Genomic DNA, 144179 nt, shown 5'->3' with positions numbered 1-144179 from the left:
GAAACATGGGCATTTTTCTAAATACATAAGAAGTTGTAAGGCGTTTTCAGATATGCTAAATTATTTTATGTAATTTATGGAGAGTATTTGGCAAAGGCTTATGGAAGAGATAAGAGATAAGAAGAGACACTCTCTTACAGAAGAGATTAAATGTGCTTACCCTCTGATAATAAGCAGCTTCACATTCTGCAGTATATTTATACAAAGGAGTCTCACACTTTAATGACCACTTCGCAGGACAGACACATCTACCTGGCCAAGTATTTTCTCCTTCGTACTCTATTCATGAAAGGCATAAATCAGAGCTAGTAACTAGATATGATTTCTCCATTCCACCCCTACACTCAACGTTATGAGAGTCTCCTATGTTCCAGGGATAGTAATTGGAATATGGAGGTAATTGGCGAGACCCACTGAAAAGTCATTTCTGATCTGTCAGGTAATGTGTGTGCTCACGTGACTTGTCAGATTGTTGTTTTTTTAAAAAAATTTTAAATGTTTATTTATTTTTGAGATGGAGACAGACAGACAGAGTGTGAGTGAGGGAAGGGACAGAAAGAGAGGGAGACACAGAATCCAAAGGAGGCTCCAGGCTCTGATCTATCAGCAGAGAGCCCATTGTGGGGCTCAAACCCACGAACTGTGAGATCATGACTCGAGCCAAAGTCAGACCCTTAACCCAAGCCAAAGTCAGACCCTTAACCCACTGAGCCACTCATGTGCCCCATCAGGTTTTTCTTCTTAATCAACATCTCCATTTGTGGCAAAAGCAAATCAGTATCAGCACCTTGCCAATGGAGACATGATTTTGAATCGTTTACTCGGAGTTGCTTGATTACAGCAGAATCAATGAGTTCTTTGAAATATCTGCTCTAGAAACTAATTTCCTCGTAGAGAGTTTTCCAGTTGAGTTGCTGCTGTCTGTGTGGTTGATAGTTTTTCTACTGAACACAGCTACAATATTTTTCATACCATGTGAATTCTAAGACAAGAGGTTATCAGTCTCAGTATATAAAGATTTAGTGTTGAGTGTAACTAAATTATTGTGGTAATTATTGTATAATATCTACACATATCAAATCATTGCCTTACAGATCTAATATTTACACAATGTTTTATGTCAGTCGTATCTTAATAAAACTTGAAAAAAGAAATTAACAAGATTCCATTAAATAATGTACTCTTACAGTTATACAAACATACCCACTGTCATTTTTTGTTTCATATTTTTTCTTGAAACTCTGATAATGTAAAAACGCCAATAAATTAATTCTAAGTATATGTGCATTGAAATCATTGTCATGTATTTAAGCTTTATTTAAAAAAAAATATGCTTTCAACAGTGACCAAACGAACTTCATTTACAAACTTGTCTGATAATTTGTGACCTAAACCACTATTTCCACGTGTCAAAACAAGCTATACCCTGAGAAATGCTGGTGTATTCTATTATGTTTTATAAGTATTAAAACAAAGGTTTTTATGGATGTGAAATATTTTGAGATCGTTTATTCAAATAACACTTATAAGATGAGATGGGTTCAGCCATTAGTAGTGATAATAATAGCTAATAAATATAGCCCTTACTCTGGGTCAGGTGTTGTAACACACCCTTTACATATACTAACTTATTTACCTATCATCGTAACCTTCTGAAGTCAGAAAACTGGGATGCAGAAAGGTTAAGGGGCTTTCCCAAATCACACAACAGGTAAATCAGCACTTGGATTTGAAACCAGGTAGTTCAGCTCCAAAGTCGAGGTGGTCAAAAACTACATCATGTAGTTGAACACATTTGAAATCATATTGCAGGTAAATGAGAAATCATAGAAATATGTTGATGATCCCTTGTTAAAGGAGTAAAGCAGTTTACAAACCAGTATTATATCAATTATATTAAATTCAAACACATATATTGTTAAATGTCATATATATGCTTCTATATATTTCTATATATATTTATGTAAATACATATATTCACTTGTATACATACATCCTCATGCATACTCCTACATAGATATAAAAAGGAAAAAAACAGTTGGGGGATTATGTTATATACCAAAATTTACCAGAAGTTAACTTCTGCTTATGTGATTACCTGTGATCTTTTTCTGCCTTATAATAGTCTGTATTTTCCAAATCTTTTATCAGAAACATGTTGTTAATTTTGTAATTTTTTAGTATATGTGCTGCCGAAGCGAGCACGATTTTGTAATTTTTTTAAATGCTATTAAAAAAAAACCTTTCACAAAGGAACCACAAACTCTGTTGTTTTATAGTTTAGTTGTTTGATTATGTGTTATTAAAATAATATACACATAATAGCCACCAAACTTATTAATTTCTTCTCCAAACCTATTATAACTTGCTAATTTAAACACGGTGTTTAAACACGGTGTAGAAAGTCAAGTGTAGAGTTCTTTCCTCACTGCTACTCCCTTCTAACGCCCATCAAATGGCTTGGCCTTCTCATTTCTTCTATTCATCTGAGACTTCTGTTATTCCTGTTTCATGGCCCTTTCTCCAATAGTGAGCAAGCCTTCACACCCCTATCGTGTCAAAGAAAATTCTCAGTTTCTAGAGTTTTCTATCTAACATGCTGACCCTTAACCATTCATGGATATTTAAATTTAAATTAATTCACACTAAATAAAATTAAAAATTCAGTTTTTTGGTCACATTAGCCACATTGCAAGCACTCCATAGTCTCATGTCACTGGTAGCTGCCATATTTGACAGTGCTGCTCCAGTGATATGGTGTATTGAGACTATTTTTCTTCCTCTCATTTATGCTGGTGAGTTGCAGAATGCGAATTTCAAATCCTGGAATATGCTTGCCTTTGCTTGGAGCTAAAGATTTCTATTTCTTTTGATTTCTACTTTTCTTTAGTCTTGCATGAGCGTCAGGAGATAAAGCTCTTCCACCGCAAACAACATCTTCTCGCCAATGGTCCATACAGGAAGATGACAGTTTCATTCCCCTGCAAGCAAAACTTTCTGGCATTTATTATGCTGAAACACTGTAAATCCTTCTCAGCTTCGAATTACAGTACAGAGCACTAGTCACTTAAACCTTGGAGGAAGTATGCCCAATTAAATTGAAGAGGCATCCCCAAGTTTCTGACTTGGACAGCTGGAAAGAAGGTACCCTTGAATTTGAAGTGCCTTAGCATATTACAGTTAAGAAATCCAAAGATCCACGGTGAAGATAGTGGAGGCACCATTTTGGGACTAATCAGCTTGTGGTTAGTATGGCGGTGGTTCCAATGGATGTGATCATCTGCAATAAGGGGGAGAATTCATGTTTTCGTAGAAAAGAAATGAGATGGTGTATGTAGTTCGTAATTATATGCCTAATACATGGTTGAAAAGTAGTTTAAAAAAGTTAATTCCTGAATCAGTAAAGAAATGTGTTCAACCACCAAAGACAGATAGAAATACAAAAGTCTGTACAAATTAGAGACTAATTTTCTCATGTAATAAGAAGACCAGAGGTAGGCATTCTAAAGTTGGTTCAGCAGCTCTATGACGTCCTCAGGGACTAAAGTTTGTCATCCTTGTCACTCAACTCTCATCTTCAAGATCACAAGACAGTTGTGAAATTTGTGACCATTACACACATTGTAGGAGACAGAGCTTAATGTGACCCACGTGATCTCTGTGTTCTGGGATCCACACCCTTGTACAATCCTGTCCCTTCGAGAGTGGACATGACCTGTGACTAGCTTCTAACCAATAGAATATGCAAAGGTGAGGGGTTGTCACTCCCACGATACATTACATTATATGATACTTCATCTGGCTGGCAGACTAACTCTAAGGTTTTCTCCCTCACCTGCACTGAAGAAGCAAATTGTCATAAAGTAAGCAGCCATGTTGGAGAAACCCATGTGGAAAGAAACTGTGGGCAGCTCCTAGGAGCTTAAGGTATCTCCAGAAAGAAACTGAAGCCCTCAGTCCTGCAGTTCAAAGAAATGAATTCTGCAAACAATCTGAGGGAGCATGAAAGAAAATCATCCCCTTGTGAGCCTCTAGTAAGACAGTGTCCCTAGCCAATACCTGGATTGAAACCTGATGGGACCCTGAAGTTGAGAGTTTAGCCTTCATTTCTGGTCCACAAAAACTGTGAAATAATAAATGTGTATTGTTTTAAGACACTAAGCTTTCTTCCTTCCTTCCTTCCTTCCTTCCTTCCTTCCTTCCTTCCTTCCTCTCTTTCTTTCTTTCTTTCTCTTTCTCTCTTTCTTTCTTTCTTTCTTTCCTCCCTCCCTCTCTTCCTTCCTTCCTTCCTTCTTTCTCTCTTTCAACTATCTCTGTCTCTATCTATCTATAGCTGCAAGAAAAGCTGATAAATGAAATCTTATTGAGACACAATGCTTCAATAAATAAATCCTGGATTCTGTTCTCAGAGAAAAAGAGGGGAAATATATATTGGGGGGAGCTAAGAAAGCGATAGCTTCACAGAGTGTTCCTGTATTAGATCTCAATTTATCTTCTTCCTTTTAAACTAGATCCCCTTCTCCAAAATCTCCACATAGCCAGAGATGGGAAATGGTAGTATCCCATCTCTATGGAAATATTTTCCTCATGACTTGGCCCCAGGTATCAGGAAAAGTAAGACTGCTTTATTTTCTAATAGGGCCCATCCTCTCATTCTGACAATGACATTTTAACTAGACTGCGCAGCAGCACAGGGTCTCTCTTATTCATAACCACCTATTAATATGTACCCAGAACACCAATTCGTAACCACCTATTAATATGTACTGGGAACACCAGTGAGTAAGTGATTAATTAAAATTTTCTGATTAGTGCTTCTGGCAGGAAAGAATATAAATCTGGTATCTTACTGAGGATATAAGGATCCTTAAGTCAAGTTCTGTTCCCCACCCCTCCCATTTTCTATCTCTGTGTCCATCAGCAGCCATTTTGAAACAATGAAGTTAATACAGTGGAATTCATTCTCAGAGGTGACCCTTCTGGTAAGAGATGGTTTAGAACATAGCTTCTGCCTCCTCATTAATAAAAAAATAAATAAACAATTTGTAATATTATAATATTGAATTCTAAGCTTTAATTTTAATATGAATTTCAGATGTGGAATCTTATTAATCCTACTAATAACCGAAAGAATGTACGGACATATATCTTTGGTCATCAAAAGACTAAAGGTGGAAAGCATTAACATTATCAGTTGGAAAGGAATGGTACATTTCATCTTACTTTTCTGTGCCTGTATGGGGACAAAAGAATACTCAGAGTAGATTGTATGTCGATGGGGGTGATTGGAAGGCAAATCAAAACTTGTCAGGAAAATTATGTGAAAGGAAATGGTAACTGGAAGATTTATAAGGGTGGATACATATATAGTTTGAAAGACGCAAACAAGATCCATTCCAATCTGACTTGCTCCTGACCCCTAGATAGCTATACTTAAGTCAGCTAATCTTCACCATCTCCCTGAAACTTAAACATTGGCACAGACCAATTTTAACAGCTACTATAATATTGCCAGCTATTATTTTTCTTTCTTTTTAAATGTATATATTGTTTAATTTTTCAACTAATTATTTACTTAAGATGGATTACTTTTAAAAAGGGCTATATGATAACTGTAATTTATTGTTACTGTTTTCTGTTTTTCCTGATAAGACCTAATTAGTGTGAGAAAGATTTTGTTTCTGCTTATCAGTAAATCAGATTGGAAGAAAATGCCTTTTTTTTTTTTTTTTTTTTTTTGCCAGTGCCAAAGTTCGTGATCATAGATACAGGAAAACTGTTATATTCTGATGCCAGAGTTTGAAAATATTATGTCTATATTTTGGCTAAGACTCATGAAGACCAAGACAGGAATGAAGGCAACTTGCTGATGATGGTTTTGGATCTAATTCAAATGTTTTCCTAGATTTGGAAAGACCTTTTAAGAACATTACAAAGTCTATACCATAGAAATACAAAAACTATGGATATTAATAATTGCGTCTTTAATTGCTTGCTTTTAAATCCAGTTAAGATGATTATGTGTATTATCCCAAGCCATGGTAAAAATGAGCTTCCTTTGGGGCGCCTGGGTGGCGCAGTCGGTTAAGCGTCCGACTTCAGCCAGGTCACGATCTCACGGTCCGTGAGTTCGAGCCCCGCGTCAGGCTCTGGGCTGATGGCTCAGAGCCTGGAGCCTGTTTCCGATTCTGTGTCTCCCTCTCTCTCTGTCCCTCCCCCGTTCATGCTCTGTCTCTCTCTGTCCCAAAAATAAATAAACGTTGAAAAAAAAAAAAAAAATGAGCTTCCTTTGTTGCTATTTGGTTACAGTTGCCTACTTTTCTACCTTTTTTTTTCTTTGCATAGGACAACCTTATGCGTGTGAAGGGCAAATAAGAGGGGTCATATTTCAGTTCATGCTTCTCCTTTGCAATAGGGAATTTTCTTTCCCCACTGAGCAGGGTTTCTGGAAGTTGAGCTAGTCTGTTTGTAGTGCTGTTTCATTTGGAAATATAGCCATGAGGTAGATAACCAGACCCAAATACCCAGGACAGAGAACACCAAGAGAAGCCTGTCCAATCACAGACACCCAGAGGATTAATAAGAATCCAACTTTTCCTCTCCCTATCTTGGGTCAAAGTCACCAAGAGTGGCACCATCCTCAATGGAAAAGGAGTACAATTTCAATTTCTGTGGTCACTTCAGCAGCAAATGTCTTCAGACATATAACTACTATCTCTTCGACTTCTCTCTCCCATTTAGTTTCTTCTTTTGTTTTCCCTCTTCTGACTAAACATTCCCTTTCTTCTGTTCTCTCTTCTCTTCTTCTCACCATACATCTTAACTTTAACTTTCTTTTTCTACTCCTTCTATTCTCCATCTTATCTTTTTCACTTCCAGCTTCCTTTTTCCTTTCCTTCTCTTCTTACTTCAACCACTGCTGTAAAACATATGCCATTCAAAAGACTTGCCTGAAACTCCAAACCCACTGTACTTAGAGAGGATGATACCTTCTCTAATTCCATGCATTCAGTGGTGGTTACTAAACATTAAAGGCGTATCAGAAAAGGTAAAGGGCTCGTGGTAAATTGGATTAGTTCTTAATCCAATAAGGTAATTAGATTTTTCTCCATGAAATGCTATGGGAGCTTACAAGCAAACCTGGAAAACATTGGCCATATATTTTTTTCTGACTGACTTGCATCTTTCCAACAATAGAGAAGTCCTAGAGACTTGCCTAGTCAAAGGACGAAGTGACAATATTTGTTAACTTTAAATTATGCACTGTCATTGATATGTTGGCTTAACAATGTGGGCATATTTCCCATAACAATGCACCAGATAAACTATGGTGGTTCTATCTTCATTTGTCATTGGCCATATGACCACTCATAAATGGGCTCTAAAATAAAATGAATAAACAAACAAAAAGCTGAGTTAGTTCTATAAATACAGAGAACAAACTGATGGTTGCTGGAGAGGAGGCAGTGGGGATTGGGTAAAAATGGGTGAAGGAGAGTGGGAGATAGAGGCTTCCAATTATGGAATGAATAAGTCACAGGAATAAAAGGCCCAGCCTAAGGAATACAGTCGATGATATTGTAATATCTACATAATGGGACAGATGATAACTTTACTAGTAGTAAACATAGCATAATATTGACAAACTTGTCAAATCACTGAGTTTTACACCTGAAACTAATGTAACATTGCATGTCAACTATACTCAAGTAACAAAATAAGTACATATATACACATATATTTTTTTTCCAAAAAAAAAAAAAAAAGGAAGATTGGTGTGTAAGGTCACAAATGAGACTCAGAACCGACAAGCTCAAAATTACTAACTGAATATTTTCCTTTATCTGCTTCTGTGTATTCAAGAAGGGCAAGAAAATAGCTTCACTCTAGTCTAAAATTTTCCATCTAAGAATTTTCTATTTCAGCATTGCCTCCTTGAACCTATACTGGTTGATCTAAAAATTTCTTTATTAAGCTTAATGTTTATTAACTTTATCTAATGACAAGAATTTTAATGAAGGATAGACATTACTCACATAGCAAAGAGTAGTTGACCTTTCTTCCTAAAGAAACTATATTTTTCATAAAAAGGAAGTAAAAATTAAACCATGTAAGCTATTTTTTTTTATCAAAGTTCATTTTGTCTTCTGAAGTTTAAATTCCTATACTGATTGAAGATTATTTTCTATCATTGCATTATTTCAATGAAGCTAACATCTATTTTAAAAGACCAGATCTTTTGCACATTTTCCAGAATAGCAACATGGGAAGCCTAAATAAAATTTGTTGAAAGAAGATTTTTTTAGTAAGACAATGTGTATGGTCTGTTCATTCTCATTAAATTGTTGTCTGATCATAACTCTACATTCACTGACATTTCTGTTTACCATCAGAGGATAAATAACAGCAATCCTTGCTTAGCAAGGAAAGAAAAAGTACTCAATCCTTTCCAGAAACATCTTGAACTTCCTAAAGTAGGGTGAATGGACTATGGGGAAAAATTATTAGCTCTTGGTCAAAGGAACAATTAATTCAAAACAGATTTAAATCAGGGCAGCCATAAGACATTGGGTCGGAAAGAGGAAAAGGAAAAGAAAAAATTGCTTTGAGTTTCAAGATAGTTTAAGGGATTTCTTTCAAGTCTAAAAACCACAACCAAAGGAACATAAAGCTTAACCAAAAATAACAGCACTATGATTCTTGGAAAAGAATCAAGTTGTTTTTTTCAATATAATAATCAGTACATATGAGGGATCTAATATACTGACAATCCCATAATATTTATATTGATGTTGCAATTGAGCAGTGTATATATTGGACCAAAGTCATGCTACAATAAAGCAACACAGCATATGGTTGACCACAGAAGACCAATTTTGCAATGTAACCTTCCATTAATAACAACATAGATACATATCATCAAACTGATACCAGATTTAAGATGGAGAAATTCTTCCCAAAGTTTGGTTTCAATAATTTACATGATTAAATGATTTCATTTTAAGTCAATTTCCTAATACACAAGAATGTCAAATTGTTGTAGCTTCATGTTTAAGGGAAATACTAGAAAATTCTATAGGAATTGCTGGTATATTCCATTAAGAATCTTCTGTAAAGATTGAATTAAACCATGATATTATGGATGCATAAAAAAGGTATTAAAAGTTAATTACATAATAAGCATATTATATTTCATATAAAATGTATATCTATAAAATCATACAAATGTGTAGGCAGAAATGTATTATATTAACTTTGTATCTAATTGCAAATATCTACATCATTTGTAAGAAGAATCAACTAATTTCTTGGGTCTTGATTATAATCTATATCAGAATTTCCAAATTAATGGAACAAGATAGAAAAAAGTACTTAAAGCCATAAGTTATATTTAGGTGTTTGTCAAGAAGCCAGATTCCATGGGTTTTGAATATCTGACCCTTTGGCATGTTCCCACATAATCAACCCTTTAACCCAGACTTGGAGTAAAGGGAATAACAGTTATGTTTTTCCTTCTCTGTTTAACTTGGCTTAACTTACTGTAGAAAATCCTCTTTCCCACAGCCTAATTTCAAACAAATTGCAATTTTAACAATACCCTTACCGCGGCTAATTCAGTCATTCTGCCAGTTAAACTGATGAAAGGCCAACTTTAAATATCATTTCCTTTTTAGGTGAGAAAGTAATTAGGAATTCCAAACAACGATTGACTTTTATTTTTATTAGTCATTTTTTTTCCCCTCCCACCGCTGTTGAGCAAAAACTTCCTAGTCATGGGAAGATCCTAACAACAACAACAACAACAACAAAAACATGTAGGAGATAATATCAAGAGATCTTGGAAAATACACCTTTTTTCCTTCATAAGTAACCAAAAAGTAATAAAATACTTGACAATGGACCACAGGCAAACCTTTGAAATTGTAATTTTTCCAGGGTAAATTTGAAAGGGCCAAATGTCTTGTTGGATTTTTGTAGGTCTTAAAGAGAAAACATAGGAATTTAAGGAATCATTATATTTCCTAAATCAGAAGAGAATGGAGTGAAAAACTTATCTGCAAAGCTTTTGTTAGAAATTAGAGAATAGCTAGGGTTTGAAGAAGCAAGACAGTCTTATCCTGCATAAGAGACTTGAACTCGACACTACCCATGGATCAATTATTTCAGCCTTGCTCCAGGTTTGCTTTCTTCATTTGATAGAATAGCAGCAACCAGAAAATATGTCAAAAGTCTCCCTTGATGGGGCAAGGGGACTTCTGGTATTGCAGGCCTTCTAGACAAAATATGGGGTGAGCAGCTGGTTGGTCTCTGTGTCAGCATTTTCCAAATAGGAGGTCAGTGAAACACTGAAGTTCCCAGAAATATACAGTTGGTTCTACAGTGGTGGCGTTGTTGGGTCGTTGCAGGTAACAGTGTTACATGATGACATATGATTTAGAAATGCTATTAATTTATTAATGGTTGGAAAATTTCCTGTGCTAAACAAATGCTTTAACTTTATTTTTTTTTTAGTTTTTTTTTAATGTTTATTTATTTTTGAGACAGAGAGAGACAGAGCATGAACGGGGGAGGGTCAGAGAGAGGGAGACACAGAATCCGAAACAGGCTCCAGGCTCTGAGCTGTCAGCACAGAGCCAGACAGGGGGCTTGAACTCACTGACCGTGAGATCATGACCTGAGCCGAAGTCGGCCGCTTAACGGACTGAGCCACCCAGGTGCCCTGCTTTAACTTTATTTAATCCACTGTTTACCAAATTTGCTTTGGCAAATAACTTTCCTTTCTGTCCCTCACCATACATGCACATCAACACAGACCAGATCTTTAACAACCAACAGAACATAAGCATCCTGCAAAAAATATATTTTCACAGGGGCACCTGGTTGGCTCAGTCAATTGAGCATCTGACTGATTTTAGCTTAGGTCATGATCCCAGGATCATGGGATCAAGCCCCGCATCATGCTCCTCCCTGAACGTGGAGTCTGCCTAAGATTTTCCCTCACTCTCTCTCTCTCTCTCTCTCTCCTTCTGCCCCTCTCCCCTGCTCACTCTCTTTCTCTCTAAAATAAAATTTTTAAAAATATATTAAAAATATTTTCATAAATGATCTTTAATGGTTTTCATCATCGTCAATTGTCTGAACTATGGATTCAGTGTATTGGTGAAAAAGGAGGAAAATACTAAGGATTTTGGAACTCCCAAGATACATTCAGTGATCTAATACTATTAATGAAGGAGGGAAAAGCTCTAAATCTTAATTGCCATTTTTAGGGTCCTAAAATTAATCATGGAGAAACTTAACATTCAGTTATTTAGAGTAGGCCAACTGACAGAAAAGTGGAATCTTTCCCATTTTTCTCTGTATCCAAAGCAGCTATCTGACATTCCTTCATTATTTTTTAATTGTTTTTTAAACTTAAATTCCAGTATAGTTAAAATACAGTGTTATATTAGTTTCAGGTGAACAATATAGTGATTCAACTCTTCCATATGTTACTTGATGTTCATGGTGATAAGTGCATTCTTAATTCCCTTCACCTATTTCATGAATCTCCTACCCACCTCCCCTCTGGTAACCATTTGTTTGTTGTCTAGAGTCTGTTTCTTGGTTTGTCTCCCCCCCTTTTTTTTTTTCTTGGCTTGTTTGTTTTGTTTCTTAAATTCCACACATGAGTGAAATCATATGGTATTTGTCTTTCTCTAACATTTCTTTTAGCATTATACCCTGTAGCTCCATCCATGTTGCTGCAAATGGCAAGATTTCATTCCTTTTGATGGCTGAGTAATATTCCATTGTATATATACCACATCTTCTTTATCCATTCATCTACGGATGGACACTGGAGCTGCTTCCATAATTTGGCTATTGTAGATAATGCTGCTATAAACATAAGGTTGTGTGCATTCTTTCAAATTAGTGTTCTCTTGTTCTTTAGGTAAATACTCAGTAGTGAGATTACTGAGCACTTCTATTTTTAATATTTTGAGGAACCTCAAAAATTTTTGAGTAACCTCCCTACTTCCACAGTGGCTGCACCAGTTTACAGCCCCACCAACAATGCATGAGGGTTCTTTTTTTCTCCACATCCTCGCCAGCACTTGTTGTTTCTTGTGTTTTTGTTTTTGTTTTTGTTTTTGTTTTGGCCATTCTGACAGATGTGCTATCTCACTGTGTTTTTGATTCGAATTTCTATGATGATGAGTGATGTTGAGCAACATTTCATGTGTCTGTTGACCATCTGTATGTCTTCTTTGGGGAACTGTTTGTTCGTGTTTTCTACCCATTTTTTAAATGAATTATTTGGTTTTGGGGTGTTGAGTTGTATAAGTTCTTTATATATTTGGGATATTAACCCTTTATCAGATATGTCACTTGAAAATATTTTCTCTCATTCAGTAGGTTGTCTTTTAGTTTTGTTCCTTTGCTGTGCACAGTATCTGAAATTCTTATTCAGTGTTGGGTTGTTGTAGGGACTAATATTTAAATATTTTTTTTCTTTATTTGTTTATTTAGCTAATTGACTTTAAGATCTCCTCTAGGGCATGAGATATTTTTTGTAACTATAGTCCCTCTTCTTTCTCATAGAAAACTAATTTTCCTAATTTAGATAAGATCATAAAAGCAAAGCCTGACCCTTATTTCAGTCATGAGTGTTCTTAAATACAATTGATGTGTCAATTCTATATATAAATATGAAAACCGGTCCTTAGAAAAAATGTATTTAATAAGCCTTGACTCTTCCTATAGGATGGGATAAATGTTTGGTGAATGCAGAATTGGAAGGATATTGAGGATATTGAAGGTATTATGATGTCAGAAAGAATGTAATACGTGAAATCTTTTAAATCCTGGTTTGCTAATTTATTGCTCAATCCTATAGGTTCCAAAACAATTATAAAATGACATAATTAAAAGCCATAGTTTGTGGTTACTTAATTTTCCGTATTATCCCTATACTCTAAAGATCCCTATTGTGGCTGGTAAATGAGCAATCTCAATACTAGTAACTAAAAAAATCCATTTTTTGTTGCTGTTGAGGAAGAGCAGGAGAACCATGTTTAAATTTCTTTCTACACTTAACATTATGACTTGGATACATAATCATTTATTGATGTTGTTAACATTGTATTCACGCCAAAGTCAGGAGAGTCCTCACTGTCATTACTGAAAGATAGTCGGAAGGTACACAGCATAAAATTAAGATGTTTATAAGAAACATGCAGGGGCGCCTGGGTGGCTCAGTCGGTTAAGCATCCGACTTTGGCTCAGGTCATGATCTCGTGGTCCGTGAGTTCGAGCCCCGCATCAGGCTCTGTGCTGACAACTGAGAGCCTGGAGCCTGTTTCTGATTCTGTGTCTCCCTCTCTCTGACCCTCCCCCATTCATGCTGTCTCTCCCTGTCTCAAAAATAAATAAACGTTAAAAAAATTAAAAAAAAAAAAAAGAAACATGCATATAACATGTATTCATTTAGCAGACAGGAGTCATGTGTATTAGTTACTAATTTGTTTCTTAATTAATGGTATGACTGTGGTACCAAGTTAATTAATATTTCAGAAAACTGTAACATTTTATTTCTAGACCAGAGATGGTATCTTTCTCATCTTATGACATATGACTTTGTCAAAATTTCATCATGACGAACCACATTTTGAAAAAATGCAAGTTGCTATATTTCTTTGAGATAGTATCATATCATAGCTCTTCAACAAGCTCTTCAACAGCACTTTTTTCTTTTCCTCCTCTTGACTCAGTTTGATCAAATAATAGCACAATTTCAAGATTATTCAATTCTCAGAAAAGTAAATGCTTTAAAAAAAAAAAAGAATTTGTTCAGTCTTAAAAGTCTTCCAACTTGTTCCTATATGTGTAGTGTCTTGGGTCATGAAATAATAATTGCCATATACAAAAAAAATTTACTATTATAAAAATTAGACTATTCCTAAGTGATCAAAATAAAATGTTTAGTTTTATTAACTTATTATATCCAGAGCACTATAAGACTTTTCAACAAGGTTTTTTAGCTTCATATATTTTTTTAAATTTTGCATGACTATATATATTATCGATATATTAAATATAATATATACTTTATCACTACAGATATGGATATGGATAAACTATAGATAGAGATGTAAATATATATAGATATAGATTTATCAGTTAAAGCTAATTTCATGCCAGAAGCCTCCCACTGAAAGGTAAGCTTTCCATGCCATATGCATGGATTTTTAAATGCTTGCTTATTTATTTATTTATTTTTAATTTATTATTATTTTTTATTTTTTTAGAGAACACATGCGAGCAGGGGGAAAGGCAGAGAGAGAGGAGAGAGAGAATCCCAAGTAGGCTCCCTGCTCTCAGTGCAGAGCCCCATGCAGATCTCTATCCCACGAACTCAGGAGATCATGACCTGAGCAGAAACCAACAGTTGGTTGCTTAACGGACTGAGCTATCCAGGTGCCCCCAGATGCAGGAAATTTTAACATTAGCCTGTTTGGTATGCTTCAACTTTCACAGTTTTGTAGAGATACAGAGATTACTACTTGTTCCCTCCTTGGCTTTTTGGGTACTGAGTGGCTATTATAGAAACCAGTTACGTATAAGTCATTTAATCAAGGTATTTCCCATAAGTATCATTCATCCACCCGTTCATTCACTAATTCACCAGTGTTTATTGTATACTTACCATGTGCTGAGCTCAGTGCCAGGTGCTAAGAGCAGAATGGTGAATAGACATACTAGTGGCTCCATGGAGTCTACTCTATGTATATATCCAACATGTTGATGTTTTCTGTCAAGAAATTAACCAAAAGAATCAATGGTTCTTTTTAGTGTTTGCTTTTTTCTTTTATGTTTATTTTTACTATTTTTGAGAGAGAAAGAGAGACAGAGCATGAGCCGGGGAGAGGCAGAGAGCAAGAGGGAGACACAAAATCTTAAACAGGCTCCAGGCTCTGAGCTGTCAGCACACAGCCTGATGTGGGGCTTGAACTCACCAACCATGAGCCAAAGTCAGACACTTAACCGACTGAGCCACCCAGGTGCCCCTAGTGTTTGCTTTTTTTTAAGATTCTACAATTTAATAACATTAAAAAATTCTTCTTTGGACTTTAAAATTTCTTTACTTCAAATTAACTCAAAATATATTTGAAACATAAAGAAACAAAATTTTTTATGAAATTACTAAATGCAATGTTTTATAAATTTGTTGACAACTGTGAAATTTGCTAATCATCCCACACACACAATATGGCTCCTCTATCTGCAGTAACAGTGGAGGGAAAAAAAATAAAGCTATTCTATATTTAATCATACTTCCTCTAAAGCTCTGTATGACCAAAACATGATTTCTCATGGAAAAATAAATGTGACTGACTAATGTATGTTAAGAGAACTAATTCGTACATCAACAGTGAATTTTCATACACTAGATGGGTATATTTCCCCAATCCCATGTAAAAGGTTTCAGGTGTCAAAAATGTTTCATAATTTAGGATATATGAAACAATTGGGGGAAAATGCCTTCTTAGCCAATAATCATGAACCTACTTTCATTGGTGCTTGAGTTTATGTCAATAATAGTGATGATCAAGTAGGTTAATGGTAGCAATTTATTGACGGTTTTTTCTTAGTGTAATATAATTTATCTCAATTGTGATATTGGTATAAATAAAGATTATAATAGTGAAATCCCATCACATTAGCATTAAATATGCAGAAATAATTCTATTCACTTCCGTGGCTATAATGCCATGTCACCTCACCCTCACCAACACATCTAGTTACTTGTTTGGTTGATCTACCCTAACTGTGCTATGTTTGATTTTGTCACATTTATCCTCATGACATTTGTACCGCCCCTGCCATACATCCATATCCTATCCACAAATAAATTTGAAGATTCATAATAATTCCAAATTGCCTGAACTTTTCTGTACTTATGGCCTCTTTTAAATCACCAGTTCCTCATTCCCTGCATAATGATTCCCTACATGGCAACATCTAACCTTCCACAGGCTATTAAACTTGACCCCTTTAAGATCACCGATGACTTCTTCAACATTAAATATAGCTCCTTCTTAGTCCTTGCCATTCCCAGTCCTACTTGCAGAAATCAATACTTCTCTAGGCTCCCAGAAATAATATGATGACACCCAGTGTGTCAGAAATGGTGCTTTGCAACAAGAAACAGAAACTGGTGCTGGCCATCTGAAATAAGAAAGAATTTTGAGCAGAATCAGGGACTTCATGATCAATGGGAAGCTGAGGACCTGCTCAGGAAATCTGGCAAGAACAAAGAGGCCACAGGATTTGCTGGCTGCCCAGTTCCCGTGGCTAAAGCAGTCTGTTTTTCTCACACACCAAGAACCTTGCTTATTTCAGTCTCCAAGCTTCTTTGTGTAGGAGTCCAAGTTCACTTCTTCAAGGAAGAGTCAATAGTCCTAGAGAAAGCATCTGAGGGACAAGCCAAACACATCATCATGCTTCCTCCTACCTGTAGTCTTTTTTTTTTTTTAATTTTTTTTAATGTTTATTTATTTTTGAGACAGAGAGAGACAGAGCATGAACGGGGGAGGGTCAGAGAGAGGAGACACAGAATCTGAAACAGGCTCCAAGCTCTGAGCTGTCAGCACAGAGCCTGACGCGGGGCTCGAACTCACGGACCGCGATATCGTGACCTGAGCCGAAGTCTGCCGCTTAACCGACTGAGCCACCCAGGCGCCCCTCCTCCTACCTGTAGTCTTAACTGTTTCCACAGAATCTTTCCACTCTTGGTTTCTAGGAAACTATATCACTATTATTTAGAGAAGGAGAACACCTCTGGCTGCATTTTCTCTGCTTCCTTTGCCAGAAGTACTCATTGTAGGCATAGCCTCCCCTCTCTTGCCTGTCTCTAAACTTCCTCTTCAGAGGCACACTCAACATTTAAAGAACACCTCTCCTGGTCAACATCTTTCATCAGCCCTGACTTCTCTTGACTTCTCTTGACTTCTCTTCTACTCCCCACTTCTCCTCCCTCTCCTTCTCCTCCTCCTCCCCCTCTGCCTTCTTCGTCTTCTCCTTCTCCTTCTTCTTTATTCTTCTTCTCCTTCTTCTTCATCCCTACTGCCTGCTGGATATTTCCAGCAGGGTAAATCATTGTCACTTCAAATTCAATATATTTAAACCTAAACTTGTAATCTTCCTTCTCTTTTCTCCTAAAAAAAACTTTAATAGCACATTATCCCAACCATATACATCGTGTCAGCCTTCTACCTTAAGTTATTCCTAATACTTAGAAAACCACTGCTCTAATTTCCTATGTTCTCTTCCAACTCGTTCATCTGAGATATCAGTTTATTTAGTTTACTATTGATTGGTCACCCCATGTGCAGAATGCCTGGGTTTTGCAACAGGTCCTCTGAAGGGCTTCTTTTGAAATGTCAACAGTAAGTCAAATGAGGTTCAGAAACTACTTGAGAAATAGGCACTGTTTTTAAGATTTGTTTAAATTCTAGTTAGTTAACATACAGTGTAATATTAATTTCAGGTGTACAATGTAGTTATTCAACACTTCCATAACACCTGGTGGTCATCACAAGTGCCCTCTTTAATCCTCCTCATCTATTTCACCCATCCCCCCATCCACCTCCCCTCTGGTAACCATCAGTTTGTTCACTATACTTAAGAGTCTATTTCTTGGTTTGTCTCTCTTTCTCTCTTTTTTCCCTTTGCTCATTTGTTTTGTTTCTTAAATTCTACATAGGAGTGAAATCTTATGATATTTGTCTTTCTCTGACTGACTTATTTTGCTTAACATTATACACTCTAGCTCCATTCATGTTGCAAATAGCAAGACTTCATTCTTTTTATGGCTGAGTAATATTCCATTGTATATATATTTTCCTTACCCAGTCACCAGTTTACGAGCATTTGGACTCTTTCCATAATTTGGCTATTGTAAATAATGCTGCTATAAATGTAGGGGGCTATATGTATCATATGTATCCCTTTGAATTAGTATTTTGTATTTTTGGGGTAAATACTGGGGAGTAAATTTGCTGGATCATAAGGTAGTTCTATCTTTAGAACTCCTCCATACTGTTTTCCACAGTAGCTGCACCAATTTGCAGTCCCATAAACAATGCAAGAAAGTTCTTTATTCTCTACATCCTCACCAATGCTTGTTGTTTCTTGTGTTGTTGATTTTAGCTATTTGGACAGTTGTGAGGTGGTATCTCTTCTTCCTTTTTTTTTTTTTTTTTCCTGATGATCAGTGATATTGGGCATCTTTTCATGTGTCTGTTGGCCATCTGTATGTCTTCTTTGTAGAAATGTCTGTTCATGTCTCCTGCTCATTTTTAACTGGATTATTCTTTTTTTGTGTGTTGAGTTGTCTAAGTTCTTTGTAGATTTTGGATACTAATCCTTTATTAGATATGTCATTTGCAATATCTTCTCCCATTCCATAGGCTGCCTTTTAGCTTTGTTGATGGTTTCCTTTGCTGTGCAGAAGCTTTTTATTTTGATACAGTTCCAATAGTTCATTTTTCCTTTTGTTTCTTTTGCCTCAGGAGACATATCTAGAGGGAAGTTGCTATGACTTATGTTAAAAAGGTTACTGCCTATGTTCTTCTCTAGGATTTTTATGGTTTCAGTTCTCACATTTAGGTCTGTAATCCATTTTGAATTTATTTTTGTGGTTGGAGTAAGAAAATTGTTAAAAAAGGAAAGAAGGAGAAGGGAAGAAGAAAAAAGAAAGAAAGAAAGAAAGAAAGAAAGAAAGAAAGAAAGAAAGAAAAAAGAGAGGGGGAAAGGAAAAGGAAAGGAAAAAGAAAAAAGATGCTGTAAATAGGGGCGCCTGGGTGGCTCAGTTGGTTAAGCTTCTGACCTCGGCTCAGGTCATGATCTTGTGGTTTGTGAGTTCGAGCCCCGTGTCAGGCTCTGTGCTGACAGCTCAGAGCCTGGAGTCTGCTTCAGATTCTGTGTCTCCATCTCTCTCTGCCCCTAACCCACTCGCATTCTGTCTCTGTCTCTCTCAAAAATAAAATAAACATTAAAAAAATTAAAAAAGAAAAGACGCTGTAAATAAAAAAAGTACTCAATAAAGCTTTAGGAGATCCAGGTTCTACTTCTGTACTTCCCACTGATTAGTGCTAGTAAACTATTACACATCCCCTGCTTTCAATGTCTTCATCTATGAGATGAGGCAGAGGGTGTGTGGCATAAGGTCTCTTCTAGTTCTAACACTTTATGACTTTTCTTCAGATGTTCCTGTTTTCCAGATGGTGTCATTAAAGCTAAATTATCAGAGGCCCCTAGATTTAAGGAGAGTTCTCAACAAGCACCCCTCTTCCCAGGTGGTGCTCAACATTACTGAAGGGGAGTAAAAGATTCTCCTTTTACTGTGATTCTCTAATAAAAAATATTTATTAAAAACCTATTTCATGTGGGCATATGGGTTGCTCAGTTATTTAAGCATCTGACTGACTCTTGGTTTCAGCTCAGGTCATGATCTCACTGTTTGTGGGATCAAGCCCTGCATCAGGCTCTGCACTGTTAGCGCTGGGGATTCTCTCTCTCCCTCTCTCTTTCTCTCTCTCTCCCTCTCTGCCCCTCTCCTGTTCATTCTTTCTCTCTCTCTCAAAGTAAATAAATAAATAAACTAAAAGAAAAAAAAAAAGAAAAGAAAAACCTATTGCATGTATGACACTAGAGAGTCAGCAACATATATCATAAACACGGAACTAAAACTATACTGTGATGTTAATGTAAAACTAAAATTATCATATTTCTAGATCAAAATTAGACTGCCAAACATTGTTGATAAAAATATACATCATAAAGAAGAAAGCAGATTAAGGAAGATGGTGATTTACCAAATCTTCATGTAAAACTTCTATAGGTCTGCCTGAAATAGGCTGGCCTTGCTGTCTCACATTTGTGACCCAAGGATAAATTGTCCTTTGTGGCTGCTGAAATCATTAGGGGGCATGACTACCACGATGAAATTGAACACATTCAGGGGACTCATCTGACAAAAATGTAATCTAGGCTGCAGTTTATGACTAAAACTTTTCACAGAGTTCTGTAGTTTGAAAATGTGTGATTAACACAAAGTGGGACTGGTGCGCGTTATAGGTCAGTGGTAACACTTTTCCTTTTAGAATCCCATCTGTCACCACAGCAGAGAAAATCTCGATGTAGCGTTGTCGCTCACACAATCTCCCCCAACATTTACGGATGTGAGAACTGCTTTGACTACTTTTCCTTCATTTATTTGTTTGTCATTCATTCATACAACATGGCCATGGTACTCAAGGTACTAAGAGATGAAAAAGAAAGACTGCCATGTCCTCCCAGAGTTGACCATCTGGTAGGGGATACAAACAACCAAATAATCACAATGCAATGCAATGAGCACTATTATTACAGAGTGCTATAGAAACACGAGAGTTGGTACCAGTCAAGAATTGAGAAACGGATTATGAACAGAATAAAATTTCAGCTGAAACAAGAGTTAGGAGTAAGATGGGCAAAGAAGGAGAAGACTCTTCCAGGCAGATGTATTAGTAAAAGTAGGTAGGCAAAGTTATGCTGAGATAACAAGATCTCCAAGTATCATGGTTTACAACTACGGAGGCTGATTTTGCTTCCATTCTGTGTGTCCATCAGAGATAGGTTGCAGCTTTTCTCCACATCTTCTTTTTTCCAGGATGCAAGTTGATGAATCATCCTTCAGTTGAGACATTGGCTGTGTGTGGCAGAAGATATATATCCTGTTTAAGCACACAATGGCTCTTAAAGCTGTCATCCAGAAGTGACAAGTGCCACTTCTGTTTATATTTCATTGGACAAAGCAAATCATGTGGCCAAATCCACAGGACAAGGATGTATAATCACCCAATGGGCAGGGAGGGGAGCCACATTGAGAACTGGATGTAATAGCAGAACAATTAAATCATCTATCAGCGGTATAAACAAAGGAACAGACCCAACACAGAATTTGGTATAGCCTAAGACTTAAAATGATTTCAATTTGCTAGAGCTTAGATGATGAAGCAGAAAAGTGACCAGGCATAAAGCTGGATTAGTGAGCATGAGCTGGATTAAGTAAGCTCTACAGGGCAATTAAGAAGTGAGAACCTTTTCATAAATGCTTTGGGTAGCCTTTGATGACTTACTGGAACATGGAAACTAGATTGGAGACAGGACAGATCGAAGTAAGAGGGACCAGTTTGAAAGTGTGGGTCTTAAGCCGGTTGAAAAATCATGAGACCCAAATAAAACCAGAAGGAATAGAAAAAGCCACTAAGATTTATGGAATGTTTGGAAAACTGACTCAGCAGTGGTTGGAGAATGCTTGGATATGAGAGGTTAACAGGAAAGGAAGTAAAGAAGCAGCTCAAGGTTTTTGTTTGTTTGTTTGTTTTTTGATTTGGTAGAGTGATATTAATCCCAATGCAGAAAACACAGAGAGGGATCAGGTTTTGGAACAAGATGGGAAATCTGTTTGGGACATTTTGAGTGCGGCTCCCTGGAAGGCATTCCGCTGAAAGTATCCAGCAGGCAGGCACTCATTTAGATCTAAAGTTATGGAAGAAGGAAAATCCAAGCCAGAGAGATATAAATACGGGAGTCATCAGGATACAGTTTGTGTAAACTAAGCTATAGAGTGACTGATGTCATCCAGGGTGATGGTATGAAAGGAGAGAGTATTAAAATTTAATGCAGCACAACATATTTTTCTTGTGCAGAGATTTTCTCCGGCCTTTATTGAAAGTGTACTCCCCATACTTTTATTAGTCCGCTGGTAGAGGAAGGGCCATCGTTCTCTGAGAAGGGCCCTAGGTGCTTCCTCAGGATCGCCCCCAGCACTCATCTTAGTGTGGTCAGACCAATTCACTAGTGAGTCGTGAGGTTTGCGTCTCAGTTCCCAGTTTTGCTCATAGCAACCATGTGTTCTTGGAAAAACCTTTAATCAGCCCTGTCTTAATTCTCTCGTTGGTGACACGTGGGTGCTAACACCCCTATTCCACACTGAGTGAGGTTGTCAGAATGGGCAAAGCTGAATAATATAGACGAAAGCTCTTTGGAAGCTGAAAAGTACCTTTTCAATACAAACTGGTATTATAATGTTCACTCTAGGAGGGGAAATTCCTAACTCTATTTCGAGGTCTCATAAAATACGCAGAAAATAGAAAGTTCTTTGCCAAACCTCATAAAAGAAAAATTGACAACATTTCTGACATGACTCATTCTTCCTTTGAAAACCAAGTATCAGATAAGGGTCAGCTCCTTTTAAATAGAAACTGAAGGAAAACAAAAGTTTTAGGAAGTCTTTTCCATGTGAGACTGCTGTTTTTCACGTTGCTCGTTTTGGACGTGTCTATTACTTCTATATGTGTTGCCCTCTGGCCCTAACCCTAACCTTAATCTTTGTCTTTTCCCCCCTCAGGCAGATACGCTTGAATGGTGGATAAAATAGTTCCATTTTCCAATTACGTTACCAAATCTTCAGCAATCTTTCCTGTGGAGCTCTGTATGAACCAAAAACTTTGAACACCATCGTACTTATAAAAAAAATTAATTCCAGAAGACTTGTTTAGAGGCCAGAAACCAGGAGTTGAGTGTTTGCACCCCCAATGGCCCAGTGAATGTGTTTCCTATGACTTATATTTTCCAACAGTAATTACAACCTCCTTTTCAACAATTTTTATTTATTTAGATTAGAGCCAACCTTCACTATCGTTGTTTATATGTTTTGTTATTGTCAACTCGGATGTAAAAACTCTTTAGTACCCACTATCCAAGCAGTTTATAAGACAGTTTGGACTCTTGGTTGTATGTCAAGTGTTATTTTTTGAAGTGTTACTTTAAGTATTCTGTCAAGAGTAGGATTTATGCTTTCAGTGTACTGTAATCTCTTTGTTTTATTTTCACAAACCCAAATTGCCCCAAACCTGAAAGCAATCTGAAAGTTTTTGTATACCACAGAAAGTATTAAGTGTGATTTAGAGAGAAAAAGAAATAAAACCTTCACTATACATACAATTAAAGTTGAGTTTTGAGGAATAAAATGCTAACTATATATTAAGGGATATATAATTAGAAATTTTGGTCTTTACGGTTCATTTCTAATGTAATTTAGCTCTAGAAATAATATATATTAAGTATATGGGCCATCACCCACCACCCCCACCCCCAAAGTCACTAACTTGTCATTATATATCTTCTCAAAGTGTCCTCAGAATCTCTCTCAACACAACACAACAGGCAGCCACTACCAATCACTTAGAATTGGCAAAGAAGAGAAACTGATTTGCCACTCTGAGACCAACAGTCTAGATAGTGGTAAACACCGAAACATAAATGTATTTCATCCTACTGTATAGTAGATACATCTTGTATGTAGATACAATCTTTGAGTGTAAAAACAAATCTTTCTTGTAACTTAAATTATGCTATAAGCGTGAAACTCCTATACAACTACTTTTTACAGGTATTAACACGACTTATGGAATATTGAATTATTACTTTTGGCCAGTATCCTCTCTGTCACCCTTCACTACCATCCAAAAAGAATGAAGTGCTTGCTAATTGTTAATCATTAAATGCTCATCTAACAATTATCACTGCGCTCATTTCAAGTAAACTGTTATTTTAGAAATGGAAGAACATGTTGACTTAAAATCTTATGCAATTTATCACTGCCATGACTACAGCTTATTTTTTCATATTTCAGCTTATCTTTTCATTACTGTTTGTAAAGCAATAACAAAATGGACATTTATTATGCACTAATGTGGAAAGTTATCATTATTCTTCTGGAATACATCCTTTTGCTTCTTATTGAGAGGCGTTTGCCTCTTTTGTACATTATTTTAGGCTCTTTCAAGCGAAACTCCAGTAATTGCATTGAAAATCACATCAGGTAGCTTTTAAGATCATGCGGACGTGTGTTGACAAAATAGTTATTCCAAACTATGTACATTGCCTTGAAAAAAGTGTTTTAATGACTGGGAAATGAGATTTGTTAAAGAAAATGAGTTGACTGAAGATAAGCAGCTGTTTCTGTTTTAAATATTCCACCTGTTGAACCACATTTTATATCTGTCCCTTTTTCAAGTCAAATTTTCAACAGATTCATCTTTTAGTATTTATTTAACAATACATGTCTGATATTTATAGTTTATGATATATATATCATAAAATATACGTATAGTTTATATATTATATGTATATGTATATATATGTATATGTATATATAAACTATATATATAGTTTATAATATATATATATCAAGCTGTGTGATGAGAGTTATACTGGACCTCTTGGCTGGGGGTGCTTGGAAACTTTATTACAGTGCACAGTTCTTGGTTGACAGCATGAAACAGATTTCCAACTGCCATGGAAAAATGCAATAATATCTCATTGTCCATAGCATCATAATGTGAGATCTTACCTAAATGTGAGGCAGGAAATCATCAAAATCCTAGAGCAAAACACAGGCAGCAACTTCTTTGATCTTGGCCAGAGCAACGTCTTACTAGACACGTATCGGAAGGCAAGGGAAACAAAAGCAAACCTGAACTATGAAGACTTCATCAAGATAAAATCTTCTGCATAACAAAGGAAACAATCAACAAAACTAAAGGGCAGCCTACAGAATGGGAGAAGATATTTGCAAATGACATATCTGATAAAAGGTTAGTATCCAAAATCTGTTAAGAACTTGTCAAACTCAACACCCAGAAAACAAATAACACAGTTAACAAACGGGCAGAAGAGGGGTGCCTGGGTGGGTCAGTCGGTTGAGCATCTGACTTTGGCTCAGGTCATGATCTTGCAGTCCTGGAGCTCGAGGCCTGTGTCAGGCTCTGGGCTGACAGCTTGGAGCCCGGAGCCTGCTTCAGATTCTGTGTCTCCCTCTCTCTCTGCCCCTCCCCTGCTCATGCTCTGTCTCTCTCTGTCTCAAAAATAAAAATAAACATTAAAAAAAATTTTAGAAAAAAGAAATGGGCAGAAGACATGAATAGACATTTTTCTAAAGAAGACAGCCAGATGGCAAACAGACACATGAAGAGATGCTCAACATCGCTCATCATCAGGGAAATACAAATCAAAACCACGATGAGATACCACCTCACACCTGTCAAAATGGCTGAAATTAACAACATAAAAAATAACAGGTGTTGGTGAGGATGTGGAGAAAAAAAGAACACTCTCACACTGTTGATGGGAATGCAAACCGGTGCAGCCACTCTGGGAAACAGTATGGAGGATCCTTAAGAAACTAAAAACAGAACTACCCTATGATCCAGCAATTGTACTTTTAGGCATTTACCCAAAAGATGCAAAAACATAGATTTGAAGGGGTACATGCACCACAATGTTTATAGCAGCATTATCAGCAATAGCAATGTTTATAGCAACATTGTCAAACTATGGAGAGAGCCTAAATGTCCATCAACTGACAAATGGATAAAGAAGATGTGGTATATATATGCAATGGAGTATACTCAGCCATCAAAAAGAATGAAATCCTGTGATTTGCAATGATGTGAATGGAGCTAGAATATATTATGCTAAGTGAAACAACTCAATCAGAGAAAGACCAATACCATATGATTTCACTCATATTTGGAATTTAAGAAACAAAACAGATAAACATATGGGAAGGGGGCAGAAATAGAAAAGAGAGGGAAACAAATGACAAAAGACTCTTAGTGATGGAGAACAAACTATGGGCTGATGGAGGGAGGTGGGTGGGAGATTGGTTAGATGGGTGATGGGCGCTAAGGAGGGCACTTATTGTGATGAGCACTGGGTGTGATATATAAGCAATGAATCACTAAATTCTACTCCTAAAGCCAAAATTGCACTGTGTGTTAACTAACTAAAATTTAAATTAAAAAAAATTTTAACTAGCATGAGATCTTAGAAATGTAGTTCCTTAAAAACAAATCTTAATATATTGGCTTTGTAACAATACTTAATATATTTCTTTTTAGACAGTCCACATTTGAAACTCACTTTGAATCAACTTAATAAGTCCTTGCTATGAAAACCTTTTATGGCTACTTATCAAAGGATCTTTAGGTAAAAAATAATTATAATTATCATAAATTGTTATTTGTTTATTTTTTTTATTATGAATATTGTATGATTGTGGGAGTATAATCATTAAAACACATTCAGATCATGGGGCACCTGGGTGGCTCAGTCGGTTGAGTGATTCTTCGTTTCAGCTCAGGTCATGATCCAAGTGCAAGGCCCATGCTGTGCTCTCTGCTGACATCATGGAGACCGCGTGGGATTCTTTCCCCCTCTCGTTGCCCCTCCCCTCCTCTCTTCTCAAAAATAAAATAAAATAAATATATGTAAGTTATTTATACAAATCACTACTTAAACATCTTAAATAAATGGACTGATTCACTCAAGTGATTTTTTATTAGCAGTATTTCTTAAAAATACACATGCCTAGTCTCACATATAGCCAACACTTCAACCACCTAACATACACCTTTTCTTCCGCCAGATTTAGAGACACACAGATAATAAGACGCAGTCCCTGTTTTTAAGGAGTTTATAATTTGGTGGAGCTTGAAGTCAAATAATCAGTCTGTTAAAAAAAAACAAAAACAAAACAAACAAAAACAAAAAAACAGAAAAACAAAAAAAAACAAAAAAAACCTTGAGCAAGATTTATTCACCTACTTACCTTGTCTGTTGACAAAACTAATTGAACAAATCACCGAAAAGAAAATTTTTTTAACAAATCATCGGCTGTAGTTTGTTTGTTTGTCTTTAATAAATTATAGGAAACTAATCTGGTGAATGCACTTGGAACTGTCTGGAATGCATTACTGGTACATCAGGGATCTTTAACTTGGTAATGACATATCACATAATACCCTGGGAAGGCCCACAGAGACTCCATGTGCAGCTACGATTTACATGAGTACAGGTGACGGGTACGCCCAGAGCTGTGCAGTATGCAATGTGTACAATCTTCACCTGTCCTGAGAGCCTGCAAGTGGCTTGGTATTAATGTTTTGATTAACAGGTTGATGATTAATATGATTCTCACTTTTATGTCACGATTGGCCCTATGTTTGCTAAGAGAAAATTTACTCTGTTCCATTCGGAGTGACTGTGTTAAACGAGACAGAAGTTCTAAATTACGGTTTGTTAAGATTGAATTGTGAACTGCGTTCAAAACCTGACCGATTTTTAGCAAAATCCTCAAGTACGTGCAAGCTTTGCTTGAAAAATAAAAGTAGATTCAAGGTTATCCCTACAATAGTGTCACTCTCATTTGCATCTCAAAGTGCTTTCTGGAGTAGCTGGTGAGGAATGACACCATAAGTGAGCACCTCTAAGACTATCTAATCAGTGCCCCCTTCTGCCTGTACCACAGTCCCTACTAGAGGTGGACCCATGGGAATGTGGGGCACAATGTGTTGGGAAGACAAAAAAAGAGGAGGCCTGCTCTGAAAATGAGTTAGATTCACAAATACAGTCTAGTCAAGATGAAGTTCCGACCTTTAAGAATAGGAAAGTGAAAACAAACAAACAAACAAACAAACAAACAAACAACCTTGAGACCCAGAGTCACGGGCAGCAGATTTGCATTGGCAGCTGTTTCTGGCCCGACTCAATGCCCCCTTTGGCCACCTTTCCATGGTTATTGCAAATGAAGACTTTCTGCTGACCAGGCCACTCGTCTTAGGTAAAGCCTAAAGGGAATGAATTCAATGTCAAAGTTCTAATTCTCTAGTAACTACATAAGCTTTATTTTACTCATCCATTCAACAAATACATATATATTAATTTCTAATGTATAGAAATTCTTTCTCAAACAGCTCATAGTCAAGTAACGCAGACTGTTGTAAACAAAATAGTGCAATATAACATCCTAAATCCTAAATCCATGTACGTGCAAAACAAAAAAGAAGTAGGCTCGATCTTTCTTTAGGGTTTGGGCATAGAGTGGGAGACTTCGCAAACGACGGGAAGTTACAGCAGCAAGGGGAGGAGGACCCATAAGAATGTCAGTGCCATGCTCGGCTTCTCTAATCTCTGGAATAGAAGAAGAAATCTCCATGGAAGAGTGTACAAGGGGCTGAGGTTGGGGCTTCTTCACAACAGAGCCAAATTCCCCTGCATCCTGCAGGTGGTAATGTTTTCTGGGAAGAAATACAAATTTATAAGAGAATAGAGTACAACATGGGTCCAAAGTGGACATGGAGATCAGAGAATGTGATCTCTGACTCCCCCCTGGACCACTGCGCTTTGAAACACAGATCAAAGTCAGAAGGTGTTCTTATACATTGCAAGGCCATCATGTCTTTCTCTCTGCCATTTCCATACCAGCTACCTACACTCATCTCCCTTTCAGTTCTTCCACCATGCTTTGTTTCCTATCCTCAGGGCTCTTGCATATACTGTTCCTTCTGTCAAAAAAAACACCCTTCCTTCCCCAGCACTTCATGAAATTCCCAAGCACAGATCACATCTCAGCTTCAACTTCACTTCCTCTGGGAGGTCCCTGACCACCTACCCACCTCCCATCTGAGAAAATCAGATTGCCCCTTTGTAAGTTCTCATTCTTCCCTGTTCTTTGTTTTTTTCATAGCACTTAGGCTGTTTTTATTATATATTTGGCTATTGTTTCCCACCTCACTGAATATGGACAAAATATTAAACTGTTTGGCTCCCCACTGTATTTTGTTAACGTGTATTTAGTCTAGGCTTTAGTTAATAAATAAAATATATGCTTAAATATATTTGAAAAAGTTATCTTTGATATACTCCTTTGTTATGACTCCTTCAGTGGTACCCTTCGTTTCTGAATCTCAACATAGACTATTCAGATCAGATGTTTTATTTATTTTCCATTGCAACTTCTAGTATATAATCTCTAATTTTCGAAAAGGAAAATTATCTTTGCTTTTTCAAAAGTAAGGCTTAAGGGAAAAATCTTTACTGTCCACTTTTTCATTTTTGCTGTTCTTTTGATACATCTAACTTGGCAGTTATAAAAATTTTCTTCTGAGAAAGAAAAGACCTCTGAGCCACAGGCCCTTCTAAAGTGAAGCATAGGAAATTTCTGTTATAAACAGAGGAAGTTGGATGTTTCCTTTTCCATAACTTCTAAGAAAGTTATTATTGCTAACATCTATTCCCACCTAGGAATAAAAATAACTTAATAACAAATCCAAGAAATCCCTAGCACAGAAATTTACTTGCTCCTTCTAAAGAAATAGATACTAAACAATATTCTTATCAACTTGATGGGAATATTTGCTGTTTGTACCTAATATAGGTAAGTATATTTAGTTATTGGCAAGTCTACACTATTTTCTGTGAATGCAGGATGATTTTATATTTATCAAATATTTGAATATGGTAATGACAACTAGATAATGAGTCATTGTAGATGAAACAGAATACATTATAGTCAAACACTTGCACAGGGCTCTGTAACTGTAGGTTCTCAAGTTTCCCCATACCATGTATAGTCCAATTCAAACACTTTTGAGATGGCAAGAGAATGCTAACAGTAAAATTAAAATTATATAAATATAACTTTCAAAATGTTTAATTTTTTCTGATAAGACACTTTTTTAGTATATTGTGGATTTTTTTAAAAATATGTCTGTTTTCAAAAGTATTTTCTTCTTAAAAGTAACATATCTGGGGGCACCTGGGTGGCTCAGTTGGTTAAGCGTCTGACTCTTGATTTCAGCTCAGGTCACGATTTCATGGTCGTGAGATCGATTGAGCCCCACGTTGAGCTCTGCACTGAGCTTGGAGCCTGCTTGAGATTCTCTCTCCCTCTCTTTGTCTCTCTCCTTTTGCCTCTCTCTCCCACTGGTGCTCTCTCTCTCTCTCTCTCTCTCTAAAATAAAAAAGTAACATATCTATATAAATTAAATCAAAGTGATATTTTTAATCTTTTTTTTTTAAACGTTTATTTATTTTTGAGACAGAGACAGAGCATGAACAGGGGAGGGGCAGAGAGAGAAGGAGACACAGAATCTGAAACAGGCTCTAGGCTCTGAGCTGTCAGCACAGAGCCTGACGGGGGCTCGAACTCACGGACCGTGAGATCATGACCTGAGCCGAAGTGGGATGCTTAACTGACCAAGCCACCCAGGCACCCCTTTTTAATCTTTTTTATACTGACTACTTTGAATGTAAGCTGAACTTTTAGCTTCAGCTCTGACATGTAAAGAGCTAAGAAGCTGTCACTCCCTGTTTTCACAAAAAGAAAAATTCCAATAAACAGAATATCAGCTATTGTTTTAAACTCACCAGAGAACTGAGGTGGCACAGCAAATCACAATCCCCAAATCTAAAGAGATAGGAGAATTGGGGGATGACATAAACTGGTAGAAACATTCACATGATCATTTTGATTAATCACCAGATGTTGAGAATGGTCTGGGATGAGAGTGAGAAACTCCTGAAGGCCACAGTCTAATAAGGGTCCCCATACATGTGGATTTTACCTCCAGGCATCTCTTCATGTTCTCATAGTGAGGATCTGGGAAAAATAGTAGAGGGAAAGACAGAAATAATTGTGAAATATGCCCACTGCCTCCTCCATGACAAAAACCTGTTCTCTGGGGAAAAAGTTTTGCCAGAACCTTATCTTTTCTGGAGGAAGGCATTCCTCCCACTCCAACCTCCCAGTATTATCTAAGGGAGGGACAAATGCAACCACTGGAAAAACACTATCAATGTCACATCCTAGAGTCACAGGCCCACTGACAGACTGAGATTCAATCATAAGATTATAGAACACTTTCTCATCTTCCACATCTCACCACCACACCGACAGAGCTCTCGCATAGCAGTAGTGGATCACAGCTGACATTGCCACAATATACAAACTCAGGGAAGCCCAGAGTCAAGAGGAGACATGAAAACAAAAAAAAAAAAACTAAAGGAATTTGAAGCCTCGGGCACCTAGAGCTAAAGCAAACATCAAGCACCCCAATGTCTTTCCTAACATAAATTTTCACACGAAAGTCCTATTTTCTTCAATTTCTATTACACAGTGTAATATGTACAGCTCTCTCCAAAAATTACAAGTCATGCCAAAAAATGAAAGGAAACAACAATGATAAAAACAAGCAAACAAAAACCCCCACAGTCTAAAGAAACAAAGCAAGTTGGGGCACCTGGGTGGCTCAGTCAGTTAAGCATCTGACTTCGGCTCATGTCATGGCCTTGTTGTTTGTGGGTTCAAGCCCCCTGTCAGACTCTGTGCTGACAGCTCAGAGCCTGGAGCCTGCTTCGGATTCTGTGTCTCCCTCTCTCCCTCCCGCTCATGCTCTCTCTCTCTCTCTCTCTCTCAAAAATATATAAACATTAAAAAAAATACAAAGCAAGCATCAGAAGCAGACTCAGGTGTGACACCAATGTTGGAATCATTAGACCAACTAATTTTAAAACAAAATTAGTATATTGAGGGTGCTAATGAAAAAAGTGGACAACTTGCAAGAACAGATGGGTAATATAAGCAGAGAGATGAGCACTCTTAAGAATGAAAAGAAAATGGTAGAAATAAAAAATAGGATAATAGAAATGAAGAATGACTTGGACTGATTTATTAGTAAATAGGACTCAACCAAGGAAAAAATCAAGAAACTTGAAGACAGTTTAATGGAATCTTTACAAACTGAAATTCAAAAACCAAAAAAAAAAAAAAAAGAACAAACAGAATAGAACGTTCAAGGACAATGGGAAAATTTCAAAAGGTATAACATAATTGGATTACTAGAAGAAGAGAGAACAAAAGAAACATTTGAAATAATAATGGCTGAGAACTTTCCAAAATGAAGGACAGCAAACCACAGATGCAGAAATTTTAGGGAACACCAAGCAGGATAAACACCAAAACAAGCAAACAAACAAACAAAAAAAATTAAAAAAAAAAACCACCTAGACATACAATATTCAAGCTGCAAAACTACAAAGGCAAAAAGAAAATCTTCAAAAAAAATTGGAGAGTGGTTGGGAGGGAGGAAATACTAACTGTAGAAGAATGAAGAGAAGAATCATACTGGACTTCTCATCAGGAACACGCAAGAAGAAAGTAGAGTCAGATATTTAAAGTATTAAGTGAGGGGCACCTGACTGACTCTCAGAGGAGCATGTGACTCTTGATTGCCACTGAGATTGTGAGTTTGAGTCTCACGTTGGGGGTAAAGATTACTTAAATAAACTTAAAAAAAAATAAAGTATTAAGTGAAAAAAAATCCACCCACCAACTATTACATATCCAGCAAAATTAACCTTTATAAATGAAAGAGAAATAAAGACTTTCTCAGACAAACAAAAAACTGAGGAGATTCATTGCCAACAACCAAGTAAGAAATGTATAAAGTTCTTCAAAGAGAAAGACCATGATATAGGTCAGAAGCTTGGATCCACAAAAATAACATGGAGAAACAATAAAAGTATTTTTTCTTTTTCCTATTTAAGTTTATGTAAAAAAATGATTGTTCCTTTAAAGTAACAATAGTAAAAGTGTGTTGAGTGATTATAGCATATGCATAAGTGACATGAATGACATCAATGTCATAGGGATGGGAATAGGAATAGAGAATATTCTAAGTTACCTACACTACATAAGAACCAGTCTAGCATTAGTTGAAGGATAACTTGTATTAGTTAAATATATATATATATATATGTATTTATATATATATATGTGTGTGTATATATGTATATTTATATGTGTATATACATATATGTATATACGTATATGTATACATATGTATACATATGCATATATACATATATGTACATACATATATGTATGTATACATATGTATACATATATACACATATGTATACACATACGTATATATGTATATATACACATATATACATACGTATATATATATTTAACTAATACAAGTTATCCTTCAACTAATCTTAGACTGCTTCATATGTAGTGTAGGTAACTTAGAATATTCTCTATTCCTGTTCCCATCCCTATGACACTATGTCATTCATGTCACTTATCCATATGCTATAATATATATATATATATATATATAGTTGTTCATATAATATTATGAACAACTTTATATATACAGGGGGGTGCCTGGGTGGCTCAGTTTGTTGAGCATCCAACTTTGGCTCATGTCATGATTTCATAGAGTGTGAGTTCAAGCCCCACATTGTGCTCTGTGCTGCTAGCTCAGAGCCTGGTGCCTGCTTCAGATTCTGTGTCTCCCTCTCTCTCTGCTCTTCTCCCACTCATGCTCTGTCAATCTCTCTTTCAAAATAAGTGATATTCTATTATATATATATTAGAGAGTTTAGGGAAAACCCTAATTTTTTTAAAAACAAATATAACTGATATGCTAAGAAACAAGATAAAACAGAATCATGAAAATGCTCTTTAAAACCAGGAACGGAAAAGCAGGAAGGAAAAAGAAACAATGAACAAATGTAATGAATAGAAAAAAGTTGCAGGTGTGGTGGATATTAGCTATACCAATAAATACCTTAAACTTTATACATACACTAATTAAAAAAAGATAATTGTATGAGCGGATTGTCTACAAGGAACCCACTTTAAATATAAATGGAGAGGCTAAAAGGAAAGCAGTAGAGAAAAACGTACAATACCAACACTAATCTAAAACAAACTATAGTAGCTGTGTGACTCTCAGACCAAGTGGACTTCAGCATAAAGAAAATTATCAGTATACAGAGTGGCTTTTGACAATAATAAGGTCAATTCTCCAATAAAGCATTACAGTCTTAACGTGAATGTGCAAAACAACAGAGCATGAAAATAGGCAAAGCTGAACTGAAAGGATAGGTAAACAAATAAATCCACTACTATTGTTGAAGACGGCAACATCTCTCATTTAATAATTAATAGATTAAGCACGCAGAAAATTAATAAGGATAAAAATGACCTGAATAGCTCCACTAATTAATTTGATCTCATTGATATGTGTAGAATAATCCACCCAACAATAACAGATTACACATTCTTTTTAAGCCCATATGGACCATTTGCCAAGATAAACCACATTCTTGGCCACAGAACTCACATTAAAAATTTTAAAAGAATACAAATAACATTAACAGATTTAAAAGAATACAAATCATAGGACATATTTTCTCAGATCACAATAAAATTAAACTAGAAATTATTAGCAGACAGAGAGCTGGAAATTCCCCAAATATTTGGAAATTAAACAATGTATTTCCGAATACGATGGGTCAAAGAAGTCTCAAGTGAAATTTAAAAATATTTGAGCTAAATAAAAGTGAAAAGCAATGAAAGATACTGAGAGGGAAATTTATAGTACTCAATTCATGTATTAAAATAGAAGAGATGTAAAAATAAAATCTAAGCTTCTACCTTAGAAAACTAGTGAAAGAAGGTCAATTTAAGCCTAGATAAGCTGAAGAAAAGAAACAGCGAAAATTAGTGCAGATGGCAATGCACTTGAAAGTAGGAAACAAAAACTTGAAAGTGAACCCAAATGTTGATCATGTAAAAAGATAAATAAAATTGATAAATCTCTTAGGTGAATGACGAAAAAAATAGAGAATACACAAATTACTAATACCAGAAATGAGAGAAGGGTTATCATTACTGATCGTATGGACATTAAAGAATGAGAAAGGAATATTATTAACAGCTTTATGCCCATAAATCTGATAACTTGGATGAAATGGACCAATTTCTTGAAAGACAGAAGTTACCAAAACTCACACAAGGAAAGATGAATAGTCCTACACCTACTAAAAAAATTGAGTAAAAAATTAATAACCTTCCAGAAAAGAAATCGCCAGACACAGATGGTTTCACTGGTGAATTTTACCAAAACTTGAAGGAATAAATGATAACAATTTCCAACAATCTTTTTCAGAAATAGAAGCAGAAGAAATATCTCCTAACTCATTCTATGAAGTGAGTATTACCCTAATATTAAAGCCAGAGAGACATTACAAGAAAGAAAACTACAGACCAGTGTATAGTATAGAAAGAGAGCATGCTTGATGGGATTCTGAAAAAAAAAAAAAGTACACTATCTCATAAAAACTAAGGGAATATTATTAGTCAATAATAATTTATCATTATTGGTTTATTAATTATACCAAATGTGCCATATTAATGTAAGATGTTAATAATAAGGGGAACTGAATGTAAGGTATATGGGAACTCTGTAATTACTTCTGAAGTTTTCTATAAATATAAAACTGTATCTTTTAAATAAAGTCCCTTTAAGAAATTGTGCTCTACAAAAGACACTATGAAAAGAATGAAAAGTTGCATCATAGACTAGAAGAAAATCTTTGCAAACCATATATCTGATAAAAAATTATGCCCAACTATACAAGAACTCTTAAGACTCAACAGTACAAAAGCAAATAAGCTAATTTTAATTTTTTTTTTAACGTTTATTTATTTTTGAGACAGAGAGACAGAGCATGAACGGGGGAGGGTCAGAGAGAGGGAGACACAGAATCTGAAACAGGCTCCAGGCTCCGAGCTGTCAGCACAGAGCCCGACGCGGGGCTTGAACTCACAGACCGTGAGGTCATGACCTGAGCTGAAGTCGGCCGCTTAACCGACTGAGCCACCCAGGTGCCCCACAAATAAGCCAATTTTAAAACGAGTAAAATATCTGAATAGGCAAAGAAGATATGCAGATACCAAATAATCACACGAGCAAAAATGCTCCCATTATTTGTCATGAGGGAACTGCAAGTTAACACAAAATGATACTCTAACACACATTATAATGCCTAAAACCCCAAAATCTGACAATACCAGTTGCTGGTGAGAATGAAGAGCAACATGACCTTTTATTAGCTGCTGGTTGGAATTCACAATGGTACGGCCACTTTTTTTTTTTTTAAGTTTATTTATTTTGAGAGAGAGAGAGAGAGAGAAGGAGAGTGCAAGCAGGGATGGGGCAGAGAGAGGGAGAGAGAATCCCCAGCAGGCTCTGTACTGTCCGTGCAGAGCCTGAGGTGAGATCAGGACCTGAGCCAGAATCAAGAATCAGACGCTTAACCAACTGAACCAACCTGACGCCCCCGGAATTTTAGTTCTTCCTGCTTTAAAATTTTTATTCCATTCTCAAAATAGCTGTTGGAAATTGACATGACACATTTTCAGATGTCAAACAAAAGAGTGGTAGTGATGGACCTCTTTAAATGGCTGTCTAATGATTTAAATGGTCTATCAAAGGCACAGCAAAGAGGCGGTGAAAATACCTGGCATGATACTATAATATATGTCATAATACATGTGTCCAAAGCCAAGAGTGAACCCTAGCAAAACTGTGAACTTTGCAGATGATGGGTAATGTTGGTTGATCAATGATAACAAATGTATCACTGGGGGGGGGGGATGTTGATAATGGGGAGGCTATGCATGTATAGGCGTAAAGGGTATGTGGAAAATCTCGGTAGCTTCCTTTCAACTTTGCTGTGAGCCTAAAATTGTCCTAAAAAAGATAAACCTTTAAAAAATTAATTAAAAAAATATCACATTCAAACTCTAAAATAATAAAATTTATAAAAGATCACAATGGTTAGCTAAACAAGTATAGATTATATAATGTTACTAAACATAAATGGCCTCTTAAAATTTTCAGTCAGAATTAAATATATGAGATAAAGGCATTTATTACTCTGAAAACAAAATTACTTATTTTTATTTTTATCAAAAAAATTTTTTTAATGTTTGTTTATTTTTGAGAGAGAGAGAGACACAGCATGAGCAGGGGAGGGGCAGAGAGAGGGAGACACAGGATCCGAAGCAGGCTCCAGGCTCTGAGCTGTCAGCACAGAGCCTGAGTGGGGCTCGAACCCATGAACCATGAGATCATGACCTAAGCTGAAGTTTGACACAATTGACTGAGCTACCCAGGTGTCCCAAAATTACTTATTTTTGAAGACTTAATTTTAATGGAAGATATTTTTTGGATCTAGTTACATATATAGTCACTGAAGATATGTCTTTGCAATAGTACTGTCCCCTTTACATCAAAAATGCCAGTTTTTATATGTAACTATGACTACCAATTTTTAGGGGATTTGTCCTAAGTCCATCTAAAATTCTTCCAATAGCATAAAACTAGTCAACTTTAGATTGTTTAAACCAACTAAACAATCTACTTGGAACAAAGTTTATTCCTGGAAAGTAAGTTTTTTATGGGATTCATTTTTTTTTTCCATTTAAAATAAAATAATATTTTTTAATCTCATGGGGAAAATTATATTTTAGTAGTACAGATTTCTTGTACTCGATTACACAATAGCATGTCGGTGAGGAAATGTATACTGCAATTTAGCCAGACAACAAAATGTTATCATTCTCTTTTTGAGAACTGGTCCCCATGGAAGCTGCTTTCTAAAAAATCCCTTACTTGGAGTTCTAAAATTCACAAAATCATCTTTACCAGCATTATTTGATTTTATTCTTGAAGCAATCCCTTTGAAGTACAGGTATCATGTTCTTCACTTTATATATGGAGAAACAGAGGCTCAAATGGTGACTAGTTCAAGTGCGGAATTAAGATGTCTGCAGTTTATTGTCCTCTACACCGCATTTACTGAGCTCCAATGGTGTACCCATGTTATGCCCCAGCTCTCGGAATAAACAAGGCATGCTATTGGACCCTTTCACGATCTATGGTCTCTCCATCCTGTAATTAAGGATGTTCTTTACATTGGGCTGAGGCAAAGCCCAGAGACAGCCCATTGAGCAGGTAGAAATAATACCAGCTTCTTTGGTGATAATCAGGTCAGGCTGCCAGAGCATGCTTGCTCCTTCACTCACCGCCCAGTGAGCTGGTGTTTGCAGTGCTGACATCGTGACCTTCTCGCGTCCACGTGGTCATTCTATTCTTGTGCCTTAGTCCTATGCCTGGGTCACATAAGCACATGAATATCACAGGACAGCCTTTCTCCACCAGTATTCCATGAAAGACTTAAGCCCTATTCTCCAATGAATGTTATATAACTAGTATCGGTCTAGATGTATATGAGAAAAGATAATTCACCAAATAATATTTATTTATTTTTGAGAGAGAGAGAGAGAGAGAATGAGTGGGGAGGGGCAGAGATAGAGGGAGACAAAGAATCCTAAGCAGGCTCCAGACTCTGAGCTGTCAGCACAGAGCCCAATGCAGGGCTCGAACTTACGAACTGTTAGATCATGACCTGAGCCGGGTCGGTCACTTAACCAACTGAGCCACTCAGGCGCCCCAGAAGATTACAAATGTTTAAAAAACTGGACACAATTTCGAAATGACAAGGTTCATATGAATGAAATAAATACATCCAGAGAGTTTTACAAATCTGTTTTATTTCCTTTTTAGTTATCATATGTCATTCATCTTATTTTATAAGAGTTCCAAAAACATAGTGCAGACTATGTTTTATTCCAAGAATATTGAAACTCCCATAGGCTTTGAACTTGTTCCATTTTTTATATCCTCTGATGGCATATGTAGAAATACACTGCAGCATTTCACACAGCATGGATTCTGAACAGCTATTTCTTGCCTTGGTTTTATTTCAAAAATTTTTCTAATTAATTATATGTTTATAATGGCAACACTATTACACCTAATAATTGTGCTTCAGTTTCCCTATGAGGATCGTTGCTAATGCTAGAAGAAATAGTTCGTTCATAAATGTGTAAGTTGTTTAAAAAACATCTATGGCTTGGGGCACCTGGGTCTGTTAAGCGTCCAACTCTTGGTTTCAGCTCAGGTCATGAGCTCACGGTTTGAGAGTTCAAGCCCTGCATTGGGCTCCATGCTGGCCGTACAGAGCCTGCTTGGGATTCTCTCTCATTCCCTCTCTGCCCCTCCTCAGCTCTCTCTCTCTCTCTCTCTCTCAAAATGAATAAACTTAAAAAAAAACAAACAAACATGGCTTAAAGACAATAGTAATCTTTGATTCAGCAGTTAAATTTTGGGGAATTTATCCTTAGTAATTACCTATTAATGTTTAGAAATATTTAGAGTATTTAATAGCAAGGAGAATGTAATGTCATTTTAAGAAAGAAAATATGACTTGATTTCTGACTTGAAGTTTAATGGCAGGCATATGAATGAATAAAATAATAAGAATATATCTGCCAAAATATTACAAAATGGTGAATGCTACATGAAATTTTAATTTTAATTGTTAAGTTTCTCTATAGTGATCATTTCTTTCTTCTGCTAAATTTGTGTTGCATTATTATTAAATAATAAATAAATGAATGCTATATGAAATTCAAGGTTATATTGAAATGATGACGTAGCTAATCTCCATTATCACAGTTACAGAATCTCAGAGATGGAATGGGGTAAAGTAAGATGTCACCTTCCCTAAGTATCTTCCCAGCACAACCCAGCAGCCCTGACAGAGGGTGAATCAGCATCTCTCGGTAATACTTCCAGGGAAAAACTGTATGGCTCTGTGCTCTTGGGCTATGATTTTGGATTATAATTCACTATATGAGAGATTTTTCACTTCACTAAGAACCACTTTGTCTAGAGAGGTTCTTGAAAACGAATTATCCCAATATAAATAATTAGTATTTAAGTTAGAACGTTTTTGTATGTAACAAAAGATATTAAAACAAGCAAAAGCAATTCAAGTCACCTGCTTTTTGGCTTTCCTAACAAATTTAATCTTTTATTGGCATATAAAAATTGCTGTGTATTTAAAAGAGGTAATGTAACTACTTAAAAGTTGAACAAGAGAAGTTTCAAAAATTCACTTTAACAGAGGTGATCAATTTACCACAACTCTGATTATAAAATCAACTGTTTGATTATGACTGCTATTTAAAGTGCAGAGAAAAATGCTAGCAGCCTAAAGGAAGGCAATATGAAAGAAATAAATCATTAGTCTGGCTCTCTGGTAATACACTGAGAGAATATGCTTTTAAACAAGAACTATTAAGAAAACTATTAGAAACTATTGTAACCAGGAAAAAAGTTAAAAGGATACTTCAAAGATAATTGCAGAAATATACTTTAAGAAATAAGTGACTAAGCTTTCGCTTTTTGCAGATGACATGATATTATACATGGAAAATCCGATAGACTCCACCAAAAGTCTGCTAGAACTGATACATGAATTCAGCAAAGTTGCAGGATACAAAATCAATGTGCAGAAATCAGTTGCATTCTTATACACTAACAATGAAGCAACAGAAAGACAAATGAAGAAACTGATCCCATTCACAATTGCACCAAGAAGCACAAAATACCTAGGAATAAATCTAACCAAAGATGTAAAAGATCTGTATGCTGAAAACTATAGAAAGCTTATGCAGGTAATTGAAGAAGATATAAAGAAATGGAAAGACATTCCCTGCTCATGGATTGGAAGAATAAATATTGTCAAAATGTCAATACTACCCAAAGCTATCTACACATTCAATGCAATCCCAATCAAAATTGCACCAGCATTCTTCTCGAAACTAGAACAAGCAATCCTAAAATTCATATGGAACCACAAAAGGCCCCGAATAGCCAAAGTAATTTTGAAGAAGAAGACCAAAGCAGGAGGCATCACAATCCCAGACTTTAGCCTCTACTACAAAGCTGTCATCATCAAGACAGCATGGTATTGGCATAAAAACAGACACATAGACCAATGGAATAGAATAGAAACCCCAGAACTAGACCCACAAACGTATGGCCAACTCATCTTTGACAAAGCAGGAAAGAACATCCAATGGAAAAAAGACAGTCTCTTTAACAAATGGTGCTGGGAGAACTGGACAGCAACATGCAGAAGGTTGAAACTAGACCACTTTCTCACACCATTCACAAAAATAAACTCAAAATGGATAAAGGACCTGAATGTGAGACAGGAAACCATCAAAACCTTAGAGGAGAAAGCAGGAAAAGACCTCTCTGACCTCAGCCGTAGCAATCTCTTACTCGGCACATCCCCAAAGGCAAGGGAATTAAAAGCAAAAGTGAATTACTGGGACCTTATGAAGATAAAAAGCTTCTGCACAGCAAAGGAAACAACCAACAAAACTAAAAGGCAACCAACGGAATGGGAAAAGATATTTGCAAATGACACATCGGACAAAGGGCTAGTATCCAAAATCTATAAAGAGCTCATCAAACTCCACACCCGAAAAACAAATAACCCAGTGAAGAAATGGGCAGAAAACATGAATAGACACTTCTCTAAAGAAGACATCCGGATGGCCAACAGGCACATGAAAAGATGTTCAACGTCGCTCCTTATCAGGGAAATACAAATCAAAACCACACTCAGATACCACCTCACGCCAGTCAGAGTGGCCAAAATGAAGAAATCAGGAGACTATAGATGCTGGAGAGGATGTGGAGAAACAGGAACCCTCTTGCACTGTTGGTGGGAATGCAAATTGGTGCAGCCGCTCTGGAAAGCAGTGTGGAGGTTCCTCAGAAAATTAAAAATAGACCTACCCTATGACCCAGCAATAGCACTGCTAGGAATTTATCCAAGGGATACAGGAGTACTGATGCATAGGGGCACCTGTACCCCAATGTTTATAGCGGCACTCTCAACAATAGCCAAATTATGGAAAGAGCCTAAATGTCCATCAACTGATGAATGGATAAAGAAATTGTGGTTTATATACACAATGGAATACTACGTGGCAATGAGAAAAAATGAAATATGGCCTTTTGTAGCAACATGGATGGAACTGGAGAGTGTGATGCTAAGTGAAATAAGCCATACAGAGAAAGACAGATACCATATGGTTTCACTCTTATGTGGATCCTGAGAAACATAACAGAAACCCATGGGGGAGGGGAAGGGAAAAAAAAAAAAAAAAAAGAGGTTAGAGTGGGAGAGAGCCAAAGCATTAGAGACTGTTAAAAACTGAGAACAAACTGAGGGTTGATGGGGGGGGGGGAGGGAGGGCAGGGTGGGAGGGAGGGCAGGGTGGGTGATGGGTATTGAGGAGGGCACCTTTTGGGATGAGCACTGGGTGTTGTATGGAAACCAATTTGACAGTAAATTTCATATATTAAAAAAAAAATAATAATAAAAAAAAAAAGTAATTAAAGTATTGGTGAAAAAAAAAAAAAACAAACAAAAAAAAAAAAAAAAAAAAAGAAATAAGTGACTAAAAACCATTCTGGCAAAGCTATAGTAAAGTTTAACATTTTATTGGAGAAAATGTTAGACACACAAACATATATATATATATATATTACATATATATGTACAAATATGATATAGATATGGAGTTATATATGAATATACAAAGTTATATATATTACATATATTGAATTATATAATGTACATTTAATATGTTTTATATAGAGTGTGTGTAGAGAGAGAGAGAGAGATAAACAGAGGTGGAAAGAAAGACAGAGAAAGATAGAGACACACACACAGAGAATGAGCTGTGAGTCCAAAAAGGGATTTATAACAAGTGGTTTGGAAATGAAATATCAATCAGTCTATGGTGAATACAGTATCACTAGTTGATTTCTTTATACTATTTAAAAACTAGCAAATGTGGCAAAATATTTATTATATATAAATATATAATAACAAATAATAAATATATAGATCTATCTTGATGCATGAAGAAACATATCAATATAAGTAGAAGCCTAAGAATAAACCAAACTTTGTTGTAGACAAATTCTTGAATATGTATTTTTAGTAAGAAATATATTTTAGGGGCACCTAGATGGCTTAGTTGGTTAAGCGTCTGACTTCAGCTCAGATCATGATCTCACAGCTCATGGGTTTGAGCCCTGTTGGGCTCTGTGCTGACAGCTCAGAGCCTGGAGCCTGCTTCGGATTCTGTGTCTCTGTCTCTCTCTGGCCCTCCCCCACTTTCTCTCTCTCTCTCTCTCTCTCTCTCTTTCTCTTTCTCTCAAAAATAAACATGTAAAAATTTTTTAAAGAAATATATTTTAATAATTAATATGTTCATTTTAAGCAAAAATTGGTCTTTCACTCATTTTTAATTTTGTAACCCTTGTTGGAGGCTGGTTGATTTCTTTAAAATTATGATACTCTGTGAGACTATTTTTTAAAATGACATTGATCTTTCCAGTGGAAAAATAAACTAGATTCATTGAAAAGGAAAAGATAAAGAATAGATTTTATTTCCATTGTTTGGATACAGCACAAAATGAAGTGATAATTTTATAAGACTATCAATATTGCAAATGGCATAATGTAATCATTATCACAGTATCACAGTTACATACTCTTAGAGATGGATGAGGTACAGTTGGAGATCACCTTTCTTAAGTTCCTAATTTCTTGTGTTTATGACAAGATAGTCCTGAAATCCTTCACCGAAACTTCATGCAAACTAGAGTTTACATGAAAACTGTCCAGTTGTTAATAACTCGGTTGTAGTGGGTTGAATTGTGGCCCCTGAAAGATAGGTCCATCTGCAACCTCAGAATGTGACCTTAATCGGAATAAGGGTCTTTGCAGATGTGATTAAGATACGGATCTCAAGATGAGATCTTCCTGGAGTAGGATGGGACCTTAATCCAATGACAAGTGTCTTTATCAGAGACAGAAAAGGAGAAGACATGGAGACACAGAGGGGGAAGTCCTGAAGATAGAGACAGAGATGGAAGTGATGTAGCAACAAGCCAAGGAAGGCCAAGCATTGCTCCTTCTCAGCAAGGAGAAGCTCTGAGAGAGGCATGGAAGGGGTGCTCCCTCAGAGGCTCCCACCTTGGAGCCAACACCTTGACTTCTGACTCTTGGCCTCCCGACCTGTGGGAGAAGATATGTCTGTTGTTATAAGCTACCAAGTTGTGATAACGTGTTATGGAGGCCCTAAGAAATGAATTCATGTGGTGATTCTCAGAAGATGAATGAAGGGAAAGATGGTCTACAGATTCAGAGTTCTATAGCCCCGTCTTAGGTTACAGGAGTATGAGTATAGCTGAACAATAATAAAAGCATAGCATCAAGAACGTTTAGTTTGTTCTCTTTTTTCAATATCTCAAACAAGAGTATGTTCTTAAGGAGATTTGGAATTATCTTAAGGCTAATGCTCTTTAAATTTATTTATTTTGAAATTAAAAAAATAATTAATTCCAGAGGCACTTGGGTGGCTCAGTTAGTTAAGCATCCGACTTCGGCTTGGGTCATGATTTTGTTGTTTATGAGTTCGAGCCCGGCATCGGGCTCTGTGCTGACAGCTCAGAGCCTGGAGCCTGCTTCAGATTCTGTGTCTCCCTCTCTCTCTGTTCCTCCCTGCTCATGCTCTGTCTCTCTCTGAAAAATAAACAAACATAATAATAATAATAAAATAAATAATAAAAATTAAATAATTCCAGTATAGTTAATATACAGTGTTATATTTGTTTCAGGTGTACAGTATAATGATTTGACACTGATTAAATTTAGTTGAGTAAGATGAATGTTGGGAATCTGAGTGAATCGGTTTTGTTTTCTAGACAGGCTAAGCTTGTGGATAATTCTGATATCTTCCTTCTTGTGTTGTGATGAATAAACTTTGCCTCTCAATATGGTGAAATTCATATCATATCACCTAAAAAAAGAGCTAAGACATTCTGATTATTGTTTTATCACCACAAAAATATGCTCTTGTGCCAAGCACTCACCCAAACGTCCACAATAAAAATAGCCATTTATACAAATACATTTATGTTTTCACTATGAATTTCTGACAATAAGAGCAGACAGTGGAGGTGCTGAAATGAAGAAGAAAACACTGGAAAAGCTGAGCTATTGTCTTTCCCAAAAATAACAAAAACCACTTTTTCTTACAGAAGTTAAGACGTAAGTAGAAGACGAACTTTAGTGCTTTGTATAACTATTCAATTTACCAGGAAATTTAAATAATTCTTGAGAGAATCCAGCTTACAAGACGTTACATTCACTGAGAAAGTTTCATTCCACGTAGTTATGGAATAAAATCAAGGCTAAATTAAGCAAGTCCTAAAAATAAAGTTTATGCTGAAAGAAAATAAAATTCAGACTAAATTAAGAGTCCAATGTTAATGTTTTACTAATTCCAGGTAATAGTTCCTGCAGTTTTGCAATGTTACAGAAAGTTTAAAACACACTTCTTGAATTATTTAATGTCCACAGTAATCACTGTTACCTGAAGTGAGCTTTTCTCTCTGCAATAGAAGCATTAGAGAAGGTGTACAAAGTGTTATCCTATACTGTTCAAAGAAAATCTGGTGGAAGAAGCATTACCTACACCTAAAAAAAATCGAATTGTACAGCAAATTTTACTCCATCAACCTTAAGTGTGCCCCCAAACCATGCTTCCAAACTGTCATGGGAACTTGAAATCCCGTACTCTATTATAATATTCATCTAAGAGAGTCGCATTTATTTTTTTATGAAACTCCCTATTAGCAAGGAGAATTATGAAGTATTTCCCATTTTTAAAGGACACCGCAATGTCTTTCTAGGTTGGTTGAGTTAATTAAAAGGAGATCGAAGGGTTAATAATCAGTATATTAAGTGTCATAGAGATGGTGAGCAAAATTTCCTCCTGAGGACAAACATGGTTTTATAACTAAGCGAGCAAGTAAAGTTTTCTACAAAAAATTTAATGTTCTCAAAATTGTATCTCAGTTGTGTATATTGAAACATATCCTTCATATAATAAGACCATTCTTCGCTTCTTTTAGGGAATACAATGAAAATGAAACAGCTTTTGGACATAAGATACACAAGAGGTATAAATTATACTTGTTATATGAACACAGGTGCACACATATTTTCTAGCTTAAAAAAGAAAAAAAAAAAGCATTGTTTACCCAACCCTTTGCTTCACGTGTTAAAGGACTAGCATCGCTAACTGTTTAACTTCTGTTAAAGGTGTTTGTTTTTGAAGCTTTATCTTTTCTTGTCAACCTAATTTTAACAAAGGTTAAATTACAGGCATTTAAACTTACAATGTTTATTTTCTACTGAATAGAAGATTTCTTCTTTAAATTTCTGCATGCCTATTTCCAACACATACAAAAGAAATGAAAAAGAATATACTTTTTCTGATTTTCATCCCAGCCCTTTAAATGTCCTCACAATACTCATGTGATAAAAAGCTCGCAACCCAGGAGGGTCTATGGAGATGATTCAACCTTACTCTCACCCCACCTCCAAAGGAAAGTGAAAAACACTGGGTGCTGGAAAGCTTATACTTTGCTAATAGTCTCGTTGCCAAATTGGTGTGCGTGCCCTAGGTTGAGTTACTCACCATGATATAGTTATAGATAAATGCTCACAAGAATAATTTAAAATTTTAAAATTTTTGAGAAGTAACTGAGCAGCTCAGTGTAAAACACAGATAATTTACTGGAAATTAATGCGTATCTGAGAAGGGTTAATAGCCAGCAGCAGCCCAAATTACAGTAGTCTTTTTATTGAAGCAACAGAAGATAAAAATTACAATCAAATAAAATAAGTAAAATACTAACATTAATAATACGTTAACAGTTAATCTACTGCACTGTGATTTACCAAGACCAGAAGGAAGTCCAGATATCAGATTATATCATGTTTCATTTGCATAACCACAAAGCCGTATCTGTTCTTCGCTCTCTTTTTTATTGTTTTTCTGGTATCTTTAAAAATAACCTATATGGATACCTTTCCTTCCTTAATATTACACAAAAATCCAATCTCCTCTCTCTTTTCCTGACCCACAACTCTGACTTCAAACATAGAAAATCCTGTTCTCCTGAGACTATTGTTTTCTGTTCCTACATCTACCATTTCCTCAGATCTCTTTACCACAAAGCCCCATATCTCTGTGAGCCACATTTATGTAGTACATGTAGCTGCTGCTAATTTGCTTACCGCATCTGACAGGAGAAACCATAGGCAAGAATAATATGGCCAACCGGTCCATCATGACTTGGACATTGTAGGGTTAGGGGAAGACGTCCTGAGTAAGATGGGAGATGAAAGAACCCTTCCTGATAAGACTGGAGAGATGGCAAACTAAGAAAGGATTCCAAATTTGCAGCATCTGACAGTCTAGAAGAGAATATGGGTGGTGGGAACAGAGGATTTGTGTTCAGTAAAATGTATTACCTTACAATCCTACCACACTATTGGGGGGTAGGAGGTGAGGCGCCTAAGAGTGTTATGGGGAAAGAGATAGAGACAATTTGCCCCGGGGGAAATTCTTGTTTTATGTCCATTATCCCAACGTAATAATTGCTCTTATCTTTTTCATTCTCATAAATGGCTCAGTTTAGATAAGTCAGCCTTCCAACCTTCAGACCCATCACCAGTTCTGACTTTTTAATAATTTAATATAGCCAGGCCTTTTTATTTGCTCATTATAACTGACTTGTTTTGCTCATTTTCCATACCAAAATGCCAGATAAAGTTGATTACTAAATATGTTAAATTATTTTGCATTATAAATTATTTCTATATTTCAGCTGATGGTCTTAAAGTCCTTAAAAATAGTTCTATTACATGTACCAAATTAACTTTGTACAAAGAAAGAAAAATTAAGCCATGGCAATTTTGCTACTCTTACTGTTTTTTCTATCTAGCCACAATTGTTCTTTAACATATCAAATTTCTAGGTACTTTAATTTACCCATTTTAATACCCAAAAGAAAAAGTTATTATTTGTAGAAGAAAAGCGTATAGGTAATAGGATAAAAATGCTCTTGCTGCTCCATTATAGTTAAAATAATTAATTTACTTGATAACTTGTCAAAAGTGCCTGGACACTTGCTATTTACTTTCCATGGTCTCTAGGCTAAAATAATTGTTTTGTAAAAGCAATAGTCTGAGTTGGTTCTTATATTTTTGATCTCTAACTTAGATTACAAATTTACAGGAAAAACAGAGAGTATTTGGGAATTCTTAATAGCATTTGTTGAATTACATAAAGCCATAATTAAGATGTATGACTGTAGTTGTGAATTTTCTTGAAGGTTTTGCTTGCCTTCTTGGTTCACCTTGTTATGATCATCTAACATAATTATGTAATAGACCCTTTAAGCAGGTTCTATTTCTTTATTCTTTTTTTTATTACTGGTATTGTTTGGTAGGTTATTATCACAATAAGAATGTTGTCTTATTTCAGTTTTTTAAGTTTATTTATTTATTTTTGAGAGAGACAGAGACGGAGCAAGTCCAGGAGGGGTAGAGAGAGAAAATCCCACGTAGGCTCTGCACTGTCAGTGCTGAGCCTGAGGCAGGGCTCAAACTCACAAAACACGAGATCGTGACCTGAGCCTCAGTCAGAGGCCACACAGGTGCCCTGAATTTTGTCTTTTTTTTTAAAAAAAAAGTACATCACGATTCTTTCAAAAAGAATCTGAATCAAGCACTAAGCATTTTCTAAAATTTGAAAATATAAACCTTAGAAAACTTCAGTAAAGTCAGTAATACCCTCATCCCCATTGCTCTGGACACTAAATCACCCTTCACCCTTCCATCCATTCAATAAATATTCATATTAGGAGTCCCTGTTCTGTGACCGACACTATGCCCACTGTATGGCTTCGCAAAGTTAGCCTCTCAATCTTCAAGTCTTCGTCTGTAAAATTGGAATAATAATTTATACTTCCACTTAGAAAATTACTAGCCAGCCTTGACATCTCAATTCAAACATCATCAGTTCTTCAAATTGTTCATGACCCTTCATGGAGTCCTAGAGCACTCTCTGAGTATTTCTATCAGAGCATTTGCATTTCTGCATTGCAATTATCTTTCAATTTTCCTTTCCATTTTTAAACTGTGAACTTCTGGAGGGCCATAATTAGATCACTTTTGTAAAAAAAAAAAAAATCCCAACAGTTAGGTTAATAGGCAACTAATGACATATTATTGAATCAAGTGAAAGAATTAATTAATTAATTGAAGCATTATTATTAGTGGCATTAGTTTATCTCCTGAAATGGTAGACTGTTTCAATGTGTGAAATCAATGAATAAATCTGAAATATAGCTGATTGAATTAAATTTCATATTGCACTTCATGATTTAGATTTTCTTGGTTTACCAAACAGCTCATAAAGGGCATGGCAATAGAGCTGTCCTTTGCTGTCAGCCTTAGCCCCATCTCCCCACAATGTTCTCTTCTGGCCTCCTCTTTTTCTCCTTTATTCTTCTTTCTTTTCTTTTCTGTTTTCCTTTTCTTTCTTTCTTTCTTTCTTTCTTTCTTTCTTTCTTTCTTTCTTCCTCCCTCCCTCCCTCCCTCCCTCCCTCTCTCTCTCTCTTTCTTTCTTTCTTTCTTTCTTTCTTTCTTTCTTTCTTTCTTTCTTTCTTTCTAGTGGTTGTACCAATTTTATTACTTTTACTAAGTCATTTTATCTTCCTCACATTCAATGCAAAGAAATAAAACAATATAAAGAAAAATGTGTTCTTGTTATTATTCACAATAAAAAGGGTCTGCTTCCATTCTGCAGTCCTGGGCATATTCTATACTAAGCAGCACTTAATGGCCCGTGTGGATCAAAGCACCATTTTGATTCTGACCCACTGAATAGAATCTCGTGCATATTTGATGACTGGACTAACTTCATGGGAGTTGTGATGTATTGAACTATTTCTGTGGTATCCCCAGATCTCACTAAATAAGAAAAGACCCTACACACACACACACACACACACACACACACACACACACACACAATTAATCTGTCTATAAATTACATCTTTTGGCTCTTTTCTTTAGTGTAAGGTAGAAAAAGGGGCCCTTTCTTGAGTACATGAAATTCAAGTATTATTGTCGTCTAAAGATTGTTGGATTGCTATTGCGTCTGTTATGATGAAAACAGGGTGTACATCAAAACCACTGCCAGATTAAGAAACTTCCACAACTTGTCCCAATTCTTCAAATAACGGAGCAAGTTCCTTTTCTAAGCTGACAATTAGTTCTGTACTGGCATTGCTGCTGGCTATGAAAGTCACAACCAACTGTAAATGATCGAATTGAACCACCTGGTGAATGATACTTTTATTTTTTTGGAAGAAGTTTGCTCCTTTGGTCTGTTGCCAAGGCAAAGGTAGATAAGAAACCAGTTCTCAAGGCATGCTCGGGAGCTTTATTTTTGGCCACTTAAATAACAGGAAATCCATCTCTATCTGACATAACAATTGCATGGAGTCCTTCAACACTTGGTAATTTTCTATACAGGAATCACTTTAGGCCATCCGCCATGATGAACCCCTTTCTCTACAGAATCAGTCTCCACACCTGGCTTACTGGGCTGCCGTGTTCTCTCCACTGTGAATTCAGGAAGAGCTTCAAAGAGAGTCTCCCCTGAAAGCCGTGCTCACAGGATTTGTACCTCCTCTGTGCTCCAGGAAGCACTTCCTCTGCCTTTGAGGCCCGGTGACAGAGGCAACCTGCTCTTCTTCTAACCCCATCTCCATGCCCTGAACTTCTGGCTAATTAACTCAAAACTGGTGGGTTTATTTATACCTTGGATGAGCAAATTCAATGTCCCGTAACAAAAATATTGCATAAGCTAATAGGACAAAAACACACTTATGCAGTTTTTGCAATAATAAATTTATTTCAAACTTTGTTGTTATGCCAGTCTTGTAAACTGAACATCAGCCCTGCCCCTTCCTGTATTCTTGCAATGCAAGGATGCAAGCTGGAGCATGGAAACTACAGTTCCCAGAATCCCTCACCCACAGGATTTAGTTTGAATCGTGAGCTTCAGATGGCAGAGAAAAGGAGAAGTGCCATTTCCCTCTGGCAGCCGCAGGCACCTGCATTGACAAAGAGACTCTTGAGATTTGTATCAGCCACATGCATGCCACACGCAGCTAACATCCTCAGTGGTATCTTCCTCTGATCTGTACTTTCCTCCTCAGGGTCTTCCGGGAGTTCTCCTAACACCTCTTTCTGCCTGAAATGCATGATGATTTCTGCTTTCCTGAAGAAAAAGATTCTGACATAGTGGTTATGCCAAAACTTAGATATTTGATAGCTGAGATATTTTTTTTTAAAAATCTTCTTGGTTGAATAGTTGAACCTCTTCCTTAGCACCTCACCTCCATCTTCCTTCTCTGCTTGATTTTTCTCCATAGCACAAAATCACTGTCTGACACCCTGTATCTTTTACTTTTTAATCTTTTTAATTGCCCGTCATAGTAAAAGTGCCATGACGACAAGGACCCTTGTTTATCATACTGTTGAGTCCCCAGTTTCTAGAACAGTGCCTGTTATTGTGATTGTTACTCAATACAAGTAGTTAAATAAATGCATGAATCTGAGGGAGTGCTTTTTCATTCTTCCTGAGTGTCAGTAAACAGAAAAAAAAAAAAAAAAAAAAGGAGAGAAAGCCCAACTAGGGTAAGAAGAAACAAAGCATGCATGTTTTAATTTCAAGCAAGTTCTTATCCTATTTGACTAGTCCTCCAGCCATGTTCTTCCTTCATTGTCTACTATAGTTACCATAAGTTTTAACTCACTTGAAAAGGGTAATAATCAGCCCAGCACTGAGTAGTGTTTTTCTCATGGTTTATCATTAAATTCCATTGTGATCTGGGGCACCTGGGTGGCTCAGCCGGTTAAGCGTCCGACTTCGGCTCGGGTCATGATCTCATGGTCCGTGAGTTCGAGCCCCGCGTTGGGCTCTGTACTGACAGCTCAGAGCCTGGAGCCTGCTTCCGATTCTGTGTCTCCCTCTCTCTGACCCTCCCCCATTCATGCTCTGTCTCTCTCTGTCTCAAAAATAAATAAACATTAAAAATTTTTTTTTTAATTCCATTGTGATCTATAGTTGCTTATAATTTTAATCAAGAAGAATTCAATTTGGGGTTGATAATTTTGATATTTCAGAAGAATATTCTAAGTATATAAGCAGGTCCTTCACACGAATTAGGAAGAAAGCACTAATACCTCAACCAAGGGCAAAGGGCATACACTGACATTTCAAAAAACAAGAGATAATGACCATAATAATGACCACATAAGTATATAAATAAAGTATTTAAAATCGTTTATGAAACTAATACAATTTGAGATTCACTTTTCATGAAAATGTTTAACCTAAAATAAATGTCTAATTAAAATAATACCAAGCATGTGGAACATCCTTTGTACAAAATTCGTATTATAAATTGATTAAAGCTTATGAAATCATTTGGCAAGTGGCATTAGTAACCATAAAATAACTCATTTTCTAAAACCTAAATCCCTGGGAATGAATAAAGGAAAATACAAGGCATGTGAACAAACGTACTTACTTACAAAATTGTTCATACATTGTTAATTATGTGTTGTCAATAACTTCAATTTGTTTATATCTTGTCTCTTTGGTCTCTTTATAATGTCTTTGATGAAACTAGTCAGAGTTTAGCAATCAGTTCCTTTGTCTAAATTTATGTTAAACATATTAAATATTTCCCTTTTTTTTTTTTTTTTTTTAACTGACTCTTCTGCCTTGCTTTCCGATGGTCTGACTGGAGATACTTTTTTTTTCTAAAAATGTTTCTAATAAAAATGGAGTATATCTTTAGACATTGTGTTATTAAGAATTTGATGGCTATAAAATCACCCTCCTCTCACCCTACCTGCCAAATCTTGCAAGTCAATTTTGTTGGATAAACAGTTCTAAATTGACAGCTCTTTTTCTCTCAGCACTTTCTAGCACCTTTAAGGTAATAGTGTATTTTCTTCTACCTTCAATCATTTCTGTCCAGAAGTTAGCAAAATTGGCAGTCAACCTGTCATTCCATTGTAATGGAATTTTAAAAGTGACAATTAAGATTATCTTAATTTGGGTTTTTTTTTTTACTTTTAAAATCTATGTATCTTTGGTTGGGTCATTTCATCAAATGCTTTATAAGTGGATTTTTAAAAACTGCATCTATCCTAGGACGATGGGAATTAAATTCTGGAAAACTTTATCAATTGTCCCTTTTAATATCCTTTTAAATACCTTTAAATATCTTTTTAAATACCTTTATACTAGATGTCTATTCCTTCTTAGTAGTATCTTCACCTGTCCTTTATATTTTTACCCAACTAATTATCTAAGTTGTGTATCTAATTGTGTATCTAATTATCTAAAATTATCTAGATCTATCTAGATCTATTTTCCAGTTTATATTCTCTTCACTTTAATCTGCTATTTAACTCTCCCAGCAGAAGAATTATTTTCAATCATTATATATATATATATATATATATTTTTTTTTTATGTGTTTTTGTTTTTGTTTTGAGAGAGACAGAGTGGGAGCAGGGGAGGAGCAGAGAGAGAGGGAGACACAGAATCCGACGCAGGCTCCAGGCTCTGAGCTGTCAGCACAGAGCCCGATGTGGGGCTCGAACCCACAAACTGTGAGATCATGACGTGAGCCACAGTCAGATGCTTAACTGACTAAGCCACCCAGGTCCCCCTCAATCATTATATTTTTATTCCTGAGAGTTCCTTTTGGTTCTAGTTTCAGACTGGTCAAGTTTATATTCTGGTCTCTTACACAATGAATATATATTATTTTATAAAATATATTAAACATACTTATTTTATATTTTTTGAATAATTTCTCTTTGTAGGTCTGACTTCTAATTTATTGCGTTTTTTCTATAATATGGTTGTATTTTTCCTCATGTATTTGGTGACTTCCTTATTACAGGCTCAGTTTTCTTAGGGCTATATCTGTAGAAATTATTTGAAAACTTTCTTTAAAATGGATCCCCCCCAGGGGGGGATTTGTGTCTGCTTCTGCCAGGTTCCTTGTAGCATTCCCAATGCACGACCACTTTAAAATACAGGTTCTGCCTGCAGATTTTCAAGCCACTGAATTTGTATTAATTTCCAGTCCCAAACTGGCTTGGGATCAGGAATACTTAGGAGAGACTTGTTTTCCACCCACCCCCACCCCGCTCCATTCTGAGTCAATACCTTATGAGAGAGAGTTACCTTATGAAAACATGGCCTCCAAGATTCCTAGTAAGTGTGCTGTCACTTCCTCTTTGCATTTGGTTTTGTCTTCTAGGTCACATGTTGTCCAACAACCCAAGCTCTGGCCCAAGGTGGATAAGCACATGACCATTAAACAATTGCCAGCTACCCAGCTACTGTGCTTGCCTCCCAGGGAAGTCTTTCTTTCTCACTGTATCTAGCTTGGGCTTGTTACACTTTCCGGACATCCAGCCTGGTGAGACCTTAAAGTCTTGTTTAATTTTTTATCCAGCATCGTCTAGTGTTGTGTCCCAGGCAGGGTTTTTCTGCACATCTGCCATAGTGTTGGAAAGGGAAGACCTGTTTTATTACTTGCGTTACTTTCATAATCAGACCCAAATAGACTATTTTAACAAGTAAGAAGAGATTTGGTAAGGCACTATTTCCCTTAGGTACTATTGCCAACTATTTAAACACATTATTTTATAAATATAAAAGCAGCAGCTATAACTGTCATCTTCACAAAATGAGATTTCAACAAGTCTGCCTGTGCATAATTTGCCTATTTTTTTTTTTCAGTGTCAAAACAGAGTTAAAACAGAGTTACTCTGAAAGTTGAATTCGTCCCTTTTTTTAATCTGTGGCACAGGAGATGCCTTTTGGCCCCGTCTGGTGGGACTATCATTCAAGAGCATCTCAGTCTCCTTGGCTGCTTTTTCCAGTTTCGAGATCCATGTGCTCAGAAGGAGAAGCGTACATAAAACACTCTTACAAACAAAGCTCCAAGAAAACATCTTGGCTTTGGAAGTAAATTGCAAACCGAAAGCAAAATTGATCCCATTCAGCAGATGTTTCTGACACATTAGTAGAGCTCTCAATCTAGCTCATTAGTAGAACACATCACCAGTTGGTGAGTGTCCTGTGTTAGAATAATGAAAACAACTGGGGACACGGTCACACTGGGCTGCTTAGTGAGAGGCATATTATGCTTCTTATACCATATTTTGTGGCTTTGCATTATAATAGAGTAATGCAGGAAGCAGCAAAGTTTTTATGTTACAACACTTAAAAGGAGAGAGGATACCTTTACTGACTAAAGTATACTTTTCATTTCATTTACCATTATTTAAAAAATTAAAAATATGTCTTTGCACACAGAGGGCTCTCTTTTCTATGGGTCAGTAGGTCATGTTGCCTTGGAATGTTTCTTTTAACATTGAAGGATTGATAGATGTTCACATATTTATATTCACATATAAAAATTATCATTTTGATTAAATGCTCTCCTTTATAAGTAATATTCTATTAAGACTGTGATATTTTTAAACTGTATTTTAACCCAGCTATACGGGAACCCCTTGAGATAGTGTTGTCATCCTGTGGAGGAAGATTTCTTGGGAGTTTCACTTACAGGAGCTCTGGGATTGTTTATACATATAGTGCCTAGAGATAAAAAGTGTTAGAGAATTTTCAACTCTCTGTATAGCGCATTCATTTAATCGATGATTATTTTTTAAATGTTTATTTATTATTCAGAGAGAGAGAGAGAGTGGGGGAGTGACAGAGAGAGAGAGAGAGAGAGAGAGAGAGAGAGACCCCCAAGCAGGCTATGCATTGTTACCACAGAGCCCAATGGGGGGTTTGAACTCGTGAACAGTGAGATCATTACCTGAGCTGAAGTCGGACGCTTAACCAACTGAGCCACCTAGGTGCCCCAATGATTACTTTTTATTTTTTTAACGTTTATTTATTTTTGAGACAGAGAGAGACAGAGCATGAACGGGGGAGGGTCAGAGAGAGAGGGAGACACAGAATCGGAAACAGGCTCCAGGCTCTGAGCTGTCAGCACAGAGCCCGACGCGGGGCTTGAACTCACAGACCGTGAGGTCATGACCTGAGCTGAAGTCGGCCGCTTAACCGACTGAGCCACCCAGGCGCCCCACCAATGATTACTTTTTAACATACCTTGCTTCAAGAGAAAACAAGAAGAGATCAACCTTTATGACATTTGAAGGATTGGGAGAAAATTACCCAAGTGTGTTTTCCTTAATAGTTTCTTCTGTGAGATGCTTTGCTTACCAATATACTCCCAATGCTTTGCCTACCTCTTCAGCAATCTTCCTAGCTCTGTTCTTCCCTTCCTTCATTCCTTCTCTCTCTGTTTCCCTTTTCTTTCTATAAATACATAATTCATAGAGAACATACTACCCTTATTTAATTAACCAGTCTATTAAAAAATAGAGCTATTGACTTTTGTTCCCCACTGCTTACTTGGTAGCTTAAAACTAATGTCAAGCAAAGAATTTAAGAGAATATATACACAGTTTGAAGTGCAAGTGTTGAAAATCCAAACCTATTGCATAATTGTGTCAGGAATATGTCCCTGTTCAAAGAATTCTCAACACTACCTTGAAATATTTGTTTCTGGGCATCATACTCAACCATCAAAATGATCCACAGGTGTTTGTTAAAAAGCAGGTTTCTGGGACCTACCAGTACCCAAAGAAACTGATTTTTTTTTAAATTTTTAAATGTTTATTTATTTTTGAGAGACAGAGTGCGAGTGGGGAAGGGGCATAGAGAGAGAGAGGAGACACAGAATCTGAAGCAGGATCCAGGCTCTGAGCCGTCAACACAGAGACCGACTTGGGGCTCGAACTCAGAACAGTGAAATCAAGACCTTGAGCCAAAGCCGGACACTTGACCAATTGAGCCATTCAGGCGCCCCATCAAAGAATCTGATTTAATACATCTGAACCAGGGTTCTTTATTTTGCATAATTAAGAAGCTCTTTGGAACATAACCAGAGTAATTCACACCTCAGGATTATGAACCAGATGGCCTCAGTCTGAGTCCTGTTTCTGTCACTTGTTAGCTGTGTGCTTTTGGGAAAGTTACTTAATCTTCCTATACCTCAATTTGTCATGTGTGAAGCAAATATAATCATAGTGCTTACCTCAAAGGATTACTGGAAGAAAAGAATGACCTAATGCATGTAGTGCTTTGAACTGTGTCTGGCACATATTTAATATCTTACCATGCCAACTATTACGATTCTTCTTGACAACTAAAATGTTAGAATCCCAGAAGTCATCCATTCTTCTTTTGATAACTTTGGTTGTTGTTAATGTTTTCAAATCAACTTTATTATACAAATGTACATACGATAAAATACACTCATTTTAAGTGTGTTGTCCGATAAGTTTTAATACATGTATATACCCTCAGAACCACCGCCACAATCATGACATAAAACATTTTCATCACCCACAGAGTCACCTGTGCCCCTTTGCTGCCATCTTCCCACCCTGGCCCCAGGCAACTACTTACTAATCATCCCTCTGTCATTACGGATTAACTTTGCCCTTTCTAGAATCCCATACAAAGGCAATCATGTAGGACATGTATTCTTTTATGTCTTCCCCACTTCCCCCAGCACAATGTTTTTGAGATCTATCCTTGTTATTCTTTGTATTAGTCGTTTCTTTTTTTTTTTTTTTCTATTGCTGAGTGGTATTCCATTATATGAATATATCATAATTTGCTCATCCACTTATCTGTTGCCGGATATTTGAGTTGTTTCCAGTTTGGGGCTATTTTAAATAGTCCAGATAACCTTTGCTAGAAGCTGGCACTAGTTTTTCTATTTAAAAAAATAGTAAAATAAGAGGCTCAGAAAACAGAATCTGTCTTTATATGGTCAATTATTTTGGAAAGTCTAGAAATCTTACAAAGGCATGGTAGGGAATGGGGACTTAGCTAGAGAAGAAATAGCAATATTGAAAAATAAGTGTGTTTTGAATTAAGTTAGAATGATAGCTTAACCGTAGCTATGGACTTTTTGTTTTGTTTCCACAGACATCATATCTGTGTATGGCTGAAATGTTCCTTTTACATGTGTCAGTTTTTACTTAAATGAAATATGTTTTACAAGGTGAAGAGTTACACTCAATAAATATCTTTGAGCAAGTGTCTCAAGTGTTTCCTTTGCAGTATTCATCAACCCATTCATCTTAAGGACTTCTACATCACTGTCTCCACTCTACATTTTCTTGTCAATTTTCTGAAGTCAACAGCAGTAAATATATGGAGGTCTGTAGGCTACGACGTTGGCCGCCTTTTGAAGCGCAGTTCATCGAATACTACTGGTGCTACGTAACGATATTGGGGCTAAAAGAGTCAATGTGACTAGTACTTTAGGACATGAGCCTAGAATCTGGGGATCTGTTGTATCAGTATGTTCAACAGATTTTGCAAATATGAGAATCGAGAAAGCCGCTCCATGGCACCAAAGTACAGGGACATTACACGGACCTAGAAAAGGGTGGAATGGCATCTGTTGCAGTCTCGATGAACTGAGGATGTCCGAAATCACCAATCCGGGTTCCGTTTTGCTTCATAGTTCCTCCTTTCAATTTCTCTTTCCTCTCACATTTGATAATAAGCAGCCAGAAAAGCCCAAGCCACGCGTTCAACACTTTGCTTAGAAATCTCCGCTAAACGTTCAAATTCATTCTTTCTGCAAACCTGCAGACTCCAGTTCAGCTAAGTGTCCTGCCAGTGTATAAGGATAAGCCTTTCCTCCAGTTTCCAGTAACGGATTCGTCATCTCCATCTATGTCCTCACTGGCAGCGCTTTTAACATCATAATTCGACCAGTCAGATCACGACACGTTAAGTGCTCTGTAGAATGCTATAGGCTTTCCCAACCATGCTTCTACTTCTCCACCACGTGGGGTCCTCACTAGCAGAGTTAACAGCCATGTTTTCACTAACAGCTCATTCAAAGCAACTCAGGCTTGCCGGAAGATGGCGGCGTAGGAGGACGCGGGGCTCACAGCGCGTCCTGCCGATCACTTAGATTCCACCTACACCTGCCTAAAGAACCCAGAAAACCGCCAGAGGATTAGCAGAAGGGAGTCTCCGGAGTCAAGCGCAGACTAGAGGCCCACGGAAGAGGGTAGGAAGGGCGGCGAGGCGGTGCGCGCTCCACGGACTGGCGGGAGGGAGCCGGGGCGGAGGGGCGGCTCGCCGGCCAAGCAGAGCCCCCGAGTCTGGCTGGCAAAAGCGGAGGGGCCGGACGGACTGTGTTCCGACAGCAAGCGCGACTTAGCGTCTGGGAGGTCAGAAGTTAACAGCTCTGCTCGGAAAGCGGGAAGGCTGGAGGACAAAGGGAGGGAGAGCTGCTGAGCCCCCGGACGGCAGAGCTCAGCTTGGCGGGGAACAAAGGCGCCAGCGCCATCTCCCCCGCCCATCCCCCAGCCAAAATCCCAAAGGGAACCAGTTCCTGCCAGGGAACTTGCTCGCTCCGCGCAAACACCCAACTCTGTGCTTCTGCGGAGCCAAACCTCCGGCAGCGGATCTGACTCCCTCCCGCTGCCACAGGGCTCCTCCTGAAGTGGATCACCTAAGGAGAAGCGAGCTAAGCCTGCCCCTCCAGCCCCCGTGCACCTTGCCCACCCACCCCAGCTAATACGCCAGATCCCCAGCAACACAAGCCTGGCAGTGTGCAAGTAGCCCAGACGGGACACGCCACCCCACAGTGAATCCCACCCCTAGGAGAGGGGAAGAGAAGACACACACCAGTCTGACTGTGGCCCCAGCAGTGGGCTGGGGGCAGACATCGGGTCGGACTGCGGCCCCGCCCACTAACTCCAGTTATACACCACAGCACAGGGGAAGTGCACTGCAGGTCCTCACCACGCCAGGGACTCTCCAAAATGACCAAACGGAAGAATTCCCCTCAGAAGAATCTCCAGGAAATAACAACAGCTAATGAACTGATCAAAAAGGATTTAAATAATATAACAGAAAGTGAATTTAGAATAATAGTCATAAAATTAATCGCTGGGCTTGAAAACAGTATACAGGACAGCAGAGAATCTCTTGCCACAAAGATCAAGGGACTAAGGAACAGTCACGAGGAGTTGAAAAACGCTTTAAACGAATTGCAAAACAAAATGGAATCCACGATGGCTCGGCTTGAAGAGGCAGAGGAGAGAATAGGTGAACTAGAAGATAAAGTTATGGAGAAAGAGGAAGCTGAAAGAAAGAGAGATAAAAAAATCCAGGAGTATGAGGGGAAAATTAGAGAACTAAGTGATACACTAAAAAAAAATAATATACGCATAATTGGTATCCCAGAGGAGGAAGAGAGAGGGAAGGGTGCTGAAGGGGTACTTGAACAAATTATAGCTGAGAACTTCCCTGAACTGGGGAAGGAAAAAGGCATTGAAATCCAAGAGGCACAGAGAACTCCCTTCAGACGTAACTTGAATCGATCTTCTGCACGACATATCATAGTGAAACTGGCAAAATACAAGGATAAAGAGAAAATTCTGAAAGCAGCAAGGGATAAACGGGCCCTCACATATAAAGGGAGACCTATAAGACTCGTGACTGATCTCTCCTTTGAAACTTGGCAGGCCAGAAAGGCTTGGCACGATATCTACAGTGTGCTAAACAGAAAAAATATGCAGCCAAGAATCCTTTATCCAGCAAGTCTGTCATTTAGAATAGAAGGAGAGATAAAGGTCTTCCCAAACAAACAAAAACTGAAGGAATTTGTCACCACGAAACCAGCCCTACAAGAGATCCTAAGGGGGATCCTGTGAGACAAAGTACCAGAGACATCACTACAAGCATAAAACATACAGACATCACAATGACTCTAAACCCGTATCTTTCTATAATAACACTGAATGTAAATGGATTAAATGCGCCAACTAAAAGACATAGGGTATCAGAATGGATAAAAAAACAAGACCCATCTATTTGCTGTCTACAAGAGACTCATTTTAGATCTGAGGACACCTTTAGATTGAGAGTGAGGGGATGGAGAACTATTTATCATGCTCCTGGAAGCCAAAAGAAAGCTGGAGTAGCCATACTTATATCAGACAAACTAGACTTTAAATTAAAGGCTGTAACAAGAGATGAAGAAGGGCATTATATAATAATCACAGGGTCTATCCACCAGGAAGAGCTAACTATTATAAATGTCTATGCGCCAAATACCCGAGCCCCCAGATATATAAAACAATTACTCATAAACATAAGCAACCTTATTGATAAGAATGTGGTAATTGCAGGGGACTTTAACACTCCACTTACAGAAATGGATAGATCATCTAGACACACAGTCAATAAAGAAACAAGGGCCCTGAATGATACATTGGATCAGATGGACTTGACAGATATATTTAGAACTCTGCATCCCAAAGCAACAGAATATACTTTCTTCTCGAGTGCACATGGAACATTCTCCAAGATAGATCATATACTGGGTCACAAAACAGCCCTTCATAAGTTTACAAGAATTGAAATTATACCATGCATACTTTCAGACCACAATGCTATGAAGCTTGAAATCAACCACAGGAAAAAGTCTGGAAAACCTCCAAAAGCATGGAGGTTAAAGAACACCCTACTAACGAATGAGTGGGTCAACCAGGCAATTAGAGAAGAAATTAAAACATATATGGAAACAAACGATAATGAAAATACAACAATCCAAACGCTTTGGGATGCAGCGAAGGCAGTCCTGAGAGGAAAATACATTGCAATCCAGGCCTATCTCAAGAAACAAGAAAAATCCCAAATACAAAATCTAACAGCACACCTAAAGGAAATAGAAGCAGAACAGCAAAGGCAGCCTAAACCCAGCAGAAGAAGAGAAATAATAAAGATCAGAGCAGAAATAAACAATATAGAATCTAAAAAAACTGTAGAGCAGATCAACGAAACCAAGAGTTGGTTTTTTTGAAAAAATAAACAAAATTGACAAACCTCTAGCCAGGCTTCTCAAAAAGAAAAGGGAGATGACCCAAATAGATAAAATCATGAATGAAAATGGAATGATTACAACCAATCCCTCAGAGATACAAACAATTATCAGGGAATACTATGAAAAATTATATGCCAGCAAATTGGACAACCTGGAAGAAATGGACAAATTCCTAAACACCCACACTCTTCCAAAACTCAATCAGGAGGAAACAGAAAGCTTGAACAGACCCATAACCAGCGAAGAAATTGAATCGGTTATCAAAAATCTCCCAACAAATAAGAGTCCAGGACCAGATGGCTTCCCAGGGGAGTTCTACCAGACATTTAAAGCAGAGATAATACCTATCCTTCTCAAGCTATTCCAAGAAATAGAAAGGGAAGGAAAACTTCCAGACTCATTCTATGAAGCCAGTATTACTTTGATTCCTAAACCAGACAGAGACCCAGTAAAAAAAGAGAACTACAGGCCAATATCCCTGATGAATATGGATGCAAAAATTCTTAATAAGATACTAGCAAATCGAATTCAACAGCATATAAAAAGAATTATTCACCATGATCAAGTGGGATTCATTCCTGGGATGCAGGGCTGGTTCAACATTCGCAAATCGATCAACGTGATACATCACATTAACAAAAAAAAAGAGAAGAACCATATGATCCTGTCAATCGATGCAGAAAAGGCCTTTGACAAAATCCAGCACCCTTTCTTAATAAAAACCCTTGAGAAAGTCGGGATAGAAGGAACATACTTAAAGATCATAAAGGCCATTTATAAAAAGCCCACAGCTAACATCATCCTCAACGGGGAAAAACTGAGAGCTTTTTCCCGAGATCAGGAACACTACAGGGATGCCCACTGTCACCGCTGCTGTTTAATATAGTGCTGGAAGTTCTAGCATCAGCAATCAGACAACAAAAGGAAATCAAAGGCATCAAAATTGGCAAAGATGAAGTCAAGCTTTCGCTTTTTGCAGATGACATGATATTATACATGGAAAATCCGATAGACTCCACCAAAAGTCTGCTAGAATTGATACATGAATTTAGCAAAGTCACAGGATACAAAATCAATGTGCAGAAATCAGTTGCATTCTTATACACTAACAATGAAGCAACAGAAAGACAAATGAAGAAACTGATCCCATTCACAATTGCACCAAGAAGCATAAAATACCTAGGAATAAATCTAACCAAAGATGTAAAAGATCTGTATGCTGAAAACTATAGAAAGCTTATGCAGGTAATTGAAGAAGATATAAAGAAATGGAAAGACATTCCCTGCTCATGGATTGGAAGAATAAATATTGTCAAAATGTCAATACTACCCAAAGCTATCTACACATTCAATGCAATCCCAATCAAAATTGCACCAGCATTCTTCTCGAAACTAGAACAAGCAATCCTAAAATTCATATGGAACCACAAAAGGCCCCGAATAGCCAAAGTAATTTTGAAGAAGAAGACCAAAGCAGGAGGCATCACAATCCCAGACTTTAGCCTCTACTACAAAGCTGTCATCATCAAGACAGCATGGTATTGGCATAAAAACAGACACATAGACCAATGGAATAGAATAGAAACCCCAGAACTAGACCCACAAACGTATGGCCAACTCATCTTTGACAAAGCAGGAAAGAACATCCAATGGAAAAAAGACAGTCTCTTTAACAAATGGTGCTGGGAGAACTGGACAGCAACATGCAGAAGGTTGAAACTAGACCACTTTCTCACACCATTCACAAAAATAAACTCAAAATGGATAAAGGACCTGAATGTGAGACAGGAAACCATCAAAACCTTAGAGGAAAAAGCAGGAAAAGACCTCTCTGACCTCAGCCGTAGCAATCTCTTACTCGGCACATCCCCAAAGGCAAGGGAATTAAAAGCAAAAGTGAATTACTGGGACCTTATGAAGATAAAAAGCTTCTGCACAGCAAAGGAAACAACCAACAAAACTAAAAGGCAACCAACAGAATGGGAAAAGATATTTGCAAATGACACATCGGACAAAGGGCTAGTATCCAAAATCTATAAAGAGCTCATCAAACTCCTCACCCGAAAAACAAATAACCCAGTGAAGAAATGGGCAGAAAACATGAATAGACACTTCTCTAAAGAAGACATCCGGATGGCCAACAGGCACATGAAAAGATGTTCAACGTCGCTCCTTATCAGGGAAATACAAATCAAAACCACACTCAGATACCACCTCACGCCAGTCAGAGTGGCCAAAATGAAGAAATCAGGAGACTATAGATGCTGGAGAGGATGTGGAGAAACAGGAACCCTCTTGCACTGTTGGTGGGAATGCAAATTGGTGCAGCCGCTCTGGAAAGCAGTGTGGAGGTTCCTCAGAAAATTAAAAATAGACCTACCCTATGACCCAGCAATAGCACTGCTAGGAATTTATCCAAGGGATACAGGAGTACTGATGCATAGGGGCACCTGTACCCCAATGTTTATAGCGGCACTCTCAACAATAGCCAAATTATGGAAAGAGCCTAAATGTCCATCAACTGATGAATGGATAAAGAAATTGTGGTTTATATACACAATGGAATACTACGTGGCAATGAGAAAAAATGAAATATGGCCTTTTGTAGCAACATGGATGGAACTGGAGAGTGTGATGCTAAGTGAAATAAGCCATACAGAGAAAGACAGATACCATATGGTTTCACTCTTATGTGGATCCTGAGAAACATAACAGAAACCCATGGGGGAGGGGAAGGAAAAAAAAAAAAAAAAAAAAAGAGGTTAGAGTGGGAGAGAGCCAAAGCATTAGAGACTGTTAAAAACTGAGAACAAACTGAGGGTTGATGGGGGGGGGGGGGGAGGGAGGGCAGGGTGGGAGGGAGGGCAGGGTGGGTGATGGGTATTGAGGAGGGCACCTTTTGGGATGAGCACTGGGTGTTGTATGGAAACCAATTTGACAGTAAATTTCATATATTAAAAAAAAAAAAAACACACATTAATCAAAATAGGCAAGAAGTTAGATGTATCGGCAAATTGTTTGCAATAAAAAAGTTAGCAACATTTATAGAAGAAATGCAAAGTTGATTAACCCATTATATATTAAAGGTTGCAGGATTCAAATTCAGTATTCAAAAACTTACTGTATTTCTGTGTAAACAGTGAAATAAAAAATACTTTTCTTAACTACAAAAAAAAAAAAACAAAAAAAACAAAGCAACTCAGGCTTTTAAAAAATCATATTCAATAAAATCCTTGCAGGCTTTGCTGATGCCCCATTTCAAAGCCACTTCCCCATTTCTAGGTGTTACCACCGCAGTTCACTCTCCAGTACCAATGTTGCCCACTGCTGCTGCAACAAATACCTGCAAACCTAGTTGCTTGAAACAAACAAACTGAGACTCTGAAATGAGTCTCATCAGATTAAAAATCAAAATATTGGCAGGGCTGCTTCTTTTCTGGAGGACTTCAGGGAGAATAGGATTTCTTACCTTAATCCCGTTTCTAGAGGCTGCACACATCCCTTGGTAATAACCCCTTTGCATCTTCCAGCCCAGCAATTGCTGGTCAGGTCTTTCTACACTGCATCCCGCTGACTCTAACCCTGACTGTCTTGTCTCCATTTTTCATTAAAAAATATTTTTTTAATGTTTATTTATTTTTGAGAAAGAGAGAGACAGAGTGTGAGCAGGGGAGGGGCAGAGAGAGAAGAGAGGGAAACACAGAATCTGAAGCAGGCTCCAGGGTCCGAGCTGTCAACACAGAGCCCAACGCCGGGCTCAAACTCATGAGCCATGAGATCAGGACCTGAGCCAAAGTCGGATGCTTTACTGACTGAACCACCCAGGCTCCCCTCCAGTTTTCATTTATAAGGACCCTTGCGATTACAGTGTGTCATATGGCTCATCTAAGATAATCTCCCCATCTCAAGGTCAGTTGATTAGCAACCTTTTTTAAAAAAAAAATTTTTTTCTTTTTCCTTTTAAAGTTTATTTATTTATTTTGAGAGAGAGAGAGAGAGAGAGAGAGAGAGAGAGAGAGAGAGAGAGATACAGCAGGGAGAGGGGCAGAGGGAGAGAGACAGAATCCCAAGCAGGCTGCACGCTGTCAGCACAGGAGCCCCATGCATGGCTGGAACTCATGAACCATGAGATCATGGCTTAAGCCGAAATCGAGAGTCAGATGCTCAACCAACTGAGCCACCCAGGCACCCCAAGCAATCTTAATTCTATGTGCAACCTAATTTCCCCTTGCCATATTGTAACATAGTCATAGTTTTCAGGGATGGCATGGGCATCTTTGGGCAAGGAGGGCACATTATTCTGCCTACCACCCTATTTACTGATAACAAACACCATCTGAGACAACATGGTGAACGTTTCTGTCACCATTAGAATCTCTTGGAGTCCAAACTGCTTCATGAATGTCTATACCAGAGCTGGAAATTTAGGGACTCCAACTCTACATGGCCTTTTCCTAATTAATACTTCACATTCTAAAAGGGACATTTTGGAGTACTAACATGGCCCCCATAATTACAAGTTACTAATGTAAAGTCTGTCTAACTAGTTGTATTTCAAACGAATTGAAAGTAAATAAGCGTAAATAAACATTTAAAAAATTTAGGAAGTAAATAATCTTAAGAAGGAAGAAAAAAAGAGTAATAAAGGGGAAAAAGATAATGAAGTTATCTTTCTTGTGTTTGACAAGTTATCCTGATTTGATAAACAGTACAATCAAGTAGTTTGTTTGCTAAAAAATAAAGTGAAGCTCTGCCTGTGACATATATTTAAAAAGGATATAAAATACAAAAGTATACAATGTTTCTCATATCTTCCCTCCTGCCACATTGCGCCCGCCCCCCCTCATTTCTCTCTCAATTCCCTTTGGTTTATGAAGTTGTGTTTGGTTCTTAAGTGGACCAAGAAGCCAGCAGAGATGACTTAATTAGTCTCATTACTTTATTTAAACTGACTTGGTAATAATATTCCAGAAAAAAAAAAAAAGATGCTCGTTCTCAAAATTCCTAGATTTCAACAGATTCATGCAACCTGTTTCTAGGTCTAGCATACTAAATGCATTGATATTAGATCAGGGCTTCTCGAACTTTAATATGCATAAGACTCACCTGAAGATGTTGTGAAATGAATATTCTGATTCAGTAGGTTTGGAGTGAGGTCCAAGGGTCTGTATTTCTGACAAGAAGACAGGTCATGCTGATATTGCTGATATCTTGAGTAGCAAGGCGTTAGATCACACGTCTGGTTGCCATTGTCATTTGTAAGTGTGCAAAGAATACACATTTAAATGTTTCTGTGCTATCATCAATTGTGGATACAGGAAAAACAAAGCATTTTGAGAAGAAAAACTTGAGCTTTTCTGCCAAAGCTGACAAGAATACCAAGGATTGCTTTCAACCAAATATTTGTCCTTGTTAACATTTTTATTAAGTTGTCATGACAACTTTCTGATTCTCAATAAAGTGGAGACAAGTAGGCTTTAACCTACACATTATAAGACAGAAGAGCAGACCTGGAAGATGATGAAACACTCATATATGCATTTAGCCACTCAATAATTATTTTACTGAATCCCTCTTAGGAACCGTATACATTGCTACGCACTTAGCTACAAAGATTCCTTCCATAACAGCAGGGAACTCTTAACCTTTTGTCAGGGCGTATCAAACATTCAGATTAGAACATGTTTTTCACAATCACCCGGCACCCTAGATTGGCTGCTTTTCCCACACACCCCATTGCCTGGAAGTCGTAAAAGATGGGAGAAGGAGAATACAAGCTGAGAGTCTACCCTTGGTAAAACTGGTAGGCCCCTGCAGAGAGGACTGAAGTTAAACGTACTATGGATTCTGGTGTGCTATGGGATACCAGGATGGTAAAGGCAGAGAAGAATGGGTTAAGCAAGTCGTGTTCCAGGATGAAAGGAATATTGACAAGAGTAATGCCAGTAAAGGAACACAAAAACACAAACGCTGTTTTTATACAAGTCTTCCGTGCAGCAACTAGAAGACAGGCCAATGAGATCATTTGGCCCCAACTGATGTTTCCACTTTATCTTCCTATACTTTTTTTTTTTTTCCCATTTGCTTGGCATTTCTACCTAATGGCATCACTCTCTGTTTCTTGAATATTGGTCTTGATGCCTTCCCACCTCCATGCCCTTCTTCACAAGTTTCCCTTGGCCCAAAAACAAAACAAAATGAACAGACATTTCCTGTATTTCATCTTTTCTTAAAGATGACCAAACTTTTAAGGCCTAACTCTAATGCTGCTCTGTTAAGAAGTATTTCTCCTGTCAGAAGATAGCTGTTTGTCCTCTGAGCTTCCACATCATCAAATTTATTTTTTAACAATTATAGTAAGGGCCCTCTTCTAATGATGGTGTCCACTGAAAGAAAGCCAACCCCACAGTAGGTTGTCTTACTGAGGACTATAGCCTGGGACATAGTATTTCAGATTGCTCCGAAGAATTACTTCAAAGCTTGTTAGCTACAGAGAATTATATATACAAAAGGGAAAGGGGTACATGTGCTCACAAGTACTTCTCCAGATACTTGTACATCATAAGGTATAATTCAGTCGTAAAAATATGTATATACAGTTGTAAAATATAATGTAGTTATAAATGTAATATAGTTGTAAAAATTAAGGTTTTGTGCTTTCTACATAGACACAATGAAGATCCTTAGTCATCTCAATACATTATGTATCTATCATATCCGGTTGTGTAAAAATATTGTTTGCGTGCCTCTACCTAACTGGTTTTCCAGTTCTTCCTGTTCTTCATTTCTCCTTGAGATCGCTTGAGACAATCACACAATGCTAACAGAGTCACCTACTGCAGTTTTAGTGAACAATGCATTACTTGGTATTTATTTTTATTTTTTATTCTAGGTCTTAAATTCTAAGAGCACTGAAGACAAAAGCCCTACTGACTTAAGACATTTTCATGGGTTGGTTATAGGGGAAGAGAAGGTTTCAGATATGGTAGAACCAAAAAAATTCAAATTTATAGCTCTGAACTTTTTGCCTGATACTAAGGCAAAGTTTATTTAAATGCCTTTTTTAAAAAAATTAAATGACTTTTTTTCCCCTTCTTTGCTTATTCTGACTAATGTCTGCCATGAGGAGAGCATAGTCGACAAGGCTGGGAGAAAATTTTGCAAATGTGGTGAATCTAACATGAGACCAGATTATGTGGTGGGGTTTGGGAGAGATTTAAGAATTGTAGATAACCAAGAACAATGTTTCAGAGTTACTGAATTTGAAGAAGGATCACACGGTAATCATGATTAATTATGAATTCACAACGAAATAGCATAATGACATTTTTAAGTCAGAAAATTGACTCAAAATCAATATCAGAATTTATTTTTCTGTGCTGGGATACACACACACCCAGCAGAACTAAATGCACTGAACCAAGCTGTATCAGAACTCTATTGGGAAGATGGTATATACTGTGCAACCATAAGGTTGCATTTGCAAAGGCGTAGATTGTTTTTAAACCTTTAAACCAGGACAGGAAAACCATCTGTGCTGAGATTAACTTCTCAGCAGAAATGTTGGAGGTTTTAACTACTGAAAACGACAGATCTTCCGGAGCAATGCATGGTGGAGAAGATTTGGGGGGCGGAGGGGGGAGCAGATTTTCCTTGAGTTCCCTCCTTTTGTTTTTGTTTTGTTTGTTTCTCTTTCTTTGTCCCTGTCCCTTCGTCTCAGTCTCCACACAGTAAGTGCTGGGATGGCGATGTGACGGCTGGAGAGGCCAGGACTCAGGTCCCCAGCCCTAGTCTGGGCGTAGTGGGTGGGACTCCAACACTGAGCTGATTTTCCAAAGCAGGTTTTTTCGAAGCTTTCCGACAGTTTCGCTGCTCTCGATCCCAGGCAAAAAGCCGAGAGCAGCTGGGGAGCCGCCCTAGGCGACCCATACCTGCGGCAGGCTGGGTCGGGGGAGAAGGGGCGGGGAGCGTCACGAGCCTCGGCAGGACCCAGACCCTGAGTGACCTCACCATGGTGCGTTTTAGTCGCTACTTTCTTTTTCAGTCTTTCGGTGCAGAGAAGGGGAGGGATTCTGAAAAGAACTTGAATGCAGTAGGGAAAGGGATTATAAGGGATCCTTCGGGGTCAGCAGACAGATACGGAGACAGGGAGGGACCACGGCCAGAACCGATTGAGTGTTTGGGAGCAGCGCGGGGAATACGGTTTGCAAGGCACGTCGCGTCCCGCCCAGCCTGTTGAGCAGGTAGACGGGAGTGAGCCCGAGCGTGAGTACCGCGGTCGCCTGTGCGGTAGGTGCACTCGAGCACGGACTGACAGGTGCCGCTGTAGGGTCCCCTCTCCCGCTCACCCTCGCTGGTTCCTGACGCCCACTCTCTTTCTGCGTTGGCAGTGGGGATTTGCGAGGCGCGCCCAGGAGCTGCCGGAGATCCCGAAACGCAGCCGCGAGGTCTGGGAAGCCAGCGAGTAAGTGGTCGTTGCGCGCCCACGCGGGTCGGGGCTCCCCAGAGGGGCAGGCCATCTGCCGGGGCTCCAGGGCTGGGTTCGTCCCCCTTCTCCTCCCTGGGGAGACTTCCATGCGCTCCCAGCTGCTCAGCCCCCGGGGGCCGGGGCGCGGTTCCCACGCTGGGGAGGAGCGAGGGAGCAGAGGAGACGGCGCCCGGGGGCCCGGCTCAGGGCCCGGGGGAGCTGCGGGGCCAGAGGGAAGAGGACTGAGGGGGTAGGCGCCGGGCCGCGCAGCGCCAGCGGCCGGGCTCGCACGGCCGGGGCGTGAGAACGCGCGGGGCGCGCTGGGGCCGCTGCTCTCCCACGGCCGGGGCGCCCGGGCCTCCGGCGCACGCGAGGTTCAGCTGCGGCAGAGCAAAGGGCGGCGGGGACCTCAGAGCCGGCCGGGGCTCGAGGCCGCGCCCCGGCTTTACCGCAACTTCACCCCGCCGGCTGCTGCGTGGGCGAGCCAATCGCCCTTCTGGAGAGCAAACCGCGAACGATTGCTGAATTGCTTAGACAAAGCATCCAGCAAACTTCCAGCCGGGCTGCTCGGGGCTCGACCGAAGAGTAAGTGTGTGCGTGTGCGTGTGCGTGTGTGTGTGTGCCCGCGCGCGCGCGCGCGCTCGCGGTCTAATTTGGCAGTCTAATTTCTGTTTTCATTGTGACCGCCGCGCTTCGGGGTAATGGTAAGCAGGGGATCACAGCAGCCTCTGCGCGTCGGGTCTGTGGCTGCAGCCTGTAGTGGTGAGCTGAGCAGCTTCGCTGTGGCGGTCGGTCGTGCGAGGGGCTGCGGTGCATCGTGATCATGTGATTCAGGCTATGGATTTCGTGCGTCTTTCTTTTGCTCGCTTATTTTCATATGGTTCTTCCTTCATTTTGCACTTGATAAAACAGTTTGTGTCTTCTGAAATAAACCACAGTGAACCTCTCACTTAACGGTAACTGGTCAAAGGCACCTTGGTTTACAATATATTGAAAATCCGTCTGAGTTTTAAATAGAAGAGGAGCTCTCTCTCTCTCTAGATATCTATATACATATGGGTTTTTTTGAGCTTTTGTTTTGTATCAGTAGTGATTTTTTTCAGGCTCAGCCCTCCATTGGTGGTATCATTAAAGGTCTACCTACTTACTTGAACTAGTCTTGGTGGGAACGTCATTAACCCTCTGGTGACAGATACATAAACGTTGAAGCACTTAATGGTGGAGATTTTCATATCTTGGTTCATAGTGCAGAAGTAATCTGTTGCTTTTCCGAAAATGGCTATGTTTTCTTTTCAAGAGGGGTCATTTCAGGTGCTATGTTATGAAGAGTGGTAAAAATCAAGAGCAACAAAAATATCACAACAGTATGAAAATCTAAAATTTCGAAGCAAACTTTAATTTGTCAAAAAGCCATATAAACTCTATTGCTTTTTTTGTGAGATGGTCTGTGTTCTGTTTAGTTATTAACCAACTCAAGTCTGTATATCTGCTTCAAAGGGTCATGCAGCCCCTGATACTGTATTTAAACATTTGAGTCGCTCTATTTTTAGGTGGTAGTCCAGAGGGATCTTTGACTCAACAGAAAAATAAGAACTACAAAGTTAAAATATATAAGCTTTACTTCTTGTCACAACAATAGGCTTTCTACATAAAGACTGCAGACATAAAGTAGGAAAATTCTAGAATAATTAGCGTTGTAATATTTAAACATTTCATATAACACTTGCATGTTTTTAAATGTATCAGGCAACTTAGGTTGGTGAAGTTTGTTTAGTAGAAATTTGTGATGAATAGATAGGTACATTCTGTTTCTTCTTGTACTGGGAGATCTCTTTCTAGTGTATGACATAGAAAATAAAAATTATATTTTTCTCTATTTGGAACCCAACAAAAAGATAAAGTGCTTATACATGGTGTGGTGTTTCAAAGTATGTGAATATAAATAATGTCTTAAAGGCCCTTCCAGGTATAATATATCTAAGATAGTTTTCTGTCATTTAGAGAATGTGAAAGAAACTGTAAAGGTATTTGACTTATATCTGGCAACACCAAAGGAGAAAGAAATGTGGTAAACTTCAAAGCCTTAGTCCTTATATCTCTTATAACTATGGTTTATGAAACAATTTTGTTCTAAGGTGTCATTTTGAAAAACTGTTTTAATTAATATTGCACTAAAAGCTAAAGAAGTGATTAAACCATTATCATATGATTATGAATATGTCAATAAGATATGTTTGTGCCTAAATGTTAGCTGTTTTGTTGCAGACATTTTTCAAACAAAAAAGCCTAAAATCTTTAGTTAATATCATTTTTTTTTATAAATTAAGATTAGATAACCTTGAATTTTGTCAGAAACCATGTCAGGGAAATTAAATCTTATATTTACACTTATACATTACATTTGCTAACAATTCATAATGACTATAGAGGGGATAATACTGATTTTTTTTACAAGTTAGTTTAAAACAATATAGATACCCAAAATGTCTGTAGTTAGTATTTTTTCAAAAATAGAAAAAAATTCAAATTAGCCTTAATGAATTTTTCCAGGTAAAGAGAAGTGGAAAGCTAAAGCAGTATTTGAATAAAGCAAAAAGCATGTTATTGATGGGAAAGTATTTTGGAGGAAATTAGTTATTCAGAATATTTTCTATATGTCAGATTTGCCAGGAAGTTGCTTAGCTTTTCTCTTTCATTTGCTAGGATATATAACTTTTATGGCACTAATTTTTACACCATTTGATTATAAATATTCATCTAAAAGTTGTTTAAGCAACTTTTCTTAAACATCACTACTTATTATTTTTCTGCATATTTGCAGAAAGATATTTTCTTTGTAAAATATTAATAATTGCAATAGTTTTTAGTCTCCAGAACATCTAGATTTATTCAGTAAGTATTTATTAGGTGTTTATCCAATAAGTTTGTTTTGAGTATCTCTATCTTGACTTGATACAATAAGAACTTTGGGCAATTTTAGGGCTTTCTATGAACAAATTTAGTTGTTCATAGACTAGTTGACTTATTTGGGGTTGGGATAAGTTTTTGGCTATCCTGAATCATATTTGCTTATTTTATTTCTTTCAAACAGTTTGGAAGTGTCTGACCTATTTCATATTTTTTTTCTCTTTCCTGGGTTCAAGCCAACAGATTTTATCTTCCTATAGCCATGAGGGTTATTGAGTATGAATAGTTATTTGCAAGGAGTGAAGATAGGCCAGCTTCTTCCTCAGCCTACAGTAGAAGAGAATGATTATCTTATAAAATCTGAGGGTCTCTGGTCATGATTCCCCCTTGTTACAAAAATGTGATTTTAACTGCTTGTAGTTACTCATGTCAATGACCTGAAATGCTTTCTGGCAATTCATACTTTTTTATAAAATGTACTCTCCCTTTCAGAAAATCAAAGGCAGCTAAAATTAATTAACTCACAGACCACCTCCTCCTCCTCAGTGTAGTAGGAATTAGCAAGAAGCCAACAGAAGACGATGGCTTTGAGAGGGAGCACCCTGGGGAAAGGAAGTTGGGCGAAGAAAAACTTCTTAATCCTGAAATTTTTTCCAGGTCTGACCTGTCTACATATATATCTCCTTTGTCTGCATCACACTGCATTAAAAATTCCTGTTAATATGTCTGTATTGCCTACCAGACTCCCATCTCTTTCAGGATATTCAAGCGTTGGATCCACAGTGCCTGGTACATAGTAGGTGTCTAATAAGATTAATTATGTTGTCTTTGTAATGATTGAATTAAGGTTTTTTTATGTCTTGATGCTATAAGTTATTTTGTTTAAGGATATAATTTTTTAAAAAATATATTTGTTTTCCACTGACCTTCTGTGGAATATTATGGTCTTCATCATCCAGAGACACTGCTGTGCTTTTCTCTCATGGCATGCAGTCTGTTCAGAACTGCTTGTAAACTGTTATTTCTTTTATCATCATCCAGTTACCCTTTATCTTTTTTTTTTTTTTTAAGTTTATTTATTTTTGAGAGAGAGAGACAGAAAGCAGGGGAGGGGCAGAGACAGAGGGAGACAGAGAATCAATCCCAAGCAGGCTCTGTGCTGTCAGCCCAGAGCCCGACACGGGGCTCAAACCCACAGACTGTGAGATCATGACCTGAGCCGAAACCAAGCGTCAGACACTTAACCGTGTGAGCCACCCAGGTGCCTCTACCCTCTATCTTTTTAAATTTACATCCTTCACTCATGTTACCCTCGCCCCATTACCAGTGCTTTTTGATATCCTGAACATTCTCCTTTCCTCAGGAATCTAAAATAATGAAGGGTTTTCATCAGCTGTCATTGTTCGAAGACTCATTCAACATCTACGAGTCTGGCTTTCACAGCACCTTGGCCTGTTCTACTTCTGCTGGTCTCCTGGAGTCTGCTGGTATTTACCCATCTGGGTCTTCTCGTTGCTCAGGATTGCCCCAGCTGAACAGAAAGCTAAGAGTTTCGTGTCCTTTCTTCCACAGCCTCTTATCCTTCCGATCCTTCCACTCATGCACAACTACCCAACATCCTTCTCTCCCGTTATTGTTCATTGGCCACGCCCAATTTGCGCATGTTTTCCTCTCTTTACTCACCACACTCATCTTGGACAGCAATGTCAACTCTGCTGCAGACTTCAGATCTCTAGCCACTGTACCTACCAGAATCTAGTTCATTCTGACTTCAGCTTAAGGGATGATTAACAGTGCTAGGAAGTTCTTTTATCCTCTCTTGGATAATTCCGTATCAAATTCTCCATCGTGCTTGTTTTAGATGTTTCCAGGTTTTCCAGCCCACCCACATTATCCTGATTTTTTTCATTCTTAGTGGATGACCTTATGTCCAGATTCACAGAGAATAGTAAGATCAGTCTAGGCAAACTATTTGTCAGGAATTATCTGGAACTTAGGAGGCATTTCTTTATTTGACCCATCCTAAGCATAAGAACTATTTTATTTTGTTTTATTTTTAATTTTTTAATGTTTCTATTTATTTTTGAGAGAGAGAGAAGAAGAGAGAGAGACAGAGCATGAGCAGGGGAGGGGCAGAGAGAGAGGGAGACACAGACTCTGAAGCAGGCTCCAGGCTCTGAGCTGTCAGCACAGAGCCCAATGCGGGGCTCGAACTCGTGAACCGTAAGATCATGACCTGAGCTGAAGTCAGACAATTAACTGACTGAGCCACCCAGGTGCCCCAAGAATCCTTTTCTTATATTGAATGAAACTATTTAACACTGCAATATTCGTATCCTGATTTTTACGTCTTAGAGCACTTATACAAAATGCTTTTATATATGACAACTCCTGTGTCTCTATGGTAATATCCGGTTCATTCAACTCATCCTTAATTGACACGGTTTGTAAGTCTTATCATCAGGGAATTTCTCTTTTGGATGCATTCGTGTTTTTCTTAAAATGTGGTGCCCCGAGCTAAACATGGATGAGTGGACGGATATCATTGGATATATCTGATTATCTCCTCTGGATACCATATAGTAAATCATCCTAAAAATCGAATCTGTTTTTCCCCCCACTTTTTTTTACATCCACACTGTACTGTTTAATTATACATCCTTTTATCCATACTCTTCTGAAGATACACTTCTACTCAATTATACATTTGGCCACTTAAGTTGGGACTTTTAAAGATGCTGCAATTAAATTTAATTTTTACCTTTAGTTAGCCTGTTGTTCCAGAAGGTCAAGGTATTTTTGGATTCTGATTCCTTGATGAAGATTAGCCATTCTTCCCAATTCAGAGGCCGTAACAGATTTGATTATGATACAGTTAATGTCTTCATCCAAGTAACTGTTACAAATGCTAACTGGAAGGACATCTGTCACGATCCTAGATACCTTCCTCTTCTTTATATGAGTCCGTGAGTTAGTAGTCCTCTTTACATGGATGTCCAACCAGTTACATCGTCAAGTAACTCTCTTTCTTTGGAGTTTGCATTCCTTCGTGTGGCCCAGGAGTGACAGGTGATAGACTTGGTCAAACTTCTTTCTAAAATGCATTTCCACTTTCTGCAGAATAGATCCCAAGTACCCTTATTAAGAACAAAAGGAAGGGGCGCCTGGGTGGCTCAGTCGGTTAAGCGTCCGACTCCAGCTCAGGTCATGATCTCACCGTCCGTTAGTTCGAGCCCCGCATCGGGCTCTGGGCTGACAGCTCAGAGCCTGGAGCCTGCTTCAGTTTCTGTGTCTCCCTCTCTCTCTGACCCTCCCCCATTCATGCTCTGTCTCTCTCTATCTCAAAAATAAATAAACATTAAAAAAAAAAAGGAAATAACACTAGATCAATTTAAAATGATATGCTCCTTGAGACACTTCACTAGCTTGTAGGTAACAACACCTCACATTTTGAGTTGCCATACCGTACCATAGATTTAAAAATCTCTTGGGAATCATGCCTGGAATGAAATGTCAAGCTCTCTAGGCTGTAGTTGGTGGAATTCACCTTCTCTATTTTGAAAATTGAGGCAATGACTGGATTCTTTGTTCTCTATCAACACTCTTCTTCATTGTAATATTTTTAAAGATGATTTTAACTCTCCCCTTCTTTCATCCGCAAATGCTTTCAGTACGTTGTAATGCAGTTTCTTCAAATGAATGGATTTAAACTCATTTAGAATATTTACCATCATTCCATATCTTGAACCTTAAATTTGTTATTTTGATTTTGGTCTTACTTTTGCCAGTATGAAAATTATTTTCTTGAGGAATGGGGATGAAATGAAAGTGGAGTAATTCTGCTGGACCAGTCATGTGCCATCATTTGAATTTTCTCACATCCCCCCCAGTCTTTGAACTCCTCATACACCTAATGCAAATGCCATCATCTCCACTTGATCTGGTAATAATAAAGAATTGAAAGAACTTTTTTTTTTTGAATTTGTAATTTTTGGAAGCTTCGGCTTATTTTATGTATTACGATACTCTTCTCAGAGGCTCAGTCCCTTTTTTGTACTTCTCACAATAAAGTTTATTATGGATTATGGTTGTCACTGTGGGACATACAAGCACAGTTTATGACACAGCCCCCGACTTGAGGGAATTTAAAGTCTGCCCGTAGAGATAACAGAACCCAGAAATAGTCTCAGAATTACACACGTCAGCACTTAACAATGAGCTTAATATTCGTGGTGCCTTTTTAATAAGTTCTGAAGAACTTGAAAGAGAAAGCGCTTTGCAGGATGGAAACATTGAAGGCTTTCTAGAGAGGATCTGGCTCTTAGCTGAGATTTTAAAAGAGGACCCATGTAGGACTTTGCAGGACCCGTAGGACTTAAATATAGAGAAGCGTGGGAAGAGTGTTCTGGGCAGAGGAAAAGAGAGGCGCGGTGCCGGAAGCAGGTGAGTGGGATGAGTGCGGGGTGCAGGTGTGCATGCGCGTCCACGTGGAACCGGGGTGTGAAGGGGGAAAGGGCACACCGAGACTTCTCAAGCACAACTTGGCAGTATTCCTTTGTGGAAAATCCTTCTACTCCTCCCTCTGCTTCTAGATCCCTTTTCCCTCTGCTCAGTTATCGAGAGGCCCATACCTGCTCATCCTTCAAACCTCAAACTAGGCTCTACTTTCTCAGAAACTTTCCCTGACCTTCTGAGTCTCCGTGGAGTGTTTTGTTATGTTTTCCTTCAAGGCCCTGCACTTGCCCGTCATATGATCGTATCGTCCTGTAATTGCTTGCGGAATTGTCTGTTTTCACCATTACACTCCTTCCTATTCGGTGGCCAGAGGCGCCATTGCTGTTTAGTTCTCATTCTGTTCACAGACACCTAATAGAAGTGTCCCATGGATCATAAGCACTCAGTAAAAATGTGTGATGTGAGAGGGGCCTGCTTGGAGTGATGAGGCTATGCGGGGACTTATTTATAAAAAGATTTAAGGTAAAGAGAGGTTAGATTACAAAAGGCCAGGATGTCAGGCAGAGTTTTCGCTTTATTAGGTAATGTAGAACCATTTTGTTTTTTGAGTCTGGGGACAGGATACGGTATATTCCTGACTTTTAATTAGACCTTCATAAATCAATTAAAACTATTCAAAGCTTGATATGCATTTCTAGCTTTAACGAGGGATTATTTGGCTCCTTACCTTGCATCAGGTGTTTCCATCTGTGAGGTCGGGAAACCCTGTGACTTTAATGCCGTGTGTTTTATTAGAGAAGTTTTGTTATTTCACTAGTCTAATTTTGTTTGTAGGAACTGAAATTATTAGCTGCTAATTGTGCTCAATTTTCAATCATTTTGCAGCTTCAGATACTTACTATTATAAGTAGTCAAATGTTCTTTGGTTTATATTGTTAACACACAGGACAAGGGATTTCAATGTTCCACTGACATAATATAAACATTTAAGTTGTGTATTTGTGAACCTAGAGTTTAATTGATACAGCACAATGGGCGATTACAACTGTAGCATGGAAGAGATTTGGGTAAACACATTAACATTGTCAATACTTGATATGTAGTATTTAAAACAAGATATTCTTACACCAGATTAACATTCATTTGTAAATGTGATTAGCAAAGGCACTTTTCTCAGTGAAGATTCTTTGGGTAAAATTCCGTTTTTTAAATGTTTTAAAATATTCACAGTCACTAATTGTAAGTAACATTCCTCTTTCTCCACTTCTACCCCAAATAATAATTTAATATGCCATGCATCTATTTCTGGTTCTTTTTTTTGTAGTGACTGATTTACAAGTAATTCTTAAGCTCATGTTTTGTTGTCTTATGCTTAAAAACATGTATATCGGCAACAGTATATAGAAAAGTTGTGATATTTCTTGCTAGAGTCTGTTCCTTGGGTTAGATACTAAATTATACCTAGTAGAATTTGCTGTCTTTCCCCCTCTCTTTCTTCCCCATCCTTGGAAGCTATAAGAATTTATCTTGACTTAGACTGGGTTACCACGTGCAACTCACCTGATGGCTTGGCCAAGGGCAAGAAGGTTGTATAAGAGGTATGTATATAAGGGGTATCATAAGACCATCTACCACAAAAGTTTTTCTTCCACTTGTCCTATACTCGGACAACTCCTTTGGATCGATGTAGTCCTTTGGATTTTATTTCTAGGAACCCTAGAATAACTTTGTTACTCAGAAGAGGAGTATAAACTTGTTTGCCCAATACCAAAAGTCACATTTATTATGTTGCCTTCTACCATCAATCAAGAGCATGGTTTCGTTGATGTAGACTTTTAAATATAAGAGAAAAAGAAAATTGAAAGACGTAGTATGCGTGACATAAATAAGAAAGGTAGATACCAGTAGGGGACATTGGGTGGCAATATGGTGCTCAAACAGGAAGAGTAAGGTTAAAAAAAGTAAAGAAGGTCCTGAAAAGAGTTGTTTCTTCACACTTTTGTTTCCTGTCCGAACTGGGGGCAGTTAGAACATCTCCCTCACCAGCATGTTGTGGCCTTGGTTATCTACACAAATCAAACCAGAGTCATATTGGTTGAGTTATTTTTATCTTAACATTGGATCTGTTTCAGTACATAGTGGAAATGGGTAGTTGAATGTTGTCTTAGTCTATTTTACACACAGTGAAATGGTACTTGGCTATGTTTCTTTACATTAACTGTCCTCGATAAATAGTCATTGGTCATTGTATGAGTATTAAGAATTTGCTGCATGCCACGTGTTAAAAGCCATTGTAAGTGATGTAAAAACATGCAGTGTTCATAATTTCAAGCAGGTATTCTGACAGCCTAACTTTTCTGTCTAACTCTGCTGTTCAGTGTTTGATTATTCTCTTACTTGAAATCTGTGTTATAGCCATATTGTCTTTGCTGTAACTGGACACCAAACTCTTTTTTTGTTTCTGTCTTTGTCTTTTGAACGTATTTTTCTACTCCTTGGAATACCTTTCTTGTTTTCTATGTCTTATTATTTCTTACTTATTCTAGAAGACTCAACTCTTTTTTTTTTTTTTTTTTTTTTTTTTGACGAAGCATTTACCAATGTACCATGTCAGATTTAGATGCAGATTTTCTGGGTCCCCATCACTTGTCACATGAGATCACCTTTTAATTGAATTTGTGTGTTTTTATTCTGTCCACACCCCAATCCCTACGTGACACATTCCTTAAGGATCTAGTGGTGTTTTGTTTTTGTTTCTTTTTGTTTTGAATTCTTGAAACCTGATGTCTTAGAATGCAATGATAGAGGTGCTTAATAAATATTTCCAGGATATATGAACACATAAATGAATGGTTGGATGGATGAATGGATACATTGAGGGATTCTAGTAGAAGAAAGAGTCAACATTTTAAGGGAAGATGAGGTAAGTATAAAGAATTACCCTGGAGAAAGCATGTTGCTTTAGAGTCTAGAGCCATGCATAGACTTTGAAGAGGAAAGACATTGTCTTGTCCAGTATCACAGGGAAGGATCCACTGGATATAGAGTTAGTGTCACATTAAGGTACAGCCTGTGGAAGAGTAAAGTGGTGTTACCCAACTGATTTGTGAGATATAAAGCAAAAGTATATTATTTGTAAGCACTAACTGTGCATTTGGTATAAGAGCCCACAATAATTATATAATTGTCTGAAATAAAAAGTAATATTTTCTTAATATTAAAACAAAATATATAATTTATTATATTAAAACATATTAAAATATATTAAAACAAAATATAAAACAAAATCAGGTTTTTTGAAGTATATGAAAAAATTCCAGCCTTACTCTGGTACACAGTTGAAAAGGGAGGAGTGATTTAATAGTGTTTTCAGATAATTGTGGGGGAGCCTGAGTGGCTCAGTCAGTTAAGCATCCGACTTTGGCTCAGGTCATGATCTCACAGTGTGTGAGTTCAAGCCCCACATCTGTGCTGACAGCTCAGAGCCTGGAGATGCTTCAGATGCTGTGTCTCCCTCTCTCTCTGCTCCTTCCCTGTTCATGCTCTGTCTCTCTCCCTCTCTCAAAAAATAAATCAACATTAAAAAAAAATTTTTTTAAGATAATTGTAGATTTTTCTGGTGTAAAAAATTTCAAAATTTGAAATGATCATAACTTAAAGGTTACTTGCAATATGGGATATGAAACCACTAAAATCTGTGTTCTGTGAACGGATCCTTTATTAATATATGATTTTGTAACATCATGGTCATTGGAAAATACGGGTTCACTGAGCTTTTCAGATCTTCCAAATGTTGACACACTTTGCATTTTATCAAAAAACCACATTTGTTAATATCGCCGTGGCTATCATCTGGAAAGAGTTTTAAGTATTGGGAGGATGTCAAGTCCGCCGTGGCAGGCGTAGATGGTACATTTGTGGCCTGAGAAAGTCTTCCAGTGTCATCTTTTCAAGCCAAGAGTGCATCCTTAAATATATGAAAGATACAAATACATTTCCCTTTAAATTCAAATAAATATTATCAACTTCTAAACTAACAGCTGAGTGAAAATTTAAAATTTAGAAAACTTTAACATAATTTAATATTACTACAAAACAAAACAGCAGAGTATAGTTGCTTTTTGTGTATACATGTAGGTGTAAGGAAGACTTGGGAATTTTAAAATAATAACACTGCACAATGATGAGGTTGCAGAGATAATAGCGAGTGTAACCAGTGATTGCTGAGAAGAGCACAGTGCAAGTTCTAAGAACAAACTGAGTTAATCCCTGAACACACATATATTTGTACACTAAATCCGCTACCTTAGAGAGTTCTTCACAAGCACACATTCCATTAGCTGGGAGAATGAGGACATTGTTAGATGTTGCATAGTTGGTGGAAAGCTGTACTGTGTGCCTTTGAGAGAATGAGAATGAAAAGCGCACATAATATCTCAGTACTGTAATGAAAACAGCTTCGATCTTACACACCCTTTAAAGGGTCTCGGGGGCATCCCCAAGAAGTTACAGACAACACTTTGAGAACTACTGTGCTGCTGCCTTAGATCAACCAAGCCTTGAACAATGTAGCAGAGAGGTGCCAGACTAATTTTGTACCTAATTTCAGAAAATAGGAGTCAACATTTTATTAAGCACATACTATATTCTAAGCACTGTTAAAACGGAATTAAAACGAAAACTTTACCGAGCCCCTTGAGAAATGTCCTACCTTATCACTTAATGTCCAGGTGACGAAATGGAGTCAAGAGCGGAAAAGTAATTTGCCTTAATGTCATACCTTCAGTTAGTGGTGGAACCAGTGTTTGTAGCTAAGCAGTGTCCATCCTCTTAAATACTATGCTTCACCATCTTTCCTGGATATATATGTTTTTCTGGTGGTTTGTAAATGATTTTGCATATGATCAATAGCATATTTGCTTTTACAGGGTCAAATGAGACTCTAGACTTAGGTTTCAAAGACCTGTGAACTTCCAAATTAATGCATGAAACAGAAAATTAATGCATTTGAAAGAATTTTGATAGAAATTCAGCCAAATGAAAATAAAGTATCTTTAAGTTTTCCATCAGTCTAAAGTTATGATTGCAATAGTCAGGCAACTCTTTTCTTCACATATATTAACTCTTGAAGAATATTTTGTTGGATGTATAATTTAAGGGAAACAGGTTTGTTTTTTGTCTGTTTCCTTTCCTCAGTCCTTAATTTTTTGTTTCATTATTTGCTAGTTTCCATGATTCTTTGGCTGTTTTTTTTTTCCTTTTTATCTTTGAATTATGGAAGTTTGGTAACAATATGCTTAGGTGTGATTTTCTTTGTATTTATCGTGCATGAGGATTTGCTGAACTTCTTGGATCTGTGAGTTAGTGCTTTATCAAACATAGACTATTTCTAGCTGTTTCAAATATTTCTTCTTGTATCCCCACTCTCTCCACCCACCCCCCCTCCCCTCCAGGAGTCTAAATACATGTATGGCAGACATTTTGACATTGTTCTATAGATGTCAGGTGCTCTTCTGTATTTTTGCTGTTTATTCTGTTCTTTTGTGGTTCTGTTGGAGTTGTTTCTATCAACCTGACTTCAAGTCCACTGATCCTCTCTTCTGATGTTAAGCCAATTAAATGGGATTCTTTGTTGCAGATTGTGTATTTTTCATTTTTAGCACATTTCCAATTATTTCATTTTCTTTGCTTTCTGTTTCTCAGTGGATACTCATGCACACGTGTACATTAAGCTGCAAGTGCAGAAGACTGAGTCATTATAAATTGTGGGGCTTCTCCGGATTCTAATCTGTCATACGGCAGTTAAAAGTTTGATAAACAATTAACCAACTTTTCTTGACCCCTGCCTGGGGGAGATTCTGTAACCTTCCACTACTTCATCTGGGTTGAAAATAGCCCCTCATCTCTCCTAGACCCTTTATTTACTTATTTATTTACTTACTTATTTAGGAAGATAGTTCATTGAGGTGTATCTGAGTCCTTGACTTTAAAAAAAAAAAACTTAACCAATGTATAACTTACATACAATAAATCCCACATATATAAAATACACAACTGGACTCTATTTGATAGATGTATACACCTGTGAAACTACCACCAAACTCAACATAAAAAAAGATTCCCATCACCCCTTAAAAGTTTTCTTGTGTCTTTTTCCAATCAATTCCTCCCTCTTCCTCTGTCCCCAGACAATCACTGATCTGCTTTCTGTGCTTACAGGTTTGTTTGCAGTATCTAGATTTTATCTGAAAATGAGATATTCCTGTATGTGTGGTCCCATTCACACAACATAATGATTTGGAGATTTAGCTACGTTGTTGCATGTATCTGCTGACTAATTAATAGCTCTTTACATGTATGGCTATACGACATCTTTCTTTATTTGTTCACATGAACAAAGACATTTAAGTTGTTTCCAGTTGTTGGCTATTACAAATAAAACTGCTGTAAATGTCTGCATACAAGTCTTTGTTTGAATATATCTTTACCTTTCTTTTGGGTAAATGCTTAGCGATGGAATAGCTGGGTGGTATGAGAAGGCATGTTTAACGTCTTAAGAAACCACCGAACTGTTTTCCACAGTGGTTGTTCCTTTTTACATTCCCACCAGCAACATATAAAAAAAATGCCAGGTATCTCACATCATCACTAAGTCTTGACATTGGCAAACTTTCAAATTTTAGACATTCCAGTGGGGTTTTGCCTCATAATTAATATTATTGAACATAGAAACAGACATTTATGGGCTATTCTTATATCATTTTTAGTGAAATATCTGTTCAGATCTCTTGCCCATTTTTAATTGAATTGTTTGCTCTCTTATTTAGTGGTAAAACTTTATATATTCTGGATTTAATTACTTTGCTGATATATATGTGGCGAATGTTTTCTCCCAGTGTGTGACTTGTCTTTCTGTTTATTTAATGGTATCTTTTGAAGAGTAAAATATTTAAAATTTTGATGAACTCTAATTTATCATTTGCTTTGATGTTTCATGATTTGTTTTTTCTATTTAACCATCTTTGCTTTGGGGTACCGGGGGTGGCTCAGTCAGTTAAGAGTTCAACTCCGGCTCAGGTCATGATCTCATGGTTCATGAATTTGAGCCCCACGTCGGGCTCTGTGCTGACAGCTCAGAGCCTGGAAACTGCTTCAGATTCTGTGTTTCCCTCTCTCTCTGCCCCTCCCCCGCTTGTTCCCTGTCTCTCTCTCTCTCTCTCAAAAATAAATAAACTTTAAAAAATAAATAAAAAGTAAACATCTTTGCTTCATACAAGGTAAAGATTTTCTCCTATTTTCTTCTACAAGTATTACCATTTTAACATCGACACTTATGGCTGTGATCCATACAGAATTAATTTTTGTATGTGGTGTGAAATATGGGTCAATGTTCATTTTTTTCCATATGCATATCCAACATCATATGTTGCTCCAACATCATTTATTGAAAAAAAAAATTTCCTCATTGAATTGCCTTGATATGTTGGTTGTATAAATGAACATCCAAATCTGGATCTGTTTTTGGATTCTCTAAGAGTCCATTGATCTCTGTGTTACTCTTTCAAACCAATATCCAACTCTCTTGGTTATGTTAGCTTTATAATAATTTTAAAAATAAAGTGTATAAATCTTCCCGTGTTGCTTTTCTTCTCTAGTATTGATGTAGCTATTGTGTGTCTTTCATTACCTCTTAGTATCATTTTGTCAATATCTACCAAAATGATTCCTGGGATTTTCGCTGGGATTGCATTGAATCTGTAGACTGTTTATGAAAAATGGATACATTAACAGTATTAAGCATGATATACCTCTCCATTTCTTTGCCTTCCTTATCTTATCTTACCAGTGTTTGTGGTTTTCAGTATAGAGGCCTTGCAAACCTTTGGTTTAGATTTCTTTCTTTCTTTTTTTTATTAAATATAATTTGTCAAATTGGTTTCCATACGACACCCAGTGCTCATCCAAACAAGTGCCCTCCTCAACGCCCATCACCCACTTTCCCATTAACCCCCCATTAACCCTCAGTTCATTCTCAGTATTTAAGAGTCTCTTATGGTTTGCCTTCCTCCCTGTCTGTAACTCTTTTCCCCTTCCCCTCCCCCATGGTCTTCTGTTAAGTTTCTTAGGACCCACATATGAATGAAAACATATGGTAACATATGTCTTTCTCTGCCTGACATATTTCACTTAGCATAATACCCTCCAGTTCCATCCACGTTGCTACAAATGGCCATATTTCATTCTTTCTCATTGCCAAGTAGTATTCCATTGTATATATAAACCACATCTTCTTTATCCATTCATCAGTCGATGGACATTTAGGCTCTTTCCATAATTTGGCTATTGTTGAGAGTGCTGCTATAAACATTGGGGTACAAGTACCCCTATGCATCAGTACTCCTGTATCCCTTGGGTCAATTCCTAGTAGTGCTATTGCTGGGTCATAGAGTAGTTCTATTTTTAATTTTTTGACGAACCTCTACACTGTTTTCCAGAGCGGCTGCACCAGTTTGCATTCCCAACAGTGCAAGAGGATTCCTATTTCCTCACATCCTCTCCAGCATCTATAGTCTCCTGATGTGCTCATTGTAGCCACTCTGACCAGTGTGAGGTGGTATCTCAGTGTGGTTTGGATTTGTATCTCCCTGATGAAATGTGACATTGAGCATCTTTTCATGTGTCTGTTGGCCATCCGGATGTCTTCTTTGGAAAAGTGTCTATTCATGTCTTCTGCCCATTTCTTCACTGGATTATTTGGTTTTTGGGTGTGGAGTTTGGTGAGTTCTTTATAGATCTTGGATACTAGGATGGTTGGATTTATTTCTAAGTACTTTATATTTATTTATATTATTACATATAGGTTTTTAAAAATGTTATTTCCCAGTTGTTTACTATGAGTACAGAAATTACAATGGAGTTTTGTAGATTAGCATACATAAGTACATAGGTATAACTGCAACCTTGCTAAACTCACTTCTTAATCATAGTTGTTACAGACATACCTCATTTTGTGTTTCACTTTATTGTGCTTCACAGATCCTGTGTTTTTACAAATTAAAAGTTTGTAGCAACCCTGAATCTAGCAATTCTACTGATGCCATGTTTCCAACATTTGCTCACTTCATACCTCGGTGTCACATTTTGGTATTTATCATGATATTTCAAGCTTTTTCATTATTGTATTCGTTACGGTTATCTGTGGTCAGTAATTACAGCTCACTGAAAGCTCAGATGATGGTTAGCATTTCTAAGCAATAAAGTACTTTTCAATTAAGGTATGTACAGAGACATAATACACATTTAATGTACACTTAATGGACTACAGTATAGTGTAAATACAACTTTTACTTTTATTTGTACTGGGAAACCAGAAAAATAATTCGACTCACTTTATTGCAATTTTACTTTATTGCCATTGTCTGGAAATAAACTTGCAATGTCTCTGAGACATGCCTATATTTGGTAGATCCCTTGGGAATTCCTATGTGAACAGTTATATATACATATAGCAAACGGGGACAGTTTCACTTCTCTTTTTTTTTCTTTTATTATTAATTTTGAGAGGGAGAGAGACAGAGTGTGAAGGAGGGAGGGGCAGCACAGAGCCCGACCTAGGGCTCGAACTCACGAATCATGAGATCGTGACCCAAGTGGAAGTTGGGCCACCCAACTGAGCCACCCAGGTGCCCCTTCACTTCTCTCTTTCTAATCTTTGTGTCTTTTATTTCTTTCTCTTAACTTATTGCAATGGCTAGGATCTAACTTCAATGCAATTGATTAGGTGTGGTGAGAGGAGGTATCCCTGCGTAAGTGTTAAATCTTTAACTTGGGGTATGACTTTAACTGTAGTTTTTTTAGATACCCTCTGATAGGTTTTTTAAAACTATGATTACGTAGTGTATCGAGTTAGTTCTCATCATTGGGGCTTGAGTGGGAGTCTCTTGTGATTTTCTACAACCTAATCAGAAGTGAAGACTCTGTACTGTGACTTTGAACTAACTTGATACAGTATGTAGTTAGTTAAGTATTTCTGTTTACAGAAGACTCTGTACTGTGACTTTGAACTAACTTGATACAGTATGTAGTTAGTTAAGTATTTCTGTTTACAGAAAACTACCAATAAACATAAACAAAGAACAAAAGATTTCATATTCTCAAAATCCTTCTTTCAAACTTGCTGTTTTTCAGTGTAATCTGCAATCAGTTACACTGTAGTATTTCCTCATCATAACCCATTGTTTTCTTTACTTTTACCCTACTATTCTTATTGAAAATTGTCTCATAAAAATTATAATTTTTTTTTAATCTAAAAGTCAGATGATATTTTCTCAGTCCTCCTGGTGTGGACTGAATTGTGTCCCCACCAAAGTTCCTATGTTGAAGCTCTTAAAAATCCCCAATGTATTTGGAAGTGGGGCCTTTGGGAGATAATGAGGCGTAGATGAAGTCATGAAGGTGAGACCCTCATGATGGGATTAATGCCCTTATAAGACGAGGCAGCTTGCTCTTCAACCATGCTGGCACCTGACCTTGGACTTCCAGCTTCTAGAACTATGAGAAATAAATGCCTATTGTTTAAGCCACCCAGTCTGTGGTATTTTGTTGTGTGTGTCAGACTGAGCTGACTAATACACCCCCTTCCCCTCTTCAGACTTGCAAAATGCACACTTCTTTTTGAACATGTGTTCTCTTTTGTTTCCATTCTCATCATAGTTTTCGTAATTTTTTTTTAATGTTTATTTATTTTTGAGAGAGAGAACGAGTGGAGGAGGGGCAGAAAGAGAAAGACATACAGAATCTGAAGCAGGCTCCAGGTTTTGAGCTGTCAGCACAGAGCCCAACATGGGGCTCAAACCCACGAACCACAAGATCATGACCTGAGCTGAAGTCATATGCTTAACCCACTGAGCCACCCAGGTGCCCCTTTTGTCATAGTTTTCTGATTGCTCCTTCTCCATCTTAGTCATAATGTCCTTCTCCAACTCTTAAATAATGAATGTTCCCCCAGAGTAATGAGTTTGGCTATTTTCCCTCTCTACTTGCATCCCTTTGACAATGAACAGTTTGAATTAAAGTCGACTTTAATAGCTTCCTCAGTGTGGCAGACCACACACTCCTATCTCTAATCCTTAATTAAATATTCCAGTTTTCAAATGCATCTCTGCATAGATGCCCTGCCAGCAGTTCAAGATGTGTACAAAACAAAATTCAACATCCCTTCTCTCAAGCCTACTTCTGTTACATCTTTCTATTAATGGCACCATTATCTTTCCAGATAAAACCTCAGTCATCTTGTTCTTCAGACCTAGTCATTGGCCATGTGATGCCAACTTTAATTTTATAATATCTCTATCACCCATGCTTTCCTGCCCTTTCCCACAACTTCCTTCACTCACATTCACTTATACTGTTCTCCCTCTCTGGCATGAGTTTTTACTAATGACTTTGTGCCCAAACCCTAGTCATTTTCAAAACTAAGCTCAAATTTCCTGCATTCCAAGAAGTTTTCCCTGATCACCGTTTTGCTGCTGTTGCCTAAAAGCAATGTTTTTTATAAACATCATTAATTTTCTATCTCTACCTATTCTCCACCTTTTATTTTAGCCATTTAAGAAAATGTATATCACCCATACTAGACTTTGAAAGAAATAGTTTTATCTTTTTCAGAAACTTAGTGAATATTGATTGAATAAGGTTGATTTATTAATAGCTCATAAAACTTGTTTTCAAGAGGCAACACATTTTATATGTTCCAATCTAGCCTCATTTTACTTCTATTTTATACTTTCTTGTCTGTGTTTTGTCCTTTATATTGGTTATAATTAATAGCCTGATAATAGCGTATTTTATTGATGAAAGAGTTCATATTTATTGAATACCAAATAATACGTGATACTGTGCTCAGTGTTTCTGATAAAGCAGTGAGGTATTGGACACATGTATGGTTTTTCATTTAGCTAACTTAACAGAGAAGTGGACAAAGAGCATAGGCTCTTGACCAACCCCCTGCCCCATCATGTCCCCAGGGGCTTCCAGAGAAACATCTTTCTTGGGGTCTTCAGGGTGGAAGTTTTGAGGGAATTGTAGAAGATGGAGGTCTTTTTCAAAATACAGCCATTACATGCCCTCCCCAGGGATGCTATCCACCTAGCACGTCCATGCATTCAGCATCTAAGAAGCTCTCCAAAAGTCTGTTGGTTAGGAATTTTCATGGAGACTTCATTAGGTAGGAATGATTAACGAAATCATTGACTGTTAATGATTAATTCAATCTTCGGACTCTGTCTTCTCTCCAGATACCACCGTGGGATGGAGAGTTCCAACCCTCTAATCACTTGGTTGGTTCCCCTGGCAACCAGGCCCCATCCTGAAGCTATCCAAGGAGACTTATCACTTTGGAGATTCCTTGAGTTTTAGTAGTTGTGTGCCAGGAAACAACAGGCAGAAACCAAATATATATCCCTTATTCTGTCACAGCACGGCTGTGTTCCAATGAAACTTTATTTATGGACACTGAAATTTGAATCTCATATAGTGTTCGAGTATCGTGAAATATTCTTCTTTTGATTTTTTCAAACGTTTAGTGACGTAAAGACCATTCTTAGCTCTAGGGCTGGACAAGAAAGGCAGCAGGTTAGATTTGGATCACAGGCCATTTTATGCCAGAGTCTGCTTTAAAGGGTCCGAAAGGTCCAGTGCGTTCCTGAGTGGTGGTTTGTCTTTGTCTGCCCTTGCCAGCCCTGGCCCAGTATGGGCATCTCCTTCACTGCCTGAGCCTTTACTATTGGTATATCTGTTCCTGTTCTTGTGTTTTCTCTCTTTGTTGAGAGAAAAGTGCTATATTTTTATGGCTTTATTAGTTTGTGGCCCTTTTTCTCAAGGATTTTGAGAAAAGTTTCAAGGGCTGGAGTAGAAGAATCATGAGGGTCACTATTGTGTCTTCCAGAATTTTCTCTCCAAATACGACAAATTAAAGCCCAGATAAGTGCACTTTTGTCTACCATAGGGTGAATTCTGTGCCGCACGGATTACCCCTTTATTCCCTTCAAGGATGAGGCCACTTTGATATCTCCTCATTGTTGAAATGTTAATTCAATTGCTCTGCAGGTATGACCGTGAAAACCAGAATCCACTTTATTTACTCTTGCTAGAAACCTTGTCATCTCCTATTTTAATCAGACTTTGGGTGACTTACCTAGATTTCACAAATATCCTAAAATTAACATTGCTGGTTAGTGTTTCATATCTTCCTGCCCATCTCTTAAGCCTTTATACAAAATAAGTAAATATTGAGGAGATAAGTACATAAAAGAGTTAACACTGAATCAATATGGAGAACAGTTGGCTTATAAAAGCCACGATTGGAGGCAAGAGTGTTTGTGTAACAATACTAATCATTTGTCAATCTAACATTCTAGGAAAAGAAAATCAGATACCACAGAATTTCTGTTTAAGCTCGGTTGTTATGGGTTTATTTTGTTTAAAAATGTTTCCACATTAGAAATAGTGTGGATTTATGGAAAATACTATGTACTCCACTGATTTCAGGCTTGCCTGATTTATTTAACAGGTTTGGTTTCATGAGTGGAAAAAGAGATTTAAAATCTAGCATCGTCCTTCAATTTTTATTCTAATATCATATTAAAGAAATTTGACATGCAACTTATTAGCTAATGGAATTATATAAGATAAAACCAAATTAGAATCTTACTAATCTGGGCTGTGCTGTAAACTCTATTATTTTGTAATTCAATAAAATAAACCCTAAGTATTGACATAGATGTTATTTTTCCCCGGTATGTATTAATGTATTTCAAGGGGAGAATGTTTTCCAAATTTGTAGAGTACCAAGCACCTGCTATATATTAGTTTCCTGAAACTGGTTTTGACAAGTTATTCTATATTTCTGAGAAAATAGAATAAATTTGTCATTCTTCTATTTAGTGACTTCCTTTAGCATGGTTTACATCTTGCATCTTGTACAGTGCCTTTGCATAGATTTTTTTCTAATCCTTCCTACATCTCTATTTAATCTTTTTTTTTTTTTTTTTTACCATTTTACAATCGTGGTAACAGAAGCTCAGTGAAGTTAAGAAACCTGCCCACGGGGCACCTGGGTGGCTCAGTCGGTTAAGCGTCCGACTTCGGTTCAGATCATGATCTCGCGGTCTGTGAGTTTGAGCCCCGCGTCGGGCTCTGTGCTGACCGCTCAGAGCCTGGAGCCTGTTTCAGATTCTGTGTCTCCCTCTCTCTCTGACCCTCCCCCGGTTCATGCTCTGTCTCTCTCTGTCTCAAAAATAAATAAACGTTTAAAAAAAAAAAAAAGAGAGAAACCTGCCCACTGCCGCCCTCCTTCTAAATAGCAATTGAGATAGTCAACATTAATCATTACATGTTGGGTCCAGGTGCTTATTCTAAGTCCTTTACTCTTATCCGTTTGTTTACTTTCACAACACATTTATGAGATAGTGGCTGTTCACGTCCCTATTTTCCAGATGGAGAAAGTTGAGGTGCAGTTACGAATCTAACTAAGGTCACAGAGCTAGTGGAGGGTAGAGGCAGGGAGCAGACACAGACCATCTGGTCCTTGGTCCTGGAGCCTGAGCTCATCACTGCTGCACTAACTCCACTATCTCAGGGCACACCTGTGCGTGGCACCAACATTCGTGTGAACTGATCTTCCCAACCACCAAGTCTCTATCACACTAAGTATCTTCACAGTGATACAGATAATGAGTAAACAGAGAGTCTCAGACACTAAAAACAACCCACCGTTGCAGGAGAGGGAAAATAGGTATGTCTGTGCATGTATGCAGGTTTATCAAGTCGAACATGTGCTTCCAGGTCTTCCTGACTGACCAACGTTAAAAAGAAAAGAAAAGCGAGAAGTAATGATGTTAAGATAGTCGGGAGTTTTGTTATGCTACTTAAACGAAATGTACCAATCAGCCCAATTGTTTCATCATCATGGACGTGTTTTCATTTTAAAAGTTTCATCCAGTTGTAGTACCTAGATCATAATGGAATCTATAGCGTCCTCAAGAATGCAGCCTCATTGGGTGTGTTTTCCAAGTAGTTATGTCCGCTTTTCACCTTGCAAACTGAAATCAAACATTGTCGAGAGCACAGGCATTTCTGAAACAACACATTACATATGTTCCTGAAAAACCTCGCATGCTGCAGAACCACACTAAAAATAAAAGGACTTGTGGGAAGAAAATGTGTTAGGGTAAAAACCAGTCGACACCCTGAGCGCCAACAAAAGCAGTAACAATCATAAAAACTGTATAAGCTTGTTAAGGAGACCAGTTGAATTCTGAGGAATCCTGCACGAAAGCAATTATAAGCCTGACATTAGGGGAAAGGGTGAAAGCAGTTTGATGGGAAGGGGCTATAAGAAAGTGCTGAGCCTGCTGAGTGTCGGAGACGGGGAAAGAAATAGAGGACAAGCGTAGTAAGTACTTCCGAGATAGGACACATGGTCAAACGGAGCTAGGAGGAAGACCATGGGGTAGATGGAGACCCAGCATGACTACTCCTCTAGACCGACTTTGTTCACCTCTTTATGACTGTGTCTGAGCCAGTTCACATCACAGAAATACACAGTATTTATCTGAAAACAGATAAAAAACCAAAATGGCTTTTTATGGGGTAAGAAGGAATTCCATTTCTCATTTCACTCCTTTCACAATAATTGTTATATTTTCAGTAAATATGTTTTTAAAGGACCAAGCCTCTAAGGAACTATTTTAGTAAAAAACAAAACAAAACAAAAAACCCCCCAAAAAACTATGATGGCAATTACAGAAATAGCTGCAGGAAATTGTTTTATATATCACAGGAACAAAAGATTGAAATGGTTATCTGATTTCCTCATGACTGACATGACCTGCCATCAGTGGTAATGATATTGAAGACATACTAACTGCGTGTATTCAAGTTTCGGTGATAATCACACTAGAGAGTTTTAAACATAGAGATTTAGGATTTATAGTCCCAAAACTTTTGCTGTATAAAGTATGCTGTAAGCATTTTGCTATAAAAACTGAGAATCCCACAATGCTAATTCTCAGAGATAAAATCTCCCTACTAGAGTGTACTAAACTCTGCTATCACTTCAAAGATGTCAGAGAATTGCTCCCTATTCCAATGAAAAAAGATTGTGAATCACACCCCTATTATTCTTAATAAAGAATTAATACAGTTTGTTAAACTGTAATTATCAGTATTAAATACGATTGTGGCAATTATTATTAAACATAATTTGAATCGGTACCGTGGCTCTGACGAGGTAGTTGCTATCAGGTAAAGGGGGATTTCTGGCATTTTGGGCCCTAGCATTGACATGGCCATTGCCTTTATTTGGGATTTTTCTTGTTTCTTGAGATAGGCCTGGACTGCGATGTATTTTCCTCTCAGGACTGCCTTCGCTGCATCCCAAAGCATCTGGATTGTTGTATTTTCATTTTCGTTTGTTTCCATATATTTTTTAATTTCTTCTCTAATTGCCTGGTTGACCCACTCATTCTTTAGTAGGGTGTTCTTTAACCTCCACATGGCCATTGCCTTTAGAGTTGATTTCTTTGTGTTCGTGCTGCTGAAGCGAGCACTGGAGTTGACTTCTTTGTTGTGGGAAGATTAACAGTATGGGCTCTCTAGTTACAAAAATTCAAGGTAAGTATCCCCTACTCTTCATCCAGATAGAAGATGCACCTTACACTTGCATGTAAATGCAGTCATGGAAGGTGAACACACTCTGCTGTGACATAAACTGGAGTCAGCTTTCCCACGTCTGGGCTTCTGAAGCAGGAGAAATTACTTTCCAAAAGGAGATTTTTAGCAAGAGAGTTGGAGCATTCTGACTCCCACAAGGTGTTATGTAATAGTGAGAACCCAAAATCTGGGCTCGGTTATGATTGAATAACCGATGTTGTGGGAAATGGATTATGGACCCTTGATTGCTCCCCATGGGGCCTAGAGTCTTTCCTGGGCTGTGGTATTGAGAAGTAAGATCAGAGGAGTATGTCCTCACTGTCCTTCAGACCCCATATGCAGTCAGTAGCCAAGGGCTGTAGATTTTTCTATCTGAAATACTTCTGGAATTGATCCACTTTTTCATCTTCAGGGTCACTATTTTAGTCCAACCCAGATCAGCCACCTGTCCAACTCTGCCACATTTCTCATTCTCCGTTCCAAATAATCTTTAAAAAATACAACCTAATATGTTCACATCCTTACCTCTTAGATTTCAGTTAGTTGCCCTTGGAATAGAGTTTTCCTTTGTTTAGCAAGGTTTGGAGAGCCCTCCACAATTGTGACCTCTCACTGTCTCAGCTCCCTCCACCGTCACCCTGCTCTCCCTGACCCCATGCTCTAGCCATTCTGGAATTATTTCAGTTCCTAGAACATGGCTAGGTCTGTCTTGACCTCCAAGAATGCTGTTATTTCTGGAACTCTCTTCACCTGCTTCAGGGTCATAGCTCAGCTCAGATGTCTCTTCCTCCTGGGACTGGGTTTGGATCCCTGATTTGCACTCCTAGAGCACTATGCACTTCCCCTTTCATTAGCACGCATCACACATGGAACTGATGTGTCAGAAATGGTTCTCCTGCTGGATTGTAGACTCCACGAGGGCAGGTGATGTCCTTCATTCACTGCTCTGTCCCTGCGTCTGTAAGAATTCCCGACACACAGTAGGTCATCCATAAATACTTGTTGAATAGAATGAAAAGTGAATGCAGTAGAAGGTAATCCGGTGTATCAAAGAATCTGTGGGAGTGGAGATTATAAAAAAGAAAATGCAAATAGCATTGGAGAACTCAAGTATGTTACAAGCCAAAAGGTTCATGAGCTTTAACTTTTCAGAGGTCGTCGTTGACTTGAGCAAGGTGCATGGCAGTAACCCAGTGGAAGCAAAGGCCAGGGAGTTGTAGACTTAGGAATTACTATTTTGTAAGGAAGTGAACCCAGCACATAAGTCCTGATCTTTCAAGAAGTGTGACCATAATGAGCAGAGACAATGGCGAGGCGAAGGAGGCATGGTGAGATGAGAGAGTCTGACATTTGCTTGCTTTTTTTGTTTTTTTTTCAAACTTAGTCCTGGAGTAACTTGGACATTCTCAACCAGTTTTTCTAGTACTTTGTCCTGCTTTCCTGATATATCACAGAGGAATGTCCTATAAATATTTCCTACTGCAAAATGAAAAGAAACACATTTTGAAAGTTTGACTTACGGAGTTTTAATTTTTTTCAATTTTTGAAGAACAAAAACTGAAGATTATCAGCCTACCTGCAAAATAAGCTCTTTCCTTGACATCGGTTTATGAACGTCATGATTAGTTTGTGCTGCTGTGTGCAGACTCTACCCTTACCAGGGCACTTTGTGTTTCGAGCCTCTCTTCTCCCTTCAGCTAAACTTAAAATTTTGGACTTTGGAATTTGATCTTAAAACACTTATATCTCTTTAACCCCAGATTTTGGCACGGCTAAGTCCTCGGTCTGATATTGGACACTCGATGTAACTATTGACTTCTACTAAGGAAACTTCAATTCTTAGGCGCCCCCTTCCGAAATTTCTAATTTGAAACCTGCTCTTTACGACCTGCTGTTCTATTTAAGTTGCTGCAAAAGGGGCTTTCTGTGTCAGAGTCCTTACTGTGAGTGTTTTCCCTCAGGTCTTTGATAGGGAGAAAACAAGATTCTTGTGTATAACTCTGGAGTTTAAATGATGGACAGGCCCCTTACCTGAACAATAATGCATCCAGGTTATTAATATGAGGCCAGTAGCTGAGTCCTTTTTCTCACTATAGAAGAGTTAATCACTTACTAGCTAGAGGGAGAGAGCATTCAATATGTTCAGAGGCTGTTTAATCATTAACCTTGGGGATAGCAAATAACATCTCTGGGTTTCTGAGAACATATATCCCACTGCTTGCCAAGGCCTTGTCACCAAGCTTATTATTTTAATTAATTTGTTTTTCCCTTACTGTGTTACCCTCATTTCTATAACCAGCTGTGGCCTGAGTTCAGCCATTGACCAAACCACTTCCGAAGTCACTGCTAATGTTACACATCAAAATCACCACTCGTTTAGTCGAAGAACGTATTCTGTATTCCTAGCAGGCAAACACAAGACAAACATAGGTTTCCAAGGTATCAGCACTGAGAGCATCTGTTTCATAATTTAATTTCATCGGTTGAACAGATGAAGAATGCTAATTAGTTTGTTTATACATATGTGATTTAATGAGACTAAACACTTAGCTGAACTTAAAGTAAGCACAACTTGTTTCCTGTTGCTGTTTTTTCTTAATAAAAAAACAGCATTAGACACATTTTCTGGAAATTATAGTGATGTGCAATACAGGAGAAGAAAGAATTTCAAGGTTGACTGGTCAGTTTTATCCTTCTGCAATGAGATTTAACAGGAAACTGAGAGTCAAAATGTTGGGTTCAGAGACAAGTGTTGAAATCCAACATTAATGAGAAGGTTAAACTTAATGGGAGACTTCAGGGCACCCGGGTGGCTCAGTCGGTTAAGTGTATGACATCAGCTCAGGTCATGATCTCAGGATTCCTGAGTTCAAGCCCCACATCAGGCTCTCTGCTGTTAGCACAGAGCCCACTTTTGATACTCTGTCCTGCTCTCTCTCTTAACCCCCCTCAAGAATAAAAAAAAATAAACATTAAAAAGAAACTTAATGGGAAGACTTTATCATAAACTCTTTTATGTCAAACTCCTAAATCCCAAACTAAAATTCTAATATGTACCAGAATTACTTATTTTAGAAGTTCTGTACCTTCATCAGATCCAACCTAAAATCTTCAAATTTTTTTGGCTTTTTTTCTTTTTTTGTGTGTACTCTCTTCTTCTAGTTATATTTTGATATGACTGAAATCATGGCATTCAGTTAATATAGCTCTTCTTCCTGAAAATTAACATAAAGTAATGTATTATAATTTTTATAGTTATTTAATATTATCTTCTACACTGTCTTTTTTACTTACAAGTTATACTAAACTAGATTCACATGGGCTACTATATTTTGAGAGTGGAGTGGGTGGAGGAGATGAGGAAGTGACTCTGGTCCTGTAGTCCAAATTATACCTGGATTAAAATGCTTCAGTTAACCTGCTCAGCTTTTTACGACCAGGGGTCAGCAAGCCATGGCCTGATCCAAATCAATAAGGCCATTCTGAGGGCCAAATCCACAGCCTGTTTTTGCAAATAAAGTTTTATTGGAACACATGCATACCATTCCTTTGTGTATCAGCTGTGGTTGCATTCATGATGTAATGGCAGGAGTTAAGTCACTGATAGAAACTTGCAAAGTTGAAGTTATCTACTCTCTGGCCCTTCACAGAAAAGTTTGCTGCCCACTGATCAAAAGCATGTATGAGGACAGGAGTGAGTGAAGAGTAATAGTTATGTTCGGATGCATTAAAGACTGAGAAACATATATTTGTGGAATTGAATCAAGATAAGTGTGCTTGAGAGCCTTGGAGTTTTAGGTCTTTCAAAATCAAAGTAACCATTCACTCTATTACCAAATTACCTTTGGGTCATTCTAGCCTGCTGAGATAGCTGCTTCTTTTATTCTGGCAGGAAATGGCCTCTGCTTGTGAATATATAGGATCTTCCTTGTGTCTTCTTGAAGATTCATAAATTACATGTGATCACAGATTTGGGGGATTTTAAGTAACAGAGAGTAGCACCCGCTTCTTCTGGCCTGTCAGCATCCATAATCTTCCCCCATACCTAATACCTCATGACGCTCCCGAGGGCTATCACGTGGTGAATTTAGCTTCCTATTTGCCCCAGTTCAGAAAATGAATTGCCCATTGTTCTAAACTTACTAGAGAACATATCTGTGTCAAATTACAATCTGTTGCTGGTGTACATGAAGAACATATTAAGAGCATTAAGGCACACAGAAAAGAAAAAAATAAGTAATTGAACTCCAGTTCTAACGACTGAAATATAAGGTTTTATCCTGGATGATTCAACTACCACCAACCAACGAGCAGGAGAATTATGTTTTTGTTTGCTTTTTAATATAAACTTGCAAACCATATCTTTACTCCTAGTTTATGAACAAAGCCTGATTATTTAGAAACTGGCCTAGGAGTTTGGGTTGATAGAAAACACATTGGTTCTGATGTCAGATGGACCTACTTGTGAACCCTGGCTCTGTCACTTTCCAGCACATCAAATGAAAGAAAATAGCCTAAACTTTTGAGCCTCTGGATCGTTGGGGATTGTGTCGTCTGGCTGTTGGGAGGATCGATGGAACAGTTCCTGTGAGGCTTGACTGTAAATAACAGAATCCCCAGCCCCGTGCCAGGCACGTCGTAGGAAGTAAGTAAGCTTGGGCTCTTTTGCACTCTTTTTGTGTTTTTGCTTTTCAAAGAATGAAGATGGTTGGTGGACCCAGTTACTAAAGACTTAGGATTGCTGACAGTTCATGAGACCATTTGAGCGACAAATAACTAATTATAAATGGGTTGTAAACTGTGGGTGGGAGGATTTGCAGTCACGCGTCGGCAAAAACAAAAGTATGAAGGGAACATGCTGAAATAGCCACGTATATGATTTCCGTGGGCCCCTGAGAGGTTTACTCCAGTGTCCTCTAGATTTGGATCCGGAGACCCCTGCAAATCCAGTGGCATGTGCTTAGGGATCAGGAGTTCTTGGAAAAAAATATTATTTTCTTACATTTTGATAATATTTTAAAATTATTTTGCTATTTATAGAAACAAGTGTCTTCTTTTGTAGAAATCATTTTTTTAAATTTTTTTTAACGTTTATTTATTTCTGAGACAGAGACAGAGCATGAGCAGGGGAGGGGCAGAAAGAGAGGGAGACACAGAATCTGAAACAGGCTCCAGGCTCTGAGCTGTCTGCACAGAGCCTGACGCGGGGGCTCGAACTCACGGACCGTGAGATCATGACCTGAGCCGAAGTTGGCCATTTAACTGACTGAGCCACCCAGGCGCCCCTGCAGTAATCATTTCAGTTAATTTTGTTTTCCTCTAAAACTCAGTATTTCAGCCAAAAACATATATTTGAGCATCATCACATACTTTTTTTTTTTTTTAAGTATTGGAGACACTAGTTTCTGCTATTCTGATTTTTCAGGAAGGGAAACATAATGAGAATGTAGTAAGACTTAGCACTAAGACACAGATTTATACTTGGCTTCTGTCATGAAACCATAAAGTTCCACTCTTGTGAAATCAAACTTAACGAAGTGGGCTATCTATAAAAATGGAAATCAGTAGTTTGCGGTAAGGACATTTTGGAGAAGATTATATTCCATTTGAAGAACACAAAACCCGAGTATTTAGTATACTAAAATGCACACATATTAAATTAAGGTCTTTACTAAATGTTTCATCCATATAGTAGCTGACATGTCCACCAGAATTTTCTTTTTACTTGAAAATGGCATATGGACCTGTGGTCTTTGCCTTTTTTACACCTGTCTTTTCCGGTTTACACAAGTACACGTCCTCACTTCCCTTTCTCTTCTGACTCTCCATTACCCATAGACACCGCAGTCACCAGTACCTTTGATCTGATAGTGGCTTCTGTTTGTCAGTCCCGCATAAAAAGAACAGCTCATCGGGAGGCTATCCACAGCAGGGCGAGAGGCTACCAACACCATGTTCTGCACGAAGCTGAAAGATCTCAAGATCACAGGAGAGTGCCCTTTGTCCTTACTGGCACCGGGGCAGGCTCCCAAAGAGCCCGCAGAAGAGGTAGCAGGAAGCTCAGAGAGTGGCAAAACAACTCTGCCCATCTGTCAGGATGTTCCTGAGAAGAATGTACCAAGAAGTCTTCCTCAAAGAAAGACCAGTAGGAGCCGCGTCTACCTTCACACTTTAGCAGAGAGCATTTGCAAACTGATTTTCCCAGAGGTGAGTGCTTGCTCTTTTGAGATTTTCCTGATATTTTGAATATTGTAGAAGAGCATTTTTTAAGGGGAATGTAAACACTTGCTTTCTCACTTTCAAGGATATATGTATATAATAGATGTAGAGTATTTCCTAGAAACATCTAAAAACACTTCTTAAAAGCAAACATGTTCTTTTTTAAAAAATATTTTTTCTTAATGTTTGTTTATTTTTGAGAGAGTGAGAGTGAGCAGGGAAGGGGCAAGAGAGAGAGACAGAGAATCCAAAGCAGGCTCTGTGCCAACAGCAGAGAGCCCAATGCAGGGCTCGAACTTGCAGACTGTGAAACACTTAACTGACCGAGCCACCCAGGCGCCCCAAGCAATCATGTTCTTCAATTGTGTTTATTCTTAAATGTTTAAGATTTTGAATTCTTTTCTAAAGGATCCTGCCTCAATGGCCTTTATGACTTTGAGCAAGTGCTTAAGCCCTCTTATCCTCAGCTTCCTTATCTATAGTACCTACTGCCTAGAGTTTCAATGAGCATGAAGTGAAATAATCCATAGCTCTTGCCATACCTTAAGTGCCTGGTAGTTGTTAGCTATTATTTTTAAATTAAATTTCTTGAAGAATAACTTATTTTCTGCCAGTTTTCTTCTAATTCCAAAGAGCATCGTAGGTTCCCTGCCAACTTGTTGAGGTGGGAAAATCTCCCCTTTCCTCCTCTGGCTCTGAGTGTGACCCAGAAGTCTCTGTTCAACCCAGAGTCCTTGAGCCAGAGTCATGGCCCTGTGCTTGCAAATTACCTCTGACACTTCTCAGTATAGCTCTGTGAGCTGTGTAGCCTAATGCCTCTTCAAGATCTGAAGCACCTTCTGTTCATCCACCTATAGGAGAACCTTGGGGCCAGGGCAAATATCTAATGAAGTCACATATTAGGAATCACAGAGTATATGGAGAGCTCCTCTCCCCCTGGGGGCTAAAGAGAAGAGCAGCTGAAAAGGTCTTCATGATGTCTTTCTCCTTCTGGCAGTGTTTACAGTTCTATGTAAACTCACTTCATCTGGGAGATTGGCCATTGATATAATCTGACTCCAGCTATAATAATCCGTTGAAAATGTTTAATTGACCCAGCACCAACCCTCTGCTTTGTGTGGAGCACTGAAGAACCACAGATTGCTGACTTTTAGAACTTACTGGAACTTTAGAAGTGATTTTGTCTTACTCCCAGGAAGGATTAGAGAGGTTAAGTGACTTGACTAAAGTCACCCAACTTTTGCAGGGGTAGAGCAATTACTGCTGTCAACAGTATGCCTAGAGTGACTGTGAAAGAAGAGACTAGCACTGTAGCTTGAAGATGGAGAAAGCAGAATCAGCAGAAAGTTGAGGGAACTTACTTCAAATACAGTATTAGCACAATCGCGCCTTGGTTAATGGCCTTTGAAATGGGAATACTTCATTATTCTCACCCCACCCAAGTCACTAGACAGCCAGTTTTGGCTGGGATGAGCGATGTCGCCTTTCTCAGGGTGCTGGTTGGCATCATAGTCCGGGAAGTGATTGAGACTCTTATTTCCAAGAACTGAGTGAGATGAACAGATGGTGATGATGGGGATGCTGGAGAGCTTCCATGCTCTCCTTGGGTCCTGTCATTACCATCCTGGCTTCATTATTTTGTTTGATAAATTTTGAATTCCTGCCATAGAAGTCAGACACATTTTGGAATCTCTTTTAAAAACATTCTGAATACCAAATATAAATGATATTTTACTTTTTTTTTCTTTTTCCTTTTTCTAGAATAATCTGTGTTGTTTGTGAACTCATAGGAACAAACACCAAAATTTGACTGTATCATCATGTAGCAAGGAAGGCAAAGCTATAGGAACTCTAGAGGGTAAAAGAGGTACATTTGGCATTAGCAACTAGAACTCTGACAACTGAGACCATTTTGCCTTATAACAATAAATGTCCCAGTGCTGGATGCATTTGGACTGTCTGGTGATCAGTGTAGATTACTCCATCAGCCATCCAAATGTCAGCATGTCTTTGATCAAATACAGCATTTTTTTTTGTTTTTGTTTTTACTGATTCTTTTTTGAGTGGACAGATTTAATGCTTAGCCTACTGTTTAGTTTCAGTTCTATCAGGGACCCAAAGGGGAGACTCAAAACAGCATTTGACAACATTATAGCTCTTGCTTTTTAGATAATCCGATTTAACTCCACAATCATGGCTTTTTTTTTTTTTTTTTTTGGCAGGGGGTGGGACACAGATCCATAGCAAATTTAGAGTGGGGAGGTGTCATTCCAGAATAGTAGAATAGAAGGTCCTGGAAAGATGCTATTGCTCATCCAATGCAGACTTTTCATTTCTGGTTTGTTTTTTTTTTTTTCCCAATAAATTCTAGATTTGTTTCTAAGCTCTATATGCATTTTAAAACTGGAAGTCCTTTTCATAACTCATTTTATTGAAACATAAGCTTGCTCTATTTTGCTTAACAGTGCTGCCTCACTTGACCAGTGGAAACTCTAAGCGTGATATAAATAGTTCTTAAGGAAAAAGGAATTTCCTAACTTGGAACGTAACCAGAAAATCTTTCACTTTCCTCTGGGCAAACTACAGAAAGAGTCAACAATGATATATACACATATAGATACATATGGTTTTTATATGAAATGGAAAACAAAAAAAAATTGGCAGTGCTGCTATCCAATGTTGTACTTGCCACTTACGACCTAGTTAAAGAAAACAAGCTGTTAAGAGAGATTAATTGATAGGCAGGTATTTACAAAGTATGGAGACTTACAGAAAAATAACTTGCCACGTAGGGAAACTCATGAAATACTCAGAAATCTAAGAGAGTAAAAGTGTAAGTATTTGATGAAAATTAGTAGTTCTAAGAAGGGAACTTAGTACAAGGTAAATCCGAGATTTGTTTCAAATCAGTGACCAACTGACCTTGGTGAAAGCTTGGATTTAAGGGATTAGAGAATTAGAGAAGTGGGGGGTGGGGGGCGGTACAGGGATAGCTTCAGAGTTTTCTAGGCCAGGACATGTAAATGAAATAGGCAACATAAATTCCCATTTGTAGTTGAGGGCGGGGCAAAACAGTGGGGTGGCTGGGTGTAGGGTTTGCGAACAGAACAGAAATTTGCTTGGCGAGAGCCATACTGAGATTGAAGTGTTGGCAGCACATCCAAGAGGATTTCCTGACCCAGAGGAAGTGATCTACAATTTCTCCTTGGAAGACCCGGCGTTACCAAACTGGAGTCTGCTGTTTGGATTTCGGTTCAACTTGACCTTGTGTTGTGGCTGTCAGGGAGACCACCCACAGAGGGCAGAGCCCGTGAGCCACAGCCCACATCCAAACTCAAATTAGTCTGGGCTCGTCGGTTCTTCTAGGCTTGAGAAACTTCTAGAAAATCAGTCTCTGTTTCCAAAGCGTAAATTCGCCACACTTACCAGTAATCGTGTTTTTGCTTGAGAAGAAGCTTACAGTACAAATGTGTAAAATCCGTGTCTTCAATTAAACTATTATTTAAGAGAATGTTTAAAAGCTTTCTTTTCAATTTTTAGTTGGAGCGGCTGAACCTTGCACTTCAGAGAACATTGGCAAAACACAAAATAAAAGAAAGCAGGTAAATTGAACCACTTACTTTAGCTGTGTGAACTCCCCATTACAATCACTGATACCATTGCCAATGGCCATCACTTAGTAAATGCATCACCGTGTTTCGAATCACTGCCAGAAACTGGATTAGGTGTTTTAGCTGCTGCTAATGTGAAAGGAAGTGTCTTAATTTTTCACAGTTGATACATCTAAGCTCAGATTTATGTGAAATGTTTAGGATTTTACAGCCGTTTAGGAAAAGGCAGATCTGAGTTGCAAGCCTGGGTTTTTCAGAGCCTGTGGCTTTAACCATGTTGCCATATACCGCTGCTTTTGACAAGTCATTAAACCTGTTCTTTCCTACTAAGAGGTAATCATCCCCACAGTACTTAACATGGAAGGCATGGATCCCGGATGCTCAATACAGACTCTGTGCCTGAAGGATACTGCCAAAAGGTAGAGCAGGGTCCCAGTGGCCCTTGCCTCCCACGGGTTCAACTTTCAGCTGCTGGATCAGGAGGAGATTCAAGAAGAATCAAAGTTGGGAGGCTGTTTAAAGGGATGGGTTGCCTCAGGGGGTTAACAGCAGCGACAATTTATCAATCCTTAGGGAGGTGTTTCCATATTTTCATAACCAGTTGGGTTATATTTGTGTGCACTGGCTGAGTGTCCGTTCCTTTTATACTTTTTTCTTGTAGTCTGAAAATTTTTTAAAGAATGCTTTCTGTAAAGGCTTAATATATAACGTGATTTTTTTTTTTTTTTAGAAACCTGCTTTATATAGTTGATTTTTCAAATATATCTTGGCACATCCACTACTGGTGGATAATTTGATTGGCTTTTTTATTCTTTGATTCCATGCAATCTCAAGGATTATTCCTTTTGCAAATAATGGAATAAGTACTCGTATTCAAATTTGCAGAATTGAACATTGCAGCTTTGCAAACCAGCACCATTGTTGGGAGTGTTTTATAAATTCATTCATCCGTCTATTTCTCATGAGTGGATTATCTGCCCATAATTTTCCTTGTTGACTAACTGGTCCCAAACTGCAGGCAGCAGGCAAGCCAAGAAGGGGTCACGAGGGGTCCAGAAGGAGAGAGTGTGAATCTGTGTGTCTGACAGAAGCTTTGTTTACACGAGTGATAGGAAAAGCATTCCAGAATGCCTCTGACCTTAATTCTCAGTCAAGCTGATAAGATAGCCACAAGTCATTGTAGCTATGCTACTGTGCCTGTCTCCTTAAGACTTTGGCAGCCAGTTTGCTCAGAATTTATTCTCAGGGCTTTGTGTTCTGAAATGTTCCTAAACTAGATGCAGGGGTTCAGTTAGGATGTACTCCCAGTGTTCTATCTCTTTAAAAATTAAAGAACTTAAAACAAAGTCATTTTCTTTGGAAATCTTGAAAAATTTTTTATCCCTGCCGTTATTTCTTCAAGAGCTGATCATACTTTTAAACTGTCCTAATGATAATTACTCAGTTGTTGAAATAAAATAACAAACCTTTTTTTCTCATGACTGCCTGCTCATATGCTAAATGGCTTCTCTCTGCTTTGCTTTTTTAGTTTTTGGATTTCTTTTTTGTTCCTGTTTCTCCCCCATCTTCATTTTGGAAAGTCAGCTGCCATTTCTACTGTTCTCAGCTTGCCTGACCATAAGTTAACTCTTTTTTTGTGGAACGTTCAGTATCTTGTGTGATTTGAAAAGCAAAGAATAAATATATTAAAGAATAAGCTGTCTTTAAATGAAAGACTGGAGCTCCCTGTACCCCACCTTTTAAGTAAATGAATTTTAGTACAGTCATTGTGATATCTCTCTCGGTTGGTTTCACAGAGAGCTTTTGCTTTGTTTCTTTCCCTGGGATCTTTTGACCACATCATCATATCTGTGCATGGCTGGTGTGTGTGTGTGTGTGTACAAGCACATACACATTTGCTGGTACATATGCAAGCTTACTCCTTTTTTTTTTTTTAAGTTAAAGATAGCAGACTTATTTTTAATTGCGTTATGTGCTATTTGAACTAAGTTTTGCTCACATCGCATATCATGGATGCTGGGAACTGGCAGAATTAGAGTCCCCTGAGCAGAAATGCTCTCATTCTTTAGGAAAAAGAAAAGAAAAAACAGAGATTGCTTAAATGATAAAAATAAGCAAATCTGAAGAGTGATTAATATAAAATAATATATAACAAGAGGTTATAAAATTATGTGAACTAAATAGAAAATTAGATAGTGACCCTCAACCAGTTTAGATAAGAAAGTGTTTCTCCATAACATTTTAAACAGTTAAAAGCAATGTACCTTTATGTGATAAAGTAGTGGACTGAGCAGTTTTCCTTCTTGAAAATATATCCTTTGGAAACTTTTCTGCATGTTTTGTGTTTTATTGGAATCTGTCTAATATTTAGATTTTTGCCTGTCTGTAAACTTGGCTTATCTAATGGCAAATTGAAGTACAAATAGAACTTTGCGTGTCTTTTAAAATTTGTTAGTAGTTTGGCCAACTTGGTCAGAAATCAGTCACTATCAGAAATCATAAAAAAACAATTAGGCAAACATAAATCAATAAGTTATCCAGTTGAAATTGCCAAAACTTTTTGTCATTCAAAATGTATGCTATGATATTATCAACCTCTATGTGATAAAACTGAATGCAGTAATTGAATGAAGAACAGATTTCTTTAGTTACTAATTTTTATATGTGGGTAGTTAAATGTAATAATGCCTGAGAGTTAAATGTACAGAACCTTAAACTCAGAAGCAAGACATCCTACGTATTTGCTTTGGAAAAAAGATGGTGATACTTAAAAAGTGAAATCCATCAGTATGTAATTTTTTCTTTTTGGTTGTGTTATCAGACGACCCCTTGGCTGATTTATTACCATCCCCTACTTGGCCACTTCATACTTCTGGTTGGTTCCCTGCCAGTGTAAATACCCACAGTATTAGCCTAGGTAAAGTTAAGTTAAAAGGTAAATATGCTTCAGAAGATGATGAAACACTTCAAATCAGGTATAGTTTGGGGTTTTCCAACATTGTTTGGGTTGGCTCCTTTCCTGTAAATTCAACAGTCAAGATTCACCTCTGCAGAAAAGGTAGTTTAAATTATTTCCCATCGTCATGTTTGTATGTTATAATCTGAAGTTGTAACATCCAATTTTCAGTTTATAATTTAAGATGTTGACATATTTTCAGGAAATCTTTGGAAAGAGAAGACTTTGAAAAAATAATTACAGACCAAGCAATTGCAGCAGGTAATAGAATTGTTTAAGTATATGTAATGAAGGAGTAATTATACTTACAGAACTAATATTTTACCTATAAACTAATATTTTCTATTAGTAGAAAATATTTACCTGTAGAACTAATATCTTCACCTGAAAGGTGATTTCCAGTATGAAGTGTTCAATATTATGTATTGTGTTAACTTAAAGAATAATTTGTGTATTTTTGTTTGACCTAAAACGTTTCCTCTTCTTTATGTGTGTCTGCTGAGAAGGAGATAAGGCTGCATGGGAAGCTGACTCATAGACATTTACATGCTTTGGCCTTGAACTTAAACTAAGTATTCCTCATTTATGCATGAGAAATTTTACTCAACAAACTAAAATAAAGAATTTTGTTTAAAGGTTGGAAACAATCGTGGGAAAAAGGATTAACAGAGTTCTCGTCTTAATGAGTTTGAGGAAAACAAGTAGATGAGTAACTTTGTCATACTGGCCTTTTCAAAATTGGAGTGCATGGAGTAACGGGTTAAATCTTTCTGAAGGTACAAGGTATTAAGAATTTAAGGATGATGATGGTGATGGCAAACATCCTGAGCCCTTCCTGGGAGCCAGGCAGTATTCTAAACACAGTCCCAACACATCACCACGGTGCTGTGAAAGGGCATTATTGTCTTTGCAGTTACAGAGGAGAAAAAAAAAAATGACACACAGAATTTAAAAAATAAGAGATTGCGGAAGGAGAAGTTACAGGAAGTAAATATATTCCAAACAAATATTCTTCCAGGTAACACTAAACAACAAGAATGCTGTTTTGCTAAAAAACAAAACAAAACAAAAAACAATTACTTTCTGTCATATCTAGAGAAAAACGACAAATTGAGTTTCATGAGCAGTGATTTTAAATTCCTGTCTGACGTTCCTACTTCTGGGGGCCCTCCAGGTGGGACGGTACCCCCTTCATCAAGACATACTGTTTTTGCCATTAACAGAAAGGTGGGAGAGCTTTTTCTGAAATGAACTTGATTCTGTAAATTCTAGGTGTTCTTCTGTAAGAACCATCTCTTAAGGGAGATTAAAAATTATGTGTTAGACTTAACTGATCATTCTTGTATAATTAACTGAGTGGGAAGTTTTTATTTGGAGCTACCAGGATTTTAGAAACTAATCCATGTAGATAATTTGAATATAGGTGGTTAATTTTGGTTGGAACTCTTGTTACCAGACTTAAAGGGAACTAAATCATCAAACAATGTTAAAAACAGTAGTAATGATACAGCCCTTCCAAGAGGATCTGTTTGATATGGCAAAAAATGTATTATTTACTTTCAGGAGTTCCAGCAGAAATCATCAAAGAATCTCTCGGTGAAGAGCTTTTTAAAATATGTTATGAGGAAGATGAACACATCTTAGGTGTGGTTGGAGGAACCCTCAAAGATTTTTTAAATAGCTTCAGCACCCTTCTGAAACAGAGCAGCCACTGCCAAGAGGCAGAAAAGAGAGGCAGGTTCGAGGATGCTTCCATTCTATGCCTGGATAAAGATCACAATTTCTTAAATGTTTACTATTTTTTCCCTAAGAGAATCACGTCTCTGATTCTTCCTGGCATCATTAAGGCAGCTGCTCACATTTTGTACGAAACCGAAGTGGATGTGTCACTGATGCCTCCCTGCTTCCGTACTGAAGGCAGCGAGTTCGTTAATCAGCCCTATTTGTTATACTCGCTTCACGTCAAAAGCACCAAGCCATCCCTGTCCCCGGGCAAGCCCCCGTCCTCGCTGGTGATTCCTGCTTCCCTCTTCTGCAAGACCTTTCCTTTTCATTTCATGTTCGACAAAGACATGACAATTCTGCAGTTTGGCAATGGCATTAGAAGGCTGATGAACAGGAGAGACTTTCAAGGAAAGCCTAATTTTGAAGAGTACTTTGAAATTCTGACTCCAAAAATCAAGCAAACGTTCAGTGGAATCCTGACCATGTTGAACATGCAGTTTGTGGTCCGAGTGAGGAGGTGGGACAACTCTGTGAAGAAATCTTCCAGGGTAAGGAGAACGGAATAGTGTTTTGAATATGAAATAAGTCACTTCTTGTTTAAGGACTAGAATCAAAAAGGTAAAAACATATGCATCACTTCAAATGTATTGATAAAACATTTATGTTTAAGGCAAGTCTGACATAATTTTAAGGCTGAGATCAATTTAAAGCAAAATCCTTTTTGCAATCATTGGCTTGCTTACTTGATTTATTACTTCACAAACATTTATTGAATGCAGTGTACCTTTTAAAATCCTTTCAGAGTATTTTATAAACCAAACTAGATAAATATGTATTTAAACATACGTTTTCAGTTATCACCAAATAGCTGACAGTTTGGAGTAATAGGAAGCATTATTCTACAACAAACACACAAAAACTACTTGTCTCTAATTGGAGGTGACTAAACGGGTTTTTTAATCAATATTTAATAGACATGGAGAATCACTAACTTTTTTAATTGTTAGAGGAATGTTGGGAGGGTTGTTCTGATGGTAGAGAACTTTGGTAAACATTTAGTCTAAGGAAAGAGTTTGCAAAATCATAGTTGAGGGTACGTAAGTAAAGCCAACAGTCAGGCTTATGATGGATATCACTTTGAAACATGCATAATTCCAGGAGTTGTGCATTTTTTTTTCCCAAAGTGAAAACAGTTTTACTACTACTTTTTATCATAAAAAATAATGCCGGTAGATGTTCAAAATAGGTGATACTTAAAGATGTTCATTGCAGCAAAAAAAATCAAAGACGTTAATTATATACATTTTTGGGATAGATCAAAACAAAATCCTACTTGCCACTTCCTTTTTCTCGCTAAACAATATTTGGGGCATTCTTCCATGTCAGGAGGTATTGGTCTATTTCACTTTCACAACGGCCACATAGAATCCCATTGTATGGTTATCCTCTACTTTATTTAGCCAGTCCTATCGGAGGACATTTGTGTTGATTTGGACTCTTTGCTGCAGTGAACACACATATACATATTTGTTCACCCTCGTAAACTAAATCTGGTATCCCAGGATGACCACCTAAAGCCTCAGCTCTCTCAAGGCTTCCTTGGTACAATCCTTCACGCAATCTGCTACTATCAAAGGAATATAATAGCAAAAGCATCAGCATTCCCCCTAGTGAGAACGCCTTGAGGCAAGAATTTTTTGCACTGCTTATTGGAAATCATGATCTCTGTATAGAGTTTCTCCAGTCTATCTGTTCTTCAAATGTCTGCATGCATTTTAGGACGCACAGTAAATGAGAACCATAGAAAGCATATTGTTCCTTCTCTGCAAGTGGTAGCAATCAAGTTTAAATGCAAAGGGAGTGTCGCTGTATCTAATGCCTTTCCTTTTGTCTCAGAAAGGTGTTGAAAACTTGGATAAACCATGAGAGTTGGCTTTGCCTTTGCTTCACAGGTGATGGACCTCAAAGGCCAGATGATCTACATTGTTGAATCCAGTGCAGTCTTGTTCTTGGGCTCGCCCTGTGTGGACCGATTAGAAGATTTTACGGGACGAGGGCTCTACCTCTCAGACATCCCGATTCACAATGCACTGAGGGACGTGGTGCTGATAGGGGAGCAGGCCAGGGCACAGGACGGCCTGAAGAAGAGGCTGGGCAAGCTGAAGGCCACCCTTGAGCAGGCCCACCAAGCCCTGGAGGAGGAGAAGAAGAAGACCGTGGATCTCCTGTGCTCCATATTTCCCTGCGAGGTTGCACAGCAGCTGTGGCAAGGGCAAGTCGTGCAAGCCAAGAAGTTCAGTGATGTCACCATGCTCTTCTCAGACATCGTTGGGTTCACCGCCATCTGCTCCCAGTGCTCTCCGCTGCAAGTTATCACCATGCTCAATGCACTCTACACTCGCTTTGACCGGCAGTGCGGAGAGCTGGATGTCTACAAGGTAGGGGTGGAGGAGCGCAAGGCCCATTTTACAGGCAAAAGTCACTGAAAAAAAGGCTCTGCAACCAGGTCTCGAGTTACAAGGCAGACGAAGGGCTTTCTCTGCAGGGCTACACATGCCGCGCACCCTGGGAGCCGGCATTGTGCATTAATCATGTGGGTGTTCTCCAGCCAGAAATAGCTCTGAATCTGCTCAGAAACAGAGATTGTTATTCCACGAAAGGACTGACACATTGTCTTCTCAGATAAGAGGCACAGAATGTAGGGGTGATTGACTGAGTGGAGGATGGGGTATAGGACCCCTGAACAGGTACAGTTTAAGAATCAGTGAACCTGGGGGTGCCTGGGTGGCTCAGTCGGTTAAGCGGCTGACTTCGGCTCAGGTCATGATCTCGCGGTCCGTGAGTTCGAGCCCCGCGTCGGGCTCTGTGCTGACCGCTTAGAGCCTGGAGCCTATTTCAGATTCTGTGTCTCCCTCTCTCTGACCCTCCCCCGTTCATGCTTTGTCTCTCCCTGTCTCAGAAATAAATAAATGTTAAAAAAAAATTAAAAAAAAAAAGAATCAGTGAACCTGGTACTAGACTGTGGCAACTGAGTTAAGTTATTAGGCGAGAGATGATTCTTAAATATGACTTGTATGGGGAAGATTTATCCTTTGTAGAAATAAAAGTATAGAAGAAACATGAGTATTATATGATCTTTAAATAGATTAACTCACCCTGCTTCGGACTCTATCCTAACGGCACGGAGCCTGCTTGGGATTCTCTCTCTCCCTCTCTCCCTACCGCTCCCCCACTGTGCGTGCTCTCCCCCCACCCAACCTTTTTCTTTCTCAAAATAAATACATAAACTTAAAGAAATAAATAGATTAACTAAATACAGAGTTAACATGATAGTTTTCATGGCTGATTAGGAGGGGAAAAAAACCCCTACTTAAGGCATTATTGAAGAGACCAAGGGCAGAGATGTCTGAAGAAGAGAGTCTGTCTTCAAATCTTGTTCTCTACTTGCTTTGTAAGCTGGGAAAGTCAAGTAGCCTTTCCCATTTCTTACACAGAGAAAGTGATATCCGCCTACAGAGTTTATACGCATGAATAACATACATTATGTCCCATTATCTTCATGAACAAGACTGTTCTAAAGATTATGGAAAATAACATCGGTTATCCACGATGCAGCAGGATTTCTTGAGTGCTTACCACGCATCACTCTAGGCACAGGGAGGCACAGTAATTATCCCTAATGTGTAATAAACTTTTTAAAATGTAACTTTATTAGCAATAAGAGAACTAATAAAGTGATTTGGGGTTCCGTGTTTTTAGAATTAAAACATATTTTTACTAATTTAAAGTATTTTGCATTATTTTAGCTATTGGCATTAAGAATCTTCCTTCCCGTTTGTGTGGCTTGACTCACCTTTTAGTTGCCCGTTAACAACCTGGCATTTCAGAGCTTTGCCCGACAAGAAATAAATACAATTATTGAGGAGAAAACAAATACCATTTGTGGGAATACATAACTTCTGCTTTGTTACAATCTAGATGCGAGAAGTAAAGCCTTCCTTTTTAAAATATCTAGCAGGAAATTCCAGACTGAACCATGATTCCCTTGGGAAAAAAAGAGGTCCATGTATAATTACAGATAAAATAATTGGCTTCAGTTAGGTTGAGCTTGACGGCCTCTTGTGGAATTGACTGTATTTGTTTGTAGACAGTTTCTATCTTGATATTGTCTCCTCTCGAAACTGTGAGAAGAAATTCTTGGTCTCCTTTGCAACTGCTGTGATTGCTTGCAGGAGTAGCAGCCCTTTTCTACAGATTTCGAATTGTTAAAACTGAAACACTGTAGTTATTCCACCTTTTCTACAAATTTCGAACTGGTGAAACTGAAACACTGTGGTTATTCCAATCAAGTTTTCAGGATCTGTGCTCCTTGCTCCAAGGATAGTAGCCACAGAGTTCCCTGGTTAATCCAACCACAACCCAAGCTAGATAGGGAACCATCTGCTCTGCCCTTATTTCCACCTTCTCTTCACTTCTGATTTTGCATGAAAATATCTGAAGGCAGCGGTGAAGACATCAGGAAGGGTCTTAACCGTGAGATAAATGTAAGATATACAGAATGTATCATCACATGCTCACCTGTGCGTGTGATGGCTTCCAGGGAATAGTTGAACTTTTCTTTTCCAGGACCTGTTTGTTTCAGGACTTTATTTAATTTCATTTGCTTATTGTCCTTCAGCCTTTCGTCCATTTTTCAGTTGATTCAGTATTCATTTATTGGTTGTTTTAGCAAATATTTCCTGTCATCCAGCATTGGCCAGCATGAGTGAGAATATCTCATATGTGGAAGGAAAGGAGGGTGGGGCTGACCGATGCCCCATCTCTATGACCTGGTGAATGCCTGAACCCAAACACATGTGGACAAGGTGCTATAATAGCATAGAGAGTAGGCATCGAACACCAAGGAGTGAGGGCACCGCTTTTTCTGATTAGTGACACGTACTGAGCACCGGAGATATGTTAGACATTATTTTAGGCACTTCTTATGTATTCACTGAGGAAAATCTTATAAGAGGCACTACCGCCTGGTTCATTCATTAGCAGATATCTGGGTGCTGGTAATTCAGGAGTTAATAAAACGGACAAACTCAGAGAGCTAATATTCTATGGAGGGAAAGACAGAAAATAAACAAATGAGCATATTTTATAGTATTCCAATTGGTGTAATATTCTGGATAAAGTTAAAGGAGGAGAAGTGCAGAAGATAAGGGGTGATTGCTACTTTATAGAAGGCAGTTGGGACAGGCATTTCTCAGATGGTGATCGTTTAGCAGGCACTGAAGGAAATGAGGGACATGCCAAGTGAGTATCTGCAGGCAAAGGAATAGCAAGCAGGAACATGTTTGGTATGTTTGAGGGATAACATGATAACTTTGTCTCAATGGCACTGAGACAAAGTGAGCAAGGGAGAGGATTAGGGAATAAAGTCAGAGATTCGCAGAAAAGCTAGAAGAACTTTGGAGGTGTTATAACAGTTTCAACATTTATTCTGAGGAGATGGAGAATCACTGAAGATTAGTCTCCCTTTTTTTTTTCTCTCTCATCTCCATCCCTCCATATTGGAGGGTTTGGAGAAGAGGAATGATACGATCTGATAAGATATCATAAATATTTAGAGGAGAAAATGCAATGATTAAAATTGGGTGGATGGTTTGTAGATTTAAATTAACTGGTAGCTTTGTCATCAGCATCACAGACATAAAAATCACTTCTTACAACAACAGCAATGACAATGATAATACTCGGAATTTATCAAACAGCTTAATTTTCAGTAGCCTTCCGAGAACTGTTATTTGACATCTTTCTCGGTTTCTATACTTTGTGATTAATATTCATGTAGACACTTAGAGTTGCTATGAGAACCTCCAAATCCTTTAGAAAAGCTAAAATGTCTCCGTTTTATGTCGCACATTCTTACTAAATTCATATGACATTGATTGAGTAGTGACTGTTCAAAATACTTCAGGCTAAAAGGATATAAAATCAGCAAGTGATTCCAATGATCTTTATCTCTGTTATAACCCAAAATATCATTTACATAGCATCACTTGCCTCTAAAGAGCCATTTTACGTGGTGAGGGGGAAAAAGGTGAGTTGATGGATGTATTGACTCAGCAGCAAGTCTGGAAGTAGAAGCCACCTCCTAACGTTGGGCTCGCAGGACCCCACTGCCCTTCGGAGCAGTGCCTGATATAAGGCATCTAAACTTTATGAATTTCCCGAAAGGGAAAGCCATTGCTGAGTGTATCTGATTTACTCTGATTTCCTATAGGACCCAAACACTGAGATTTTCTGCTCTCTGATGTGCACTCTAACTCTTTCTGAACTTGTAATAAGGAATATCTGTTCTGTGTAGGTGGAGACCATTGGCGATGCATATTGTGTAGCTGGGGGATTACACAAAGAAAGTGATACCCATGCTGTTCAGATAGCACTGATGGCCCTGAAGATGATGGAACTGTCTGATGAAGTTATGTCTCCCCATGGAGAACCTATCAAGGTAAGGCAGATAGATACTGTCCGGGAAGTGTCACAGAGAGTGAATGCTTTTTAGGTACCCAAAGAATAGTGCATCCCTCAGGGGGATGCTCTCAGGGTTGACGGAGAGCAAAATCTCTAACTTCTGGAAGCGAGAAGGAACGTACTCGGGGGTATCGAGTGGCTTACAGAACTATCGAGAGAGCTAAAGAAGCCATCTCTACATTAAACCTTCACAAAATGGCTCCCAAAGCGGCACTTCAGAAACCATTGTTTTTCCCAAGATCAAGAACCTGGCTCCAGCACCATACCTCCACAGCCACAGTCAGGAAACTGCTGTGTTCAGAAAGCTGCTGCCTCCATTATTGGCTGCAGAACAAAACTGCACTTACTATAATTTGAATCAGTAACGTGGAAATTCTGCATCATGACCCTCACAGAATGAATGACGTCCACAGAATAAAGACGTCCACAGTTGTGCTTGCACTTGGAGGCCGTCGCAGCAGAAATTCTGGCTTCCAGACCTCTTGTGAGTGTATCAGATTCACCAAACCTCAGTGCGCCTAGAAAATGCAAGGGCGTTGGGAAAGTGTAATTTTTGGTTTTCCAGTCCCTGCAGGGGAGGCCGTTACACTACAACGAAAATCGACCGCTAATCCACCAATATTTTCCAAAGCCCGTGACACTCTGAAATTTCTAAATTATCTCAGAATAATGTCTTACTGCAGATGAGAACCTAAAATTACCATGCTAGGCATTGGTTTAATAGAACACAAGAAGATTACCTTTATTTGTCCTACTTACATTGAATCTGCCACTTAATTTTTATTGGACGGTCCTTAACTGATGACCTTCAGAAATGGGCCTTTGAAATAGTACAGAATCCTGTCTGGCATGCTATAAGATATAGAGAAAAGAAAGAAAAATGCAAAATACAAAAACATAGTCTTGGTGCTCTTCGTAATAGAAGCCATATGTCTGAGCCCAGCCCTTTTCTCCTCCTTGCCCTGCCACCCCATGGATTGGAATCAGAGTGAAAGAATAGGAAATATTTCCTTTTTTCCCCTCAAGCTCTATGTGTTTCTCCAGCATGCCATGTGTATAAATCCTCTATCGCTGTTGATTTCCTTACTGACACCCCTCAACTCTGGCTTAGAAAACTGCAGGTGGAGTGTTGATAGAAGCCAGAGCGCTGAATGTGGCAGGGAAAGTCAGTGAGTGCAAAGTGAACATGGAAACAGACTCCTGTTAACCCCCTTCCTGTTCCCAGATGTCCATGATGGGACGTGGGCTGCATCAAAAGTGGTCCCCAAATGGAAGATGCCCCCAGCAGGTTTCCAGTCAGGGCTTGATATGCATCTTAAATTTGGGATCATTTACTTGTGCATTTGAAATGAATTTGTGAATTTGCTTGTGAATTTGAAAAGTACCCTGATAAGAAAGCTGTGGAGTTAAGAGTGAAATTCAGAACTGGAGAGGGGGAGAGGGGGAGGGAGAGCAGCATGGGAGGAACTGGGTATTTATCCAAAGGATACAAAAACGCTGAATCGAAGGGGCACATGAACCCCAATGTTTATAGCAGCACTTTCAACAATAGCCAAATCATGGAAGGAGCCCAAGTGTCCATTGACTGACGAATGGATAAAGAAGATGTGGTGTACATATACGATGGAATATTACTCGGCCATCAAAAAGAATGAAACCTTGCCATTTGCAACAATGTGGATGGAACTAGAAGGTATTATGCTAAGGGAAACAAGTCAGTCAGAGAAAGATAAATATCATATGATTTCACGCATATGTGGAATTTAAGAAACAAAGCAGATGAACATAGGGGAAGGGAAGGAAAAACAAGATAAAAACAGAAGGAGGCAAACCATAAGAGACTCTCAAATACAGAGAACAAACTGAGGGTTGCTAGAGGGGTGTTGGTTGGGGTATGGGCTAAATGGGTGTTGGGCATTTAGAAGGGCACTTATTGGAATGAGCAGTGGGTGTTATAAGTAAGTGATGAATCACTACATTCTGCTCTTAAAATCATTACTACACTATATGTTAATTGGCTTGGATTTAAATAAAATCTGTGAAAAAAAATTTTTAAAGAAGAAACTAGAATAATTAAGTACACAGAGAGAAACTGGTTTAACCAGAAGAGTGCCCAAAAAGAGCAGAAACTTCTTGATTGAAATATGCTAAAATTGTGTTTGACATTTATACACAGAAAATAGCTTTTTGTTCATATTGATCAGTTGGTAGATGTGTAAAACCATATTGTCCATAAAGAAGAAAATGCTAGAGGTAACATGTCTAAGTTTTGCTGATTAAAATGAGACTGACAAAGAAGGGACTGTAAAACTAATTCAATCCTCTATTTTATGGATAAGGAAATAATAAGAGGGAGATAAAGAGACTTACAGAAAGTCAGACCGTCAGTTATTAGCCAAGTTTGGTTGAGAATGCAGATCTCCTGATTTAGAATTTGGTGCTTTGTTTGAAAATTTTGCAGAATTCATATTTGACACCTTCTGAACAAATGATTCTAGAATGTTGTTAGCAAATACCAAAAATGTGTTGCAAAACTAGGCAAAACTGGAGTCTTCTTGAATAACATCTAAATTGTTGAGTACTTGGCCTTTGTTTAAAATTCATCTATAATGTAACCTTTGTTTTAAATGGTCAACTAAACATGGGACTTGAAAATAATGAACTGATTGTGTCTGATTGTGATATAAAACATCCCCACTCGAACTTGCTGAGTTGTAGCAGCAATTTAAGAATTTGCGCATCCTCTAAGATCATCAAGAATTCAGATCTTCTGGAAGATGCAAGTTTAAGATACTGTTTTAATTGTTCTCCAAATCACTGGTAATCTTCAGAATTCCTAAATTTTTACGCCAACATTTCCCGGACTGCACCTCATATCTAGATATGGCACAACTCTGGTTTTCTGTGCGTCCAGGCGTGTTTAACAACAGTGTTGATATAGTCACTGTGATGCGGGCCTAAGCAGCCCCCGCTCTGCTTCCTCTGTCATTTTCTATGAAAACATCACAGTGCCTTTCTTGTTTCCTGTTAGTCATTTGAACAGCAGGGTAGTGTTTGTCTTAAAGTTCTTTTTATTCTTTCTTTTCTAAGAGCTGGCTTCTCTTGCCCTTCTCTGACAGTGCATTGGGAAACAACACCTGGGGTCCAGGAATTATGTCTGTCTCACCTGATGGACAGAACAGGTTCACGTAAACTGCCCATAGACCCTTTGTCTTGTCACTCTGGTGACTGTGATGGGTATGTGTGGAAATGTGTTTCAGACATTGAAGGCAGGTGCAAGATGCCTTGTTTAGACGTAGGTGCTTAATGGAGAAGAGTTGAGAAGTGTGATTGATTTTGCACTAGTAATTTTTTTTTATTTTTTTTAAATGTTATTTTTGAGAGAGAGAAAGAGACAGGGGGAGAGAGAGAAAGAGAAAGGGAGGGAAAAGGAGAGTGGGGGAGGGGCAGAGAGAGGCTCCGAAGCAGGCTCCACACTGTGAGCGCAGAGCCTGATGTGGGGCTCAAACTCAAGAACCTTGAGATCATGACCTGAATCGAAATCAAGAGTTGGCCGCTTAACTGGCTGAGCCACCCAGGCACCCCTGCACTGGTATTTGGATGAGAAAAGAAGGAAGTTGGCAGGAGGTGTTGCCGAGGGAGGAATGGTGTAGCGACAGCAAAAGGCAAAATCATTCAAACAGCGTTTGGGGCACCTGGGTGGCTCAGTCAATGGAGTTGAGTGTCTGACTCTTGATTTGGGCTCAGGTCGTGATCTCATGGGTTTATGAGATCGAGCCCCATGTCAGGCTCTGTACTGACAGCAAGGAACCTGCTTGGGATTCTTTCTCTCCCTCTCTCTCTCTCTCTGCCCCTACCCTGAGTGCTCATGTGTTTTCTCTCGAGATAAATAAACATTAAAAAATAAATAAATAAATAAACAGCATTTGTACAATACCGACTAGCAGGAAACGTTTTTACCGACGGTGAGGACCCCGTGTTACTTTTTGCCTTCAGATGCGGATTGGACTACATTCTGGGTCAGTTTTTGCTGGAGTCGTCGGCGTTAAAATGCCTCGTTACTGTCTTTTTGGAAACAACGTCACCTTGGCAAACAAATTTGAGTCCTGCAGCGTACCACGGAAAATCAACGTCAGCCCGACAACGTACAGGTACTGTTTGCACTGAATGCCTGAAATCTATTATTTTTATTGATTCAAAGTTGTTGTATTTTTCCTTGGTTTCCTTCATCCTCCATGACATTTTCTTGCTTAGATAATCTTGCAAGGAAAAGGAACGCAATGACTTTATCATCCTCACTTTTTCTAAAATTACCCATTAGCATCATGAGAACAACCCTCCTGAGATATTTGTAGCCCAGCTGTAATCCTTGATGCACATCCTGTTTTCCCTCGCTATTCTTTTCGAAGCATGTGTTAATGCTCTCCGTGCTTTGACGGCTAATCTGACCAGTACAGTAGCTAACTGCCAGAGTTAGCATGGTCCCCACAAGTTATAGGGCATGGTCCTCAACATATCCTTAATTCAGGTGTCAGACAGGGATACGTTTCATCTCATTTTAAGAATCCAACCATAGGGGGGCGCCTGGGTGGCTCAGTCGGTTAAGCGTCCGACTTCAGCTCAGGTCACGATCTCGCAGTCCGTGAGTTCGAGCCCTGCGTTGGGCTCTGGGCTGATGGCTCAGAGCCTGGAGCCTGCTTCAGATTCTGTGATTCCCTCTCTCTCTGCCCCTCCCCTGTTCATGCTCTGTCTCTCTCTGTCTCAAAAATAAATAAAACGTTAAAAAAAAAAAATTAGAAAAAAAAAAAAGAATCCAACCATAGGGACACCTGGGTGACTCAGTCAGTTAAGCGTCCAACTTTGGCTCAGGTCACGATCTCACAGTTCATGAGTACAGTTCATGAGTTCGAGCCCTGCATCTGGCTCTTTGCTGACAGTTCAGGACCTGGAGCCTGCTTCGGATTCTGTGTCTCCCTCTCTCTCTGCCCCTCACCTGCTCATACTCTTTCTCTCTCAAAACAAATAAACGTTAAAAAAATTTAAAAAAAAAAAGAATCCGATCATAATGAAAATGCTTGAATAACAAAACGCTTTCCAGATATGTGTGGTAGCTGATTTATCAAACTACACCAAGCGAGTTGTCTTTTCTTTTCTCAGAGACAAATATTTTATAGCATCTTCTTTCTCCTTAAAACCCCACAACCTTTCCTTTCTGGCCCTAATTCTAAGTTGATAACTTCACTTCATATTTCACAGGAAAAGAAAAAAAATGCAGTCAGGTAAGCACTGCACCACCTTCCCGGGCAGATCCCATCAGCCTAGCTGTCCCGGGTACCCTGGTCTTAGGACTTCATTCCGGTGGCCAGTGACTGTGTACCAGCTGCCCAGCTCATTTCCAGATGATCCCTCCAGGTTTGCTCTGAGTGCCGCTGCCTCTCATCTTCTCCAAAACTTGCCTTCTGAAAATACCTGCTCTCCCTCTATGATTAAATTCTCGGGTGAAACGATTATTCCCATCAGAATATAGACATATCACACTATTAAAACTCTTAAAACAGTTGCTTCCTTGTTTCCCAGTGTATCTCAGCTACTCCCCTATATTTCTGCCCCCTTTTCCAGCAAAACTCCTTGCGAGAGCTGTCTGTGTTCACGTCTCTACATTTTTAACTCCCGTTCGCCCTTCTACTCACTTCGATCAGTGTTTGTCCCTTGCACCCCACTGAAATGGTTCTTATCAAGGCCGTCAGGGTTGCTTGCTAAAATCGTGGTCGATTCTCTCCCCTTATGTTCCTCAACATCTCTGGCAACTGAAGAGCTTGAGAACTCCTTCCTTTAAACATTTTCTTCCTTAGGCTGTGACACCACACTTAACCGGGTTTTCTTATTACCCCGTGGCTGCACCTTCTCAGTGTCTCATGTCGGTACTCTTTCCCTACCGAATCTTCGAATGTTGTAATGCCCAAAAGCTCTGTCCCTATTCTCTTCTTTGTCTGAACTTTATTGACTCACCTTTTCTCTTCTCTCTAGCCCATCCCACAATTCTCCACCGAGCTACAGATTCGTGTATCATATTTTATATTTCTACTTGGATGACTAGTCGACACACTAAAATTAACATGATAGTCTTAGAACAAGCGATTTCCCACACACTCCAATCTGATGAAATGAATCCACTTCCCACCCCGCTTTATCAATGTCCTTAAAATGGCACCACCGTCTATTGTGTTACCTAGACTATAAACCTCAGAGTGATCGTCGCTTTCTCCCCCTTACGGCTCACCACCTCCGCCTACAATTAAATACCCCAAATACATCTTTTTTTTAATTACTTCAGTACTACACCCCAAGGCAAGCCTCCTCATCTGTTCCACCTCAGCCAACCAAGGATCGTCCTCACTCTTCGGCTCGCTTTCTTGCTCACCTCCTCCCCGCAGTTCATCCTGCACCCAGTAGCCAGACTATCTTTCTAAAGTACAAGTCAGATATCATCATTCCTGTGTTAAAAACCCTCTAATGGCTTCCCATGGCAGCCGGAATGAAATTTAAATTTGTTACCACAGACTAAAACGTCCTCTTTGATCAACATCCTGCCAGCCTGTGTCACTTGATTTTCTTCCATTTTTTCCGTCACTCTCTGATACCCGGCCACCCTGGCCTTACTTTTATTCATCAGACTTCCTAAACCCTTTCCTCAATCGAAGATACTGGCTATTCCTCTGCTTTCCACTCCTTTCCTAGATCATCGTATGTATTCTTCTTTCTCATAATTAGACCTAAGTCAAATATCCCCTCTTCAAAGAGACACTCCTGGGGTGCCTCAGTGGCTCTGTCAGTTGAGCATCAGACTCTTGATTTCGGCTCAGGTCGTGATGCCAGGGTCATGAGCCCACGCTGGGCTCCATGCTGAGTGTGGAGTGCTTATGATTCTCTTTCTCTCTGCCCCTCCCCTGCTCATGTGCACCACCCCCCCCCAAAACAAAAGACACTCCTTCACTGTTATACTTAGAGGAACAACTTTCACCTCACACACCTCACATTATCTTATTTTTTTCATCTTCTCAGCTCATATCTGTGTCTGAAATGTTGTTTTCTTTATGTGTTTATTGCCTGCCTCCCCTTGTAGAGTGTCAGCCTCCTGTGGTAGACATTTTCTCTCCCTATTTCCCAGATCAATGCCTGGCACACAGTAGTAGGAAAGTATTGATTGATTGACTGTCCACGCTTTGATACGAAAATGAGTCACTATCCATGAGAATTGGAAAACTTCTTAGGGATTATTGTAATGGTAATAGACCTGTAGGCTTCCCGGGTAAACCAGGAAGGGATGAGAACTCCTGTCCTCAGGATTTGACTTTGCTTTCTTTGGGGGATTGGAAAGTAAGAATCCTGTGATCACATGACTCGTTGCTAGTCCAGTCACTGCTGGTGAGTGTTCAATAACGTCATACATGTGCATGTGCACGTTGAGGAGTCCGTGTGTGTGTGTCTATCCTTAAAACCAAACCTTTGCGTATAGAAAAAGTGATTTTCTGTTTCTTCTGATTGTTTTTAAGCAGCATAAAAGAAAATCTTCCTTCGTTTCGTATCTCAAAGTCTGGTTGTCTTGAATCTCGATAGTAAACATTGATATCAGCTACTCATTTTCCTCCCAAAACGTAATATAGGATCTCTTGTCTTCCACAGAGGATCATGACATTTTGATATACATATTCGGTAACAGGTTAAGGTCCATAGCTTCAATCCTTAAATTCAGCATGTTGGCCATGTTACTAGACTTACTAGATGTGCAAAAACAGGATTTTACACTACAGTGTTACCTTTTATGAATAAAATATCTTGTATTATAATAGTAACCTATGCTTATTTTAGAAATTTTTTTTCTAAAAAATTTATATTTATATATATTTGCATATATATGCATATTTGCATATCAGAAAGTTATATTTTCATATCAGAAGTTATATTTGCATATCAGAAAGTTACATATTTGCATATCAGAATATTACATGTTTGCATATACATAAATAAAAATAACTCATAATTTCAGTATCCAGAGACAGTAACTATTCACTTTTTTGTTTTTTTTAAATTATTTCTTAGTATGTGTTTATATGCACATATATAAATGATAATGAAAACTTAATCGATACTGAGCATCAATGCATTTGCTATTTTTATTTCTATCTGTTATAAACAAATATGGTATGCTTTTTTTTCCTTTTTTTTGTTTCAAGTTTTTATTTAAATTCTAGTTAGTGTATAGTGTAATATTAGTTTCAGGAGTAGAATTTAATGACTTATCACTTACCTGTAACACCCAGTGTTCATCACAAGTGCCCCCTCCCTTTTTGTTTTTAAGTTTATTTATTTGAGAGAGATAGAGACAGCATGAGTAGGGGAGGGGCAGAGAGAGAGGGAAAGAGAGAGAGAGAATCCCAAGAAGACTCCGCATTGCCAGCATAGAGCCCAATGCCAGGATCAGACTCATGAAACTGCGAGATCATGACCTGAGCCGAAAACGAGAGTCAGATGCTTAACCGACAGCCACCAAGGCACTCCAGAAGTGCCCCCCACCTTAATACCCATTGCCCATTTAACCCATCCCCTGCCCACCTTTCTTCCAGCAGCCCTCAGTTCTCTATAGTTAAGAGCCGCTTGTGGTTTGCCTCCCTCTCTGTTTTATCTTATTTTTATTTTTCCTTCCCTTCCCCTTTGTGTATCTGGTTTTTTTTCTTAAATTCCACATGAGTGAAGTCATGTACTATTTGTCTTCCTCTAACTGACTTATTTCATTTAGCATAATACACTCTCGTTCCATCTACTTTGTTGCAAATGGCAAGATTTCATTCTTTTTGATGGCTGAGTAATATTCATATATATATACACATATATATGTGTGTATATATTTGTGTATATATATGCATATGTATATATATATATATATTTATCCATTCATCAGTCGATGGACATTTGGGCTCTTTCTATAATTTGGCTATTGTTGATGGTGCTGCTACAAACATTGGGGTGCATGTGCCACTATTTTTCCTTTTTCAATTTACTTACCTCTCAATCTTATATAGGAAATATTTATGTCTTACGTAAAGGGCAAGTGGCAGTTAAAATGCTTTATGTAGGAAAGAACAAAATATTTAACATGAAATAGCTCTAATAGCATTTTAAAATGCTTTCTTTTAAAAATAGTTTATTTTTTTCCAAATGATAGAAAAACTTAAAAAGAGAGTAATTTAAATTTCAATAAAAAGTCCATGCTTTGTGAAATTTAATAAGTGGATTATAAAACAGAGACATAATTTCAGTTCCATCAAAGTTGGGGACAAATAGTAGAAGCTATTAGAAGTTGTACAGGGGTGCCTGGGGGGCTCAGTTGGTTGAGTGTCTGACTTTGGCTCACATGGATTCAAGCCCCGTGTTGGGCTCTGTGCTGACAGCTCAGAGCCTGGAGCCTGCTTCATATTCTGTGTCTCCCTCTCTTTCTGCCCTTCCCCTGCTCGTGCTCTGTCTCTCTCTCTTTCAAAAATAAATAAACATTAAAAAAATTAAAAAGAAGTTGTACAAATATAGGGGTGCCTGGGTTGCTCAGTCGGTTAAGCCTCCAACTTCAGCTCAGGTCATGATCTCACGGTTTGTGAGTTCGAACCCTGCATTGGGGTTCTGTGCTGACAGCTCTTGGAGCCTGGAGCCTGCTTCGGATTCTGTGTCTCCCTCTCTCTCTGCCCCTTCCCCACTCGTGCACCGTATCTCTCTCTCTCTCTCTGTCTCTCTCTCTCTATCTCTCTCTCTCAAAAATAAATAAACATTAAAAAATTTTTTAAAAGTTATACAAATATAAAACCTATTTAGTTCCTTGGGAGAACTTTATTGGTAATGCATTGAATTTTAGGGTGACATTTGTCAAAATATAAAAAAATATCAGATGTAGCTTCCTTGATATATTTATGAAACACTTATACATTTAAGACACAGAGTACACACCCACATGCACAAAAAACCCTAACCTCAAATCCTTATCTTTCATTTCCAGTTCTAATCAGTAATTTAGAATGTTGCTGTGTAATGACCGTTATACATTCCTTTATTCTAAATGTCATGAGGAGTTTATTATTGGGGACAGTTTTCTGCTTTCCTGTTAGCTGTTACTGAAGTGCAGAAAACGGAAATATTGTCCAAGTTTCAGGTCAGTGGATTAATGAGATCATTAAAGACAAACATGGCAGGTGGGGAATATAAATGGATACTGCCCAGTATAGGCAGGTAGTAGACCTCGGAACTCTTATTTGCAAGAGAGCTGGGAACTGATAGCAGGGAGACAGGGCTTGAATTCTATAAGGGGAAAGAACAAAGAGAAGAAAGAGAATGTGGGAGAGATGACAGAAAATAGGATAGTTGATGCAGCATTTTGAGGTAACTGTTATCTGGTCAAGAAGGAGTAAGGAAAACTCCCATGACCTGCCTGAGCCCGTTGCTGCTTTTCATGTGCCTTAATTCCATCAAGCTTTCATTTAAATGGTTTTATTTTTTCCACCTGTTTTCGTTAAAAATTCTGATCTTTTCTTAAAGATGATTTAATGAACATTCTAACTCCGTAACATTCTAATTGTGTTTATCTGTAAGTTTCTTTAAAAAACATAAAACTTGGGGGCGCCTGGGTGGCTCAGTCAGTTGAGCGTCCGACTTCAGCTCAGGTCATGATCTCGCAGTCTGTGAGTTTGAGCCCTGCGTCGGGCTCTATGCTGACAGCCTGGAGCCTGCTTCAGATTCTGTGTCTCCCTCTCTCTGTGCCCCTCCCCTGCTCATTCTCTGTCCCTCTCTGTCTCAAAAATAAATAAAAACATTAAAAAAACATTTTTTAAAAACGTAAAACTTGTATCCAGAAGACATGCCATACAGCCCCAAACACAGAGCTTTCCAGATATCTCATCTTGAGCAAGGCACTTAATAAATTCTAATGATATACTTTAAAGCCACTTCTAAATGCTGAATATTTTATAGAAATTTACATATAAAGTTATGATTATAATTACCATATTTAAGGGGTGCCTGGGTGGCTCAGTCAGTTGAGCGTCTGACTTCAGCTCAGGTCATGATCTCACAGTTCATGGGTCCGAGCCCCGCATCAGGCTCCGTGCTGACAGCTCAGAGCCTGGAGCCTGCTTCAGATTCTGGGTCTCCCTCTCTCTCTGCCCCTTCCCCACTCCTGCTCTGTCTCTCTCTGTCTCTCAAAGGTGAATAAACGTTAAGAAAAAAAAAATTAATTACCATATTTAACAGGAAATGTTGGGATAATGTGGACAGAAAAAAAGAAAGCCCTTAATCACTTACAATTTTATGTTTTTATTTATTAAACGTTTATAGTTTCAGGCATTTTTATAATTATTTTTTAAATATTTCAAGCATACAGAAAAAAATCAAAGAAAATATGATACCCATGTGGCCAATGCTAATATTTAATAAATGTCAACATTTTGCCATATTTCCTTTGAGATCGCTGTTTTATTAAAAAATTAAAATATTCTAGGCCCCAGCCCCTGCTGTCTGACGTGCTGGACTCTGTGCCCCTTAGGGTTTGCGGGAGTTGCTGAGAACATGTATTTCCTACAGACGGACAGGCTCCCAGAGAGAAAGGCAGGAAGGCACTGAGAAGAGCATGTTCAGCAGCTTCTCCCAAACTCACCAATAAGACACATTGCTTCTAATTACCAGGAAAGAAAGTGGACAGAGAGAGGCCAGGAGGCTAAACTCTCATTTAGGTACCTGCAGGTAGAAAAGCAAAACCAGAGAAAAATTGATTCCCATTCAACCTGCCCCTATCCTTTCACGACTTGCCTTAAATCTGTTGAATACTATGTTTTTGAGATTTTTTTTTTTTTTATGAAATGTAAATCTAGTTCATTTATTTAAACTATTCCTAATGCAGTGGTGTGCTGGTAAACCAGCACTGGGGCGGTGGGGTGGGAGGGTGGGGTGGGGCGCGGTAAAGTGGAGAATCTCTACCTTTTTAGCATTTACCAATTTCTGTGGTGTACCTACTGCTACCATAGCAAGTTTCAGGCTACAGATGGTTTCATTGGCTCATAAAATTCCTGAATGCGTAACAGTTGGTCCTCATAAGCCAGCATGAGCTAGATCTAGCCTGGCACTATATGTGCATGTGATATAATATGTATTCTAGAGTATGAATAAGCCATGTACAGCGATCACATACCTATAAATGGTATTCCCAGATCATAAGCCATATCCAGTTCAGCTTTGCTGAGCATCCATTAGCTGTCCAAATTGGTCTTGTCGATTTATATTCCACCAGCGGTATATGAAGGTTTCTATTCCTGAAATGTTACCAGTATGAGTGTTGAGTGATAGCTAATTGATGCTTAACCAGTCCTGTTTAATCTGTTTATTTGATCTTCACAACTGTCCTAAGAGACCTGTACTATTATTCCTTTTCACAGGCTAGAAAATGGACACTTTTGCTGCTATTCAAACTTAGGTCTACCAGACTTTGAAGCCTATATGTTTAATACTATGGAATTCTGTAACTTTTCATTATATATTACCAAATATTATGCTTTATAAATAATACACACTTAAATATTTCTGGATCATGACTAAAGCATCATTTCATTAATTATTTTTCAGATTGCATATTCATTGATGACTTTCCAAAAATGAGCTAACTGAATACTCACATGTTCTTTACTGCTGGAAGACTGTCATTTGTGAGACCTAGGTTTCTATTCAGTTTTTTTTTCCTTCATTGCATAGAACGGTGTCACAGTACCAAATCTAATGCAGCACCATCATCCAGTTGCATCAGGACATGACATCACAAACTAATGAGTAGGAGGCCATGGTCTGGTTTAGGGCCCAGAACTGACAACATCTTTTCATCCATTGCCTGAATAATAGATTAGAAAGACGCTTATTAAGTTTGCATTTGACAGAAAGCTAGGGAAGCAAGTAGAAAGAGGAGCCAGTAACTTCATCAGTAGGGTTGGAATTTAAAATGAATTGAACTCATATGTGGAAGAAACAAAACAAATGAGCACAGGGAAAACAGAGAGAGGGGCTGGGAACCAAGAAACAGACACTTGGGGCACCTGAGTAGCTCAGTCAGTTAAGCATTCAACTCTTGATTTGGGCTCAGGACCTGATTTCATAGTTCACGAGATCCAAGTCTCTCATCGTGCTCCATGCTGTCAGCAGATTCATGGTCTCTCTGTGTCTCTGTCTCTCTCTTTCAAAATAAATAAATAAACTTAAAAAAAAAAAAAGATACAGATGCTTCACCATAGAGAAGAAACTGATGGTTACCAGAGGGGAGGTGGGCAGGGGGATGGGTGAAATAGATGATGGGGATTAGGGAGGGCACTTGTGATGAGCACCGGGTGTTGTATGAAAGTGTTACATCACTATACTATACACCTGAAACTGATATAACGTTGTTTGTAATATAAACTGTATGTTAACTAACTGGAATAGAAATGAAAACGTTAAAACAAATTAAAAATAAATAAATAAAATAAAATGACTTTACTGTACTGGACAAATAGTAGTAAATAATAAAATTTGGTCAACAGATAGATATAAGAAGAAATATTTCAAATACCAGGTAGTTAAGAAGAGTGTCAATTTGTACAATTAAATCTCCTTTTAGTCCTACTAACCTAGAATTCATATAAATTCTATTGAGATTCAAATGTTATTCTCACATTATTGGCACGTACCTTATATAGAATTTTTCTTCTATAATTTATTGCCCTTGATTGCTTCTCAATAGTATTTACAAAAGGAATGAATTGCTAAAGGGACAATGTTATTTGTCTTTCAACTTAGGAAGCCTTATTCTATAACATGATGTTTCTGCATGGGCTTGGGGTTTTCTTGCTATTATTAGACTTTTGGGTTATTTTGCATTTTCTCCCAGTACTGTGAATTCATGGTTAAATGAGTTATTGATTATATCTTTACAAAAATATTTTATAATTACTTTTCCTAATAAGAGTGAATATATTATTTGGTAGAATTGTTTTAGTTCTTGTGAACTGATTCTTCATTGTTCTTCTGTGAAGATGTTTGTTAACATCATTAAGGTCTGTCAATCATACTGAAAATGGCTGCTTTATTAATACAGACAGTCCTCAGCTTTCAATGATACAACTTAACGAATTTTCAACTTTACGATGGTACAAAACCTACATGCATTTAGCACAAACCATAGTTTGAATTTTGAATTTTGATCTTTTCTCTGGTTTACCAGTATGCCACATGACCCACGTTCGCAAACAGGGGTATAAACAACCCATACACTTACAACCATTCTGCACTCGCACAATCATTGTTTGTCACTTTCAATAAAATATTTGATAAATTACATGAGATAATAAACGCTTATTCTAAAACAAGCTGTGTGTTAGAGGATTTTGCCAAACTGCAGCTAATGTAAGTGTTCTGAGAACATTAAGGCAGGCGAGGCTAAGCTATGATGTTCTGTATATTATGTGTACTAAATGCATTTTCAACTTACGATATTTTCAGTTCATGATATTTTCAATTTATTAAGATGTAACCCATCATAAGTCAAGGAAGATCTGTATTTTCAGGAATATTCATTTTTAGGTTGTCTTTTCTTGCGTAGACAGTTATATCGGTAGTAGATTTTAATATTGATATTTTTATCTTAATCTTTTCAGATTACTCAAAGACTGTCCTGGTTTTGTGTTTACCCCTCGATCAAGGGAGGAACTCCCACCAAACTTCCCCAGTGAAATTCCTGGAATCTGTCATTTTCTGGAAGCTTATCAACAAGGAACAAATTCAAAACCATGGTTCCAAACGAAAGATGTTGAAGATGGCAATGCCAATTTTTTAGGCAAAGCCTCAGGAATAGATTAGCAAAATGTAAACCCGGTTATTAGGCTTGGGTTTTGACTCCTACGAGCATGTGTGGAATCTCTGAAAGCACTTTAAGATTGCAGATGACTAAGAACAATATTCAAATTTCAGGAGCTAAGTCACCATCTACTTTTTCTTCCATTTAACGTGACAAAAATGGATTCACTTCAATACTTCAAGTCTTCAGAGAAAAAAAAAAGGAAAGAAGCCTCAAAAATGACATTTGGGGGATATTTCTGTTACTATAACAAACACTTATTACCTGTACTCAAAACTCAGCACCTTGTACATATATCCGGTAATTGTAGTGACCTGACTTGCACAAACTGATGGGGTTACCTGCAGTGTGTGCCCTAGTGGAATGGTTGTTAAAGTGTATTTGTGATAGTGTTGCCTTAAAAAAGCTTTCTGAATAGAAATGATAGTCTTTGATACCATAAGCTCTTTGAACCTTTCAAGTCTGCCTTTTCTTACATTTCTTCATTTAACTGTTAGCATAGATAACAAAATAGGTTGAGTATTTTTTCTGTTGCACTGTTTCTTCTCCATTTTTTAAGAAGATAAGCAATTATGGGTTAGATGCAATATGAATATAAAATAGTTCATCTATAAATATCAAAGACTGTTTTATAAAAATATCTGCCGTAACATAATGTGTCATATCAATAAATATCGACTTTTGTTTGACATTATTCTGCACTTTGGTAAAGGCTATTTTCATTCATATTAGCAATTTAATTCCTATTAATTCATTTTATGTCATAATATCCAGGATACAATAGGCTTATAGCCAATATAAAAATGCAGTAATATCATTCTAATTTAATTAGAAGTAACATGGGAGTAATGTAAGGATCAGAGAATATACCATGAAGTACAGAAGTAAAACATTTAAACACACACACACACACATGTAGAGTGATTTGGATCTATTTCAGCAGCCATTCTGCATTGCCATGTTGAGTTCTATAAAGTTCCAGTGAGAAATTTAAGTTCAAAAGTGGGAAATGAGACTTGTTCTTTTTGCCAATAGCTTATTTTTTAAGTATTTGTGTTGGACACTTTGGTGTGTATGTATATCCTAAGAATCATCAAGTTTTTTTTGTCTAATCAAGTACACATCTGTGAATTTTTCTATTCTATTTGAGATATCGCAATGTTATTTTTTAAAGAGAATGTTAGTATTGATGAAAATGATTCTGCGACTTCATTATGGAAATTCGTAAACATTTTTCTGGAGCCGGAACTTTTTTTTTTTTAATGACATTAGCCTAAGCTCTCTGAAGAAGAGAGTAATCTACAGAGTTTGGTTTTGGATAAGGATTTGATTTTTAAAAGAGCTCAGTTTCAAAGCAGGAGAAAGACGAACATTGCAATCTTTAAATCAGTATTAGCAGAGTCATTGATACACTAGCCTGGTGACCTCAGGAATAAAAAGTCACCATTCATTGACCTCTAGCATCCCCAGTTTTCTACTACAGATATGGCAATGATTATCATTTATTAAATGATATCCCAACATCTTGAAGCACTGATTATATCTCACTAAATACCAATCCTATTATTGGAAAGTATCACAGGTCTTGGGAAAACAGAATTTTGGAATGAACCCTTATTATAGCGAAATAATAAGAATTAAGGGATTAAAGGAAATTAAAAAGCATAGAATAAAATGTTTTCTTTATCAAAATTTTAAACACACCCCAATCTTTTAATAATTCATGTTCTAAGTTTGTAAGTTAATTAAAATTCAAAAGTATTTTCTTGGTATACACACACACAGAACCAATGGAAGACAATGTAAACAATGTGAGTAAAAGCTATATGGGAATTCCTTGGACTATTCCTGTAACTACTCCATAAGTTTGACATTTTACCCAAATAAAAAGTTATCAGAAATGTATTTTCATGGAGAAATTAAATCATCTGTGATAGATACCAAGCCCAGCCTACAAAAGCACATTAATTACAAAAGATTACCTTGTGGATTATAAGTAAGATGAACATACATTTCCATGATAGAGTGTGTTCAAAATTCACAGCGTGGATGGCAAGAACATTAAGGAGTCCCTTTCTCTTTCTTATCCATTTTGGGGGGTAATGGTTATGGAGACATTTTCAGATCCAGACCACTGATGGAAACCAGAGACCCAAGAAAGTAAGTTTTCAAGGAAAGTAAGGGATCAAACTAGCACCTCTGAGGTTAGGAGTGGAACTAAGGATGAAGGAAAAAATGGACAGAGAGGGCCTATGACGGGGTTGGGGGCTAACGCTTCTGAATATTGTTGCCAGTTCAACTATTGTAAAAAGTAATGTGGGTCCCAAGAGGGCTTCCCAGTCAGCCTGCTTCTCCTAACTCCAGGAATGCCAGGAACTAACTGTTCCTTCAGTTCTGGTTTTACTGTCTCCATATGTGGCTTCTTATTTCTTCTGTATCTCAAAAAATACCTTTTCCTGGGTTTGTACACATAGTTATGAACTGGTGCGGCAGGCATTGGAATTTCATATTACTCTAAAGGCCATTAGTCCTTCAGAACCTTTGGTGGAAAGGAAGGAAAAGTTACTTCAACATTTTTTAACCTTTTCTCCAAATTACTTATCCCTCATATTGCCTGTCATGCCAAGGCCGACCTTTCCAGTATTGTCCTATGGTTAAGTTAAAAGCAGTCATAGGATGGAACAGGATGTTCTCTGGTGGGCCCAGCAAGCTGAAGAGGTGAACGAAGGGGAGTGTTTACTCCACATAGTGTCTGGGGTATAGACATGGCTCCCTGAGACTCCCCAGCTGGGAAAGTGCCAAACTGGAGTTTTACATGCAAAGCCCCAATGAAGTCTAGGGCTATACAATGCTTTAAAGCAATTTTCAAATCCCTGTTAAAGCAAGAGTTAGTAGTCCCAAAAAGAATAAGTTAATGAATTATTGTAGTAGTTTTAAGCATGTGGATTTTACCTGGATAAATCACTATTAAAAAGTGAAAAGAAGAGGTGCCTGGGTGTTCAGTCAGCTAAACATATGACTCTTGATTTCAGCTCAGGTCATCATCTCAAGGTTGTGAGATCCAGCCCCACACTGGGCTCCATGCTGGGCAAGGAGCCTGCTTAAGGCTCTCTCTCTCTCCCTCTCCATCTTCCCCTCTCTTGCTCATGCATTCTTTTTCTCTCTCTCAAAAAAAAAAAAAAAAAAAAAAAAAAAAAAAAAAAAGTGAAAAGGAATCTCTCATACACATTCATTGGGGTGGCTTGAGAGGTCATTATCTTTCACTGAACAATACAACATAAAACGTGTTTTGCCTGATTGTGCACTTTGGTGGTATTTCACTCATTAGATGGCTGTACATGGAAAGTTACACGAAGGCAGATTTGAAAGGTGGAAGGATTGGGGGATACGGCCCTGTGGGAGGTGGGAGGGCAGTACTGGAAGGAGCTAGGCAAAAGGTGTTGCAATTCCTTTGTTGAAGGACTTACCATCTTCTGCAATGCAAGAACTGAATGCTACAGAAACCCTAGATAAGTTCAATCCTCTTGTCTAAATACAAGCTAAAAGCAGGGACAGCTTGCTTTATTGAGCAGAGAACACCAAAATGTAATTTTTAATCAAAGTTTACAGTGTTAAAAATGTACATTTGCGGTTAGGATTCTTCCGAAAGCCTGGGAAATCTTTGCATCCTCTAGTGAGAAGGGGAAGCATCACTCCTGTCCCGAAAAGCATAAGCTTATGGAAGTAATTAGTCCTTGGGAGTCTTTGTTGCACTCAGCCTTCTGCTCTTAGCCACCACTGCTTCCAGGTTTTACATAAAGTGCAAACTTCCTTTTAAGTGCTTCTTTTATTGTGTTGTTGATATGCACTCATTTGGTATTGTTACTTTAAGGCACCTCAAACATTTTACATTTTGTTGCCATCTATACATTTCCTGTGAAGCGGCTTTGCTCTGAACCTGTCACACCTACATCTGTTTTGACTAACTCACACAATCTACACAGTTTTTCATTCAAAGCTCTTCCCCTACCTACCCCCATTTCTTATATTCAATGCCTGAAAAAACAAAACAAAACAAAAACAAAAAACAAACAAAAAAGCATAGGTTTTATAAATGCATAGATTCTGATTTAAAAAGAATAAAAACAAACTAAGCAAAAGGAGAAAAAAGGTGATATTTTAAAAGCCATGCTTCTTTTATCATCAGTACAGATTCTTTTTCATCATAGTGAATTTACATTTCAGGAAAGTGTTAATAATTTAGATTTAAATACCAGGGTAGAAATCAGGACAAAATTTAAATGGCAGATCTAGGACTTTTCAGATATTCTGGTAGAAGATTTTGGATAAAGTTGTGCTGCTTTTCCTTTTTTTTTTTAGTATTTAATGTCAAAATATTACATTGCAAATAAACCTTACAGATTGTGAAGAAATTTGCTTGGCAGAAAAATGACTTTGCATAATGTCTAAACCTTAAAGTATCTGCTAAGATGTTTGTTACATCTGAAATGTTGCCAAATCCATTTGTATTGAAGAAAGAACTCTGAGGTAGTCTCAGAGAAAATTAAAGCAAAGCGAAACAAACATACAGTTACGGGAGTTGGACAAGCCCACATAATACATTGCAGAATAGAAGGGGCAAAACTGAACTGGTCGAGAAAGTTATAGTGATAATGGTCATGGAATTCTGTGCCTTCAGAGAGAGTGATGACCAGTGAAGCAGGGATATGCAGCATCTAGGCACGGTTCAGTTACAATAAGCCGACTTTTTCCCCAAACAAATTGTGTCTTGGAAATTTGAAGTGAATAAAAATATATTAGTATTTGAGAATATACTGTTCCTTCACCTCCTCCCACATGTTAATTAAAGATGCCTTGCAAAATCTTATGACAACTTAACATTCACTAATCTAGAGCAGTGTCCTTCAATCTTTGGAGTCCTGTACAATATTAGTAAGATATTTTGGTACATGGACAGTATATTATCAATACATAAGCATAAATGTAAATATTACAAAGATTAATGATTTATAAACATAATATGCTACCCTCAATCTGATATACTATGGTATAGTGGTAAAGCTTATTTTATTTTGTGAATGAGCATGAATATAAATAAAAATTCTAATATTTTCTTCACTTAACCCAAGTGAATCAATCATCTTTATATTTTACTTTGGAAACTGCTGCAATAGGCTAGTGGGTCTTCATTTTCACTGAGTCCTGTATCACTATGAGAACTAGATAAAAGATGATAGATACAGACCATCATCCTTCCAAAAATGTGCATATGACCTTATACCCTAAGACTTACCTGTATTTCCAGAGGGCTCCCTGGATTCTATTCCTAGGCCACTCTTGTTAGGTAGCATAACCCTCAAACTGAGAACTTACTAGAAGAGAGGAAAAAATTGTAAATAATGTTTGAAATGAGAAGTGTACAACCAGGAGAAATCAGTGACTTTTGGTTTAGATGAAACCACTTTTGATTTTTGAGGAATAAAGGGAATTAGTTTATTTGGTACTATTCTGTAGAATAATTCATGGGGCTTCACATATAGGCAACTAAAGTTTCTTTTCAGCCAATATTTAACATATCTCTCGACCTATTTTTCTCTAGTTTTTGGTAAATGTGTATGCTAGAGGTATCCCAATTTTTTTTTTTTTCTAATTTAAGTACTTCTTTTCACTTTTCCTCTATGTGAAATAGAATCACTGTTGGACCTTGCATTGAAAACCTTGATACTAACAACACTCCTTTTATTATTACTTTCACAGGTGATATTTTAAATAACACATTTATTTTGAGTTCTGCCTCTGGCAGAGTTGCAAAGTCTATCAAAAAGTGATCCCGTGTCTCAGAAGCTTGTTTGTGCTGCCACATAAATATTGTAACAAAAGTGTTAAATAAAAACCTTTTTAAAATTTAAAACTAGTGCTGTCTAAAAAGAAAAATGAACTGTTGAATCAAGTGAAAGCAATGCTGTTTCAAGCAGCACAAACACATTTGTTCTCATGTAGGTCTTGCTGCTACAGATAGAGGGAACCTCCAACACAAGAGTGTGGAAAAACAGGACTGACAGCTATTATCCCTTTTCAAAAAGTTACAGTTAATGATGGTACTAATGTAACCAAGATACGTTTCATTAGGTATGTAATGCTTTTATTTTCAACAGAACTCACATCCAAGTTTTTCAAGTCACCCATAATATCAAATTATTTTTTAAACCTAAACTTAAGAATAAAACTGTGCTCTGACTACCCAAGTGTAATGGTTAGTAGCATAAGCTTTGGGGACAATTTGTTTTAGGTACAATCTGCTAAAAAACAAAAACAAAAACAAAAACAAACAAACAAAACCAAAAAAATGCTTTCCATCACTGCCTTTATATTTTGTAGAGAAACAGGAGTACAGACTGCCTTTGTTCTACACTATCTTTTCAGGATGCTTGTATAAGAAATCATCTTAGAAAATAGAGATGATGTTTTCCCTTGAGCAAAAAGACAGGCATATTTAGTGGCCATTATAAAAATTTCTGTTCCTAAGCTCAGGGCTTCTTTTTTATAATGCAACTCGCTGTGTGTACAGGGGTTCTCTCCTCTTTGTCCTGTGGAAATTGGGACCCAGGGAACCAGTGCAAGATAAAGCTGATGTTCTCTGTCTGCTATCATAGTTGTGAGAAATGAAGTCTTTAATCTCTGACCCAGGAATCTTGTGTCTTCTGGCTGCATCCACATAACTGTGGCATTTTAACTTGTTAATTTGCAAATGGTGTAAAATCTCACTCCTCATAGTTATCAACAGTTTTGGCAAAGAGGATGGAATGTTGACAGAGACATGGCTTCCTGGAAGAGAGGGTATGAGGGTCTTGTGGGCCGATTTAACAAGGTTTGAGGGACGAGTCTGTAGGAATCAGGGGCAAGGATGGTGACCAAATTGTATGTTCGGCAGGGTGATAAATGGTCCTCCATTTTGTTGTCTGCTAGTGAGGAAGAATTAGAGAGGAATTTGCATGTCAAGTATCAGAAAGAAGGTTCAAAGCCAGTTGCCTGAGCAGCAGCTTGATTGTTGCTTACACTCCCCTGGGGGAGAAGACTTCCTCTCCAGTCAGGCTGTCAGCCCCAAGTCTACCTCAATATCATAAATGGTAGAAAGAACAATCCCAGGTTAAAAGAAGTTTCCTACCCTTTTCAGACAATAGTTACTGAAATATACATTTACACTCAAAGCAAATGAAGGAAATCTGCATAAACTAGGTGAATTATTAAAATTTCAGATTGCTCACTTGGGAGAGGAGCATGCTGGATGCACAATGCTCGTGAAGGAAGGATGGCAGTAGAGGGAAGTCTTAAGGCTTAACCCTTCCTGCAATCTTTCATGCTAACCTTAGATCTCTTCAGAGATGACAGTTAAAGTTCTTGATGTTCTTTTCAATAGTCCTGGCTGCCATAGGGGAGCTTGGTTCTTTTGGGGAGATTTCCCTGAAACAGACAAACTCCTATGGGAAACCACAGTAAGGCATTGTTATGGGTTGGACTGTATTACCCCAAACTCATGTGTTGAAGTTCTAGTCCCACTACATCAGAATGTGACCTTATTTGGGAATGAGGTTGGAACAGATATAACTAGTTAAGATGAGGTCATACTAGAGCAGTTAGGCCCCTAACCCAATTTGACTGGTAACCTTATAAAGAGGGGAAATTTAGACACAGACAACACAGGGAAAATGCCATATGAAGATTAAGACAGAGATCAAGGTGATGACTCTACAAGTCCAAGGAAATGAATTATTGCCAAGAAAAACTAGAAGCTAGGTGAGAGGCATAGGACAGATTCTTTCCCACAGCCTCACAAGGAACCAACTCTTCTGACACCTTGATCTTGGACTTCTTGTCTTCTGTACTGGGAGACAATAAATTTGTAATGTTTAAGCCACCCAGATACTTGTTTCAGCAATCCTAGCAGCTAATACAGGCATTGGCCTATATTTGGACTTTTAATGCTCTGAATTGGATTTACAATGCTGCTCAAAGTGACTCACTGGAGAACGAGAGACTGAAATAGATCAATTATTGAAGGCAGACCTGCAGCCTTGGAAAACTCCCCTAGACCTTACATTTAAATTGGGCAAGAATTTAAAGATATTTTCTTAGTAATGAGGCAACAATTGCCCCGGACTAAGGTGATCTCCTTAAGAAGTTGCTGTTGTCTAAGTCAATCCCTTGGCAGCTAAAGCGAGCAAACCCCAAGCCCCCAGTTGGAATACAATGTTGCTGTGGCTGCTGAATCAAGGGATGTCCACCTGCTAGAGTGTTGTGCAGAGTCAAAGACTTTGGAAGTTCATTTTTTCAATCCATGAGCTACCACCAGGTGCTCCAAGCTAATAGTAGATGTTCCTTGCTTAGTGGATTAGAGCCACTCTTGGCCTCTATACCCCTTGACCTATCCTTTCTTCTCTACTCTGACCTCAATTGCGTTAAGGAGAAAGACTATTATGGGTGGGCCAAGGAAAATCAAAGGTAATAAGCTCTTGCCTAAATATCTGGAGCTGGGAGGCCTTTGGGGAGGAGTAAGGAAGGAAATCAAATTGTATACCTCTGTTGTATACACATCATCATCCTAGCTGTCCTTGGTGGGATGGGGCAGTGAATTAAATTAATGGGATTTAGGCAGGAATCATAGTGGAGAAGGGAGGCAGACATACCTTGTGTTTGGGGCCTTTTAGATTAATTCAGTGCATTGTTGTCACATCAATATCTGAATGTATATTAAGATTTGATGTGTTATATGCTTGTGCTTCCTTTTTCCCTAAATGCCAGAAGGAATTCTGGAAGGAAGGAAGGAAGGAAGGAAGGAAGGAAGGAAGGAAGGAAGGGCAGCATGCTATTAGACTCTTGTCAAAACTGAATGCCTTACTTATAAGGGTCTTGTGACTGTCCAGTCTGATATTCCCATTTCAGGGTGGGTTGACTCGGCCTCAATAATTAACAAGGTGGGAATGGTCCACAAGCTTCACTAGGTAAATAGAAACAGGATATTCAAGCAGGCAGCGAGCCTTACACGAGCAGCATCTCCGCTTTATAAGAAAAAGTGACAGCTGTCACTGTGGGGTAAACTTTATATCCTACTCTGCTGCTTAAAGCAAAGCTACTGGCTCAGTGGAGGCATTGGGTGACAGAGGTTTCCCACCTGTCTAGGCCTGGTTCACTGATGGTTCAGCTAAGCTAAAACCCAGTGGTGCCCTGTTATATTTTTACTTACTCTTGGGCTGTTGCTAACGTCCTGGCTCTTTGGACAGCTACATATTAGCAGACTAAAGACACCCCTCTCTGGGGCCATGAACAGTCAAAACAAATGACAATTGCTGAATCATTCATGTAAATGCCTGCGATGAGGATCTGTTCTCTAACGATACGGGATGGAATGCAGGGACTGAATGAAACTGCACCATTCAGATTTCCACCATCACTACTCTGGATCCATCACTGTAGCTAACATAGCAACACATTTGTCATCATAGGTCAGGCATAACAATGTGTTTCAGACCTTTGACCCTTTCTTGCAGCATTGTAGTCCTTGCACATAAGCTCTATATTGTTTTAGGCTTCTTGGAACATTTACAGTCTAACAATGCTGTAGTTTTTAGTGCAAAAGCCACTCACCAATGTGCTGAAACTCAAATTTTCTTAAAAAAAATTTTTTTTTTAATGTTTATTTATTTTTGAGAGAGACAGAGACAGAATGCAAGTGGGCTGGGGCAGAGAGAGAGGGAGGCACAGAATCTGAAGCAGGCTCCAGGCTTCAAGCTGTCAGCACAGAGCCTGAGGCGGGGCTCGAACTCATGAGCTGTGAGATCATGTCCTGAGCTGAAGTCGGATGCTCAACCAACTGAGCCACCCAGGTGCCCCTGATACTCAAATTTTCACCTCCATGCTTCCTACCGTCCTCAAATACTTGTATCATTGACTACTAGAATGAGCTTCTCAAAAATTGACTACAATTTTTTTGACAGTATACCCATCACCTTCCTTAATAAGAAAGTTTGATTACTGAATGCAGTTGTCTGAAGAAAGGAATCATCTCTTCTAGGCTGCTTCTTGGATAATGAACAGAATGAAAGGGATAAAGAGCTGTTAAGTAGACCTAATTTAAAAATTTGGGATTTTGCCCTGACTTTTCCTGGACATGATGCTTCTTTCTGTTCCTAACAGAAAATCCCAGGCCAGCATAGCTCTCCAGCCTCTAGGTTGGCACCCCATATACAATGGGACCTAGAAAATTCAGGCTTAATTTGAGTTTAGCCGCTTGGATTCCCTTGTTGTGTTAACATGGTCCTAAATCATAAGGATGACCTCTTGATTGACTGTCATTTTTATTGAGTCCCCAGATAGGCCAAAGTGGGGAACTCAATCCATTTTTCTAAATTTCATTAAAAAATGCCCTTGTCTTTCACCATCTAACCTTTCTAGATAAATGGTCTGGGTGCAATTAGAGGAAGATTTTAAAAAGATGAAGTCATAACTACTAAAATAAGACCCAGATTCATGGTGGTGAAGCAGGAGCAATAACCCTGGCACCCGGGGAGCAAACACTTTGAACCCCAGGAGATGTGGCAGAGGGAAGAATATTGACGATCTTTATCATTCGGAGCCACTCCTGGATCCTTTCTCATAAAAGAAAATGCTCTAATATGGCTCTAAACTGTTTTAAATGCCTTAACTTTTGCTGATTACTGGCCTGCCATTTCCTGTGAAGCAACTCTGAACATGAATTAATTACCCCTCCCTTAACTTTACTGAATCTATCAGACAGGAGATGGCTGTAGCACATGTGCATCCTACACAAACTACCTGTGTTCTCCACCCCATTCCTGTGACTGTTGCTCAGTCATTTCATGGACCCAATGAATATCATTGGCTGGTGGCATGGATCTACAGCACAGCTTGGGCCATCTGCCCCCAGTGCCTCCACGAACAAAGACTAGACTCATGTATTGAAACAGAACTGGGCACCCCAATGTCTACTAGCTTGCTGGGAAGCAGCAGACGAGGCATTATCAACCTGTGCCCCCTGAATAAAGCAGGATCCACTTGAGAGATCCCAGGAATGGTAAACAATGCCATTTCCTTTCTGGGGACACCACATGCGACCTGGGACCGTATTCCCTGTGTGGATGCACAGCATTAATTTTCCTTCATTCTGAAAACAAGTGACTTGTACTGTAGGGGTATGGAGGAATAAGGAAGGAACAGGAGACCTTCAAATGTTTAATGCAACACCCAGAGTAAACAACTGCACACAGCTACAGAGATCTCTCCAGAGTGGGGCCATCCTTGATTACTCAGGGAAGCTTCCTGGAGGAATAACTGACTGGCTATTTATGCATACAGTGCAAGCAGTTGTTCCTGTGATGGGAGTCATACAGTTAGAATGGTGCAATTAAAATTTCCCCACCTTTCGCTGAAGTCAAAGACACTACCTAGGCCCTCCAAGGCATTACACTCAGCCTCAACTGACTGGTCTGGGTGATTGTGAGTGATGATAAAATTGCCCTAGACTTTCCCCTTGCAGGTCAAAGTGGAGTCTATGCAATCTCTAACATAACCGAGTGGAGAGGTCACTACAAAGACTTGACAAGAAAGCCACCTGGCCTTCTAAATTAGATCTGGTGGTTTTGGGGGCTTGTTCAGCTGTCTGGGACTCCGGGGCAAGGTTGAGGTCAGTACTTCATCATGGCCTCATTCTGTCGCCCAAGTGCTGTTGACACTAGCTATAATTAACTGTTGTATGAGCCAAATTGAACGGATTTGGACTCAGCTCTTTCAATTAGATTAATCAGAGTGCTATACTTGTAAAATTCACCAGAATCCAGGATGGTGTAGAAACAAAGGATGAATATGGTTGGGAGATCATTTTCCATGGACCCCTCATATTTGTGTGGGTCTTATGACCAGAGGCTCTGACTGTCTTTTTCCACACTATCTTTTTCAAGGATGTTTGTATAGCAAACTACTTTGGAAGATACAGATAGTATCTCCCTCTGGAGCAAAGGGAGGCAGCCTTACAGTTCAGGATAAAACACTTAGGTTCCCTAAGGTCAAGGCTCCTATCTTTTAACCCACTGCATACACAGGTGTCTCCTGGCCCACTTTGCATCACCCTGTGGGAATTGGGACTCAGGAAACTGGCTATCGCTATTGCTGTGAATAATACAGTCCTTAGTCACTCTCCTGAATCTGGAGTTTTCTGCCAGCATCGTTGGAACTGCCTCAGGCTGACTTGTTAGCTTGCAAGTAGGCAAAGGTAGGACAGAATGCCAAAATTCAAAAATTAGATTATTTTGCATAAAAATCTAGTTATAGATCTCGCTAAGGAATTTCAGTGTATTTGGCATTATTGGCCCACAATCTATCCTGTCGATGAAAGGCTGTCCCTGAGTAGCAGAGGCCTCATTGGGGCTGGAAAAATACTCACTAGTTCACTGCAATCCCCAACACTCTCTTTTATCTTAAATGTATTCAAACTGCCTCATCACTTTATATTACCTTCCCAGACCCAGTGGGCTTTAGAGACTGTGGCTCTTGCATATTTCACCAGGATAGCAAACCTGCTTTACGAAAATTATGAGAAGATGGAATGTTCACTGTGTCAAAAGAGTCTTTCCTTTATAACTCTTAGCTCATTTTAGGATTTTATTAAGTATCTACCCTTGGTACATCTAAATGTGATTTGATTTACGGTCTTAAGAACTGCATGTAGTTGTCAGGAATACAGCTTCTATAAAGTGGGATTTACTTTAATACTGTTCTTCTCATCGTTCTGCTACGAGAGAGCTGTATTTATTTTGTAGATGGCACAGGGTGGTAGGTTTGTGTTTTGGAGCTGGCCCAATAGTACAGACATTCACAGCTTCGGGTCCCTAGAGGATTGTTGTGTCAATACCTTGAATATTATGACTCATGCCAAACCTTCTGGCTGATGATTTTGAGACCAGATAAAGTCGCAGATTACACCTTTGCTTCCTGTTTACGGAAAGTAGTCCTCTTAACTGGAACCAAGTTCTTTTTTTAATTTTTTTTCTTTTTTTTTTAGTGTTTATTTATTTTTTAGAGAAAGAGACAGCATGAGCGGTGGAGGTGCAGAGAGAGAGGGACACACACAATCTTAAGCAGGCTCCAAGCTGTCAGCACAGAGCCCAACATGGGGCTCAAACTCACAAACTGTGAGATTACGACCTGAGCCGAGGTCGGACACTTAATGGTCTGAGCCACCCAGGTGTCCTTTAACTGGAATCAAATTTGTAACACAAGGACAAGGCACAGTCCCACACTCATTTGGATGGACAGAATATAGGGGAAACAATTTCCTCAAGTTCCTGTCCCGGGAAAGCTGTATATGGTACCCTATTACCAGGGTGAGTAATCCACTCTGCAAGGCCCTCAGCTAGTCCTGTGTTATTTAAGGTAGGCTAACCCTCAAATAAATAAAACCCTGAATGTTTGTAGCCCACATGAGCTATTTATCTCTCACCAAACTAGGGATGGGGAAGAGTGGTGCTTCACCATTCATTCCGGGCCTGGACAGACAAAACTTTCTCATCTTCAGCAACATCCTGAGCATGGATACCCATTGGGCAGATGGGGAAAGAAAATGGGAATGTTTATGTGGCAGGTTGTACCCATGTCCCTTTGGTTCACATTTTGTTAGCTTAAACGAAGTGACATGGCCAGCTTCACTGCAAGGAAGGGGAAGTAATTGATCACTTGGCTGATCAGTGCAGTTCCTGGCACAAAGATTTAAGGAAGACGTACCTGGGATCAGGCAGTGCTTTGTACTTTGTGCCACAAATCATTTGGCAGTTCTACATACTCAGGAGACTGGACGCTTTTGGCCAGATCAGGGCCATCTTCAAGTCTGGAAGCCATGTAGCACTGAGAGTAGGTGACAATGAAGGAAGAATCTTACTGTGGCAATGCATCTAAGCCTCTGTGGGGATAGCATGATGTGCCCTTTTCCCTCTCCCAGATCAGAACAACCATTGATGGTGCTGTTTGGATTTTG

The 144179-nt window shown here is 38.2% G+C and overlaps 1 protein-coding gene and 1 pseudogene across 8 annotated transcripts; one reads left to right on the top strand and one right to left on the bottom strand.

Moving 5' to 3' along the window:
- Nucleotides 1–49742: 49742 nt before the first annotated feature.
- Nucleotides 49743–50166, bottom strand: LOC109262221 (ragulator complex protein LAMTOR3-like; annotated as a pseudogene).
- Nucleotides 50167–69362: 19196 nt separating this feature from the next.
- GUCY1A1 (guanylate cyclase 1 soluble subunit alpha 1) lies at nucleotides 69363–130832 on the top strand. 8 transcript variants are annotated; one of them, XM_019441172.2, is made up of 11 exons: nucleotides 69363–69385; nucleotides 70046–70119; nucleotides 98689–98842; nucleotides 100036–100404; nucleotides 103957–104018; nucleotides 107186–107244; nucleotides 108547–109256; nucleotides 110661–111146; nucleotides 115064–115207; nucleotides 119227–119381; nucleotides 129939–130832. In XM_019441172.2, the coding sequence occupies exons 4-11, from the start codon at nucleotides 100150–100152 to the stop codon at nucleotides 130138–130140; spliced, it is 2073 nt and encodes a 690-aa protein (XP_019296717.1). In that variant the 5' UTR covers nucleotides 69363–69385; nucleotides 70046–70119; nucleotides 98689–98842; nucleotides 100036–100149; the 3' UTR covers nucleotides 130141–130832. The 8 variants fall into 8 exon arrangements, with proteins under 8 accessions (XP_019296717.1, XP_019296714.1, XP_019296715.1 ...); XM_019441169.2 differs by lacking the exon at nucleotides 69363–69385 and adding an exon at nucleotides 69557–69669; XM_019441170.2 differs by lacking the exon at nucleotides 69363–69385 and adding an exon at nucleotides 69786–69898.
- Nucleotides 130833–144179: the final 13347 nt, after the last annotated feature.

Source organism: Panthera pardus, unplaced genomic scaffold, assembly GCF_024362965.1.
Source record: "Panthera pardus isolate Hobbes unplaced genomic scaffold, ASM2436296v1 HiC_scaffold_13, whole genome shotgun sequence".
Lineage (NCBI taxonomy): Eukaryota > Metazoa > Chordata > Mammalia > Carnivora > Felidae > Panthera > Panthera pardus.
Note: the sequence above shows the minus strand (reverse complement) of the source record. Positions and strands in the feature narration are given on the sequence as shown.

Bases quoted from the DNA above. Each gene is read 5' to 3' on its own strand.
- GUCY1A1 (XM_019441172.2), top strand. From the start codon at position 100,150: ATGTTCTGCACGAAGCTGAAAGATCTCAAGATCACAGGAGAGTGCCCT. The intron at 104,019-107,185 runs GTAAATTGAACC...ACATATTTTCAG, and splicing joins CACAAAATAAAAGAAAGCAG to GAAATCTTTGGAAAGAGAAG. The intron at 109,257-110,660 runs GTAAGGAGAACG...TTTGCTTCACAG, and splicing joins CTGTGAAGAAATCTTCCAGG to GTGATGGACCTCAAAGGCCA.